The sequence below is a fragment of the Mirounga angustirostris genome, unplaced genomic scaffold (assembly GCF_029215605.1).
Source record: "Mirounga angustirostris isolate CCGP_5_RB_7025 unplaced genomic scaffold, mMirAng1.0.hap1 SCAF_11, whole genome shotgun sequence".
In the NCBI taxonomy this organism is placed as follows: Eukaryota; Metazoa; Chordata; class Mammalia; order Carnivora; family Phocidae; genus Mirounga; species Mirounga angustirostris.
The window spans coordinates 1,603,652-1,747,456 of NW_026991719.1; the positions used below are offsets into that span (position 1 = coordinate 1,603,652).

Genomic DNA, 143,805 nt, shown 5'->3' on the forward strand with positions numbered 1-143,805 from the left:
TTGGACATCTCTGCGGTTCCCTCCCACTCCCCATTCCCTCTGGGTCTTGTGCATCCTTCCCCACCGTCTCCTGCCCCATCCCTACCTCCTCCAGCAACCAGAGCAGAACTTGGGGTTTGAGCATGGATCACGAGGCCCGCATTGGCCCCCAGGCTCAGTTTTCTGATCCCAGGGGCTCAGGGGGTTGCTGGAGGATGTGCATCCCTCACAGTTTCCCCAGGGAGCTGCTAATGCTGTCTGCTCAGGGCTGACCCAGGGCTGGCGAGTGCGTGGGAGGCTCAGGGGCTGGGGAGGGGGCGATGCTTGCTTCTTGCAACCCCATCATGCACCTGGTGTTGTTTCCTGTTCTGCTGAGAGCTGTTAGAACGCCGGCAGGCATTCCAACTCCACCTTTTGGAGACGTATGGGGTTGACAGGATACAGAATGGTTGGGGAGGAGGTAGAGACCAGGGATGCACTCTGGACCCTACCATGAGCAGGACGTCCCACCCCAGCAAGGATTTGAAGCCTTTGAGAAGCAAGACCCCAGCAGGGAGCTGGCATGACCTGACTTTTGCTCCTGGTAATTCGCCCAGATGCCCATGATGTGCATGTGCATCGGAGCCAGAGGCTTGTGTTCCACTTGGAGAGAGATGTGCCTGCCCCGTGGCAGTGGGAGAGGCGGGAGGCTGCCCTCTGCACAGCTGACCAGCCACCAGACGCTCCATCGAGCATGCACACCCCCGATGGTGCCCACTGCATTTCTGTCTTCATCATTCCACACAGAGACCCCTGAGACATATGTCGAGGAAGCTGTGGGGGTGGCTGGGGAAGGGAGAACACCCCCATTTCTTCAGGGCCTGGCAGAGGGTTCTGTTTGGCTCAGCCCCAAGCTGGCCTCTGCACCCAGAAGGCTCTCTTGCTACAAGACAGAGTTTCTGAGTGAGGGGCAATGTCTGGAGACATTTTCAGTTGTTACAGCTGGATGTGGGGGTGCTCCTGGCACCTGGTGGGTGGAAACCAGGGATGCTGCTTGAGATCTCACAGTGCACAGGACGTCCCAGCTCAAAGAATGGTCCAGCCCCAGATGTCAGTCCTGCTGATGCCAAGAAACCCTGCTTTAGCACTAGAGACTCCATCCATCCATCCATCCATCCATCCATCCATCCCTTCATCCATCCTTCCTTCCATCCATCCATCCATCCATCCATCCATCATCCATCCCTTCATCATCCATCCCTTCATCCATCCATCCATCCCTTCATCCATCCATCCAACCATCCAAACAACCATCCATCCCTTCATCCATCCATCCATCCAAACATCCATCCATCCATCCATCCATCCATCCATCCATCCAAACATCCATCCATCCATCCATCCACCCACCCATCCATCCATCCATCATAACTATCTATCTATCTATCTATCTATCTATCTATCTATCTATCATCTATCATCTATCTATCTAATCTATCATCCATCCATCCATCCATCCATCACAGTAGCTAGCACCCCAGGGGTGATTCTGCCCCTCAGGGGACCATTGGCAATGTCTGGAGTTGTTTCTGGTTGTCACACTGAGGGAGGGAACAGCATGCTCCTGGCATGTGGTAGGTGGAGACCAGGGACAGTGCTCCACACCCTACAGAGTACACGGGACATCCCACCTCAGATAGTGACCTGTCCCACATGTTACTAGTGCCAGGTCGAAATCCTCTGCTGGGTAACTTCTAACCCATGGAAAGGGGACAATTTGGGAACCTCACTGCCCTATGTAGTAAAGGAGACAGGAGCTGTCTGGGACATTCGGAAATAGATCTCTGATTGTTGGAGGTCTGTCCCAGGACCCATTCCTCAGAGGAGGGCCTTTGCACACAGCACTCCACAGTTTGCTCACTTGAGGCCAGACTGAGGCCAAACAGAATGAGCTGTGGCATGGATGTGCGGGGACACTTGGCAAATATTGGAGCCAACGGCAAGACCAGCGGAGGCCAGGGAACCTCCACCTTCCCCTGGAAGCGAGGGGGTTTTGGGGGGCTGCGCAGGACTCACGTGAGACCTGCCCCTTCCCCCGCCTGTCCAGCTTCATGTGAACATTTCTCCCCTTCCAGGCTGGCGGGCTGGGGATAGGACACAGGGGTGCTGACTCCAGAGGGGGCTCTCCCCAGATATTTCTCAGATCCTGATGCTCCCACCGCTAGGTCAGAGGCTGCGGGGATGTTGAGGAACCTTCTAGAGGCTCCATAAGCCCTGCAGATACCTGCGCAGACCCCAAAAGGAGTCAAGCACATGCACACAGCCTGTGGTGGGGACAGAAAGCTCCATGCGCCTTTCCTGTTGGGACAGACCAGCGATACCTTGATGGCTCAGCAGGTGTGGATTCTGGAGACCGCTAGGGTAGAAACGGTCAGCGTGATGAGGCAGGCGGGCGCTACACCGTGGTTTCCAGAGGGTGCTTCCCAGTGCCTGCACCTGCTTGCAATTCCTTAACAGGTCTGGGCCTGTCTGTGGGGTGGAGTGTGTGGGGTGGAAAAACCCTACCAGTATTTGTCCCCCAAGGCTGATGGTTATTGATCGAGGGTGCTGTCTCTATGGACAGGTGCTTCTAGAACCCGGGGCCCTTCCCTTCTCTGTCTCCGTCCCTTCTTTTCCCAGGCCAGTGAGCCCCGGTGGCTTTGGAGCATGCCAAGCCCCCATTCCCCATGGGGTCGCGAGTGGGTGACTTGTCCCAATGGGGAACCAGATGAAATCCAGCAAAGGCCTGCTCTGGGGAAGCTGAGATGCTGGGATGATAGTAATAATAATATCAGGATAATAATTATATCGCTTGGCAATATCCGTCTGATTGTTAATGAGGTTTAGCATGGGCGATGTCCTCTTGGACCTTTTTCTCTCATTTCTGGAGGCTCAGTTGTGCCAGTTCCCAAGTGTGGGATGTGGAACCCTAGGTGGGGGTTCCCTGACACCCCGACGTCTGTGGGGGTTGGGAGGAGCAATTTTCATAATAGCACAAAGACCTTGTTCATCTTTTTAAACTACGTTGGTATGTGTATTGATGGTGTAGACATGATGTGGGGTGAACCTGTGGGGCAGGTGGCTGGGTGACCCCCTCTGGGACTCCTCTCTCCTCCTCCCCCACCCCAGGTGATTTTACAGGGCAGCAAGCCCAGCTGTTCCGTTCCTTAGCAATGGCACGTCAACTCCCCCCTGCAGATGTATGTCCCCTGGACACCTCAACTGGCAGGACGATGACAACCTGCCGGACCAAGGAGGGCCACAGACAATGAAGAGTTCCGGAAATAGTTGCCTGGTGTTTCTGATCACCGGTCCTTGTGCTCTCCTGTGGCCCCAGCCAAGAGTTTTCTCCTCCCCCAGGAGTTCCTGGCCCATCTGGCAGACGCTTCTTTCCCTCTATGAGTCTCCTTGGCTCACATGTCTCCTGTCCCAACACCAACTCCTGCCCCACATTCTTCTCATGAGCCTTCAAGCTGTGTGTCCAACATGTTTAGCTCTCCAGGGCCGCATCCCTGGGTATCCGCTGCCCCTATGCCCCCCCCCCCCTTTCTCCGTACATTCAACTGGACTCATGCAATAGCGGGAGGGTTCAAACCAGGGGCTCCTGGGTCCGCACATGAGCCACATGCCTCCCTGTCCTGCCCAGTTCTGGACGATTGACTTGAACTACTTCCTAAATTTCACTTGTGCGCACCTCCATCCATTCAAGGATGCACGCATTCACTCATCCCCTCGTTCATACATTTAATTCGTTCACTCGTGCACACATTCATTCATTCATGAATACTTGCATTCACTCATTCCCTTGTGCATACATCTGATTAACTCATGCACTCGTGCACAATTCATTCATTCATGAATACACGCATTCACTCATTCCCTTGTTCGTACATTTGATTCATTCATTCACTCCTGCGCATACTACTCATTCATGGATATGGCCCTTCACGCACTCATCCAATTACGCATACATGAACTCACTCATTCATGCCCTGAGCCCAGTCATTCACTCATTCCTAGATCCCCTCCTTCATTCACGCACGCATGCATTCAGTTATTCCTGTCCGTACTCACTCACGCCCTGGTGCGCGCATATCCTCACTCACGCCTTCGCTCGTGGGTACACTCTTGCATTCATGCGTGCCGCCCGTCACTAACATCCAAGCCCGGAGCGCGTGGACGGCACCCACCCGCTCCCTGCTTCCTGCGGGCCCGCACCGCCGCACTCCTGCATGCGCACGCGCGCCCTCACTCACGCACACACTCCCTGGTGCATCCGCCCGTGCGCGCATGGATTCAGCTGCTGAGGCGCCAAGTCTCCACTTACCTGGTGATGCTCTCCCGCGTCCATGCGTGCGCCCAAGCTCCACTCCTTCCTTCGCCCACCCCCGAATTCAGTAAGATCGCGTGTGCAGCTGTCCCGGCGGGGAGGTTTCCAAGCGTGGCCTCTCCAGGGCGGCCGGCTGGCCTTGGGCCCAGGCCGCCGGGCCACTGCAAACATTGACTCTGGAGCGGGCTGGGTGAAGGTTAAATGTCCAAACCCGAAACCACGGGCTCCCGGATTCCGCGGGGAGGGGGCCGCGGGGGGGCAGGGGCGGGGCGCGGGAGCAGAGGGCGGCCGCGGCCCCTCTGCGGCTCTCTCCCCGGGCACTGGGACGGCGGCAGGCGGCGCGCCGGCGAGGCGGGCTGGGGCCGCAGCTCCGCGGTGGGGCACCAGCGCCCGGCGGCCGAGCGGGGTGGGGCCGGGCTTCCGGCGAGCGGCCAATCGCGGGGCGCGGGCCGCGAGGCCCTCCCAGCGCGGGCGGGGCCAGAAGCCGCCCGAGCGCGCCGGAGGTGTGGGGGCGAGGGGTTGCGGGGGCTGGGGAGTGGTCTGCGGAGGGTGGCGCGGGGGCTGCCTGAGCGCCCCGAAGGTGCGGGGGGCGCCGGCTGGGCCGGAGCGCGAGGGAGGCGCGGGGCGGCGGGCGTGGGGAGGGCTGGCGCTGCGGGAGCGCGCAGGAGGTGCGGGGGCTTGGGGGCCGCTTGGGCGTGCCGGGAACCCGGGGGGCGCGGGGCTGCCAGAGAGCCGAGGGACGAGGTGTGCAGCGTGGGGCGCGCAGTGGGGTCCTCGCGAGAAAGGAGGTGACGGGGGCGCGAGCCCGGGGTGCGGCCGGGGCGTCCAGGAGCGCGGAGGAGGGGCGGGGCGCAGCCGGGCCGCAGATCACTGGGGAGCGGCCGAGGAGTCCAGGGGTCGCCGGGCGGGAGTACAGGACCCACCGGAGCCAGGAAAAAGTGCCTGGCGCGCTGGGGACGCTTCTGACACCCGGGCGGGCAAGGGCCTGAGGGTGTCCCAGAACGGGGAGTATAAGCGGGGCGCAGAGGGGTCGCAGGTGACTCCGGGGCGAGGACGGGGGGTCGAGGGGAGCCTGGCTGGAGGACAGAGGCTGCCCACGAGCGCGGAGGATGAGGTGCAGGGCATGGGAGTCGTGGGGGTGGCGTCGGTTCAGCGGGGCCCAGGTGACGCGGGGCCGGGTAGGGGGGCGCTGGGCTGGGGCTGCAGCTATTACGGGGTGTCTGGAATGCCGAGCTGTCGCCTGCAGGCCTGGAAATCTGCGAGGGTCCCCTGGAGACGAAGCCTCTGCTAGGCCCTGCTCGGGGCGGCAGAGTCCACCCACCACGCCCAAGAGAACCCAGGCGCACGTCGGCACCACGGCGCCCAAACCATGCTTGGTAAGTCCGTGACCGCTTTCGGCCCAGCCTCCCTGTTCCTTCTGGGACCTGTGAGATCGATCTGTTCTGGGGAGAACCCCCCCCCCTTTGCCGGCACAATCACCCCCAAGCCCCTGGCCTCCCCAAAGCCTCCCCAGCGTATCCCTGCGTTTGCAGAGCCTGGCGCTGCCGGGTTGCAGATGGAGATGGGGTGAGTCTCACCCGCTGGGAGGGGTCCATATATCGCCTGATCAGGGGGCCTCGAGATTCCTGAATTTCCCTTCTGTAAAAGGCAGCCCTAGGAGTTTAGATGTGCTAGTTTCTTGGGCAGTTCTCACCCACTGGTAGACAGATAGGAAGTTCGTGCCCCTAAAACTTTAGGAACACAGTGCCTTTGGAGGTTCCCAAGTTCAGACCACGGGGTGTACTCCTTTATTCCAATAAAGATTGGGGTAATCCCCCCGGCAGGGCAGTGGGCTTGGGATGGCCACATGGCTGGGGTTTAGGGCAAGACCTGGCCCGCGAGGGTCAGATTCAGTCCTGCACACCTGCCCTTCAGGGGGGTTGGGCACATCAGATGTGGCAGTTCAGAGGGCTAGAAATTAGATAATGGGACTGTGGCCTTAACGCATAAGAGAGATGCCTGTCCTGTTTTTATCATGAAGACACCCCATCTTGCACCAGACCAGACCTGATCATCCATGAGCGCATTTTTTTTTTTTAAAACAACAGGTTACTTTGTATTTGGAGGAGCAATTTGGTAAAATCACAGAGGAGCTTCCATGCTGTTTTTCTCCTGCGTGGCCTCGGAAAGGAAAATGGTTGAGGCGGGGTTTCCTGTGGTTCCCGCTGTAGGACTCTGTCTCGAGGAGAAGCAGAACGGTTTCTCTGTTCCAGGGAGCAGTGTGCAACTCTCCACAGTAAAAACCACTCTCCCCCCAAAGCCACTAGGGCCCATATAATGGCAGCATTCAATGAGCAACCTTTGGATGCATCTCCCCCATCAGCCCTGGAATGTGCTCGAAGACCCGAAGTGGGTATTTGGCATGTTTTTGGGGAACAAAAACCACCTTTGAGTAAAAGAGGAGGGGCCGAGGAGGAAGCTAGCCATGTTATTTCCGGGGGATGGGTGGTGGGCAGATAAGAAAGAAGATGGGTCCAGTGGAGGACACACAAGGAGTAGAAACGGATAAAAATGAACCTTTCTCCCAGATTCATTACAAAACTCTCAGCCACCATGTTCTTCGGGCTGAACTTGATGTTGTGAGAATATTTATTTTTTCTTAAACCCGTGGTTGGAGTACAGCCACACATGTTCTGTTTCCCCGCTCTGTGGTAATGCCTAAAGTCCCCACCCTGGCGCCATGTGGGGTGGCAACTGACTCTAAATGCAGTGTCCTTGGATGGTTGTGGACATTCCTTGATACAGCGAGACTTGGTCATTGTTAGCTTCTTAAAAGCAAGGCAGTGTGGCCTCTGAAGACCCGTTAATGAGTTTTCATCCTCGTTACCTTAAAATCCACTGGTCTGCCTTTGCACCTCTGATGGTGCTCTTCTCTGTGAGTGATCTTGCAACATGGTGCACGGGGCCCTGGTGGCCAGCCTTCAGACGTGCCCGTCTTTCTCGCAGAGCGTGAGTTTGCGTGTTGGGGTTGCTGGAGAGAGGGGGTTGCTCTCCGGGGGTGCTGTGGTGTCATCCTGTTGATAGGACCACGAATCCCTCCATCCTAAGCAAGGGCGGAGTCTACCCGCTCTCTGGACCCAGCACTATCTCCATCCATCCTGCAAATCAGGAAGCTTCTGGACAAATAGCTTGTCCTCAGTGCGTCACTTGGGGTCCCCAAAACCCTCCCAGGTAATGTGCTCCCCTCCACGGACCGTGGAGCAGCTCTGCTCCCAGGACCTCCCGGCTTCCCCCTCCCTCACCCGTGACTTGTTTCTCACGTGGAAGCAGCTGATGTGTTCAAACCAAGTAGGTCTGAAACATGAGATGGTTGGAAATCTAATTGTTCTGGTGTCTGGTTTGATAACTCTCTGGGGAAGGAGACACATATTTATCAACCATGCTGAGTCAAAACAGACCCTGGGAATTGGATAACAGTTTCCTTAGTGATCATTGAGAGGATAAAGGAGTAAGAATAATCTAGTTGGATATTTTTCACGTCTTTGTGTTAACTTCCATTTTGAAGGAATTTGATGTTCTTTTTAGGAATATCCAACCAAGCTCTGTTGCGAATTTTCTTTTTCTTTGAGGAGGATCCAATTTAAATTGTTTACATATGAAATATATAGCCAGTTACAATGATGGAAATGTAGCTTCGTAGAAAAAGATAGTTTCTCAGCCTGAAAAGGGCAGTTGCATATAAAATTAAACCTGATAGGGTCACCAGCTGATTGCTCTGCTTCTTTTCCCCAGGGTGGGTATGGCATTACCTGGTCTGCTTCCTGAGTTTAATGCCCCAATTTATTAGGGTGCTAAACAAATCCCACAGATGGGGTGCCTTAAAGAACATATATTTATTCCTCCCAGTCCTAGAGGCTGGGAGTCAGATCCAGGCGGAGCCAAGGCTGGTGCCTCCTGAGGTGTCTCTCCTTGGTGTGTAAACTCTGTGTTCTTCCTGTGTCCTCACGTGGTCATCCCTCTGTCCGTGTCTGTGTCCTCATCCCCTCTTCCTTTGAGGATCCCAGTCTTAGGGGATCAGGGCCCACCCCAATATTTTACCTGAATCCCGTCTTTCAAGACCCCATCTCCAAATATATCCGCATTCTGAGGTGCTGGGAGTGAGGACGTCCTACGAGTTTGGCCGGGGGACAGGGGGGACATATTTCAGCTCATAATACCCACTGATTAAAACGGTTACATTTATGTCCTTATAAAAATGCAGCAAAACCAGTGTATGCAGTTACCAGTTTGGGTGACTTTGCTGTTTGTATTATATTCCATCCTGTACCTTCCCTCAGGCAAATGCAGCTGCACCTTCCTCTTGTCTGGACAGCCATCCCGTCGCAGGGTGGTCTGTTCTGGACATGGGACTCTCTCATCACCCTGATGCCTTTGGAGGATCCCAGTCTTTGTGCCCATGTCTCAGACATGTCCATGGGGGGTGTCTCCTGCCCCTAAAACATCTTGTAGATATAGGTAGATAGATATACAATAGATATAATGGATAGATGGATAGAAAGATATGGATAGATGGATGGATGGATGGATACTATGGATGGATAGATAGATGATAGATATGATGGATGATAGATATGATGGATAGATATGACGGATGGATGGGTAGACGGATGGATGGATGGATAGACGTAGGGATGGATGGATAGATAGATGGATGGTTAGATAGATAGATGTAGGGATGGATGGATGGATAGATCAGATGGATGAATGGATAGATAGATAAATAGATGATAGATATGATGGATGGATAGATACATGGAAGGTTGGATAGATGGATAGAAATATATGATGGATGGATGGATGGATACTATGGATGGATGATGGATGGATAGATAGATGATAGATATGATGGATGATTGATAGGTATGATGGGTAGATATGACGGATGGATGGGTAGATAGATGGATGGATGGGTAGATGGATGGATGGATAGATCGATAATATGATGGATGGATAGACAGACACATGGAAGGATGGATAGATGGATAGAAAGATATGGATGGATGGATAGACAGACAGATACATACATACATATTTTGGGGGGCTGCAAAGTTGAGTTTCGAACTTTATTGTCTGAGTGTAACCCACAAGTCACAGTGGTGACGCCAGGAATCCGCAGACCCTTCTTAATTTGGGAAAGAGACCGCAGCAGCACGAACGTGCAGACAGGAGCCTGTTGTAACAGGCGCATTTTGGAATTTACCCCCATGGAATGTAAAAGGTCAAGGAGGCGGTCCCCCTGGGAACCAGGCCTCAGAAGCTTGCGTTCATCATGTTATATTTAGCGTGAATGCCAGTCCTTCGGGCCCTGCTTTGGGGCCGCCGGCCCGGGGAAGGGAGGACGCTCTGCTCTTTGAGAAGCGAGGTCTGTGTGTTCTTGCCCTGCGGTGCGTGCTGCGAATTTTAATTTCTGCAGACAGCACAGGAGCCTGCACAGGATTTCTTTAAACTGTTGTCTCTCTCCTGGCAACGAGCTCCTGGGGGAGCAGGAATTAAGTTGGTTGGAAGTCCCCATAAAAGCTACCAGCACTGCGAGGATGCACTTAGACTAGAAATTGCCATCGATTGGATCCCCTGTCAGCATTTCTTCCCCACCTAGTGAGACACTGTGAAACTGGGCATAGTTTTGTTTTGTTTTGTTGTTTTGTTTTGAGTTGGGCAGACATCTGCATCCTAGCTCAGATAATCGGGCAGTTGCTTACATGTTGTGATGTGTTTGATTCTCAGATTCAGGTATTTGGGGTGAGTTTTTTTAGACTCGAATGCAGAGCAAATCAAGGCATCATGTGCAGGCTCCTTATACTCTGTGTGTGTGTGTCTGCGTGTGTTTGTGTGTTTTCAAAGGAAAAGATGTAGGGGGTGCCTGGGTGGCTCAGCATGTGACTCTTGATCTCGGAGTCATGAGTTCGAGCCTCACGTTGGGCAGAGCGATTACAAAGAAAGAGAGAGAGAGAGGAAGGAAGGAAGGAGGGAAGAGGAAAGGAAGGAAAGAGGGAAGAAAGGAAGGAAAGGAAGAGGGACGGAAGGAAGGAAAGGGAAGGAAGGAAAGAAAGGGAAGGAAGGAAATACGGAAGGAAGGAAGGAAATGAAGTGTTCTTAGTGAACATTTATAAACTATGGAGCAGGTACTCGGTTCAGTTGGTGAAGCTTCAGAGAGAGGGGTGACCACCAACCCTGCCACCTTCTGAGACCCACTGGGAATGTGACTCTGGTGTCTTTGTCCACACCCGCAGTATCTGACCAGGCATTCGTGACGCTGGCCACCAACGACATCTACTGCCAGGGCGTGCTGGTTCTGGGACAGTCACTGAGGAACCAGCGTGCGACCAGGAAGCTGGTGGTGCTTATCACCCCACAGGTGTCCAGCCTGCTCAGGTAAGTCGGGAAGATGCTCCCGTGCCTGGCTGATTCCTGCGTCTCTAGGACCTGTGCCTGTGGAGGTCCCGGGAACCGTCGGTGTGTCTGGAGCTCCCGCTGACTCGGGGGGCATCTGACGGTGGTACGCTCGATTCATTATCAAAGGAAGTGAGTCTCGGTAGAGGAAGTGAGAGGTTTAAGGTTGGAGGTTGTAGCAAGTCACATGTGGTTCTGCAAAATCCTGCAATGTGCAGCATAGATTTTTACATCCTGGTACGTCCCCATCGCCTTGTAGGATGTTTCCCAGGGAAGATGAGTAGAGGTACCTCCAGGGGGCCTTGCCGTGTGCATGGCTCTTCTGTTGTGTGGTGGTGAGTGCACGTCTAGGGGCGAAGGATTGCTCTGAGTTTCTCTCAATTGCTCTGGAAAACAAAGCCTGTTCACTAGGCTTAGAGATGTAACAAGCAGGTGGGACGCGGGGGCCAGCCGAGCGTGGGATCGGTGATAGATGAGCATCAAAGAGCAGGGCCATCAGGCGGAGCAGATGCATGGCTCCTGAGAGCTGGAACGCATGGGACACCTGATGGCCACATGAATGGTGCCACGTGGCTGGCTCCACTATGAGCTTCCTACACAAGCTCACTCATGTGAATCACATGATTCCTCTTGGGTTGGGTGCTGTTGGTGCCAGGCTTGCTCCCATTTACCAAGACTCCTCGGGCAGGCGCAGCAGAGCGGGGATCTCAGCCTGCCCTACTCCGTGCTCCAGTCCACCGTCGGCTCCTCATGACGAGAGCCTGTGAGCTATCCAAAGGTCAGTGGTCAGCGAGGGTGGATTTGAGGGTCTGAGGAAGCAGAGGGGAGACCGTGGGGTAGAGGCAGTGCCAACCCAAGATGAGCAGGACTCCCTTTTGGTAGCCAGTGAGGTCACGCTCAGCAGACACAGGGTCCGTAGAGGGAAGCGTGGTAGGCAGGGACAAGGAAGTGGGGGCAGGTTGCTGCCATGATGGGTCCATGACGTGTCTCCTGGAAACAGCCGGGTGCCCATGCAGTGATCTGAATGCACGTGACTCCCAGAGTCCAGGAGCTGCGTGCTCTTGGCTTAGGATTGCCATGCCGAGCTTGAGAGGGCAGACCAAGGACGACTCCACGCTGAGATTGATAAGGATGCCTGCAGGTCCACGTGGGTGTGCTGACAAATGCAGACACCTGAGCCCCTTGGCGCCTTGGTTGTGTAGAGTGGGTTGTGCCTTCCAGCCTGAGCGTGAGGACGTTCCCGTCTGTGGACACATGTGCGGTGGTGTCCCCACCATATCACGAATGGTGCTAGTTCACTTGGGAGACCATCTGTCCCTTCTGGATGTTCCCAGGTGACTGATGTCAGCTCAGTGTAGCCGTGTGCATGGAGACTTCTCTTGAAGGCGGCTGCTGTAAGAATAGAGTTTCGTGAATTTGGGGCTTCTGGAGGCATGGTCCGGATGCCTGCAATATGGAGGAGCTCGCAGTTTACCACGGGCAAGTGCAAAGAATGGCAGAAGAGTTTTGTGGTAGACGCATGGGCATGAGGGTCTTCCAGTTTGTTCTTGGCTGTGGGCGACGTGGACAGGGCCATTGTGTTCATGTGTGGGGTGAGCCTGGAAGGGTAGTGGGAGGTTAGAGGAGGCCTTCCTGGAGGCAGGGGTTGGCAGAAGGGAGTCAGGCTCTGGGTGAGCAGCATTGGAGGACACGGGGAGGCCCAGAGTTTGCAGAAACCTGGAAAAGTGTGCATGGGCTCATCTCTGGACGCTGATGGCCACTCCAGTAACAGGTTGTCCCAGTTAGCAGAGGGCACCAGTAAAGGGGGCTGTGGGAGCTGGGGTGGCCACTGGAATTCCATCAGGCTGTAGTAGGCACAGAGACTTCATTACTTGGTGCAAGGACATGGCCCCCAGAGGGGTTTCCCACTCTGTCCTTCACTACATCATTAAAGGAGTGGTGTCAGGTTCGCTCAGCCAGCTCTTGGGGCTGAGATCTGAAAGGCCAGTTCCGATCCGGACTAGGTAGTCTGAAGGAATGAGGAGAGCCCACCCGCTCTTTGACGAAGCATCAGGTGGGAAAGCCCACTTTCTGTGTCAAGGTGAAGACACACAGAAAAATTTAAATCAGCACCAAGCCTGCAAGACATCTCCCCAAGTGAAAGTGGGGGCGTCATACTCAAGTTCAGGGGAGAGACCGTATTCGTGAAAAAAGTTAGTGCGGGGTGAATGGAAGGACTTTAGAAAAGATCCAAGGAGTGCTTTTAATAAAATTCGTGGAAGTAGAGATTTGTTGATACAAATAGAGCTGCTCAGAGGGATGGAGTTGAAAGGGGTCTGGCTGTGAGCTGAGGAAATGTTAGCAGTCAATAACAATTATGAAAAATTAAACTTTCTAGAGACCCCATTACATGCAATCCGCCCTGCAGACTGTGAGAGTCATTGTTATGGAAAATGTCAGATGCTTCCTGGTATCTGAGCATAAGTTTATAGAGTAGGAAGCTTTAAAACAGAGGTGGGATTGCTCCAAAGCTGAGAGCAGATGAAACCAGCTTGGAAACAAGGATGTATTTGAAGCAAATTTCCCAAAGAAACACCAGAAAAAGTGGGTATCACCAAACGTGGGAAAAACAAATAAAGACCCCAAACGTAGACGTCTACGTATTGATGACTTTTTAAAGTTGCAGTGATAAAGATTTCTGGATCTGTCCAAGAAGCCATCTGGCCAAGTTTATGGGTCATTGGCAACGTGGTCGGAAGGGATTCTCAAGCACGCAGGTGGTTCGGGGCTTTGCTACTAAAAAAAAAAAAAAATTGTCATCTGCTGGCTGAATGTTATATCAAAAAGCACAACTTAATGAGAAAGCTCTTTCTGGAAGGATAAGGAGGCTAGTAAAAACCTAGTATTGAGGGTAAATAACCATTGTAAATACATTTATAAAACTATGCACATTTAAAAGAGACCCATGTTATCTGATATATATTTTTAATATATTTATATATATAATTTATATTTTATATTTATATATATTTATATAAAATATTTTATATTATATATATGTATACTTATATATTATATATAATTTATATATATAATTTATAAATTTTTAATTATTTTTTTAAATTCCAGTTAGTTAACATACAGCATAATATTAGTTTCAGGTGCACAATATAGTGATTCAACACTTCCATACATCACTTGTTGCTCATCACGACAAGTGCCCCCCCCTTCATCCCCATCATCTACTTAACCCATCCCCCACTCACCTCCTCTATCTGATGTATTTATTTAATAAACGGTAGACAGAGTTATTGGATCACATGTAGAAGAAAGGAAAAGCAGAAACAATCATATGGTTTTCTAAGTATAAGAACCTTTTTATATCGTTTTCCTAGTGTTTAACTCACAAATAAGACAGACACGTGAGTAAATTGATCTACTGAATAATGCATGAGGTATCTCTTAAATGTTATGCATTATGTAAACAGTGATCTTTGTTCTCATCAGCCATGGACCAGTTAGAAAAATTGATTTTATACTCATGGTACAAGGAGGCATTTAATGTGACGCTTGGAGCAGAAATTGAATGTTATAGTCTTTGACTATAATGTAATAAAAGTAGGCATTAATAGCAAAACGAATTTAAAAACCACATTATCCTTGGACATTTTAAATTAGAAATTCCTAAACATTTCATAAGCGAACAAATCAAAGATTGAATTCTATGGTGCTTAAAAAAATATTAGCAATATGAATGCTACCTATACAAGCCAAATGGGAAAGCTGAAGTCATTCCAGAGAAAAACATTAAAATCAGTGAAGAAATAAATTATCAAGTTCAAAGAAATTTTGTATTAAAACAAACAAACAAAAAATACAGAAGGCAAACAATACAAAAATTAAAATCAGTGAAGAAATGATCCAGTTGGAAAAAAATTAAGAACAAACAAACAAAAAATACATAAGGCAAGAAGGAAGAGATCCATAAAAACTAAAAACTGGGAACAGGAAAAAAATCCTGTTGGAATCTAAAACTAATGATGTAATGTATGGTGATTAACATAACAATAAAAAAGTTTTTTAAAAATCCAGTATTGGATTATTTAAAAGTAAATTAAGATGACAGATAACAAAAGTATCCAAAATAAAAGTGAAAAAGTAGTCATTTGCATGCAATTTCAATTTTAAAAGCAAATAGGACACAGAGCACTTTGCTGGTAATATTGATGAAATACTTGGGATCCTGGTAGGGAAATTCAGATGACCCCACATTGATACTAGAAAGAGTAGAAAACACTGCTCAGTACCCCGGGGTGGAAAATAGAGAATGTTATCAAAAGCTTATCTGGTAGAAGGTTCTGAGCCCGGGTAGTTATAAAGGACGTTCTGTTATGTTGGTCACAATGAATGAATTTCCATGTGATAGGAGTGATCTCAGAGACAAGAAAAAAAAAATGAATGTCTTCATTTATTTTAAGAAACTGTCCTAATCTTGATACCCAAACTTGATTTACAGGTTTGGTTGTGTTTTACATATAGACAAAAAAAGCCACCAAATACACGACAGAGCAAGACCACACGAGGTGTATTGTAGAGACATGAATGGTACCCTAAGGACCATGGGGTACCCAGTGGTACCACATGACCTCCATGTAATTCAGCCCATCCATCTATCAGAGAAAGGCAATGATATTGTCCTTTGAATATAAAGCTAAATGTGTACCAAGATGAATTCAGGTAGATTATGAGTGTAAAGGTAAAGTTTTTAAAGCATAGAGACATCTTAGAAGTCAATAGATCAGGATGTCTCAGCCTGGGCACTGTTAACATCTGGGGCTGGATGATTCTCTGAGTTGGAGTGTCCCTGGTCTCCACCCACCATCTGCTGGTAGGATCACCACCCTCAACCCTCCCTGAAGATGGGATAAGGAAAAATGTCTTCAAACACTGACATGGATGGATGTTTCATTCATCTGAATGTGGGGAAAACCATCTTAAATGAAAGCAAAGGAGGATACCAGGACCTGTGTAGGTCAGAAATACTACGTGTAAAACTAAAAGATCAAACAAATAAACTAAGGAACACATTTACAAAATCTTTAATGGGGAGGAGGCTTGTTGTCTGTATAATATTCAAAGAAGTCTTACAACCAGACCTCACAAATGGACAGCTGAATCTCACAATAGTGGAGGGTATGAACCATTATTACATCTATGGGGGATATTTATGACCAGCTAGGTTGGCAACTGTCTTTGTAAATGTTGGTGTTTGGGGGGCAGACCTTTGTCTTTGATATCAAATGACATCATTAGACTAGAGGCAAATTGGCTATAACCCATTTTGTCAAAAGTGTTTCAACTTAATGTGTGCAGTGTATTTCCTCTTGCCAAAGATGAGCTCTTCGGCCCCCAGAGAGAAACACATTCCCCTATGTTCAGACCCCTGCTCTTCAGAGTCAGACCAGAGGCTCCAGCAGATGCAGAGCTGGGAATGCTGACCCTGAGGTAGACACATGTCCCTGTGTGTGTTGTTTGGGGCCAAGACAGGAAACATGGGGTCTTTCTTGGTTGCCTACTGGCCCATCAGTCCCCCTAGTGATTGGGGGCAGCCATATTTTTTCATAGAACTGTCCTGATAAAGCCAAAAGGACCCCACAAGAACACACGATTCTGTCCTCCATTCCTGTCTCCTCAGGGTCAGTAAGAGCTGTCAACACTGACTCTCTTCAGTCTCCTGGTCCACTCAAGATGAACTGTAAAATATTCAGAAATATCCAGGAATCCTGGGAAGGTTTGGTATTACAGAACCATGTAGCTCTTTTAGGACCCATTACATACTTTGCAGTCAATGGGAGAGCTGAGGAACAGTGCCCTATGGTCCACTGACAAACAGTGACAGGTGACCAAAAGTGACCAAGGGTGTGGGTATGAGGACCGCCACTCTGCTCTTCCAGGCTGTGTAGTCCAAGTGCAGAGTGGGCTAATCTTTCTTCAGAAAGCTTCAAACTGTAGTCTTGAAACTTCATTCCAAGTGCAGGCACTTATTTTGAGAAAACAGGCAGAGCTGAACAAAGGGATTTAAGGACATACATCACAGTCTATTTGTGGCAACATGGAGTGATATTTCTTTTGCCCTCCACCCCCCTGCTCCCGGATCTTTATACAACCCTAAGGATGCCATAAATTCCATAAATAACTGGGTTAAAAGCAAGGGAAACTTGGCGATGAGATAGTACACTCTCCGAGATGTAGGTACTTTGAATACCATTCGATGAAAAAGCACCAAAAAATGTAAGGTACAAGCCGGTACAGGATATAACAGATAGACTCTGAAAGCATCAACATCTGCCTCATACTGGAAGTTTCAAAAGGAGCAAAAGAGAGAACGGATTGTAGGAAATAACTTCTCTCCTATTTCAGCTCTGAGAATGCCCCGTTGAGTGTTGAGCAGAATGAACGAACACAAATGTCGATACCAAAGGGTGGCATCACAGAGCACCAAGAACAGAGAAAGGTACTAAAAGCATTTCAGCATCAGTCAGGTTGAGATAGCTGATGTCTCAAATTTTCTGGAGCAAAGCAATTTCATGTGTGTGTCTACAAAAGTATAGTTGACGTAGAGTATTACATTAGTTTCAAGTGTACAGCATGGGGATTTGACATTCTGTGCATTACAGAATGCTCACCACAATAAGTATGGTCACTGTAGAAAATTATGACAATATTACTGACTACATTCCCTCTACTGTACTCTTCATCTCTGTGACTTATTTACTTTATAATGGGAAGTTTGTACCTCTTAATCCCTGTCACCTGTTTCACCCCTCCCCCCACCATCCTCCCATGGTGGGGCAAAAGTAATTTTGGAATGAGATTTCTGTATTCAACCAAATCAGTGCAATTCAAAAGCAAATTAAAGATGTTCCAAATACATAAAAGCTTGAAAATTTTACCCCTTAAAGATGTTTGGGAACAAAATTACTTGAGGATATACTCAAGCAGAGTGAAATGTGAATCCAAGGAAGAAAACCTTGTAATAAAGAAGTAGCACTAAGCAAATAAATGAGTGAAACTCAAAGTTAATTGTAAATGTGTTGAGGCATAATTATGAAAATAACCTCGGATTTACACTCCACACAGAGGTGAATGAGGGGGGCAGAGGGGAGGGGCAGAAGTGAACATAGGCTGATATTCCTGTCTTGTCTGGGGTGAAGATACAGATGCTGACTGTTTTTACATTCAGTAGAAAATATAAGTTTAAATATGTGTGTCAGAAGTTGAGGGTGGTAACCATCAGAAAACTAGAAAGGATATGTGCAACTTCCCAAGCATTAATGGAAAATGCATGGAATGGAAAAAAAAATCTAATCTATGCAGTGGAAGGTGGGAAAGGATTACAAAGAAGAAGAAAGTCTGATACAGGTAATAAAAAAAAAAAAAGGAAAAAATAAAACTGTAGGACTCCACTCGACTATATCAATGATCATACTAAAGGTGAATGGGTTAAAAAACTCATTTAAAGGAGAGAGAATTTTGTCATAGGAAAATAAATGTAAAATCCAGCCATATCTTGGATGTGTACAGGAAGCACTTTCAATAGCAACACAAAATGTTGAAAATAAAGGATGCCTTTGATACATGATTTTGTTCCCATCCGGGATCCCACGTTGCATTAGAGGTCATGTCTGCCCTTATAACTTCCCATCTATGACATTTTCTCCTTCTTTTCTTATGTGTCACGATCTTGACATTTTCAGGGAGTACTGGTCATTTGTTTTATAGAATTCTTTGGGCTTGCATTTGTCCAGTATTTTCTCATTAGTAGACTGAGGTTATGTATCTCTGGCAAAAAAAAAAAGTCCTCAGGAGTGATGTACATTTTCCAGGGCACCCTATCAGGGAGTATGTGATGTTGCTGTGACCTGTTACTGGTGATATTAACCTTGATCATATGGATAAGGTATTATCTGTGGGGTTATGATTTTTGTCTTTGTAATTGATAGATATCTTGGAGGAGATACTTCCAGCCTATGGAAACATGCTATTTCTTCTCAAAACATGTACGCATTGATTTTAGCCTCCACCGGTGAACCTTGTCAGCAATAATTATTACTGTGGTGTTAGCCTAATGGTGATTTTCTATTTCCCTCGTTCCTAATGCATTTGCTCCTTCTTCCCCATTTACTTATTTATTCAATTATGATATTAGTATGGACCCATGAATATTCATTTTATATTTTAGGTTTGTTATTTGTTTTCTTGTTCAAATCCTGATGGCTCCCTGTATCCTTTTGACATGCCTCCATCATTTTTCTGGTTCTTCCTTAATTTTTTGTCATCACAAGATATTCCAGCCTCTGGTGAAGTAGAATTTAATCAAAAAGAATTTAATGGAATAGAGGAAAATTTCATTTTGATAAAAAGTAGTCTTGCAAAATTTAAGTCTTGAACTTGTATGCAATTAACAATGGAGGTTTTGAATACATAAGATAAAAACGAATAGAGATTGTAGTGGACATCTGTCAGTTTGTACCTCCTCAGCATTCATTCCCATGGCCCATGCATTTTTCAAAGAGAAGTACCTTCTTGAGGGATGACTGGAATCAGTCTACCTAAGACAATTGTGTACAGTTGTTAAGATTTTCAGGTTTGCATAAGGTTTAAGCATGGGTGGAAAGTATGCAAAGCTCCTTGGGAAAAATAAAACCTGAACATGAAGATTGCAGTGAGCTTGATGGGGTTTCGGATCCATGCTTCATGTGTGTGAGTCACAAAGGGGTGTCATCTTGAAGGGATAACATGTCCTCTGTTGAATGTTTCCTTGCTCTCCTAGTGCCTGGCATGTGTCTTTTCCAGGGTTATCCTCACGAAGGTGTTTGATGAGGTAATCGAGGTGAACCTGATCGACAGTGCAGACTACATCCACCTAGCCTTTCTGAAGAGGCCTGAGCTTGGGGTCACCCTCACCAAGCTTCACTGTTGGACCCTCACCCATTATAGCAAGTGTGTCTTCCTAGATGCAGATACTCTGGTGAGTACAGGGGGAAAATGAGCACCAGACCCTCCACTTGATAAGGAACCCCTCAGAGACAATGCCTTTCCCTTTTTAAGGAGGCTGCTAGTTCTTACAGGTGGATTCCCAGCAAATAACATGCATCTCTATCACCAGCATTGACATTCATCAAAATCAGGTATAACACAGTGCTCGCACTGCTCTAACCCTGCCCAGGACACTAAAGGACTTGAAGGCATGCCCCTTCCCTAGGAGGGCTTTATAATCACATAATTTCATCTACACAAAATAGAATAATTAGGAAAAATATTTTGCCTTGATTGCATCTTGAATTGCGTAGTTCGGACTGGACTGGTACACCTGGCTTCTTAGGCTGTGGCATCCTCCACTTGTCATTTGGGGCAGATTAAAGAGCATACACAGTCAGGCGAGTTCCATAGAAGATTTTAAGAACCTTGAGAAAATAATTTAGTTTCAGAAGTGGTGTTATGTCAATCACTTGAAATAAACTGGAGAGCAATCTTACACACTCTTCTCTTTTGGATGTAAGCCGAAAAGAAGAGTCAGTCCAAAAAATGGGGCGCCTGGGTGACTCAGTCTGTTAAGCATCTGTCTTCAGCTCAGGTCATGATCTCAGGGTCCTGGGATCGAGCCCCGCATCAGGCTCCTTGTTCAGTGGGGAGCCTGCTTCTCCCTCTCGCGCTCTTCCTGCTTGTGCTCTCGCTGGGTCAAATAAATACATAAAATCTTAAAAAAAGAAAAGAAAAGAAAAGAAAAAAATGGGCACAGGTTTCCAAACACTAGACTTTGTCTGACCTGACCATCCTCATGTTTCTGCTGCATTTGTCACCTGCATCCCGGAGGTAAGAGAAGTCTTGCTATAGGTTCTCCATGCTCTGCTTTGCCAGGTGCTATCCAATATCGATGAACTGTTTGATAGGACAGAGTTTTCTGCAGCCCCCGATCCTGGATGGCCGGACTGCTTCAACAGTGGTGTATTTGTCTTCCAACCATCGCTGGAGACCCATGGCCTCTTGCTGCAGCATGCCACCAACCACGGCAGCTTTGATGGTGAGCGATGGGAAGCTGGAAATGGGTGGAAGAGGATGGGGCTGTTTCCGGGACCATAGCCCTGCCTCATCCTCATTTCCCCACATATGTGAATGACATGAGTCAGTTAAAGATGTGGTAGAAGACTACGGCCAGACAGGGTGATAGGAATAAGTGAAGTTAGTAAGTAAACACGCAACAGAGAAAACCACTGAAGAAAATATCCTCAGTGAGTAGGAAGAATGGTTCCCCAATCCTGATCATACAAAAATGGGTAGGTAAACATTTCTCTAAAGACCAGATAATAGATTCTCTTTCAGCATCATAGGTCATAAGATCTCTGCTGCAAATATTTAACCCTGCAGGTGTAGAGTGAAAGCAGCCATTGATAAGACTTACATGAGCACGGCTGTGTTCCAATAAAACTTTATTTACAAAAATGGATGCAAGCCTCAGTTGGCCAGCCCCTGATGGAAAATAAAGGGAACAACTCAAGTAAGCAGGAGAAGCTGATGTTTCACTTGAATGGGCATCAATAGATGGGAAAAATGCTAGGATTGTTGTCATATAAAAGAAAATAGTAGACTGATGAAGAATCATCTCTGGGTAAAGACAAGGAGTTGCCCACAAAGCACTGTGGCTACTGGATAGAATTCATTATGGGAGGAGTGGAGAATTTGGGGGACAATACGAGGGTTTATTATCAATGGTTTTGGTTATGGGTGGAGAGTTTTGGAGAGAATATGCACTGTTAAAATCAATGGCATGGATGATCAGTCCTTTTTGAGACAAACGGTCATATTGTAGTGGGCAGAGAGAAGAAAGATAACGGGACCCTGCATGCAGGTGTGTATGTTAAGCCCTTCAAACACATCTTGAATTCTTCGAAGCGCTGTACCATCCGTGATTAACCTCCTTGGGTGTATGTTCACCATTTAGGGGCAGATCAAGGCTTACTGAACAGCTTCTTCAGTAGCTGGTCAACAGCAGACATCCACAAGCACTTACCGTTCATCTATAACTTGAGCAGTAACACGGCATACACCTACAGCCCTGCTTTCAAACGGTAAGTTCTCCACTTTCTAGATCCTTCTATGCCTGCTGCCTTCCAGCAGCCCTGTCTCTAGAATCTTTATCAGCTTTTGGCATTTGGGGAGGAAAAAACTAGATCATCCCTCTGTTTGCCTATTGCTTTAAATTATGGGTAGTCAAAGCAGCAAGTCTTAATGATAGTGGTTCCCAAAGGGTGGTCTAAGGAACCCCTGAGGGATTCCCCCACAGTTCTTTTGAACGTCTGCAGTCAAAACAACTTAAAAAATAATTCTTCTAAGATGTTATTTTTTCTTCTTGTTCTCTGTAAGTGTACGGGGGGGGCGGGATTTTACAGAAACTCCATGACATGATTAAACAATGCACTAAAAAAACAAAACAGTGCACTGAATGGAGACACAGATATAAGAAATCAGCTGTCTCCTCTTGAAATGGTCAAAGTCATTCTTTTGACAGTTGTATTTTGAAAATACAGTTATTTTTCATGAAAAAGTGTGGAAATGAACATCCACATCTCGTGGGTCGATTGATTTCTAATGAATTGATTAAATCCATTTTCAGATTTCTTAGTTTTGTTTTCTGTTGTGGTAAATATAGACAGATGGAATCCACATGGACGCTAAGCTCTTGGTCCTCCATGCGTTTTAAGAATGTCAAGAAGTCCTAGGACCAAAATGTTTGAGATTCGCTGCTGTGGGTGATGTTGTTATAAACAAAAGTGGAAAATTGGAGCAGAATCTAGGGAAAGGATAATTCTAGGGCACGCATTTTTAACAGGGAACATATTGCCTCTAAGGAGCAGAAGTGGGTCCTCAGGGAGTGAAAACATCCTATTCTTTTTAATGAATAAAGCAGAGATGTACATACAGAACATGGATATATGATACAAACGTAGTTTTAAAATTTCATGGGAAGATGATTATGGGGAAAAATGTTTAAAAAGGTTGAGAGGAGAAAATTCACAATCTTGTAAAGAGAAGCCAATTTTCTTGTTTTCAGCTTGCATTACCTACTATATATAAGTGATTTTTTCTTTTTTTCAGCCCCTGTTGTTTTAAGGAGATGATGTTTTGGGCTACCTACCATACCGTTCATCTTTAGAAGACTCTTGATTTATTCTTCTGTTTTTTTTTTTTTTTTTGAGATTTTATTTATTTATTTGACAGAGAGAGATACAGTGAGAGAGGGAACACAAGCAGGGGGAACAGGAGAGGGAGAAGCAGGCTTCCTGCCGAGCAGGGAGCCCGATGTGGGACTCGATCCCAGGACCCTGGGATCATGACCTGAACCGAAGGCAGACGTTTAACAACTGAGCCACCCAGGCGCCCCTATTCCTCTGGTTTGAGGGAATTTCCCACTGGGTTATGATTATGTTCCTTGGTAGATAGAAAACAAAATACTCCCAATATTGATTGTTTAAAAAAATATATCTTTAAGGAAAATAACAGCACATCCACATAGTAGGGTTGAGACAAGTGTTCACGTGCTGCTGTCTTTGACACGCCTCGTGGTTGTGGGGGAATTTCCCTGCGTGTGTGATCACTTCCAAGTGGAAAGTAGAATGCTTTGTGTTTCTTCCTCAGATTCGGTTCAAGTGTGAAGGTAGTCCACTTTTTGGGGCCCACAAAGCCATGGAACTACAAATACAACTCCCAGATGGGCTCGGTGTTGGAGGAGGGCTCCGGGTTGGCCAACCAGCACCAGACGTCCTTCCTTAACCTCTGGTGGAAAATCTACCAGCACAGCATCCTGCCTCTTTATGGAAGCTTCCGGGATGAGGAAGAACGCGCATCTCCAGGACACTCCGTAAGTGGGTGACACCCTCTGAAAGCAGGAGTTGAGGATGGGCATATTCTCTGCATGATCGAATCGATACCCAGTGTACTTCCTCAAAATGCTCCCTTCTGTTTCTATGTGTTGTATTTCATAAAGGATGCTGAAGATGCAGATACCCTGGTTTGTTTTTTTCTGGCTCAAAATCATGAATGTTTAATGAGCCAAAATGTGGCTGTGATTTAGAGGGTTGGTGCATAAGTAGATTATTTCAGTTAGCCGCCTTCATCAGGGAAAGAGCCACTCATAGCTAAGTGGCTGCAGATGATTGATTACCATGTTGTTCAAGGAGACACTTTCCAATTTACATCATCAGTTCAAGTAGCTGTTGGAGGACGTTGCTGAAGAGGATTTTTGAAACTCTTGATTGATACCAATTTGATTTTTTTTTTTTAATGTAATGGTAACCTTTCATGCTCTAAATAGTCACATTTGTGCAGCTAGTTTACTATGGATACACCGGCCGTACAAAAGACCTCTTGAAATTCGGTTCCAGGAAACTTTATTACCTGATCATTGTTTACTAGGACATGTATTAGTACCATACAGTTAATCACCAGCCATTGCATTGATGGGAAATGGAAGAGAATCCATACTTTAGTCTTGGCCACGGTTTTTGTTGGGTGGAACTAGGTGCCGCGTCTCTTTGGAAGCACTCAGTTTCTCCCATCATTTCACATGAGGGAATAGGAGTTTATCTGTGTTTGTGTTGCCACTTATTTTCTGCTGGGCAGTTTGCTAGGCATCAGGTTGTATGGGAGGGAAATTAAGATGTGGAGTCAGGCTGTTCTGGGAAATAAGGCGTTGAGAGCAATCTAGGAGATGTGTGCCATGTGGTTTTTCTCGCCAGAACGATGGCAGCTTTCTAGAGGACCACCCGTCACCTGTTTTATCAGAGCTTACCTTGTGAGTTGTCACGTTTCCATGATCCCTACGGCCCTGGAGGCTCTCTGTGTTGGCCCAGGGGTGTGGGAGTGCTTGCTTTTGTTTCCAGAGTGTCAGGCTCTGTGCACGGCCAGCTCAGAACATGGATAGGTTGTTTATAGGTTCTCGGGGCCCGGTTTCCTAAGTCTGTGTGCATTCCTTGAGCAAGCTTCTGTTTATTGAGTACAGATGATAGGGCTGGGGAGCGCTGGCCACACAAAGGACGGGATGGGTCCTGGGGTCCCCAGGGCAGCCGGAGAGTTAAAAAGATGTAAGGAGGACTTACCAAGTGCATCCATCTTTGTTCAGGCTGGCATCGGGGAGCCATATGTAAAACCAGCAGTGGGGTCCAGCCAGCCTTGGCCTGCTGACGGCCCTTCAGAGCAGACCATGGTCACAGATGACACCCCACCCTCACCCAAGGGGTGCCATTCGGAAGATGTAAGTACCCACCCTCCACACAAGTGTGCCTGGAGAATCAGAGAATCGGATGCTGGCTCCCCAAGGAGACAGAGCTGAGAGCCTGCTCCCGGGGCTCCCAGGGCTTCCAGGGAGGGAGAGGGCATGGCCCTGTCTGCAGTCTGCTCTAGCTTCGAGGAGCTCCTGTGTTCATGTAGATCATTGCACGGTGACCCGTGGGGTACATTGAATAATGCTCCCCCACCAACATGTGCACATCCTAATCCTAGGAACCTGAACATGCTACCTTATCTGGAAACAGGGTCTTAGCAGACGTGGTCATGTTGAGGACCACCAGAGAATGATTCTGGGTTTTCCAGGTGGGCCCTGTGTTGTCACAAGGGTCCTCATATGGGGGAGGCAGAAGGAGATTTGCTAATAGAACGTGATACAGAAGAAACAGAGGCCAGACAGAGGCTGGGAGATGCTAGTTGTGCTGGTGTTGAGGGAACATGGCCACAAACCAGGGCTGCAGGAGCCTCAAGAAGCGGGAAGAGGCCAGGAGATGGACTGTCTGCAGGAGCTGCCAGAAGGAACTCACCCTGCCCACACCTTGACTTCAGCCCAGTGACACCCATGTTGGACTTCTGACCTCCAGAACTGCAAGGTGGTCAGTCTACATTGTTTTAAGCCACCCAAATGGGCAACAAATATGGGCATTTGTCACGGCAGCCACAGAAAGATAATACACACCCTGAGAACAGGTGTTGGGTCTCATCCTGATATTGTGGGATCCCCAAACTTTAATGTTTGAAAGGCGTTGCTTGCATCTCCCTTGAACCCAGCTGCCAGACCACATGGTTCTACGTCTGGAGAGCTTTTGCCACACCCCTGATGCGAATATGACTTGGAGACTAATGTTGACCCATGTGCTCATTTCTGCTGAGTCTGGGTCTGCTGAATTCCTGTCCTCAGAGAAGAAAAACAGCACCGCATCTTATTTGCAGAAGGGGGAACACCAAATGAGGCCATTGTTTCTCCATCCCCTATTTCTGAGTGAATACATTGGAATAATGTCCAGTGTTTAAAGATCTCTGAATTTGAATCCTCACGTTGAAAAGCATTTTTATTACCTTCATTTCTCACTGATATTATTATGAGTTTGTAGCTGGGGATGGATCTAGGGTATGGGGTCAAGGGACATCATATTTTTCCATGTGCTTCAAACAGGTTTGGGAGAACTGTGTCTTGATTGGGAACAATCGATGTTTAAATTTTAGCAAACGTGTCTGCTGATGGCACTCTATTCTTTATTATAATATGGAACAAATTACATTGTCAAGTTGTTAATAGCCTTTGAGTTTGGATTTCACGTCAACCCAAACAGATTGAGAAGACCCTCAGCTTTGTACGGTAAAGACAGACATAGTAGAAAGGGAGCGTTTCCTGGTTTTTCATTCCTCCTGATGGTACACTGAGCCCCCGACAGTCTGGATGTGGCCCCAGGAAATGCCACATGTGAGTTCAATAAAGACGTCTGCTTGTTGCAGGAACATGAAGAATCGGTCTGTTAAGCTCTCACAGTGAGTGTACAACGCTCCCTGTTCTGTCACCAGGAGCTACGCCTGTAATGGGATCTGTAAGAAAATTCAACATTCCCACGAAGTGTTTAGCAGACACATGGATTCAATTAGGTATTGCTCAGAAAACCCGTTTTGCACCTTGAAGGTTGATTTTATCCGTCAACTTGACTGGGCTAAGGGATGCCCAGATAGCTGGTAAAACATTTGGTTCATTAATTTTGATTTCCTTGATTGCTGTGGGTTTTCTTGGTGTTTACTTCATACCTTAGTTTTGGCTTCATAATTGTCGGTGAAGCTCTGATACAGACAACAGATATCTGTCTTTGTGTCTGTGTGTTTATAAGCGGCATTTCAATCCAAGCCGGCAGAGCCAGGCCCAGGGGAGCTCTTCCTACAAAAGGGACTGGGGCTTCTGGGCAAAGCCGATGGAAAGAATCTCCATCTCAGGATGGTGTCCTGCTGAGCTGGACAGTGGCAAACAAAGGACACAAGTCCACCACCAGCAGCCCAGACATGGGGACAGCTGGCTCCATCCATGACAGAAGATAGTGGTGTCATTTGGGCAAGTTTGCTGTGGCCCCAAACCCTACCCCTTCCTTAAGGGGTAATATTGGGGAAAGGAAGATTGTGGGAAAAGATCCCAAGAGTTGGAGAAAAGTGGGTTCAGAACAAGTCCTCATACAAGAGGAGGAATGTCATTGAAAGTGGTGGAAGCCCTTCTTGTGTCCCTACGGGCATCGGGGTCTATAGAAGGGACCTGGGGCTACCATCTTGCTGCACTCAATGGAGTCTGAGCCCAAGGCCAGGGGTCGGTAGAGGGGAGATGACTCCCCAGGTAGGATGGGTGTGCCCGGCTCAGGATATTTAACTAGTCCTCACAAGTAACTGTGGAACTCCAATCTCTCGTCTTGGCGGCTCTAATGGACTGGCCCTGCTCCAGCTCACCTACACACTCCCACACCCCAGGCTTTGAAGACATCTCCAAACAGCAGGTTCCTGCAGTGAATGACCTGTGTCTGCAGGTTGCAAAGGAAGCAGCCAGAGGAAGGAATACAGAATGATCCACCTGGATATATAACTTTGATTTGTATTAAAGTGCTCAGAGGAAGAAGGGATCCTCCAGGCATGAAGAGGCAACAAGGGAAAGCATCCTTGTCTATTGAAATGTGTAATTATGACCAGAGGGGTGTCATCTCTGAGGATCCAAGGGAAAGAGTGGGGGACTCAGGCATGTGAGATCCCCCAAGCTCACTCCTGTGTGTCTTGGACACTCAGAGGAGAAGGGGCTCCGGGCAGAGTACTGTGAGCACTCCTTACGTGCATCGTATTTCCCGGGGAGGAGGACACGGATCCAGACAAGAGCTCAGGAATGCGCAGCTGTTGGAGAAAGGGCTGGAAGTGGAAAGGAAGCCACTTGGATAAGTCAATACAGACTCAACCCTAAACATCTGGGGGAGTCACGTTGGTAGCCTACAGCACATTGAACACTTTGCTGGAATAAAAAGAATATAAACAAGGAGGAGCGTTTCAGGGTGTCTGCTTCATTCTTCAGTCCCCTCTTCCCGCCCCCTCTACCCCCCGTTTCCATCCTACCACCTGCGAGTAATCGGTTGCCGAGACTGACTTTTGAAGGAATCTCGGTGGCTTGACTAATTAATGATGAGCATGTGTCTCTAAAAGCGATGAAGTCTTCATAATTTTATAAGGAAGGGATGCATCACTAAATTCTACTCCTGAAGCCAATATTACACTATATGTTAACTAACTAGAATTTAAAAACAAAAACAAAAACAAGGAAGGGATGCTTTCACAGTATCTTCGGTATCGTGCCTTATTTTGGAATTAATTATGCAGCATCATTGCCACCTACTGGCCATGTATTGAATTATTGACTCCAGGTCTTTAATTTGGGGAGCTGGAACCCAGTCTGAAAAAGAAAGAAAAGATTATTTTCATAAATTCCTATAAATGTAAAGAGCTAGGTCCTGAATTTGGGATCCTTCTTGAAGATAGCAGCCTTCGAATGATGGCAACAGTATTGACAAGGGGGTCTCAGTTTTCAAAAGGAAAGCTGACTGTCTAATTTTCTTCCCATATAAATTAGTATATTAGAGAAATATATTTGCCATTTACTGTCTTCACAGTCAGGTGTTTTGTCCTCCAGTATCGTGTTTGTCCTCCAGTCGTGGGTGGGGAAATGTAGTTAGTGAAAATATGAGGGGCGCCTGGGTGGCTCAGTTGGTTGAGCGACTGCCTTCGGCTCAGGTCATGATCCTGGAGTCCCGGGATCGAGTCCCACATCGGGCTCCCTGCTCAGCGGGGGGTCTGCTTCTCCCTCTGACCCTTCCCCTCTCATGCTCTCCGTCTCCCATTCTCTCAGATAAATAAATAAAATCTTTAAAAAAAAAAAAAAGAAAATATGAGGGATGCCCTTTAGGTTTTTGAAGTTATTGGTTGTTTTTATTGTGCTTTCTTAGAACATCTTACTTGTTTTTTCATAAAACTTTTTGTTGAGGGATAACATGCATGTAAAAAAGGGCAAACATGATAAGTATACATCTTGATGCATTTTCAGAGTGAAAAAAAAAATCCTAAATAGCCACAATCCAGATCCAGAAACTCACCCCAAATACCTCTTGCACCCTCCCAGTCACTAAGAAAGTTTATCCTGACCTTGACCTGCACCACTTCCTTGTGAATGCTTTTGAGCTCCTTATAAACGGGATCCTACAGTATCTGCTTTTGTGTCTGGTCTCTTTCACTTGACATCTTTAGGAGATCCATTTGTCTTGCTGAGTGTAGTTCATTGATTCTTGTAGGCTGCATATTATCAAATTGTAGTAAGACATAATGTATTGTTTAATTCTGGTGTTGGTGGACACACTGCTGTTTTGGGTAACACAGGTCACTCCGTTAGGAACAACCTTATACATGCATTTTGTTGCCCTCACTAAGCATTTTTGGAGATGTTATCCTTAAAGGTGGGGTCCTTAGATCAAAGAGCATGTGTGTGTACCCTTTTGCGTTAGTAGATTCTGCCAAGGATTTTGTACTACTATCAGGGTAGGGAAGTCCTGGTTGCTCCACATCTTCGGTAATCTTCCAAAATGCCAATGAGCATGTGGGACATCTCTTTGTGGTTTTACTTTGCACGTATGAGATGATACTGAGTTAACTTGAACCAATTCTTAGGTGCTTATCAAGCTTTTACTCTTTTGGAAATGCTCGTTCAGATACTTTGAACATTTTTTTCCTCTGGTGTTTCCTTTTTTTTTTTTTTTTATGTTAGAGTTTTAACAATTCAGTATATATTCCAGATGCAAGTTCTTTTTCAGTAGTACAGTATAAATACTTTCTCCTACTCTGTTCCCTTTTCAGTCCCCACATGGCATCCTTTGATGAATACAAGTTTAGCCAGGTTTTAAAATTTCCTTGATGAGGCGTATGTTTTGTTTATTCTTTAGGAAATCTGTCCCTAAACTAAGGTCATGGAGATAATCACCTTGGTTGTCTTACAGAATTTTTGTTGTTTCTATCTCTTATAGGTAAGTGTATAATCCACTTGGAATGGATGTTAGGTAATGAATGAGTTTGGGGTCAACATTCACAACTGTTAATGGGGGTCTATCATTAGCTCAGCATGGGTTATCAACAACACCTTTAATTCCCCCCTGCTTTGTCATGTTTCCTTTGCCCATATGTGGATGGATCTATTTCCAGATTCTCGATTCTTTTATTTTTCCCTCTCTTGCACCAATAATACACTGCCCTGATTACCGTGGCTTTAAAATAAGTCATGCAAGTATTTCAACTTTTTTTTCTTTCCCTGCCTCTTCTAAATTTCCTTTAAATTTCCATGTGAATATTAGGATCAGCTTTGCAGTGTCTTGGAAAACAAAACAAAACAAAATTTTCTGGAATTTCCACTGGGATTGCATTGAATCTATAGATGGGTTTTGGAAGGATTAATATCAGCAAAGTTTGAGTCTTCTGCTCGATGGACTTAGTATATTTCTACTTTTAGATCTTCTTCAATTTCTTCCAATATGTTAATTTTTTTAGTAAAGACCTTGCATGCATTTTGCTAGACTTATTCCTGGTTTTTGGTGGATTGTGAGGCTATGATAAATAGTGTCATTGTAAACACTGAGATTCTGCCTGGATTCTTTTGGTTATTCTGTACACACCATTACATCATCTGCAAGTGAAACACGGTCCAGTAATTTCTTAAAATGTCAGTCATACATCTAGCATGTGATCTAGGCTTTCCACTCCTAGGTATTTACTCAAGAGAAATGAATGCATATGTCCATATAAAAATAGCAGTTGATCTGTTTTTTTCTTTTTAAGATTTTATTTATTTGAGAGAGAGAGTGAGAGAGAGAGAGAGCACAGGCAGGGGGAGCAGCAGAGGGAGAGGGAGAAGCAGACTCCCCCCTGAGCAGGGAGCCCAAAGTGGGGCTCAAATCCCAGGACCTGGGATCATGACCTGAGCCAAAGGTAGATGCTTAACTGATTGAGTCACCCAGGAGCTCAAAACTGGACACAACTCAAGTGTCCATCAGTAGGTCAAAGTATAAACAAAGTGTGGTCCATCCATACACTGGAATACTACTCAGTAATGAAGAGGAACGAACTATCGATCCGGGCAGCAAAGTTGCAAAGGATAATTATACCGAGTCAAAGAAGCCAGACAAAAGATAAACTATACCATGTGGTTCCATTTCTGTAAACTTGTAGGAAATGTAAAATAATCCTACAGTGACAAACAGAAGATGAGAGCTTCCCTGGGGATGGAGGAGGAAGGAGGGAGAGATTGTTACGGAAACTTTGGGGGATGATATGTGTTTACTCTCTTGATTGTGTCAAAATCTGCCAGCCTGTGCAGTTTAGTCCAATTTATAGTATGGAAATTGTACTTCAGTAATGGCTGTTAACAAAGCAAGGCGTTTAATGTTACCATATATTCTTGGCACATCTTTCTATTGTTATGAAATATTTCTACTAAAGTTTATTGCCTTAAAGCTTTGTTTTGCTTAGTACTGATATGGTACATCTCGTTTGGCATTTTTCCTGTCAACCTTTCTGTGTTCTTATGTTTAAGGTGTAACTCTTTAAGATGTTCAGAATGAGGTTTTGTTTTCTTTCTATCCAAATACTTTTTGCCTTTTACCTGGGGTACTTTGTTGACATTTAATATAATTACCAGTATATTTATGTTTAAATCTGTCCGTTGGTTTGCTCTTTATTATCACCAATTTGAGAGATCTTTTTCTTTCTTTTTAATCTTTCTTTGGATTGATTAATGTATTTTTAGTTATTCCATTTCAGCCTCTTTTACATGTCAGTTTAGCATTATTTTGATTATTTTTTAAGTGGTTACCCAGAGATTCCAATTTTCATTCCTAACCTCGACATAATGTAATATATTTGGGACTTTGTCACTTCCGGGGAATAGAAGAACCCCAGAAGGCTTTCAGACTGTCCATTTCCCTCCACATTTTGTTCTATTCTTATAGAACAATATTTTAATTCTATAGCTACTTTACACAGTCCAAGTTCACTTAGCTATATATCATTTTATCTTCATTCCTTATTTCATTCTTTCTATCAGTAATCATTGTCTTCTCCCCAAAGAACTTCCTTTATTATTTATTTTCACTCAGCCTTCATGCTGAAAAATTCCCTCCGTTTGTATATCTGAAAATTCCTTTATTTAACCTTCGTTTGGGGCCATATTTTACTGGATGTAGACTTCTCACTGGCAGTTCTTTTTATAAGGGCACTTTGACCATGTTGTTTCTTAATCTTCTGACTTCCATTATTTCTCTGCAAATTCGTCTTCCAGGCTCATGTTTATGCACTTGAGGGTCATTTGTCTCTTTGCTCTGGCCGCTCTTAAGATTTCTCTCTTGGGCTTCAGTTATCTGTTTTATAATCATGGCTCTGGGTTTATTATTCTTTGTGTTCATCCTACTTGGAGTTTGTAGCTTGAGCCTGTATTCCTTCTGCCCATTCTGTCTCTCTCTGTGTCCCTCTTTCTCTCCTTCCCTCTCCCCCCTCTCCTAACTTCTTGTAATCTTAATTACATCTTCAGTACGACTTGTTACCATGTTTGCTCTATCTGTGACTCCCTTCCCTACATTTTCCTCCCATCTGTCTTTCCATGCTCTGTTCTACTGGCTTATTTTCCAGTTAACCGATCTTCTCTTTGGTTGAGTTTAATCCGTTGTTAAACCCACATCCTGAACACTTAATTTCACTTATTGTGTTCTGAACCCCAATAAACATCAAATATTTAATAGGGCAGTTTCCATACTTCATTGAAAATCTCCAACTTGTCCATTTATTTCATTTAAAGTATTTCTTACACTTGGTTATAGTCTATGTCTGATAAATCATGTGTCTGGATTTCATGTGGATCTGTTCTTGTGGTTTGATTTTGTTTTTCCTCTTGTTCTTCATTCATTTGGTCTTGTCTTGCTCTGTGCTAGTTGATTTTTGATAGCAAACATCACATTGCATATTTTCTTAGAGTTTATTTATTTATTCGGGAGAGAGAGGGAGAGAGAGAGAGCATGCACAAGCAGGGGGAGCTGCACAGGGAGAGGGAGAATCAGGCTCCCCGCTGGGCAGGGAGCCCGACCTGGGGCTCAGTCCCAGGACCCTGGGATCATGACCTGAGCTGAAGGCAGATGCTTCACCAACTGAGCCACCCAGGTGCACCTGGCAGGAAGTTTTCATAGAGGTGGTTTGCCCATGCCCTGTTGGAGGTTGAGCTGGTGTGAAATTGGGCTTCTGTGTTTGTAAGAGCTGCTCTATTTCTCGTCCTCCTTTTAGTGCGGTCCCTCATGAAAGCCTGTGGTGTTCAGAGGGTCCCTCCTCAATACCTCATCATTTGTGGGTTCCTCAGTCTCATAGCACTGCTGAACTGTCTGCTCAGATTCTTCCTACAGCCTCTTGGTTGCCTCAAGGGGGAATAAGATGCCAGATGCATTTATTATATTCCTATCACAGACGCAACCCAGCCCACCCACATGATTTCTGCAGTATGTTTGCAGGGACAACTGGGAAATGTGTCAATGTTCTTTAGCCTCTGTGGCAGACAGTGATTAGGTTAGTCTTGCAGAAGCCTTGGGGCTTGTACCAGCCCGTGGGTCCAAGCTTGCTTCCCGACCATGAATTGATTAGGCTTGCTGTATAACAAACAGCCCCAAGTAGGTAAAAATCTATGCCTGCGTCCCAGTCAGCTGCAGTGGTAAAGGCATCCTGGGCTCCATGCAGTCACCAAGGGGTCCAGGACCCTCCTGCAGTTCTGGCCCAGCTTCTTCTAGGGTGTCCCTTGTCCACTGTGGCTCCCTGAGAGAGAATTAGCCCTTCCTGCTGAAGCCAGCCATCGCACACAATGCATTATATTGTCTCCTATGCACCTGGAGTGATCTTGGCTATGGACCATCCTTGGAAGCACTGAGAAAATAGTTGCTCGAATTGCTTTCTGTAGGCGTTTGTTTTCTCATGGAACCCCAGTTGAAATAGGTTGGAAGGATCTTGTTCTTCAACTCACCTGTGAGTAAAGAGGGTGGGAAAAGTGTATCCCGCGTCAGTGGAGGTGAGTCACATTGCATCTCAGTGGTGTGGGTGAGAAGTCATCGTATGGCTCCACTTAGGTACAAGGAAGACGGGGGCATGTGAGCCCAAGACAAAGGAGCAGACGCAGGAAATGGTGAGCCTGGCACCATCTGCCCCGCACCTGTTCCTTGTCATGCTGCCTTTGTATCGTGGAGGCAAAGTAGATTGGGTGTTTTCAGATATTTGTAGGAAGGTTATCCTAATTTTCTTTTCTTTCTTTCTTTATGACAGACAATAGGGTGGCCTGAACTTGAGACATCCACTGGAGTGAGGTGTGACCCATTGTCACCACCCTCCCCCCAATGTGCAGACTCCTCAGGGACCCAGACCACCTCGGTACACCTCATTTACACTCCTTACGCACCTCTGTGTCTCCTAGTGACGTTTTCTTGGCATGTCTTTGTCCATTGAATACCAAAGAAGTGCCCCATGCTTTTCTTCATCCGGTGATCTTTCTGAATGGTTCTCCCAATCTTGAATATCTGTCGTGATTAGTCTATACAGGACTGGGGTGTCTGTTCAGATTTCTGTTGGTCATTTGGTTAGTCCATTTTCCTTTAGGAAGAATTAGAAATGACAAAGGTGTAACATCACCATGACATATAGTCTCCCTTTTAAAATAAATTTTTTGGTAGGATTTTGGACCCATGCTTAATATCAGTATTGAAGGACTATGAGTCCTACCCCTGTTTTTGCTAAATTTGCCCTCATGGATCTGGGCTTTTTTACTGTGCATGATCAGAAGATTGAGCTCAGAGTCTGCTGTGCTCATTGAGACGTGAGCTTAGTAAAATGCTTCCATGGGCATTTGGTATAAACTACAGTCAACTCTTGAGTGACACAGGGTTGAACTGCGTGGGTCCACTCATACACGGATTTTTTTCAGTAAATACAGTATGGTACTATAAATGTATTTTCACATCTTATGATTGTCTTAATCACATTTCCTTTTCTCCAGCTTACTTTATTGTAAGAATACAGGCTATAATATATAGAATGTGCTAAATATGTGTTGATCGACTTCTTATGTTATTGGTAAGGCTTTCGGTCAACAACAGGCTATTGGTAGTGAAGTTTTGGGGGAGTCAACGGTTATACTTGGATTTTTGACTGTGTGGGGGTCAGCACACCTAACCTCACAACATTATTCAAGGGTGAACTATAATTGAATCCCTGTCTGAAAAATTAGCTTTGGTACCTCCCATAAAAACTTCCAGCATCTCATCTTGTGTGAGAAATGGTGGATGTCAGGGGAGAAGGTGGGAGTGGGGAAGCCCCTCTTTCTAGTCTGCGGAAAGGGCCTTTGACACGACACGTTCCTTTGATCTTATTTTCCCCTGGCAGAGTTCTCTGTTCTTGTGGTTAAAACTGTAGTCGCCTGAAAGCATCTGCCGACTAACGATGGAATGGTTATGTTTCTAGCAGCCCACGGATAAAGGAGAAGGTGGCCCATCTGTGGAAATCTTGGAACCAAGCCAGGAGCCTCCTGTGGATGTCACCGGGGACCCCAGTCCTCAGGATGCTTTGGAGGTGGTACCCTAATTGTCTTGTCTGGCACTCCTGCTGGATGCTGTCCTCCATCACTGGGGCTGGCAGTATTCCTGCACCAACCGCTACCTCAATGTCCAGCTTGACTTTGTTGAAATAAGACTCTGCCGACCTCTCTTGGTGCTTCTGATTCGTCTTTCTCCTTTCCGGCGTTTGCCTGCGGTGCTTGGTCACTTTCTTGCCCATCCTTAATCATCACGGCCTTTCTCTCTTTAAACACTGTTCTGCAAAAGTTAATTGACCTTCAAGGGCTTTTTCTGTTCTTCTTGCTGATTGCCCAGCGAGCCATTGTCTCAAAGGAAGAGGATAAAAGCAAAAAAATCGGGGGGTGAACGTTTGGAGCCAAATGGCGCATGCAATGCTGTCCTTCCTCTTCCAGATGTCCTTGTCTTAAATTTTCTTCTTTCCACGGATATGTTGAATGAAAGCAATTGCAAAAAAAAAAAAAATTTTTTTTTTTTCTAACAGCGATTGAATGACACCTTTTGGTCTTTAAGTAATAGTTAATATGGCTCTAGAGCCGGGCATTGGGTGTCTGATGGAAGTTAGGATTGAGCACGTTTCTGTTTCGGTGGGTATTAGCAAAATGCTGTAGCCTGGGGGGCTTATGCACATAGTGCATTTATTTCCCCACTGTTCTGGGGACTGGAAGTCCAGGGTCAAGGTGAGACCCACTTCCTAGTTCATAGACCTCCATCTTCTTGTGTCCTCACACAGAGCAAGGGACGAGGGAGCTCTCTGGGGTCCCTTTTGTAAGGACACTCATCCCATTCCTGGGGGCTCCACCCTCATGACCAGACCACCTTCCAAAGGCCCCCCTCCTCATACCATCCTATTGGGGGTTAGTATGAATTTGGGGGGGACATAGATATTTAGTTTATAGCAAGATTTGCAATATGGCCTACTCTATAATACATTTTTAGTTTGCATGATGCCTTTACTAGAATGTACTGGTGGAGAAAACGTGTACGCTTTTTCTCCCTCTTACTTTGTCAATGTAGTAAATGCCAAATGCGCTATTTTGAACTTATTTCTAGAGGCTTCCATGACAGGGTTTCTTCTGAAACTGCTGGTAGCATGTGGAACGTGAGCATATTCAGCTCTGGCGGTGTGACTTTGAGGCTGAGTGATTCGGATAAATAGTGGTTGGGGGTGACATGGTATGGGGGTGCTGCTGGGCAGACCTCATTTAACAGCTCAGCCATGTGGTGTGGAGGCTCTGGGACCATTGGTGAGTTCACTACCTTCTCTGATCCATGAGGTGGAGACAGGGGTGCCCACCTGGGAAAGCAGGAGATGGGGGTGGGCATTAGACTCAGCAGTGGTTTGGAAGAATCCGTGATTGTGCCTGGCTCATAAAGATTAGCACCAGCCCTACCACCAGGGCTGCTCCCAGCGGATGGCACCGGTAACACTCCCACCTTCTAGGGTGATGCATCTGCATAGGATGCATCCTGGTGAAGGGACCTCGTGAGCACCCAGAAAACTGGCGCTCCATTACTTGTCCGCTTAACTGGGGCGTGTTGACTTTCTCCTCCTATGTAGTGTCTCCACTCCACTGTGGATGACCCTCACTATTTTGTATAATACCATGTTTCATAAAATCAAGGGAGTTTGTGGTTTTCCTAGATAGGTATCTCCTCTTGTTATCACGGAGGATGCAGTTGCCACACTGTTTTGTGTTGAGTGACAGTATACCATATGTTCTACGGGTCCTGTTAATTCCAGGAAGTTTTAGTTCCCAGACATGCACTGAGCCTGAATCCAAGGGCTCTTAGAGGAAAGAATGGCTAAGATCTAATGGAAAATAATTCTTTTTTAACTGTTGCTATTTCCTTGGCCAACAGGATGGCAATGTTTGAACATGATGTAGGGGGACAAGGGTAGAAAACAGAATGTTATCCGTACAAAGTCTTTAAAAACACTACTGTAAATAATCAGAGTAGAAAGTCCCATATGCCCAGTAGCATCGAAATTCTAATTTAACTTTCTGGCATCCAGTATCATCCCACCAACACACACAACGTCTGGGGAACACCTGAGTGTCACCCATAGCGTGTGTGTGCGTGTTATCAGCACATGCGTATTTTTAGACATCTTCTAATCCTTGGTAAGAAATTTTTAAACCCATTTGACCAAACAAAAGGTGCGTGTGTGTGTTTGCACATGTGTGTATTTATATATTGTCTCGTATTTTGGCTTTAAGAAGATAAAAACCCTGCCATTTGCAAGCAGAAAACCACTGCGGTTATTATTTAAATGGCTTTCGCAGGCTGTCCAAACTACTGTAGGCTTTATTCATACAAGGCGAATATTTTCTTGATTTCACATTGTTTGATTATATCTGGTGATACCAAACATTGAGGTTTCCGGTGGGTGGGAGCATTAAATCGGTACAGGTGTGTGTGTAAAATGGTTTAGTGGTAAAAATTAAAACACTTCTGGGGCGCCTGGGTGGCTCAGTTGGTTAAGCGACTGCGTTCGGCTCAGGTCATGATCCTGGAGTCCCTGGATCGAGTCCCTGCTCGGCGGGGAGTCTGCTTCTCCCTCTGACCCTCCTCCCCTCTCATGCTCTCTCTCTCATTCTTTCTCTCAAATAAATAAATAAAATCTTTAAAAAAAAAAAAATTAAAACACTTCTTATGAAAAAGTGAACACATGTACAATGGTATTTTATAAGATTTCACAAAACGTGGCCAGGAAAAGCATCTTCTTCTAAGAGTATCATATTACACTCAGCACATATTTCGTTCAAGAGAACTGAGATTCATTTGTAGACCCAGTCACTAAACCGATACTCAGTTACGCCAGGGATGACTCCAAAATCCATCTTCTGTCTGCTTGTCCTCCCTAGGTTGACCTGGCCATGTCTGTTTTCGAGATTTCCATCGAAGAGAAGGTCAAGGAGTCGAGTCCTGAGGAAGAAAGGAGGAAATGGGAGGAGGGACGCATCGATTACATGGGGAAGGATGCGTTCGCCCGCATCCAGGAGAAGTTGGACCGGTTTCTGCAGTAACCCCAGGGTTCGCATTGTGCTGCGTGTGGTCAGGCAATATTCTGCTGCATGGTCCCGTGAATGCGGACATCTCCAGGCCCTTCGAAGGGAACAGGTGTTCAGCTATGTGCCTCTATTTATGGCTGACCAACTTGAGTGCCTCACAAAAATAATGTAGACCATAAAAAACCCAGCTTAAAGCCCTCTACCACCCTGCCCTGCTTATCCAAGCTACCCATGCCTTCCTGGCTCCCCTGAGACGTCAGTTCTTCTCAGCAAGTGGGAGCAGGGATAAACTTCTGGTAGACCCTTGATCATGCTCTCTGGTCTTGCTCCACGGAGCTCTGGGATGCTGCCTTGGGCAGGTGCTACCATTGCTCTCCCACATAGGGTTAGATATCACTGCAGATTCTCTTCTGCCCCTAAGATAACGACACCGATATATGTATTCAGGACCTCAGGAAGCCTCGATGATGGAAAGTCCTTTCCTTAAGGACTAGGTAGACGTTCAGACGTCTTGAGGAAGACTCTCACGTAGACTTCGCGGAGCATGTCTGAGCAACACTATAGGTGTTGTTTCTCTTCTGCAAATCCTGGTGGGACCGCCAAGTGCTGTTGGCGGATGCCCCACTTGGGAAATGCTGGAGGTAATGTGGAAGGGAGATTCTAGCTGGCTTGGGAGATGGAGTGTCTTCTTGGTTGGGGAGCACCGAGGGTTTACTCCAGGTGGTTCTGATGACACCTCACTCACACTAACAGGATCTGGAGAGGCTCTTTGTGTAGAGGCAGATCTGTTTGCAGTCCATCACAATTGACTGTGCTCTGCTGGATATCACTACCTCAGTCCTAAATAACGACTCGAGTCACTGTGTTCTCCAGACCATTTCAACGCAGCTGTTTTGGGGAGAAATCTCCGTTTTATGAGACTGGATGCTTTATTCTATGAGAAATCATCTTCAGAAGTATCCTGGTTTTGTGAATTCATGCAGTTGTTGGAGCAGCTCCGACAGGGTCACTGCTTGTGGCCACCACCTAAAAATGGGCATCACCGTGCTAAAGAGAGGGAAATGTTAAAAAGTTAGGATGGTTTGTTTATCATGCACGTACTGTGGAACATCAGAGGGTTTCCTACAGACAGGTTTGGACCACGTGGTGGTGGTTGTGCTATAACTTGGTGGGTGTGTTTGGCCATGTTTTACATCATGTCAAGCAGGTGAGCCCTTGGGTAGAGGAATGTGGGGAAGTGCATGATGTTAGTTGTGGTGTGAGCTTTTTGCAAGACTTGAGTTACAGAGGGGTTGTTTCCTTTATGTCTGGGTGGCTAATGGTCTGCAGTCTTGGTTGGGCATCACACATATGAAGCTTCCAGAGCTAAGTGAAGATAGCCATATGGATATAGCCTTACAGGGGTTGAGCTGGGATGGTAATCAACCATTAGAGCAACACTATAAACTTGTTCTGGGGAAAGACCGTGGGTGCTGGGTGCCCTGGTGTTGGGTTATGAAAAACAGGAGCCTGAGTCTGACATACTTGAGAAGGAGGAGTCCAGTGATGAATACTGAGTCTGGTTCAGCTTCTGTGGGGAAGAGAACTCCTGTTTCTAGACAGTGGTTCAATGGCTTAAGGTGTCTGTTCAACACAGACTTCTGTTATGCATTCTGGTCTATATCTTCTGATTTGAATGGATGCTAATGCACTTCAATTAAAAATTTAAAACAGCAACATGGTGTCCCTTCTGGTGTGTGTTTGTGTGTGTTCTGAGCCATCAGAATAATATTTTATATGTCACAGAGGGAAGGGACGTGGGTGTCTGTAAATTTAAATCACCAACATTTTTTTCAGAATTGCTAGTAGCAATAAAATGTGTAGAACTGTTTACTTCTCACTGTGTGAAATTCCCTAAGGTCTCTCTAGGGAAGCTACCCATTTCCTAGTATTGTTTTTCAATGTCACATTCATTCATTCAGTCCATCCATCCATCCATCCATCCATCCATCCATCCATCTTCCAATCACTCACCCACCCATCCATCCATCCACCCATCCAGCAATTCATCCATCCTTCCACCCAACCACTCATCCATCCATCCATTCATCCATCTCTCAATCATCCACTTATGTCGTCATCCATCCATCCGTCCATCTATCCATCCCATGGTTATTGAGTTCTCTGTAGGGCAGGCACTGTGACATGTACTTATTCATAAATGAGTAGTCCAAAACATTCTGAGGGTTTCTAAATATCGTCTGTGTAAGAGGTATAATACGATGTTGTTACATGAATAAGGCCAGTGCAGAATCTGTGCTATGTCAGGTCAGGACTACACAACTGTTTGAGTCCCCAAGAGATGTGATTTGACCTGTACTATCATTAATATTTGGGTACATAAAAGGTAGTGTGTGTGTGTGTTTACATTTTCTTGTTCTAGAAATATTTTCCAATTATTATTTGGGAGCAGGAGGAAATGCCATGTAGGGAGAAGCTCCTATAGATATGGTGACTTTGCAGGGTGGGTGAAAGTGTGTAGATGTAGTAGTATTATCACTTGGTCGTATCTTGCTGAAACCATTGTGTGGTACCCGAATGCACCTGAGCAGCTCCCACGCTGATGGGTTTTGGTGTGGGATTGCAAACAAGTTGAAGCAGAATGGCGTTTCTTTCGGGCAACCACTCCTGAATAAGGAAATGCAGACCAGTTATCCTTGTATGTGCTTATTAGTCATTCATTTCTTCTTTAGTAAAATGACTGCACATCTTTTGCCCACTTCTTAGGTGGTTTGTCTCCTTATTGTGGAGTTGTATTCATTTGGAAATATTTTTCTCCCGGTCTGCGGCTTATCTTTTCCCTTTTTTCACACAAGCTTTGAATTTTGATAAACTCTCATTTATCGACTTTTGAAAAGCAGATCAAGCTTTGGTTGTCTTACCTTAAAAAATCTCTTCCTAACCTAAGAGGACAAAGATTTTGCCCTGAATTTCTTTCTGGATGTTTTGCAGTTCCTCTTTTTCGTTTGGGTCTCTAGTGGATTTGGCGTTCATCCTTCGGGATGTGTGAGAGGTTAAAGGTCTAAATGTGTGTTTTTGCTTGTGAACAGCCAACTGCGACAGGGAACGCCCCATTGGATGTGTAACAAGCTCATCTATGGGGCTAGCCAACGCTGACCATATTCTGCAAAATTTCCCTAGTTTGGATATTCGAGTGCACCCCCAGGCCCCTCAGAGTCTGCTCACACTCAGGCGGAGCTTGCAATAAAGGCGTGGGACAGGAGGGCAGCCAGAGACGGAACCTGGCAGGCAGCCCTGGGGGTTCAGCAGCAGTCCGTGCAAAGCTCCCCGTTTGCTCTGCCTGCAGACTGAGCACCAAGGTCTGTGGGAGGAAATTCGGTTTCAACAGAGCAGACAGTGGAGGGGAGAAGTCTGTCTTGCCTCCGGGGGACACTTAGTTAAGCCACAGCCGGTCTAACCGGTTAGGCCAGTTGCCAATGTTTCGCTGCAAGTAAAGACAAGGGGCCCTGGAGATTAAGATAAGGCTTGTTCCATCTGGTTGTAAATCAGCTCTGCTCTGCCCTGACCCGGGAGTGCGTCCTGCTTATCACCGCCCTGGGGCCCTGCGCTGCCTCCTTCCCCTGTGGATCTGCAGGCAGCCCCCAGCATCTTTCCCCACGTCCCTCCCACCCGCCTCCCTGCTGCACGTCTGATTTTCTGAGTCAGTTTTGCATTAAAATATATGTGTGTAGAGTTGGATATTGGCAGTGTTTTGCGAGCGGAAAAAAGTTTCACTTAAAAAGACTGACTCATGAGAAGCAGACAAAGTTATAAAGGATGAAAAAAAGGGGGGAAAAATTTTTTTAAAAGTCCAAAAGGAGGTTTCTTGCAGAAATTCGAGGTTTATAAGCCAGCTGGAACCTCAAAATTTGCTAAATAATTTAATTTGGCAATGAAATGATGTATCAAAGACCTCGGACAAGTCATTATAAAGGCTGTCTCACCTTTAGGCTGATGAGACTAACCCTGATTCTACCCCCTGCAGGTATGTGCCCACTTCAAAAAGTGCATTTCTTAATTCCCAGTTGTTTCTACGGTCGGAAGCAGGAGTCCGGGGTTAGGACCTCTGCAGAATCCCCTTCACAGGGGCTTACTCAGCTGGGAGGAATGCCCTTTTTCCGGCAGCCTGGAATGTCTGTGTGGTGGCTGGAGCTGCTGCAGCCATCCTGAGGCCATGAAGCAGAGGATGGTAGCATGGGGTTTCATCCCTCCAAGAGAGAACACACCCTTCCCTCTTTTATTGTTAAGACTCCACGAATTGGTGAGATCATGTGGTATTTTTGGATCTGTGTCTGGCTTACTGCACTTTGCATAATGTCCCTGAGTTCCATCCACTTTGTCACAAAGGGCAGGATCTCCTTGCTTCTCGTGGCTGAGTCGTGTTGCGTTCTGTGGATGGACCACATCGACGGGCACTTGGGTTGTTTCTAGGTCTTGGCTGCTCTGAAGAATTTTGCTATGAACATGGGGGTGCAGGTATCTTTGAGATCCTGTTTTCATTTCCTTTGGGCAAATACCCAGGAGTGCAATCAGTGGGTCATAGGATAGCTCTATTTTTAATTTTTGGGGGAAACTCCATCCCGTTTTGCAGAGTGGCTGCACCAGTTTGCATTCCCAGCAACAGTGCAAGACGGTTCCCCTTTCTCTGCATCCTCGCCAACATGTTTTGCCCCGTCTGTCTGATGACAGGCATCCTGCCAAGTGTGAGGTCATGTCTCACTGGGGACCTCGTCCTGCCCACACGCGCACAAGGGGAAGGTTCCGCAGCATGGCTGCAGCCACGGCTTCCAGATGATGTTGCTCAGGGAAAACTGCGGGGGCACAGGACTCAGGGTCTTCCTGTGCTGATCCACTGCCTCGCCCACCAGTGCTACCACCGAGTGGTACCGGGGTTCGGAGCCAGGGGACAGGGGCTCCGCCTCGGAAGGGTCCCTGGAGAGGTCGAAGAGCAGAGGAGGGCTGTGTTGGGTCACGCCGTCCCCGGAGCAGGGGCACAGGCCTCGGCCATAGCAGGCCCCCGCCCCCTTGGGGTGGAACTGTGGTGTCATGTAGTGGACCTTCCAGAGTCTTCCCCCTGAAGACAAACAGAGCGGTGAACACCTGACCTAAGTACCAGCCCTGGGGAAATCGTCAACATCCCATCCAAGTAAAAAGAGAGGAGAGAAGAAAAGCAGGTGGTTCTTGCAAAGTGTGTCTATAGGGTGTGGACCAGGCACACAGAGGCAAAGGGACTCCTCCCAAAGTGCTCAGTGAGGCTGCCTGCAGGGATGATACCCCTACAGGCCGTGCTTACTTCATTCTTACCCTTCACTCTCTTTTCTAATTGCTCCACATCCCCATACTAGCTTCATTAACAGAAGCAAATAGGACACATCAACACTGTGAAAGTTCTTGCTGTGTCCTCAGGGGGTGCATTTGCATACATGGCAGATAATAAAGCCAATCAGAGGGTGGCATGGGGTGCAGCCCGCAGCTTCCCTTCCCCTGTACATTTGCCCGGCACCAGCCACATTCCCCATGAGAGACTGAGTCTCCTCAGCTTCTCAGAAAGAGATTTGCTCTGTAATGCTGCGTTTCATGCATCATTATGGCCAGCCTATGGCACCCAGAAACGTGGTCAAAGACTAATCTACATGTTCCCGGCGTGGGTTTGCTTTTTTTTTTTTTCCCAGTGAGATGAACATTTACATTAGCAGACCGCCCTCCATACTGTGGGTGGGCCCCACCCAATCACCTGAAGGATGTAAGAGAAAGCAGACTGAAGTCCCCTAAAGAGGAAAGAATTCTGCCTGCAGAGCACAACACAGAAATTCTGCCTGAGTTTCTAGCCTTTGGACTCAAGATGTCAGCATCCATTCCTGCAGGACTGCGGGCGGGCCCTGAAGATTTCAGACGTGCCAGTCCCCACAGCCACATGAGACAATTCTTGAAAAATCTCTCGTTTCTATCCACCCAATTCATCTACATCTGTCTTTATTTTCTCTCTCTATCATCCATCTGTTATCTACCTATCTACCTCTCTGTCATCTATTTTATTATCTATTAATCTATCCTATCAATCCTCCATCCATCATCTCTCATCTATCCATCCATCCATGATCTTTCATCTGTCCACCCATCCATCCATCCAACCATCCATCGTATGTCCATCCATCCAACCATGTGTCACCCATCCATCCATCCATCCATCCATCCACTTATCCATGATCTACACATCCATCCACCTTCCATCCAACCATCCATCCATCCATGTGTCCATCCATCCATCCATCCATCCATCCGTCCATCCACTTATCCATGCATCTACCCATCCATCCACCTTCCCTCCCTCCATCCATCCATCCATCCCACACACTCTTGGTTCTGTTTCTCAGGGGGAACCCTGACTAATGCAACCCCCACCCCCCGCACCAGGAGAAGGCATGTACTCACTGTCCTGCTCATGCCAGCGTGCTGCATGCAGATACTTTCCACAGTAATGAAACAGGAACTCATGTGCAGAGTGCTCAGCAGCCCCTTGAAGCAAGGGCACCAGGCTACGGCCATCGATCACCCTGATTCAGTAAAGAGACACAAGGAGAAATCAGACCAAGGCTGCTCAGGCTGCGTTGCACCTGAAAATGAAACTCCAAGCTTGTAAGGGCCCCTGCTATGGGGCAAGAAGAGCAGAGATGAGCTGTCTCCCCAACTCTGTCCAGATTGCAAGTTGTTGAGCAAGATGCACGTCATTGTTTCTAAACACAAAGTCACTAACTTGTGGGGTCATTTTGTTATGCAGCACTCCATACGCAGTGAGCACACAGACATACACACCATCCCAGCCTTGCCAGTCATGGCCACATGACCATATTTTTAAAAAGTCCTCAATCTGAACTTAATGTACAAATGTAGTATTTTCCCTTACAGTTGTAGAACACTTTTAACTATATCCTAATTATGATGGTTCCGTTTTCTGTGTCCACTTGGCTGGGTCATGGTGCTCAGTGATTTGGTGAAACGCCACCCTGAGTGTTGCTGTGAAGGCATTTTTTTTGACACGGTTAACATCCACAATCAGTGCACTCTGAGCAAAGCAGAGCGCGCTTCACAGTGAAGGTGGGCCTCACAGAATCAGTTGACGGCAGCCAAGAGCAAAGACTGAGGTTTCCCAGAGAAGGTAGAATTCTGCCTTGAGACTGTAACAGGGAAATTCTGCCTGGGTTTGCAGCCCACTGGCCCGACATAAGGATTTCAATTTGTCCACAAATGCATGAGCATAAGATATATGTCTTATTTTATAAACACACAGACACCTGCACATATAACTATTGGTTCTGTCTCTCTTATACAGGAGTATTTATTTGTTCCCTTAAATGGAGTAAAACCAAATCATTATCAAAATATTTACTGCCTTGTTTTTATCTTGTATTCGCAAGAGTCTTTGGTCCTGTGCTAATATCGAGGTGATAAATCATTTTTAAAGCACGCTGTCAGTCATCAACATACGGGCAAGAGTGACTCTCAGGAAACCATAGGGAGATGTGTTTCAGTGGATTGACTTCTAATGCTTTCATCTCCCCGTTGTGCTGAGTTATAAAATCTTACCAAAATGGCAAAATGAGTAGATGGACCCAATGTTTTATTTAATCATGTTTAACTGAGTATGATTATTTTGCTTTAGGCTGCCCCCTACATTTGAGGATGTGAGAACTTTCTGAATGTTCTCACATCGTGGTAGGGCTTCTCCCCTACGTGTAAAATAGTAAAAGGACAGCTCTGAGGAACTGGGGAGGACGGAGATCTCATTACATGTGTACCTGTCCTGGGGCACATTGCCGCCCCCCAGCTGGACCACGGTGGGGAAAACATCCATCAGGCTGGTGGGCTCGTGGATCATTTGGCCAGCCGGCAGCACCCCAGGCCAGCGGAAGATCCCTGGGACACGGATGCCGCCTTCCCAGCCCCCCATCCCTTTGCCACCTGTAAGTAAATGCCATTAGAATTCTTCAGGAGATGGTCCCATCCACACACACCTGGGTGCACCTGTCTGTCTGTGTGTATGTACCTGGGCACCCCCACACATAATCACACACGGTGGCAGCCTGCATTTCCCAAAAACATTTGCAGCAATAATTCCAGAACCTCGTCACATCCCTATGGGCACGTGGAGTTCATATGCTCTCCTCTTGAGATTCAGCGGGTCTTTGCGACCATGGGACACATGGGGTGTGCGGTGCGTGGCTTCAGAGCTATAACCGGCACTGGGATTTCATACTGCGCATGGTTGGTGGTCCCTGTCTTCCTCTGTCCTTTTTCTTTCTGAAAGGACTAGGAATTAGATCTTGGACCCCCTTCTCCTCCTCTCCCACCTGCTCGCCATACCATACACCTGTTCCTTTACCCCTTTTCCTGGTTCTTCTTCATTTCTGGGACCCTTAGCAGTAAGTTGGGGCCCAGGTTGGCTCTTTGGGAAATGCATATAAGTATTGAGCATTAGACAACGTGCTTCCACTTCCTAAGAACTCTGGGTATGGAAATCAAAGCAATCCTATGTTACAGAAGGAGAGTTGTAAACAGGGAGGGATGTGTTCAGAATCTTGCTAAATAAATACTTCTTTGTTGCAGCTCAAAAATTATAACGGGCTTGCCTTTGTCTTGTACTGCTGCGTAACAAGTTACTGCAAATCAGCAGTCTCACTCCTGTGTATTAGGTCTCCCTTCTGTATGTTGGGAGTCAGGTGTGGCTTGGTGGGTACTCTGTTCTGGGTCCCAGTTGGAAATCAAGGGGTAGGCTGTTTGTAGAACATACCACCGGGAATGACGAGAATCTACTGTACAGCTTGGGGATGTATATGGAGGATTGGAGGAAAAAGCCACTTCCAAGTCATAGGAACATATACAGTTGACTCTCATTCCCTGGAGTGATGTTCTACAAAGTCGCCACAAACACCAGTTAGCTCATATTGAACCACGACTCTCAGGTGTAATATAGGGCTCAGTTCCAGGGAGACTCTGGTCCCCGTATTTTCATCAGCCAATCAGTATATTTCTGCGTGTTTTGGTTTAAAGACTCCTTATTGAGTAGATATTGTGATTCATTCGCATTGGACTCATGGCCAACAGCAATGGAATTCCTCTGGATGAAGCCAATCTAACACACCTATTTTCTCCATAAGGCACATTGCAAGCTTCTTGCCCTTGGAAACAGGGAACAGTCCTTCAGAAGTACGGTTGGGAGCTATTTGAAGTAGCAAAGTCACCAATAAAAAGCAAACAAAACTATAAAAACGTGGCCACTAAAGAGACCGTGAAAAGGACACATGTTTATAGTCTGAGAGATGAAATTGTAGGCACAGGGTTACGTCATCCAACCTTAGTTGAGAACACGCATGTCAGGCGACCAATATTTTTACTGCTGTTCAAATGAGTGCAAAGGCATTGCAAGTATTGATTTTTGGGGTTACAGATATATTTTAGCAAGTAAATGAATTCATAAATATGGAATCCATGAATCATGCAGAACAATTGTATCAGACTTTTAAGATGACAATATAAAGGTATCACGCCCTAAATCTTGCATGATGTTGTGGAGTACAGGGACACATATAACTAAGGTTATAGTTACTGCACTACCCTTGATTTAGGATGGCATTTATTTTAATTTTATCTTAATTTTATTTGTATATCTCACTCTTCTACTAAAATGTGAATTCTTTAAGGGAAGTGCAGGTATCTTTTTTTTTCTCTCTCTTAGCATCTGGATAGATTTTGGTGTATAGGAGCTGCTCAAGAAAATCCCCCTTTGAAAGCACAGACTCTTTTCCCCTTCTGCTTGCTCTCCAGCCTGTATCACTGGGAATCATTTGATGGGTCACATATCTGACTTTTAACCCCCAACATCCACTGGTCTCACCTCTGAATATTCCATTCCATCCCCCCAGCTGGCCACGTTCGTCCCTTGCCTCCAAATGTCCTCCGTGATCAGAGGTAAAATATGTGAATGTCATGTTTTTCAAACCATTTACGTCAACGGCTTTAAGGATTTCACCTTTAAGAGAAATAGAACAATTCAGGACAGAGCCAAAGAAACAGCATCAGCGAATTCAACCCAAATTTGCAGTCACCAAGAGACTGTCGTTATGAATGTGATGACAAAGTGTGAACCCCTATCTGATTTTCCTCATACCACAGGATTCAGAATCTTGTTTACAAAGGTATCACTAGTGATCATTAGTGCTACTAACACAGAAAACAGAATAAACACCTAAAGCCAATATGCCAGCAATGGAGTGTTCTGAATGGGCATTGTTGGCATGCATACGCGTGTCCATAATGAGTGCATGGGGGTGGGAACGTGGTGAGAAAGGGTTTGATGGGACAAGCCTGTCAAGACAGGAGGAAGCCAGAGCTGTGAGCCATCTGTGGGTGTTGGCATATGGGGGCCAAGGCTCAGGAGAGTGGAGCCATCTACAAGCCAAGCACTCGCTTTATCTACGGAGACCAAATGCACATCTAAAGCACTGAAAGTAAAGATTTTACACCACACGGGCATGTACAGCAGTGGAAATGCATGTTTTTAAAGCATGATGTAATCTACCCTCCCATTTTGGGATTGTTTGCCTCTTTACTTGGTCTACTCTAGCACTATGCTTCTCCCAGGATAAGTCCTTGGATCCTGCAAGGATTTAGATGTCTACATTCTTTTAAGAATCTATATACACTTGAAACTAAGGTAACACTATGTATCAACTATACTGCAATGTGAAAACAAACAATCTATAATCTCGCTGGATCTCTCCAGGTTTTCTCCAGGCCACAGTGATGTTGGTCTGTTGCCCTGAACGATAGTGTTCTTGCTTCACTTTCTGCAATGTCTCAAGATGGCTTTATTATTTTTTTTAAGATTTTATTTATTTATTTGAGAGAGAGAGAGCACAAAGATGGGGGAGGAGCAGAGGGAGAAGGAAAAGCAGACTCCCCACTGAGCAGGGAGCCCGATGCAGGACTCGATCCCAGGACCCTGAGATCATGACCCGAGCCCAAGGCAGATGCTTAACCGACTGAGCCACCCAGGTGCCCCTCATGATGGCTTTAAATAATACACTTTGTAGGATGATTTTGTGCAGAAGTAGGCTGAGGGATCGGAAGTGCTGAAGGAGCACATGAATGATATGGGAAATTTTCTCCCTATTCTTTGCCTTTTCTCTTATTCTTTTTTTTTTTTAAAGATTTTATTTATTTATTTGAGAGAGAGAATGAGATAGAGAGAGCACGAGAGGGGGGAGGGCCAGAGGGAGAAGCAGACTCCCCGCAGAGCAGGGAGCCCGATGCGGGACTCGATCCCGGGACTCCAGGATTATGACCTGGGCCGAAGGCAGTCGCTTAACCAACTGAGCCACCCAGGTGCCCCGCCTTTTCTCTTATTCTTTATTGCAAGTTGGTTCATAGTGAGGTGGCCCATCTGTTACCAAAGTTCAGTGGTGAGGCCAAGACTGAATGAAGCGCGGCTGTGCCTTGACTTACCTACAAGCCAATCCATCTCCTCCACGTTGTCGCCATATAAGCCGTGCTGGCTTTTCCCAAGAAACTGTTTTGTGGTTACCAGGGGAATGTGTACATGCAGCAAGGACACGAAGAGAAGGAATGGCCTGTGCTTATTTCTGAAAGAAGAAAAACATACTTCGGACACGATGACACCTGTATTTGATCCTGTTTCAACAGTATTTGATCCATTTGAGTCCTTGAAACTCATCTCCCCATCGGGGCTGGTTTAAGAAATTCCAAAGATGATAAAGAGACTCGGGTGCTATGAGAACTCACCTCCTCTTTAAAATTGGGATTACCTTTCAATATAGGAAATTGCCTCGTGTAGCATGAGACTCGTCGTTCTTTCCAAAACCATGGGCTGCTCTGTGACGTCATGGTTTCTCATCAGGATACAGTTCCAACGACGCACAAACCCAAAGCTGGCGTACCAGGAGATGAAGAAGAGGAAGACGAGGCTGGCTGCACCCAGAACTACCTTCCAGGACACAGAGATTAACCTCCAAGTCTTACCAACAGCAACAGTCAGTACCCCCAGTGCCGCCATCTGGGTGTAATGCCACAGCCGGGCTCTAGTCGTGGCGTCCAGTCCCGGGGGCATGCCTGGCTGACAGTCATCCACAAGCGTGAAAGGCATGCCATAAAAATAGTCAAATCCGTGGTTCAGTGGGTGGTGGCAGTGGTCGGTGCGGGATTCACAGTTCACACCCTGGTGCCATTTTCCTGAAAATAAGAGCAAGAAGTTAAACAAGAACACACATGGAAGGCACTCTGTCTGATACCAATCACCTTCTCAATAATTTGGATGCTCCAATGAAAATAAAGGTATGCAAACAGCAAAATCTGAAAAAAAAAAAGGAACATGATATAAATTTGAGATAGAAAGGAATAAAATGAATGTTTGATACTGGTGTATTTTTAAATGGTTACATTGCACTTTGCAGATAGTGAACAAACGTATGGAGGTCATGATCGTTATCAAGAGATTAAAGGTTTAAAGAAAAAGAAGATTAAAGGTTTAAGGTTTTCTGGACTGTTGGGAATTACAATTTGCAACCCTAGACTATTCTGCTATTAAATAACTCAGAAAACATCACTTACGATATTTCTTACTTAAAAGACAACTACTTGATAACAGGAGCTGGCTCTAGAATAATCTTATGATAGAGCAGAAGGAACTGACTCACTCTAATAACTAGTAAGCAAGAATTGCTTATAATAGATTTTTTCCAAAGGCAGTAATTTTATAATATCATTGAGATGGAACATGAGGAAGCCCATCTATCAAATTCTAGCAGGATATATAGAATTGGGTTCTCTCCAGATGCTCAGCCAGCTTAAATTTAGCTACAAGATAGAACAGAAAAGGGTCCAAGGTACTACTTGCCATAATTTCCAAGTGCAGAGGTTAAACTGGGTCCCTGCCCTGCTCTTCCCTCCCATGACTCACAAAGAGTCTTCAGAACTTGTAGGATTGGTTTTAGTTCCAAGCCCAGGGACATTCCTTCATATGCCTGCTTACATTTATGAAAGTGAAAATGCTGAGATGGGGTGAAATAGGTGGAGACGAAAAGTATACAGGACGGTCTCCATCTTGTCCACTTTCTACCATTTGGAATGTGAAGAACAGCCTTGTCTGAATATAGATGGGGTGTGTGCACGAGAAGAATAAAGATTCACAGAACGAACCGATACACAGGTCTGCAAGTCCAGTAAACACAAAATAAATCTACTCATCTAGTTTTAAACACAATTCCACCCACAGAGTAGGAGATACCTGGGTTGTTGTGGGGTCAAGGACATTGACCCAACGGTGGTGAGTTGGTAATGGAAAGTTCCAGTCAATTTGCGTGGCTAAGAAGCTTTGCTCTACTTCTTAGGATTGAAAAGAGAAATATAGGCGATAGAGCAGATGTATACAAAGTCCTTGAAAATGGGATATGCTATATTCTGAATATCTGCGTCTCCCCAAAATTCCTATGTTGAGACCTGACCCTGAGGTTGATGGTATTTGGAGGTGGGACCTTGGAGAGGAGATCAGATCCTCAGGGTGGAGCCCCTGTGAATGGGATTAGTGCCCCAGAGAGATCCTCACCCCTTCTTCTCACATGTGAGGACACAGAGAGAAGACAGTCATCTGTGAAGCAGGATGAGGGTCCTCACCAGACACGGAATCTGGATCTTGGACTGCTCAGCCTCCAGCACTGTGGGAAGTAAATCTACATAATCTCTATTTCTAAAGTAGCAGGACATTTTAAAAGGGGGTAAGGGTGATTACCCACACCTCCAGCCAATCACTGCCCTGACAAAGTGGGGGTGTCATAGTCCCTTCTGAACTCAACAGCGACTCTGAGTGTGGAAGAGCTGGTGAGGAATCGAATGGGACCCCCTGCACACAGACCTGACCCAGCCCTCCCTTGACTGAGGGGTCGGGGAAGACGCCCTCGTCATCTGGCCTCTGATTCCTCTAAGACGGATACCACTTCTAAAGCCACAGGCTGAAGCAAGGAACGAAAGTGGTCACAAGCCTGTGGTCCATGACAGGTGGGCGCCCATCTGTAAAGAAGTCACCTAGCAGGTGTCAGAGTGCCGTTCTCAGACAGGTGGTCTTACAAGGTTGGCCCTTGACTAATGATGTGTGACAATCGGCTCTCCAGAAGATTCCCATCATTCCCTAAATAGTAAGTGTGGCTCTGTGTCTAAAATGTTTGCACAATGTGGTTTTGCTGAACACCTGCTTTCCTTCTGGAGGCTGGAGTTTTGGGGGGTGCCATGCAGTGGGGTGCCTATGAGACCAGCCCCTAATACAAAGCCTGGGAATGGAAGGAAAGAGGCAAATCTCGCAAGATGTTGAATTAAAATTGCTTGTCAATGACAGAAATTCCAACAATGTGACCAATCCAAGAGAGATCAGACGGGGTCAGCACCCTATTTTGGTTCTGACACGTGATGTTTTCGCCTTGTTGGGAAACAGGTGCTTTTGATGGTTGATTCTCCATCCCCCTGAACCATTTGAGCACCTATGAGTCCGGTTGCATAACCTTGCTGCTGCAGGATTCTCGCAAATGTGGTTTCATTCGCGGGGAGTCCGCCCGATCCCCCGTTCCACTGGAGGGCACGGTACCCATCATCGGCTTCCATGCCTGTGGAGCAGAGCAGAGAGCAAGCACTCACTCTCCCTTGACTACAGCAGGGGTTCTTGCCTGGGGAGGAACTTGGCCCACACCGGGGGACTCTTCACCCTGTCTGGGGTTGGTTTGGGTTGTCACAATTGCAGGAGGGGTTCTACTGGCATCTGGCAGGGGAAACACCCTACGGTGCCCAGGATGCCCCTACCACAGAGAATCATCCAGCCCAAATGTCAGCAGTGCTAAGGTTGAGAAACCCTGCCTTGGCATGAGAGATTCTGTCTGTTTCTCTCTCTCTCTTTATCATCCATCCATCCATCCATCTGTTCATCTATCATGTATCATCTATCTACCTATCTATCTATCTATCATCTATATCTATCATCTATCATCTATCTATGTATCTATCTATATCTATCATCTATCTCTATCCATCCATCCATCTATTCATCTATCATCTATCCACCTATCTATCATCTATCAATCTATTAATCTATCATCTATCATCTATTTATCTATCTATATCTATCTATCATCTATCTCTATCCATCCATCCATCCACCCATCCACCCACCCACCCATCTATTCATCTATCATCTATCCACCTATCTATCATCTATCAATCTATCATCTATCATCTATTTATCTATCTATATCTATCTATCTATCATCTATCTCTATCCATCCATCCATCCATCCACCCATCCACCCACCCACCCATCTATTCATCTATCATCTATCCACCTATCATCTATCAATCTATTAATCTATCATCTATCAAACAATTTATTATCTATCTATCTATCTATCATCTATATCTATCATCTATCATCTATCTATGTATCTATCTATATCTACCATCTATCTCTATCCATCCATCCATCCACCCATCCACCCACCCACCCATCTATTCATCTATCATCTATCCACCTATCTATCATCTATCAATCTATTAATCTATCATCTATCAAACAATCTATTATCTATCTATCTATCTATCTATCTATCATCTATCTATCTATCTATATCTATCAATATCTTCTATCCATGATCTATCTATGGCAATGGTTCCCAACCAAAGGTAATTCTGACCCCCAAGGAACATTTGGCAATGCATGGAGACATTTTTGGTTGTCACAACTCGATGGGGAGCGTGGCTGCTACTAGCATCTTGCACATAGAGACCTGACCCCCAGCACCTCAGAATGTGACTGTGTTTGAAGATAGGGTCTTTAAAGAGGTAAAAATGAGGTCATCGGGGTGGGGTCTGACCCCATAGGACTGGGGTCCTTATAAGAAGAGGAGCTGAGGACACAGACACTCATAGAGGGACGACCATGGGAGGACAGAGGGAGGAGGCAGTCTACACACCATGGAGAGAGGCTTCAGGAGGAACCAGCCTTGCCCACGCCTGGATCTCAGACTCCCAGCCTCCAGCCCCGCCTGGATGTCAGACCCCCAGCCTCCCAGATGATCAGAAAATTAATCTCTGTTGATTAGGCTGGTCCTTCTGTGGTATTATGTACGGCAGCTCAGACAGACTAATACAACAATATTCCAGTATGTGAATGTACCAGTTTATTAACTTACTCTTCGGCTGATGAACTGTGTCCGTGTTTGCACCGTACAAACAATGCTGCTGTGAACGTTCTCATTCCATCTTTTGTAGAACGTGCATGTGTGTACATGTTGGGCACCTACTTAGGAATTGCTGGGTCACAGGGTGTGCATGCATTCAGCTTAAGCAGACTGACAAACAAATCAGGGCCCCCTCCTGCAGCCTCACAGTGCATCTCACCAACCTCTTCTTTGCCCCTCTCCGACTCTGACCCTTCTGCTTTCCCCTTAGAAGGACCTTTGTGATGACACTGGGCCACTTGCATAATCTAGGATAACATTCCCATCTGAAGATCCTTCACCTAATCCCATCTTCAAAGTCCCCCTTGCCATATAAGGAAACATTCACCCACCCTGGGAATTAGGATGTGGGATCTTCGGGGACCATTATTCAGCTCCCTACATGCTCTCTCAGAGCCTGTCTGAAATCATGACTACACATCAAGATCGACTAAAATATTTAAACAAATAAATACAATGTCAACCATAACCAGCTACCCTTGGAGAGTTCCAGACTCTGAATTCCCAATCAACCAAATCATTGCATGACTACCTAAAACACAGTATTCTTTATGTAAGTTCTAGGTGATGCCACCACAGATTATATCTGCACCATTTTCCCTGGATCTCAACCACCGCTAATAATATTAAGGACAAGTAATGAGTGGACACAGACATGCCCCTTTCTCAGTCATCCCCACAACACTGACCTGATCTGAGGGAGTGCCTCCCCGTGAGGAAGGAAGATCTGCTGGGGGTACAGAGGGGGGCGGCCGCGAGGTGCTGGGTGAGCCTCACACCTTCTTCTGCAAGCCGGTCGATATTGGGTGTCCTGTGCAAACCACACACAAACATCTCCGTCAAGATGGATGCTTACAGGGATCCCTGCACCAAAAGGCACGGCACGGAGTACATGAGTATTTCTTGAGGGTCTTACAATTAGTTGCATATGGTGTCTTGCAGAGGCAGACGGACCCACCCCCAAAACAACCAGCATGAGCACATGTACTGAGGACCACTTGCTGCAGAAGGTGCTGAGCCCTTCTCCCCGGTCCGGGACTGCGGCCCAACCCACTGCGTGCACAGCCACCATCTCAGCCCACCACATCACCCAAAGGTCTTGGTGGCCAGGAACAAGCTTCCCTTGATGCTTTTGCTGTGTGTAGTGATAAGAGTTGTGCACCATCTTGCTCTTGGTGTCTGCTTTTGTCAGCCAGGAAGTTGTGGCCAGGAAGGTGGGTCTTTCAGAGCTTGCTACTCTTTGCTCCTCTGTGAGCATGCTCTATTTCACAAACGGGAAAGCGTCTTCCCAATTGAATGGGGAAGGAGTGCCCCTTTCCTGCCTACACCACCAGGTTTCCACGTGGAAGGGTTAACTAGCAGAGAGCAAGTGGATTAAAGAGAGACAGGAAGACATGAAGACTGAAGCCACTGGCTGGAATATTTATATTGGCTGGAATAGAATCTTTGAGAGCCGATACCTAAAACTTCTTTACTGGGCAGGTGGTCCAATGGCCCCAAGGTTAAAGGGATCTTTGGAGGGGACTTGAGGCATGTGTGGAGGGCTTCTTTGCCGAGTATGAGTGTTGGTGGAGGGCGCTGAGGGAGCTGAGAGTGGTCCACAACCATCATCTACCAGGGAGAAGAGCCTCTAAGTGTCCCTGTTCTCCCAGAGCACGCAGAAGTGACCATGGCTTTGTTGAGGGTCTGGGCAGCCCCAGGCTGAGTCATAGCGCTAGTGGATGCTATTTTCTTGGACACAAGCCACTTCCAAATCCCTGTGACCCAAACTGCTTGCTAGTGGAAGGATGCCAGGTGTCCCAGAGGGTCCCTGTCCATAAGTTTTGTGGAGAGAGGATAGAAATAAGATGAATCCTGAAGGAGCTATAGGCCAACTGAAGGACTTCTAGGAGCCAGCGGGCATCCCAAAGTCCTACTGTGGGCTTTTGGGTTCAAGAACTTTCAGACGCATCAAGACCACGGCCAAGACCATTCTCCAAACGTTGGTAAATACCTTTCTTACTAACTCAGATGGTATTGCCAATTTTGAAGAACACATTTTTAGTTTTAATTTTTGCTTTTGTTTTGATCCCTCTGAGTGAACATAGTATATATTGTCTGAAAAAAAAAAAAGAAAAATTATGTGTATTCTTCAAAATCCTCGAAGCTGGTTAAGCACAGAGGTCATGGGCAGAAGGAAAGTGTTCAAAAGATGTTTGGTGTAAATGCATGGGAGGTCACTAAGTAAGTTCTGAGTTAGTGTAGTAATATAATAATATAACACCTTTGGAGATTATTAAAGTGAAAAGCTGCATTTTTGGAATCCCTGTGTTATCTTTCATCCCAACTATTTCTTAGTCATCGGAGTGATCTCCCTGTTTGCAAGGAGGCAAGCAAAGTTGGGAGATTGAGCCACTTGTCCGTCCCTGGAGCTAGGAAGTGCCAGAGGAGGGTTTAATACCTCCTTAAGTCACACCTTATCCGTGTGACTTAAAAAATCCACCGAGTGTGGCATTCTGGGGGTTGTGGCTCAAGCACCTCCATCCTCAGGCTCCCATCTTCCATTCATCATAGATTTTCCGATAGTTCACAACCACCCGTCCACTTTGTGACCACTAAAGCTTTTTTTCTGATGGCTTTGTTCGTATTTAAAGATAGAGAGTGCCCTTCTCCCTCTTGTGCGCAAACTGTTGTCTGTACTCACTCAGCTGTGGCTTCCAGGCCCCTCCTGCATGCCCAGAAACCACAGCTGAAGCTACTATTTCAGATACCCGCTCCTTCAGGCAGCTGCTGGGGCCCTGCCGTGCTTCTGTTTTTGGAGAATAGCCGTGTCAGTCAAGACTGTTCTGGCCACTTTGGTCACCTTTGACTCTTTAAAATTGCAACCAACCGAAATAGAAATGCTGTTATTAAAAATCACCCATTCTGGGGGCGCCTGGGTGGCTCAGTTGGTTAAGCAACTGCCTTCGGCTCAGGTCATGATCCTGGAGTCCCGGGATCGAGTCCCGCATCGGGCTCCCTGCTCGGCAGGGAGTCTGCTTCTCCCTCTGATCCTCCCCCTCTCATGCTCTCTGTTTCCCATTCTCTCTCTCAGATAAATAAATTAAAAATCTTAAAAAAAAAAAATCACCCATTCTGTACTCATGCTGGTTGTTTTCAATAACCCAACTGTAAAAATTTACTTTTTTTTTGACTAAACTATGAACATGAATTGCAAGGGCTTATAGGATTCTACTAATTAGGTATAATTATATTAGCTCTGACCTATTTTTCAGTTTACCAAAGTTCTATCTCTAGTTTGATATCCAATAGTCCATCTATTATTTACCAATCTATCTATCATCTATCTACCCATCCTTCCATCCATCTTTCCATCCATGCATTCATTCACTCATCTCTAGTTTGATATCCAATAGTCCATCTATTATTTACCAATCTATCTATCATCTATCTACCCATCCTTCCATCCATCTTTCCATCCATGCATTCATTCACTCATCTCTAGTTTGATATCCAATAGTCCATCTATTATTTACCAATCTATCTATCATCTATCTACCCATCCTTCCATCCATCTTTCCATCCATCCATTCATTCACTTATCTATTCACTCCTCTTTTCATGCTTCCTTCCATCCATCCATTCATCCATCCATCCATCCCTCCATCCATCTTTCTACCCTTCCTGCCTGCCTTCCTTCCTTCCATCTTTCCATCCATCCATCCATCCATCCATACATCCATTTGTCTGTCTAGCTATCTCTCTCTCTTCTTTCAAGTATTTATCTCTTACAGATGTCTTCATGATTATCTACATTGTGGAACAGAATGAAAAACAGCACAGGTTTCAACCTCAGCATCGAAATCTTCTGCAGAATCTCATCCCTCTACTTGTTAAAAGATACCTTCAAACAGGAAAAATGCTACTGATTTTAAATTCTGTGCTTCTCAATCAATTTATGTGATTTCCTTCTTTCCCTAACCAAGTTGATTGGCAAATATAATCTTAAAATATTACTCTCAAGTGCCTTTCATTTTTTATGCATTCTTTTCCTTTTAAATAACCCTCTGGCCTGTGGGATATTTTCATTTTAAAAACAGAGAGAAAGTATGATAGTGTCTGAGAATGATATAAATATGCTGAGAAACAGCCCAGTGACTCTCATGAAAGGAACGGAGGGGCAGGGCATGTATGAGATTTTCCTGAAAGAAGAGAGATCTTTTCTTCCTATTATGCTAATAAAACGAGCAGGTTTCACATGTACTTACAGACTTGTCTCCGTCATTCACACATGTCTGGTGTGGCTTTGCTGTTTGAGCATCAGGGGGTCCCTTCCATGTTTTGCATCATGGACCCAGAAGGAAACATGGAGATCATCCAATGGCCTTATATCAAGCGGGGGAACCGAGGCTGGACGTGTGACTGATGGCACAGCTATTCAGAAGCAGGGTTGGGGCCACAGAGCCAGTCCCGGGGCCCCCTCTTCTGTCCTGACTTCCTGTTCCGCTGACCCTTGGTAACTACACATTCATCACACAGCTCATGGGTTCTCAACTTCCATTTCTTACGAGGCCAGATATGAAAGACAGACCTGGTGTGGCCCACATGCGCGACCAGAGTGATTGGCAAACAAGGGTGTCTCACCTGATTTCGAACACAAGCGCCTTCCAGCGTATTTAGGCATGCACAGTGAATACCGTGGTTGCTGGAGAGAATTCTACGGGACGGCTTACCAGTGAAGCTTCACTTACTATGTGCTAAAGGAGTTGGAACAGTGTCATAGCAAATCTCCTAAGGATGAAGGGAAGGAGGCCTTACAGCATGTGCTCGAAAGCAAAGACAGCTTCTCTAAACCGGGTGGTTCTTAAACCCAAGTTAAGTCCTCTACCTGTCAGCCTTGAGAGCTTACTTGGACAGAACTGTTAAACGGGGTGTGCCGTGCTCATGTTGGGGTGGGTGGACATGCGGTGGAGACAACATTTTGAACACCAGGGAAGTGTGGTAGGTTTGTGCAGAATGCCCACATTCCTTATAGGCGGATCGCGAAGGGCATGGCCCCCACGTCGGTAAGGGGCGCCCTGCAACCCATGTGGTCTGTTGGCTCAATGTCTTCATCAATGAGTCAATGCATTAAATTAAGAGAATATCCCTGCCGGCTTTAGGATGCCCCCAAAGACCCTCCTTCCACTCGGCCTATATTTTAGTTGGAAGGCGAAACACTGGACATAAAAAAAAAAAAAATAATAATCATGGGCGCTGCCCCCCTAGTGGTGGTATTGGGCATGCACTCCCAGTTTCTTAATTTCTTAATGGCTTACATTTTCTTAACCCAAAGCGGCAGGCCGCAAACGGTCCTGAGGGGTTAGGAATTCATGATTCGAATCCCGGGGGACACGATTCAGTCCATTACAGGGAGAGATGGCTCGGAGAGGGCAAGGCGTTCTCTTGGGGTGTGAAAATATTCTAAAATGCACCGTGGTGATGGATGCACTTCTCTGAAGATACCAGAAGCCAATGAATTGTCCAGTTTCACTGGGTGAATGGCCTGTCTGGCAAGTACAACTGGGCAGGCTCAGCATGGGGAAGGAAGATCCCTGCATACACAGGGCAGAGTTCTGCTGCAGTCGGGAAGACTGCAACCAAAGGGGGTGGGCCCGGGTCTCTGTAGGCCAGTCCCAAGGCAGATTGTATGATACTGGGGTGGTGGCCTTCCTAAAAGAAAGGGAATGAGGTGCTTTGCTTCCTTTTCTCCTCCTGTTGCATAGACCACGCAAACATCATCGTCCACATGTTTGCCAGCAGGGCTGGTGTAGAAGCTTGCATACTGTGAATGTGCACTAAGCTCCCCCCATGGGTGAATAGCAGCCGCAGGGGCAGAGCTGCTACATCCTAATCCCCAGTATTTGTGAATAGGACCTGTGACTTGGAAACGGGGTCTTTACAGGTGTAATTAGTTAAGGATCTGAGATGAGCTCATCCTGGATCAGGGTGGCCCTAAATCCAATGACAGGTGTCCTTGTAAGAGACAGAAGAGACACGGACACAGAGGAGAAGCCACATGAGGACGGAGGCAGAGATGGGAGGAACACGGCCATGAGCCCAGGGATGCCTGGAGCCCCAGAAGCTGGAAGAGACAGGAAGGACCCTCCCCTGGAGCCTTGGGAGGGAGCATGGTCCTGCCCCACCTGGATCTCAGCACCCCTATCCCGCCTGGATCTCAGACTTCTGGTCTCCAGGACTGAAACAGAAGAAATTCCTGTTGTCTAAAATTACTCCATTGGAGGTCCTTTGTTCAGGCAGCCATAAGAAAGGAATACACCCACCCACCAGGGTGCCGCGTTGTTTGAACATTTCAGTTTAGGACCCCGCTTCCCGATCAAAAAATAATTTCTTGGGTGTTCAGATCTGATGCGCTAAGGAATTTCCCACCACAGGCACGTTTTAAATGCATCATTCAGCCAGATGCAGCCCCTCACACACACATACACACACACACACAGCACCAGGACCCCCAGCATCACCAGGACATTATACCTGAGCGTATCGTTCCCATAGCAACCAAGATCCCCAATGCCAAGATCGTCTGCCATTATCAGTAGAATATTGGGTTTAAAGGCATTTGCAACATTTAACTCGGAAGTCCTCGAGAGCAAACATAGAAGGAGTAGAACCGACAAAGAGTCCCTGGAGAGGCAAAAAAAAGGCCAAAATTAACGTCGACGATCTGGAATGCTCAGTCGGTATTTCAAAGCGGCTTGCTGGGAAGGCACATGCATTTGCCCTAAATTAGGATTTACCGAGGGATCCCATCCAGGTGCTGGTTCCTTTTGTTCTGACTGCTCGCACATTGACACGCGGAGCAGAAAACGGGAACGCGCGAGGGCTTTGTCCAGGTACCTCCTCCCCTCCCCTTGGTCATTAATCCTGCTACTGGTGTGGCGCGCTCCCTAAAGGGCAGGATCAGAGGGCTGAGCGCTTGCCTTCCGGGCCGCGCCTTCCTCCCTTTCCCGGCGCACAGGAGGCCAGAGCGCGCCGGTCGACCCCGGAGCGACCGCACAGGAGGGAGGCGGACCCAGAGGGCTGGAGCAGCGGGAGACATGCGTTTTAAAAGGAAGAATGTGGGATTCAAAGCACCCCAGCCACGACAGGGAGACACAACACGGGCCTGGAGCGCGCGTTGCCGGCGAGGCCGGGGCGCACCCGCGACCGCGCGGGACAAGGGATCTGGGGCGTCCCGGACACGGATCCCCGGCCCTGCCCGCCCCATAAACCGGGAGGGACGCGGGGCCTGGAGCGCCCTGATCCTTATTCCTGGCTGCTGGCTGGCAGCTCGAGCGTGCCCCGGAGTCCCCCGGCAGGGCCCCCAGTGCTGCCCGGTCCCCTGATTGCGCCCTGGTGCGCCCGCAGTCCGCAGCACGGGGACAGGGACTTGGAAGGCCCGGCGGGACAGGGCCTGGCGGAGGGTTGAGGGGGCGGCCGCATTCCGGGCGGGGAGCTGGCCTGGCGCGTCTTAGAGGGCGGTGGGGAGCAGTAGGAGGGGGCACGGCCGCGCTCCGGCGAAGGGGTCCTGGGGGACTGCGCAGGTTTTTAGGGTTGGGGCTCGAGCTGGGGGACCGGGCCGGGCAGGGGCGGGGCCGTGCAAGGAGGAAGAGGCGCGCTCTGGGAGGCGGGGATCCAGGGGCTGGGTCGGAAGTGTCTCAGAGTGGGGGAGGGTGCGGCCGTGCTGGGATGGGGTGGGGGGCCGAACGAGGCGGGGATGGGGGAAGGAAAGGAGTGGGGCGTGGGGGGGGGAACGTGTGCTAGAGAGGGGGACGCCGCCGTGCTGTTGGGGGGTACGGAATCAAGGCGGGGGCCGGGCCTGTCGTAGAGAGTGGGGTCTGTGGACACGGCCGCACTCCGGGGGTGGGTGGCTGGGAGCACGTGCTGGACCCAGGGGGCACGCCGCAGCGCTCTGAGGGGGAGAGTGTTCGGGGGGCATGCCTTGCTCGTGGGGGGTACTCGGGACGAGGGAGCGCGTCCTACGCAGTGGGGGATGGGGACCAGGCCTCTCTCTGCCGGGGCGTGGCCTCCGAGCACCAGCCCGGCGGTTCCCCTTCCGCTGGCCGCCCCCCACTTCCCTCCGTCTGGCCTCGTCTGCCCTCCCCTCCAACCAGCTCTCTGGTCCCGCGCCCCTCCGACTGCGGGACGGACGTCTAGCTGCGTTCTGGTGACTCCAAGGCGCACACACCGCGCGCGCGTCGCGGAGACCACTCTCGCGCAGTGTGCACCTCCCCAAGCCCCCATCCCCGTCCCGAGTGGGGGCCGCGTCCTCGGGCCCCGCGCACCTGACAGCTGGCGCGCTGCGTCCCCTCGGAGCCCTGGGTCCCATGGCCGCGCGCGGGCCGGGCGCGCAGGACCTTGTCCCCAGCACCAGGTGCCGGGACCCGCCCACGCAGCGGAGCCCTGCGGGCGGGAGGGCCGGGTCCCGCCCCAATCTGTTTAATCTCCTGTCGCCCCGGGCCTTCCGGGAATTGATCTTGGAAACCGGTTTTCCGAGTCCCAGTCGCCTCGGGGCGGGCACTCCCGGGAGACTGGGGTGGAGGAGAGGATGCTAAATCCCGGCTGGGCCTGCACTCGGGGAACCCCAGCAGCCCTCGGCCAGGGAGCCCCCTTTTCCAGCAAGCTCTCGAAAGGTCTGGGGATTGGCCGCGTGCAAGCAGGCTGCCTGGATGCGAATTGTTTCACTAGGGTCCAGGATGCCAGCCCCCTTCTCTATGGCCAAGGTGGGGGCAGGGGTTAAATGTGACCTAGGCTAGTTAGACCCGCACCCAGGGACTTGACATCTGGGGTCTACCTGGTGGTCATATCCACGTCCTGGAGCCCATTAGCTGCCCCGAGGTCTCTTTTTCCCTTTCCAACTCAGTTCTGCATTTTGTGGAGATAGTAATTGCGAATTAAGGTTTGCCAAAAGCTTGGGGGTTGGGGTAGGTTGCCTTAACTCTCCTGGGGGTGTTTCTTGAAAACTCATTTCTGAAGGATCTGTCTGGAGAAAAGACCTTTTTGCCTTTGAATTGGCAGAGATAGTTAGCTCACATTTCCTGAGAGGCCTCCGCAGAAGCCCAACCTGTCCACGCCTTGATCTCGGACTTCACCCGTCCAGAGCTTTGAAGGGATAAATTTACGGGGTTAAGGCTACTGCCTTGGTGGTTGTTTTGGTGGCCTCAGCAGAGTGATAGTGATGGGGCGCAGGGGTGTGTGTGTGCAGAGAGAGGGACTTGGGTGTGGGGTCTGGAATAAAATCCCCATCCTGCTGGTGTCCCATCCTGGGCATGTCCAGTGCAAAGCCAGTGACCTGGGAGCTTGGTCTTCATGCAGTGACCTCCCAATTCAGAGCGGAAGAACACTGAATACCCAGCACAGCCCCCAAATTCTGGGTTTCCCTAAATTTCTAAGGCAGCCATTCACTGAGAATAATCGCTTGAAAAGAGTTAATAAACCTACACTCTTTAAATTGGCCCCTGTCACACCTTCTCAGGGCTACTTATACTTGGTGCTCACCTGGCCTTTGTCTGCAAATCCATTTGGTACAGAAATACCTTCCACTGGGACTGTGAACTCTGGATAGGGACAGAGCAGCCTCCTCCAGGTGGGGCTGGGGTCCGGTGATGGAAATCCCCATGGCCGGAGGATCTTTACTCCTCATTTCGTTGTTGGGGGGCAGGGGGCCTGAACAACCCTTCGGTGGTTTGGTTTACTTGGGGGTGACTGCATGCCGCTGCGTCTTCCTTATACCTTTTGTGTTTTGAAGTGCAAAACTATTCCACCCACGTAAACGGACGACGACTGAACTTCACCGGGGAGTTGTATTTCGACCAGAAGTGCGGGGATCAGGGAAGGAGCTAGCTCTCCCTGGCAGTCAGTGATTCTGGGTCTCCCTCCCAATCACACCAGCAGAGGGGGAACCGGCCGCAGCAGGGCTGGAGCCAAGGTCTCCAGATGTTGCCCCACGTGTCCAGCTGCAGAGGAACCGGGCTGAGCGTCTGGCGATGCTCCTCCACGGCCCATGCGACCGTGTCCATCACCTGATAGAACAAGGGCTCCGTGTCCGGGGTGAGGGCGTGGGCTTCGGAAGGGTCTTTGGACAGGTCGAAGAGCAAAGGTGGGTTGTGATGGGCCACTTGGTCCCCGGAGCACGGGCAGACCCCTCTCCCGTAGCAGGCGCCGGCTCCCTCTGGGTGGAACACTGGGGTCGTGTAGTGGACTTTCCATAGTCTTCCTCCTGAGGGAAGGACAAGAATCTCAGAAGGTTGACGTGGAGAAATAGAATGCATTGCTGGAGAGAAGCCCAGATGAATGGATGAACAGATGTGGTCCACCCACACCATGGGATGAGATTCAGCCATAAAAATAAATAAAGCTCTGAGACCTGTGGATAAACCTCAAAAACAGGATGCTCAGTGAGAGAAGCCAGACACACAAGGCCACAGAGTGCGGGATCCCATTTGTATGAGACGTGCACAACAGGGAAATCCATAGACCCAGAAAGGAGAAGAGTGGATGCCAGAGGCTGGGGAGGAGAATGGGGGGTGAGTGCTAATGAGGACAGGGTCTCTTTGGGGGAAGGGAATGTCCTGGTACTAGATACAGGTGATGTTTGCACAACATGGTGAATATGCCAAATGCCCCAAAGTTGTACATTTTAAACGAGTGAATTTTACAGTGTGTGAATGTTAGGGACTGAAATCGTGTCCGTCCGAAATGCATATATTGCATCCCTGACCCCCAACAGAATGGAATTGGGAGGTGGAGGCTTTGGAGATTAACAGGTCACAAGGACAGAGCCCTCAAAAATGGGATGAGTGTCGTTACGAGAGTCAGAACAGAGCTTGCTTCCCTTGTGTGTCTCCACCACGTGAGGACACAGCAAGGAGGTGGTAGTCTACCGCCCAGCAGAAGCCCATCTAAGGGTGTCCAACCCCCAGAACTGGGAGAAGTAAGTTTGTTGTCTGTAAGCCACCAGTCCCTGGCGGTCTGCTAAGACTGAATTCCGGCTCGGTACAACTGTTTGCAAAGGAGGGAATTCCTCAGGTCTTAGGTAGTTCCAGGCAGGATGCTCAGAGCCTTAAAATGGCAACAGCGTTCTCCTGAAGCTTGCTCCAAGGCTCCTGGCAGCTAGCTAGGAAGGCAGCCACAGGAAAACATCGGTAGGCAAAGGAAGGGAGGGAAGGAGGAAGGAAGGAAGGAAAGGGGAAGGGCGGAGCAAGTCATAGCAAACCACCTCCAGCCTCTGGGAGGGCACCAGACCGAGCTCTGCCTCAGGAAGGGACTTTGAAAGAATGGAAGGAGGGGCCATGGAGGTCCCTGCACCAGCCTCCTGCCCAGAGTTGGGTTGTGCTAGCCGCACAGCCTAGCCTCCCTGGCTTCCTGCTGCTTCAGGAGGGAGGCCTCCGTGCCCATCCTTTGTATCCGCCACAGGGCAGTGAGTCTGGGGAAGTCATGTGTGTAACTGGAGGGTAGAGAGCAGGATTCTGGTGGGCCTGCCTCCTCCAGGAGCAGCTCCAGGGGCAGAAAGACCAGGAAGCAGGGACAGATATGGGTCAGGATCAGGGCTGCTCCTGGGATCTAAGAAGGAGGCCAGGAAGCACAGCCCTGTGCACCTAGCAAGTGTGTGCAAAGGAGGGCATGCCTCCCTCTTTCCTACCCCCTGCCTGAGTCCTGCTCCCTGGGCTTGGCACCACTGTGCTTTGGTATTTACAGACGTGTACCCTGTGATTAAAATCTCTGGCTTCTGTCTGCCTCTGAGCACTTATGGTGACCTAGCAGCTCCCAGCTTGCTCACCTGTGACCTGGGGATAGCCATCCTCATCTGCCATTGTTTCCAGGGTGAAATGGAATACTATCCATCTCATGCTCATTAAAGGTCACTCATTGCTATCATAATTCAGCAAATGTGTTGAGCACAAAGAGAAGACAGACAAAATCTTAGTGAGGGGAAACAGGCCCAACTGTGGTAAACACACAGAAATAAGAAAACTGCAGTGTGGAAGACGATGGTGAAGGTGTGAGTGTGTGGGGGCCATGGGTGCACCATGGGGGAATTGTTTGGGTCAAGAAAGCCTTGCTGAGAAGGTAATATTGCCTTTGAATATCAGGAATGAGCCAGTCACATGGAGATCCTGTCCCCCTGTGAGTGTTCTCAAAGATTTGGGGGGGCTAGCTCATAGGACAAGGAGGAATTTGGAGGAATTTGTTCCAATGTGTGTGCTGCGGGTGGTCTTGGGATGGCTTTCAGAAGGGAGCTAAGTGGATTATGCATGTAGGATAAACAGTGGATCTGTGAAGGCCAGTTAAGGTGCCACTGAAGAGGCTTGGATAATGGGAATACACTCCCCATCTACTCCCCTTGAAAAAATACAGAAGTATTCACCCAATGACTGAGAGATGAGGGGTCAGTAATGGGGTAGCCACAATGTACAAGAACAGATTTGAACACTGGACCCAGTTATTTGTGCTGCCAGGCATGCATGGATGTAGACTGAGATATACAATGGAATGACAGTTTTTAGAAAACCCCCCAAAAGGGAAGGAAATGTGTAATACATAATTTAAACAAATGAAAGGTAACAATAAAAGCCTTACCAGATTACAATAATATTGAAAAGAATGGATGTAAAGGGAGGGACATTCAAAGAAAAAAAAGTCTATGGTAGCTTCCTCAAATAAGGGAGATCCCAAGAGGTATTTCTTCACTCTTGATTCAGAGGGCCAAAGACTTCTAGAGAATAGGAATGGAAAGATGAGTTAAATCACAAGGAGAATACAGCCCTTCCCAAACACTGGAGGAAAAAAGAATCACAAAACCTATGCAATCACAAAGTCACAAATCTAATCAATCTGTAAGGCAAATCCAAAAGACAGGAGAAAATATCAGGAAACGACAGAGTAATAGGGAGATGGAAATGACGAAAAGCCACTCAAATAGGTGAAAACTCTGTTATCAGAAGATAAAGGTAGCAGCAGAAATCAATTATGTATAAAATTTAAAAATAACAGTTCTTAAGTAAATGCAAGAACTGAATTTTTAAAAGAAAAATAATCCCTGAAAACAGAAAACCTCTGGGAATGACAGTTAGGTGAAGATGGACAATAGATTCATATAAACATGGAGGCAATTAAAATACAATGAAATTACTTGGGACAGAAACAATATGCTTGATGAAAGGAATACTTTTTAAATAAGAAGAATAAGTGGAGGGACATAACATGTTTCAGTTGGGAAAATCTGATACTGTAAAGATAACCAATCTTTTTCCTGAGTTAATTTACACATGGGATGCAAAGCCAATTCAGATTCCCATGGGATTAAAAAAAATCTTGCAAATGATTTTACAGTTCCTTTAAAAGGCCAGTTGGGCCAAAATAACCCAGGAAATTTTGAAATGCAAAAATTATTCAGTATGGGCTTTGCTGCTTAGGTCACAAAGTTATGATTATTACAAGGATGAAATCATGTCATCGAGTGAAGGTGGTTGAGACAGGTGGAAACCAATGTAGATTAAGAGCACAGGCTTCAAAGGTGAGAGGCAGACTGGAACACTTGTGTGCAGGAAAGCCATATGAAAATCCCCTAAGCAATGGTTATGTGGTGATAAGGTGATTGACGGCTTGCATCAGGAACGATGTTGCTGAAGTCAGGGGAAGGTACTGCTAAGAAAGAGAGAAAAGAGCTAGTGTGAAGAAGAGCCATCAGAGCAGAAGCCAAGATGTGACTCAGTCACCCAGAGTACTCACCGTCCCGTTGGAGCCAGCGGACTGCGTGCAGGAAATTCTCACAGTAATGCAGCAGGAACTCGTGGTCAGAGTGCTGTGCTGTCCCCAGCAGCAAGGGCAGCAGGTCCCGGCCATCAATCACCCTGCAGACAGGAGCACAGGGACTCAGGGATGCTGCAAGTGTGCATGGAAGGCATGCTCGAGCCTTAGCAATTAGGGAAGCATTGGAACAGCCACCTCCATTATTCATCTACAAACACCACCTTTGGCTAAAAGATCACCAAGGATCCAGCATGCTCGGCTTAAGTTATTACCTGCCCAACCTTATTAGGAATGCAAGAATAAGCTGAAGATTCACTGAAATGCCTTTTTGGTTTTATACTGTATTGGACTCTAAGCCATTATAGTATATGGTGTATTCTTCATCAACACTGGGTACCATTTCCTTGTCTGCAGAGTGCCTTGCCTCCACACCCCTCCTCCATCCCTGCCTGCCTTGTCTTCCTCCCCCTTCCCTTCCTTGTCTTCTTCAGTTTCCAAGATCCAGCTCCATTTCCATTCAGGATGGAGGTTTCTTGGGATTCCATTTCCATTTTCTCCGCCCTTCTTAGGAGAAAGCCTAAATCCACCACTTGTAATTTGAGGGGATGGCCCTGAGCATTTTATGTCCCAGGGACGTGGTCAGTTTTCAGGATCTTGGGTGTCAAATGTAAATCATCAGTACTGAGGATAGATTTTTACAAATGCCATGAACTTAGAAAAGCCATAAAAAAGGGATCTTTCTTCCTAATTTGACTAATGTTCTTCATCGAGGTAGAGAATTCAGAACCCCTGTAGATTTTAATTAGAGTTACCAGTTACCACGAAAAATGAAATAAAAGAATCTATTTATCTATCTATCTACAACATATATGTGTGTGTGTGTGTGTGTGTATATATATATATGTACACTTCCAAAAACATATATTCATATACACATAGACACATGTATATGTTTATGTGTCTGTGTGTGTGTGTGTGTATATATATATATATCCAATGCTATATGGTTATATTTATTTACCTTCTAGTGCAACAACACATTTGCAATATACATGTCAGACAAATTTTTATTTTCAAAGCAAAAGATATGTTATACATTAATTTAAAAATTAGCACCCACTTAGAAAAATAATCAACCAGAGATATGATATTCAGTGCAAGAAAAAACAGGAGAATATTAAGGTATGAAATATTCAACCTCTCTAAGGATAAAACAGTGAAAATTATAATATACACATATATGTATATTTGTATAGACACGTATGAGTAATTTATATATATATATATTACATGTACAGAATTTATATTTATTTTAGTTCTGTTATGTTTTAAAATAGACATCTCACATATGGCTAGTAGTGATTCCTAAGGAACAATTTGACAAAATATATCAAGAGATTTACCTATAAACAGTCATACTCTTTGACTCAGGAATTCACCCTCTAAGGGATTCTTACTAAGGAGGTAATTATGACAGGCAATAACATGACAAGAAGGTATTTTTTTTTAAGGCAAGGCTAATGTCCACATATAAGGGGATGGTTGAAAGAAAATAACATAAAGGCATTAAATTTTTTTGTCTATGCACAAAAATTTCTAAATATATATTTGCATAAATATATATAAAACATGGAAAATATATCTAAATGATATATCTAAATCTACATATCTAGACCGATCTAGATAGATCTAGATCTAGATCTAGATAGATGATATATATCATACAATATGTAACTTATGAGAATCCCACATTTATTATTATATGATTGCATAATCATTATGATTACATATTGTATACATAATTTATTATCAGATTCTGAAATAATTTTATTTTCTATTTCCCCCCAAAATTTCTATAATTTTTTAGACAGAGGAAATTGGAATCTATGCAAAATCTCTACCACACTACATGAAAAGGAATTTCCTGTGGTAAATTGTTAGATTTTTTCAATGACCACCATAAAAAAATGGCTCCACTTAAGAATCAGGAGAAGGAAAATGGACATTCTATGCATAAAATGAAGCAGACAGCTGAGCCCGGTAGCTAATAGCAAGGAGCCTAGAGTGTTTTCCCAGAGACTAATCTCATGGATGTGTTACACAATTCAAAAGTGACAATGACATTTCACATATATGCTTGTCTCTATGAAAAATTGAGTTGCTTGGGTTTCCTTGGGCTGTTCTGTACCTGTCCTGGGGCACCTCACCGCCCCCCAGCTGGACCACGGTGGGGAAAACATCCATCAGGCTGGTGGGCTCGTGGATCACTCGGCCGGCTGGCAGCACCCCAGGCCACCGGAAGATCCCTGGGACGCGGATCCCACCTTCCCAGCCCCCCATCCCTTTGCCACCTGTGTGTAAACATGAACAGAAAAGAATGTGATTGTGCCATGTTTTTTTTGGCAGCATGTTTTATAATCTTTGGGGTACACCCAATAATGATGTGTCTGTAGTTGATAGAATTCCAGTTTGAATATGATGCGGCCACCACTCTCCTTGGATGCATTGCCTAATTCCTGAGTCCATCCCACTTGATGAGTGGATAATCAAAATGTGGTTCATCCATACAATGGAAGATTATTCAGTCATGAAAAGGAATGAAGCACTAACACTTGGCACAATGTGGATGAACCTGGGAAACATCATGTGAATGCAAGCCAGTGGCCTAGGACCACATATTGCATGATTCCATTTACATGAAATGGTTACAATAGGGAAATATACAGAGATTGAAATAAGTCAGTGGTTGCCAGGGGCTGGGCACAGGGGGAACCAGGGAATGATTGCAAATGGGTACGAATTTCTTTTTGTGGAGATGACCGTGCTCTGCAGTTTAGTGGTGATGATGATTGCACAATTCTGTGAATATACCAAAAACCACTGCATTGTGCTAAGAAAAAAAAATCAAGTAGGAACATGACAAATTATAAAAAGCAGTAGTCCCTGGTGACTCTTGAGGTGGATGGACCCATTCCATGGGAAGGGTTGGGAACTAGAGGGTGGGATAAAGACCATACACAAGAATCTGGTCATCTCTCTACCTTTGTAGATTCCATTCCAGCCGCCATACTGGTTGTTTCTGAGTTGAGCCTCTAAAGATCCCCCATGATCCGATGTAAAATAAACAAGGGTGCTGTTAGTCAAACCTTCCATATCCAAAGTAGCAAGGATCTGCCCTGCAAAGAATACATGTATTTGAGCTGGTCAAAATGGAAAATTATCTTGAACCAAAGTATTCAGTGTATGCTTCAACGTTTTGGACCTCTCCATGAGAATGAGCCTTTAGTGTTAACATATAATGGTAGTAACTAGCAGTAAAATCATGCTATCCTGAGTATCACTGACCCAAGATTCATATATGCCCTATTCTGTTTCCAAAAGTTTCAGGCAAGCTACAGGGTATAGACTACATAGGACAAAACAGCAAAAACTTAAAAAGGAGGCAAAAGAAGATTATAGAGTCAACCATACTTCAATTAAACAAAGGGAAAGAGGGGAAAAAAAGGAAAGAGATAAACAGGGTCTAGGAAAGAGGCTGACAATGGCATTGGCCATGTATGTCCATTGATGAAGAATAGTTTACACTGTGGCTCTAAGTTTCTTATAGTTACATGAAAGGGAAATCTTATGGTTGATGCAATTCACCATGTCTATGAGATTTTTTTTTTAATTGGATGGCAAGAATCATATTATTTTATTTCTAACAGTAGACAAAACTTTCAATCTACTTTTTCATGAGGACCCGGTGTTGTGAAAGCTGACTATGGTCTCAAATAGATCCTGTTATTGGATAGCTTTTACTTCTACCTTATCTGTGTCCTTATATTTAAACAGTAGGTCCTTTGGGTTGGGTCTTGTTTTTTCTACGGTCTGATGACCCTGCATTTTCATTGGTTTGATTGAGCACAATTAAGACAATTGTCCATTTGCTTAGCTTAAAATTAACCAAGTCACTATTTTTTCTTTCTTTGTTCCATCCATTGTTCAGCCATTTGTTTGTCTTAGTTGCTTTGTTTTGGCCACAGATTTAAAATTTGTGGTTCTATGAAATCCCCTTCCTTTAATTAATAGATATTATTTTTTTTTAGAACAGCTTTAGGTTTTATAGATAAGCTGAGTCATAGTGACATCAAAGAGCCAATACTAATAAACTATTATTAACTAGAGTCCGTAGTTTCTATGGTGGTTCACTCTTACTGTTGTACATTCTAAGGGTTTTGATTAAATGCATAATGCCATGTACCCAGTATTATAGTATGAGACAAAATGGTTTCTCTCTCCTAAATATCCCCTGTCCCACACCTACCTACACCAGGACAATGATTTTCATTAAAAAAGTTATCATACCATGGCTTGATTGAGTTTGAAACTGGAACACAGAGGCACTGAAGCCATAGAGAAGATTCTTGAACTATGTCTTAAGAGCTCCTTATCTTGATGGACTTAGGGGGTTCTTAACTCTGTACTGTAGAATTTCAGACTTTATCATTCCATATGTATTTGATTACATATATCTGCACATGTATTCATTTAAAAGATTTTCCCTCAAATTGTGGCATGGTGAATTCTGTTTTAAACACTCAAGATTTGACATCACATAAAATAGCCTGTATTTTCCAGTGATTCTTAATCTTTTCCACACAAGGACCATAATGGCAATGATGAGTGAGTTTCTCCTGAAGTCCCACTGGGGACATGATGTGACATCTATCTTTGCTTACATGTCTCCCAACCTCCAACGTTTTCCCCAACAATTCACTCAAATGATGCATTTTCCTCCAAGGTGATGTTTTCAATGGATTTTTAAAAGTATGTTTTCTCCCCAAATCTCTGATTCCCATTATCCTGAAGGCCCCAGCCCTCTCTGTCCACCACCATGTCAACCCAAGGGCACCCAAGTCCTTGCTTGAGACTCAGGGGAGAGGCTGTGTCCATATCCATGTACCCACTGAAAAAAATGTGCACTCTGTGTCATACCACTCATCATTCCAAACCCAGGAGATGCACGAGGAGAACAGAGCAAGACAATCCCACCCATGGGGATTTTAATCTATGTTCTTCCAGGGAAAAATAAAAAAAATCAACCCACCCAAGACAGTGTGATAAGCAGAAAGAAAGCAAACACAGTGAGGAAAAGGCTATGCTTGCTTACACCCTTCACATTCAATGAGATCACATTACTCACACTGCCTCTTCCAGCTTCAGGCTGGATTAATCTCATCTCATTCTGTATGTCCTTTCCTCCTGCTGTTTTGGAAGGGGCACCAGTCCTGTTTTCACCGGGAAAAGGCACTTACCCAGCATCCAGTCCATCTCTTCCGTGTTATCCCCATACAGCCCATGCATGCTCTTCCCGTGGAATGTCTCTGTCGTGATCAGAGGGGTGTGCACGTGTAGAAAGGAGACAAAGAGGAGGAAAGGTCTGTGCTTGTTCCTGAAATAACAGTGACTGGAGTTATTTCTACGTAAAGTGCAGGCTGAGGTCCTAGAGATGCAAAATATGGATCTAGACTGTCATGTCCTTAAACAAGTGTATCTGTTACTCTTTAATGTGATGACTAACTTTCTAAAGTCTGTTGAAAAATTCGCACTGATGTTATACATATTTTTCCTGAATTTTATCAATTTATAACTCTACATACTTCTGGCAAGTGAAGGTAAGACAGAACACCAGGCAACTCTCTGATCTGACATTTATTTCAATTACTTCAGGATATGTTCCCACCTTGAACCTTAGCATACAGAATAAAGTGATACTGCATATTTGGTTTTCTTTTTAATCGCCTTCAAGCAACAAAGTTTAGGATATGACATGGTTATTTTAAAACACACTTTAAAAATGACATTAGGTTATTAATTTCAATTTGAGTGTTCCCCCATCTAGGAGATGCCTCATCTGTCCCTCTCTCCATCTGATCTCTATGGCCCACTCTGTTCTTAAAGAACTGAAACAAAAGCGAACATCTTAGACTTACTTAGGACACATCAGGTCACCCGCTGTAATTTGCAAGGTACGGTTAACCGCCCCTTGAATAACACAGGTTTGAACTGTGCAGATCCACTTATATGTGCATTTTTAAAAAATATAAATACAGTACAGTACTATAAATCCTTATGATTTCTTTAATAATGTTTTCTTTTCTCTAGCTCACTTTGTAGTAAGAACTCAGCATGTAACATACAAACTATGTGTTGATCGACTGCTTATGCTATCAGTAAGATTTCCAGTCAACAATAAGCTATTAACAGTTAAGTTTCGGGGGAGTCAAAGTTATATGTGATTTTCAGCAGCACATAGTTTCAGCGTCCCCCCCAAGGGTCAACTGTAATTATCAGCATCATTTCTGACCCATGTTAGACAATTCCATGAAAAGAATGTTCTGAAACATGATCACAACCTTATCACCACCAGGTGAATTGGGGTTCAATGGTGTCTCATACTTTACTGGAACACACTTGGGGAGCATGGAACTGCCCCTGTGTGGTGTAGCTTTTCATCATGCCCCTCTTGGCTCTGACATACTAAGTGCCTTTGTTATTCAAATTTACATTCAGCATAAAGTTAGCAACAGGACAACTTAGTTCTGAGGATAGAGCTTTAAAAATATTTATAATTTATTATAAATCTTCAAGGGATTCAGTTTGTTTTATTAGTTAAATATGGCCCGTGGTGATGAGTGGGTACTTACCTAATGGGGATTGCTCCAAGTAGGAGGGGACAGCAGCAAATTTCAACTGCCTTGTCATCTGTTTCAATGGGCACAATCAGGTTGGGTTCAACTGAACATCATCTCTGACACACTTTACCAAAAATATCTTTCTGGCCCAGGGTGATTTCACCATTCATATCTCCATTACAGAAAGAAAGTGGAAAGACTTTTTGAAATGCATTTTCATCAGGGACCAGAGCACTAGGATGAAGCTAACCCCTTCGGTGCTCACCTTTGGACAAAGGACGAGGCCTCTTTGAGAATAAGAGACGTCGTCCTTTGAAAGTGCATGGGCTGCTCAGTGATGGTGTGGTTTCTCATCAGAAAGCAGTCTGCGTGAACAATCAAGACCCCCATGAAATAGGAGGTCATGAAGAGCAAGATGGCTGCAATGGTCGACCAGATGACCGGAGTCCAGGAGCCCGATGTCAGGTGGGTGAGTTTCCCAGTGGTGAGTGTGAGGGCAGTGAAGGCCATGATTTGGAAGCAGACATTCAGTTTGTGCTCCATGCCTGCACGCTTCTCTGACAGTTCCCAGTGGATGCAATCTCCCATCATGGAAAAGGGCATTCCATAGAAATGGTCGAATCCGTGGTTGAGCGGGTGGTGGCAATGATCGTTGGAAGATTCACAGTTGAGACCCAGATGCCATTTTCCTGAAAGGGAAAAAGGATGCCCATGTGACAACTAGCTGATCATTGATTAGTAGGTATTGCGTGCTTGCCACATTCCAGGTGCTGTGCTGCACGCAGGAATAGGGTAGGGATGTAAGTAGTGTTCACTGCTATTTCAACCACAACCTGGCTTCATTGAGACAGACGAATGAAGACCCTGTGTGGCAGCATTACGTGGTATATTGCTTCCTGTGCTGCTGAAACAAATTACCATAAACATGGTTGCTTAAAACAATAGGAATTTATGCTCCCATAGTTCTGAGGCCAGAAGTCCAGAATCAAGGTGTTATAGGGTCATGCTCCCTTTGTAGGCTCCTGGGGAGGATCCTTCCTGCCTGTTCTAGCTTCTGGGGGCTCTAAGCATTCCTTGACTTGTGGTCATATCCCTCCCACCTCTGCCTCTGTGGGCACACTGCCTTCTCCCCTTCTGTGTCATATATTCCTCTGTGTCTCTCTTAAAAGGACTTTTGCCCTTGCCTATAAGGACCACCTGGGTAATCCTGGATAATCTCCTCATCTCAAGATCCTTAATTTAATCACATCGGCAAAGACCCTTTTTCCATATAAGGTAATATTTTTTTAGCTTCCAGCGTGTAGGACATGACATCTTTGATGACTGTTATTCAGTCTACTGTACCTGAATTTTCAAAGGTCTGTGGCAGAGCAATAAGGAAGGCACAGAGTGCTCACCTTGTTCTAGAAAACAATCTGCTGTACTCAGCATGGGTAAAGGGTTTCCTGACTTTGGAATTGTCCTTCTCTTTGTTAAACCACTGTAATGGTGATCAGGGTCATGGTAGGAGATATGTTCTACAGAGCACACCTTTCAATTCAATCAATGGCAGATGCTTAGCTTCTCTACTGTCACTACTAGAGCGTTGATAGAGACCTGTGTGTCTTCCCACCACCCCAAATGACCGTCTCTCATCCAGAAAACCTCACGAGATTTTCCAAGGAATGTTCCATGAGAATAGACTTCTGTCTCAAAAAAAAATGATAATGAGCCTATTGGATTTGATATTTGGTGTATCAGCTAGTCTTGGTCTTTATGATCAATAAATGGCCCTGTTAATAAAAATTGTCACTATAACATGATAATGACAGTGACAGGTTGGTCCCCTGTCAAGAAACTACTATCCTTTTTTTTTTTAAGACTTTATTTATTTATTTGACAGAGAGATAGAGAGAGAGCACAAGTAGGGGAAGCTGCAGACAGAGGGAGAGGGAGAAGCAGACTCCCTGCTGGGCAGGGAGCCCGACGTGGGACTCGATCCCAGGAGCCTGGGATCACGACCTGAACTGAAGGCAGTGGCTTAACCGACTGAGCCACCCAGGCGCCCCAAGAAACTACTACCCTTAACTGTACTTCATTCTATACATGACATGGTTATTGACATCCAGAAAAATAAGCATGCTATTTATGGAAACAGAGAGGGAAGAATTATGCCCTGCAGTCACATTTCTGTGCAGAATTTAGGGAAAACAACATTATGGAAATTGTTGGTAACTTGTTGACATTAGAAAAAATTTTTCCTTTTTTTTTTTTTATCATGTGTATCAGCAAATACTATGAAATGCCAGGTGTTTCATTAAGCTGATATATCTTGAGCATCTACTTCGCACTAGGCAGTCTGGGTACTGAGGTCATTCCTGCATTCATGGAGCTTTCTGTCTGATGGACAATCCCACTGCATTAAAACCATTTCATTTCCAAGCTTTTTGGTTGAATACACTCTCCATATAAAGGAAATGTGCTTAATACTTAAAAAAATGTACATACCTATTAGCCCAGTGGCATATCCTTTGTCTTTTAATATTTTTGCAAAAGTTGTCTCATTGGTTGGGAGCCCTCCAGATACTCCGGTCCACTGAAGAACACGATAACCATTGCTGGAAACCATACCTTTGGGGAAGCATTTTCAAAGAAATGTTACTATCACACAGTGACATTTATCATTATTATTAATTTTCATTTAAAATATGCAGTGAAACATTAATTGAAAACTTAGTGAGAAGACTTATTGTCCTGTTATGTGAAGGTTATAAACACAAAGAGAATTAAGTGAAAAAGGAAAGAGAATTAAAAATAGTTTTATAATTTTACCAACTCTTTATATAATCCAGAGATTCTCAAACTCATCTGTACTTTGGAATCATTAGAGAAGCTCCAAAATATTCTGAAACCTGGTTGTCAATCCAGAGGTGGTGATTTTATTTTATTTTAAGATTTTATTTATTTATTTATTTATTTATTTATTTATTTATTTATTTATTTAAGGGAGAGAGAAAGAGAGAGTGTGTGAGCAGGGGGAAAGGTGCGGGGGGGAGGGAGAGGGAGAGAATCTCAAGCCGACTCCAGGCTGAATGTGGAGCCCCCGCGAGGCTCAATCTCACAACGGTGAGATCATGACCTGAGCTGAAATCAAGAGTCGGATGTTTAGCCAACTGAGCCAATCAGGTGCCCCCCAGAGATTGTGATTTTACTTGGTTGGGGTGGAATTTGGAATTTGGAATGGTTGCAAGATGCCCCAGAAGATTCATGTGTGGTAATAAAGTAGGGAGCGATGGATATAGTTCATACTGACCCAACATACCCAAGGCATCTACTCAAGTGTTTAAAAATGTAGGTTAAATATTTTTCTAAAGCTCTGCAGTATACGGTGGAGAAACACTGACTTGGAAGATGCTCTGTGCCTCCTAGACCATTTTGATGAATATAGTTCAGTCTTACTAGAGAAGATCTACTTGGCTCCAAGACTGAACATATCTCATCGATCATCATTTGGGAACTAGGAGAATTCTTTCTGAGATTTTCTAAAACTTTGACCATGCATCTGGTTCAGTGGAAGACCAGTGGAACATAAATTTACATTAGCCAGGATTCCTTCTTCCCTGGGGGCATGAGAAAATACCAGGGACCCATACATATGAGGGTCTGTGAGAGTCAGTTTAGTGTGTCACATGGCCAGGCCAGTCCCCAGTTATTCAAACACTAGTCCACTAGTTTAGGTTTTTCTATGAAGGTCTTTCAAGATATGGTTAACATCTACAATCAGTTGGCTTCAACTAAAGGAGATAACTCTTGATATGGAGGTTCCTTATCTTTAGGGCCAAAGGGCAGAAGGATGCCAAAGACATCACACAGACTTTTGAACTTTTGGTCTACTCTCTACTCAATCCCCCTGCCTGCGTCACCTCATTACCTGTGGGGTTCTATAGCTCTTACTGACTCTAATCTGATGGTAGAAATATGGAGGGAGTAGATTATTCTCTCCCCACTACAGCAGTGGACGCACGCTTTAATACCTCTAATATAGGGAGTGTGTTTTTCTCCAGAGCCATGGTTAGACATGAGAGAGGACAAACCTGATCGGAGAGGGTATCTGCCTGTTAGGAAAGCAGCCCTGCTTGGGGTGCACACTGATGCAGCTGCCACATGCTGTGTGAGCATCACACCATCCTCTGCAAGGCGGTCAATATTTGGAGTCCTACAGAGGGAAACATGAACAGTGTTATTCCTTAACAGACAAGCACATAGGTTTTTCTACAAGCATATATACATATTTAATAGAAATTTGGCCCATCAATGTCCACATAGCCAAGCTATGGAAAAAGCCCTTATGTCCACCAACAGATGAATGGATAAAGAAGATGTGGTCTATATATAGACAATGGAATATTACTCAGCCATCACAAAGAATGAAATTTTGCCATTTGCAATGACGTGGATGGAACTAGAGGGTGTTCTGGTAAGCAAAATAAATCAGTCAGAGAAAGACAATTACCATATGATCTCATTCATATGTGGAATTTAAGAAATAAAACAGAGGATCATAGGGGAAGGGAAGGAAAAAATAAAACAAGATGAAATCAGAGAGGGAGACAAGCCATAAGAGATTCTTAACTATAGGAAACAAAGGGTTGCTGGAGGGGAGGTGGGTGGGGGATGGGGTAACTGGGTGATGGACATTAAGGGGGGCACATGATGTGATGAACACTGGGTACTATATAAGACTGATGAGTCACTGAGCTCTACCTCTGAAACCAATAATACATTATACGTTAATTAATTGAATTTGAATTTTAAGAAAAGAAAGGAAATCAGCGCATCATCATTTAACACATCAAGGTATTCTTAGGAATGACCAAAAGTCAGTGGCAAGAACTTCAAATATCATCCGAACCATCGAAGAAACATAAACTCAATTCGATATTGTTTACTAAGTTTCTGCAACATGCTGGGGTACGGAGATGGGCATCATGAGTAATCCAGAATTGAGAGTCTGGAGTGCCTTCTCTCATGGGACTCACAGTTTTGATCAGAAAATTGGACCTCTTGGCACCAACATATTGTAGTCGGTACATGAGGGTGGGATTCAGATGCATGTTGGTGGTGTTGCCTGAGCTGGGTCCCCAAGGGCAATTAGAATGTGATCAAGGTGATGGGGTGAGCTCATTCTAAGACAGATGTGCCAGCAATAACAGTGAGCCTGTCATATCTGGTGGTGACGGGGACAGGGATTTGTCTGTCGGAGGCAGAGCTTTTCAGCAGGGAGCCCTGAAGTCATGCTTGAGTGGGTGGACTTGGGCTGATGGGTGGAACTGGAGTGTGAGTAAGCTTGGGTTTTTGACTCTGATGCAACACCAACGATTGTTTGAACATTGTCCATCATGGACCATGCTGATGGAAACCACGTCTAAAAGTGAAGTGATGAGTCACAGGTAGGATGAATCTGAGCTGGGGTTAGTGCTGGGGTAGGAAGAAGGAAGGGTTAGGGGGCGTGAAAGGAAGTGTGTGCAGAATCCTGTGGAAGTTTGGATGGCGCAGATGAAGAGTTGGATCCATTGTCAGTGGTGTCTTCCTCAGGGTGTCAGACGAGCGACTCTCGGACCCTTGCCTGATGCTGTTGTTGCCATAGCAGCCAATGTCGCCAATGCCAAAATCGTCCGCCATCAGAAGAAGGATGTTTGGACGTGCACCAGATAAATCCCCACAAGCTGATGGCCTCACACCCAGAAGCACGCCGACTGTCACAGTCAGCCAGCTCCTGAAAGACAAGGTGCCGACGAACGCTTAATTAACACTGCTATTCCATGTCATGTATGTGACTTCTGTAAGTGGGACTTTTGTAGGTGTGTCACCATTTTAGGGGACTTTGATATTAGCATCCCATTGCCAAAGAGTGTGAATACATTCTTAGGCATTTGATTTTTTTTTTCTTCGTTGAAAACAATTCATGCTCTTGATGGTTTTATTTCAACTGTAAACTTTTTTTTTTTTTTAAGCCGTAGGGTCTGTTGTTAGGTGATCATACCCATGATTAAGAAAAAGCCTTATTTGGTTTTCTTTTTATGCATGGATTAGGTCTCCAGAAAAGTTATAGCTCCTTCCCCTTTGCCCTTTCTTGATTTTTCCTTAAATAAGGAAACTGTGTTGAACTTGGGTATCTGTGGCACTTTGTAGGCAGTTGGGCCACTGAGCAGAGCAAGACAGAGATGAAAAGTCAGGGCAAGGGCTCACCAATGCCAACTGGTGATTCTGAGTCTATTAAAAGTCTCCATATATTCCAGCGTGAATGTGACTGACTTTTTTCACTCACGGATACCTGATGGGAAGTGGGTCTTTTGAAGTGATGGAGGTTCCAGCCCAGAGCAGAGACACCTGATATGGTGGTGGCATATCAGGAGAAAGAATTGCCATGGAGCTTGGTGGCTATCCCACTATCTTTACTACCATAACCGTGGCATCCGTGGAGTCCCTCCTATATATATATATATATGGAAGCCAACTTGGGCACGTGCATACACAGCAGGACAAGACTGCAATCCCCAGTGCCATGGAATAAAGATGAGATCGGAGTCTCCGAAGAAGATTTGCAATATGGGCTCCCTGGAAAACCAGACAACCGGGTTTGGGAAAAGTGAAATAGAATTCCTTCAGAGGCTCCCGGGTGGGGAAGTGTGGATCACTGATAGGAATCCTGAGTTCCATGATCACTCCCCCAGATGTACCATCAGTGACTAAGTGAGCAAGACCACTCTGTCAATGTGTCCTCACAAAGGGACAAAAAGAAACATAGAAGCAGCAGATTAAGGATCGCATGTAATGCTGTCTTACCAAGAGTGCTCCCGAGGTAACATGTTCTCTCCTGCCTTTTATTTCCTGGAAGAAATAAAGAGGTCTATCAGAACAAAGGCAGTAGATGTGCACTAATTCCATGTATAAAATACTAAGTACCTGAGGAAAGGGAGACTTTGACTCTCTGATGCTATCAATGAAACCTTAAAACAACAACTGAAAACTCATAAAAAGAATGGTCTTCCCCATTGAAAAGGCCCTTAAAATGCTGAACACTGTCTTAAGAAAGTAGAACCTGTGTCTACTGAGGGCCAGATGATACACATTTGGGGCTTTTCTACCCAGATGATCCTTGTTGCTACTACTCTGCTCTGCGACTATAACATGGCAGCCTCCATGGGCGATAGACACATGACCGGATGTTGTTGTCTTCCACTGAAAACCTTATTTACAGATCAGGTGAGTTTTGCCCCCATGAACCATAGATTCCTGATCTTTGATATAGAAGGTAGAAAGGAAAGAAAACGCAAAATTAAGTGTTAAGATTATTGACTTGAAATGATCTCCAATACAAGTATTTTTCAAAAAATTTTTACTTGCCATAAATACAGATAACAAAATTCACCATCATGACCATTTTTAAGTGCAAAGCTCAGTGGCATTGAACAGATTCACACCATTGTGCAACCATCCACCTCTGGGAATTTCTCATCTGTTTGAACCGAAACTCTGTCCTGATTAAATACAAACTCGCCATCCCACCCCCCAGCCCCTGGCTCAGACATTAAGGCAAAGCCAACTTTGGATTTTTGTGGGTCAATGACCTTGACCTGGCTTGGCCCTTGCAGTGACCTTGAAGCTCTACTCATCAGTTGTTTGAAGAGATGTTGGCTTCCATGGTGTGGGGGTAGGGTGCTCCTGAGTCTGGGGAGCATCCAGCCCTCCTATGAGCGCCACCCTGTGCCATGTGAGCAGCTCCCTGGGAGAGGCCAATGGGCTCTGTGTCCTTCCAATGCAGACTGACCTTTCTGTGTCCTTCATGTTCTGTGGATGTCAGTCCTTGCTCACAGGTGATAAGGGGTTCTTTGCAAGCTCCCTGGCCATCTCAGGTGATTTCTCACACCTTCGCACACGGCATTCATCTCAGTGGAAGGACAGGGCAATGAACCTGTGGTCAACCAGATGGCCATTATATGCTGCTGGAACAGGGCAAAGCTTGTGCAGAAAAAGACCCCACGGGATAGGTTCCTTTGCGGGCCGTATGTAGATACCGGAGACTGCATCCATCGTAGGGAAGTTTTCAGATTCGATAAAGGCTGGTGGGTTCCACCACTGGGCAAGGTCTAGCATCAGGCCATCGCTGTTTATTCACTTCACTTATTTCCAGGAAGGATTTTCGTGAGGCGTGAGCCACCCAGCTCCGTGCACGTTTTTATTTTGCTTCTGGAGGGTGCGTGATGTTACGCCTCGTGATAGTAGCTATGTGTTTTCTCTACCATCCAAAGTGTTTGGTTTACATCGAGGCTCACTCTTCGTGGTGCTCATTCTATGGGTTTGGACAAATGTATAACGACATGGATCCACCGTTATAGTATCCTACAGACTGGTTTCATAGCCCTAAAAATCCCCACTCTACCTTTATGTCATATTTGTTTGCTTGTTTGTTTTCTATTCACTAGGGAGCATGTTCCTTCCTCGGGGGCCAGGATGCAGATTTCAGGCAGCATGAACAGGCTGCACCTGTTCATCCCTCCCCGCCCCCAACCCCAGCAACCACTGACCTTTTATTGTCTCCATAAGTTTGCCCTTTCCAGAATGTCCTAGAGTCGGAAGCGCGCAGGGTGTGCGTTGTTCATGAAGCCACTCCACTCCTCTGACGGACAGCTAAGGTGTCGGGGATTCTGTGTGCCTGATTTGCTTTTACAGGTAGAGGGTTTCGAACAGCGTGTCTCAGAATGAGCAGAGGAGGGAAGCTGGAAATGCTTTCTTTTCATACTATCCACGTGCAACCTACCTTTAGTTTGGTCCAGTGCACGACTTTGGGCTACACATCTTAAATCATGACCTCTTAGGGGGTCTGTATAAATATTTTTATTCATGTATATTTATAAATTACATACTATATTATTTATACATTATATGGTAATATATATACACATACTATACATTATTATATGGTAATGTATAATATGTATGTACTACATAAAAATATAAAATATATGCTATAGGATAAAGTAGACATGGCCATTATGTGCCGCTGAGACAGGAATTTTATCTAGTTATACCTAAAATTTTGGTTTTTTGCCAGAAAAAAACCTATTAGGGGATGCTTCTGACTTTTCTGGGGAAGGTGGCTGGTTATATCTGTCATATCTGGTTACGGTTGAGACTCTTTATCTGACAATCGTAATTGAAAACTCATATGAGGTTTCCTTACACCAAATCTTTGGCCTATCTTCTAAAGGATATGCTCTAGATATTTAGCTACGTAAAGGGAGTGACCTCTATGTAATGCAATGAGCTTCAATGACCTCAGCAGTTTATAGAATGCTGCATACTTTCCTTCAGATTGGCTTCCTGTTAGCAGAGAAAACTTTAAGAAAATACAAGCGGGGAGAAAAGCAGAGAGCAGCATGGTGGTTCCTAGGGGCTGGGGTTGGGAGGGCGCTGGAGAGGTGAGGTTTAAGGGACAAACTTACAACGAGAAGAGGATTAAGTTCCGGCGACCGACTGCACAACAGAGCGCTCATCCTCAACAGTGCTCAAAGTGGCTAACAGAGCAGATCTTAATCTTTTTCAAAGCGAAAAAAGGAATGGTAACTCTGTGACGTCCGGAAGGTGTTAGCTAGGGCCCGTGTCGTAATCACAGAGCAATTGGCCCATATACCAAAGGCACACGTGTGTCCGTCAAACTTAGACAATGTTATCGGTCAACTGGACCTCAGCTTTTAGAAAAAAGATAGGGAAGGGGCGCCTGGGTGGCTCAGTTGGTCAAGCGACTGCCTTCGGCTCAGGTCATGATCCTGGAGTCCCGGGATCGAGTCCCGCATCGGGCTCCCTGCTCAGTGGGGAGTCTGCTTCTCCCTCTGACCCTCCTCCCTCTCATGCTCTCTGTCTCTCATTCTCTGTCTCTCAAATAAATAAATAAAATCTTAAAAAAAAAAAAAGAAAAGAAAAAAGATAGGGAAAATGGGTGCGACGCATAATGTAGGCTTTGACTCTCTTCCAGACCGGGATGAGATTGCAACCCTGCTTCCTGGCTGTCCTCCAGCCCCAGGGCAGCAAGCCTGCCTTTGCCACTCCGTCTGAGCCCTGTTCCCAAATTTAGCTGAGTTTCCAATCTCCAGGACCCCTTCCACATCCAGTCCACATGCTTTGAGACCTGTAGGAATCTAGGATCCTTCCCTTTCCCCCACCTCTGGATTATGTTTCTAGTTCATTCCAGTCTGCATTGCTTTTGGAAATCACCCCGGGGAAGGGGAGGGGGTAGAAATGTGTCACTGATGTTTTCGCTTTTCATTTTCTCCCCCCTTCTTTACAAAACTGCTTCTAAAAGATTTCTACAGACCGCCTCCGAGGACGTGGCGTGCTCTCCGTGGCGGGGTGCTGTTCGGGATAGCTGCCCAGCATCCCTGGACGTGCTGGGACCACCCTGCCAGGAGCCCCAGGAGAGCCGCTTACCTGAATGGCTGGAGGTTGGAGGTTGGAGGCGAGGGGCTGCTCGTGCAAGGCAGGGAATGGCCTCTCCTCGCCGGGGGCCGGAGGCACTCCCCCGCTGCAAGTCCCCAAGCCTGCTCAGGGTGCTACACGCATGTGCACAGCTGATTCGCTCTCCAGACCCACAGCAAGGAGGTGGCAGAAACCAAGTTCGGTTGTCCAGAGAGAACGGACAAGGCAGTCGCCGGCGACCTGGTGCTGTGGCAATGTGAGTTTTCTACAGAGCACCTTCTGTTCTTCATTATAAAACGGAACCCTCCCAGAAGGAGCCCGGAGGACTCGTGCTGAGAGCAGTGACTCATTCATTCCCGACCTTTGTTCAACTCTGAGTGATATTTGCTGGCTGTGTCCCAAAATGGGAAAGTCGTCGCCTTGAAAAGTGCCTCTTAAACGGTCCTTAAATTTTGTAGCTTGTTTTCCCCCCTAACTCTGGCATCTGCCTCAGAAATTAAAAAAAAAAAAAAAAAAGGGAACAGAACACAGCTCTGCTTACATCAGCAAGCACCATCCTATGCAAATACCTTCGCACCTCCCTAACCCTATGACCGTATTTGTGATCTCCTTCTGGGTTTTGTGTCATATTTGTTTGTTTGTTTGTTTTCTATTCACTAGGGAGCACGTTCCTTCCTCGGGGGCCAGGATGCAGATTTCAGGCAGCATTAGATGCAAATGTGATCCTTTCCCAAACTTTCCTGAGTAAGAGCTTTCTGCACACTGCTGGGGGTGGAATCCTATCAAAGGATGCATCCTCGAAGCCCCTCGTGTATTTTCTTCTTTCTTTTTTTTTTTTTTTTGCTCTCAGCGGTCCGAGCATGGCCGAGTTGTGATTTGAGGCTCATGCTGGGCAGATAACTGTCTTTAACTCCACAGCTTCAAAAATTCTTTGCAAATTTCATAAAGCAAAGGAAGAAGGGTAGGCGCCCTTTCCGTGGGGATACCTGGCGCTCCATGGCAGGTCTGCTGAATGGTGCTGGTGTTTAAGGAAGACAGCCAGACTCCTTCTGTTGTTGTTTTACCTGACGTCAACTAAGAGAACACAGGTCTCTGAGATCTAAATCACAATTCCCAGGTGACCTGAGGTTCAGCGCACCTTGCTCTCCCTTCGGTGAGGAGACCGCATTCTTGGCTGGGGACCTTTTGACATTTAGGGACCAGGAAATTCTCTTCTGTAGGGGCGGTCCTGTGCATTGCGGGGTGTTACATGGCATCTCTGGTCTGCACCCCCCAGATGCCACTACCACCCATCCCACCCCGGGGTCGTGACAACCCACAATGCCTGCCGACACTGCTGCATTGAGGACCCCCAGTGACAATGCGTTTCACCAATGGCTGACACACACATGATCATCAAGTTCTGCTGGCTGTCACGGTCCTGCAGGGCAGGGGGCACAAGGAGGCTCTGAACCCAGACTTACAGCTTCTTGCTGCTTCTCCTGGAAGCTAGGGGTTCTTCCTCGTAGCTGAGAAATCACAGGAACAAAGCCCTCGGCTACTTTGTACACACCCTGGATTTAGCGCCTCCCAGAAACCTATTTTTCTGCTGCCCTGAAACCAGGTCATTGTGTGCTTGGGTTTTGAGTCATTTGGGGGCTCTCAGATGACATGTAACTGTGCATCTACATAGCGTTCATGAATTCCTGCCAGGTATGTTCTAATTCGGACTGTACTCCCCCCCACCCCACCCCACCGCTACCCACCTGGACCTTGGGCTTCCACTGTTGTTTGCTTTTATGCCTCACGACTGTGGGGTCATATTTTATAGTATTCAGCAGCGGCCCAGACATCACACGGAGACTGCGGGATTGCCTTAAAGGCGAAACATGATCCCCAGGGAGAAAGGTCTGTTTGCAGAGATTGCACTGCAGGGTGAGGGCTTGGAGGATCCCAGGATTAGAATGTCTTTGAAGTATGGCCTCCTTGCAAGCTTGGCTCCTCGCTTGTAGCTCCAGAAATTATGGAGCCCTGGGTGAAACTGTGTTGCTGGGGTGATGACATGGCTGTGTTTTTCACGGTAATTCTCATGTGAACGTCTCTCCTTGTCCTTGTGCACCTATCCCCATTTTCAGGCTATAAGAAAGGGTAGACTGTAAGAAAGGGTACAATTAAATGAGAAAAAGTCCTATGATAGAAGCAATTCTTATATCCCAACCATCTATCTGTCATCTATCCATCCATCTATCATCTATCTACCCTTCTATCCATCATCTATCTATCCATCCATCCATCCATCTGTCCACCCATCCAGCTATCATCTATCCATCCATCCATCTGTCATCTATCCATCCATCTATCATCTATCTACCCATCCATCCATCATCTATCCATCCATCCATCCATCTATCCATCATCTATCTATCCATCCATCCATCTGTCCACCCATCTATCATCTATCTGTCTACCTATCTATCTTCTAAGCATGTCTTCTATCATCTACTCTTCCAGGAGTGTGTAACTGAATTTTGCATACAGCGTGTCTTCTGTGCCATGATATCTCCACCTATAAATGCAGCTAGCGATGCTCACCCTCCTCAGAAGTGTGTGTTGAGGCTTAAAGATGCAATGTTTATAAGACACATTTAGACCAGAAGACAGAAGCTACTCTTGAAAGTTTGCAATAGAATTTAAGATGCTGAAAAGCACCTTGTTGTACCCCTACTCTCTGCTGTTTCGAAAACCTAACTGGAGTCGTTGGTGGAGATTTTTTTTTAACCTTCTAAAAAAATTTAAATAAAAAAAAATTATCCTGGCAGAAAACGTATTTGAGTTAATTAAGTCCCCTTAATTATATATGTATGTTTGATGGCAGTTGAAAGCTGAGATGAAAGATCCCTTTGCTAAATAACTATGTACCAGCTGCCATGGTGGGTTATGCTTACATATAAAGATAATTGACAGACTTGAGTAGTACCCAACCGTGGTACTTAATAAATGTTTAATTATAATAGTGAGTGCAGTCACTTGGAACTGTGGCAGGAGCCTGGACACACAGGACCAGTGTCCACCAATGCAGGAGCTGGAGAAACAACTTGTTTCCAGTAAGTAAAATTTGTTAAGTTCATGTAATTCAATAGAAAATATGTGAAGTTAACGTAGTTCCAGTTTGGCATGCTTAAATTTTTAATGGTCAACAAGGCGGAGAGTGAAGGGCTGAGGATTCGTTGTATCAAATCATCTCTCTCTCTCTTTTGCGTTTTCTAGGATTTTATATAAATGGGATCAGGAGGTATTATATACTGTTTTGTGTAGCTTCTTTCACTCAGCATACTCAATTTGGAGATCCCTCAAGGTTGTTGACTAGATTATCAAGAGAGTACTCCTTGTCGTTGCTGAATGGTATTCCACTGGATTTGGGATGTCCCAGACTTGATTAATCCATTCACCTGTGAGTGGACACTTGTAGAATATGGATTTTATGTGTTTAAGGGTATTTATGCTATTCCGAGGGGGACAAGTAAGTGGGCTAATCAAAGGTCATGGAGGTGGGGGACTTTTGCTCAGTAGTAAAATGATAAAGTCTGTACAAGTAAGTTTACAAACTTTAAAATTTGTTCTTCCTTCCTTCCTTCCTTCCTTCCTTCCTTCCTTCCTTCCTTCCTTCCTTCCTTCCTTCCTTTCCTCCCTTCCTCCTTTCTTTCTTTCTCTCTCTCTCTCTTTCTTTCTTTCTTTCTTTCTCTCTCTCTCTCTCTCTCTTCTTTCTTTCTTTCTTTCTTTCTTTCTTTCTTTCTTTCTTTCTTTCTTTCTTTCTTTCTTTCATTCTTTCTTTCTCTTTCATTCCTTCTTTCTTTCTTTAAACTATCTGGTATAATCCCTGAATGGGATAATGCAGCTCGTACCATTACAGTGACTCAATGAATACCAAAATATTGAAAATCATAAGTTGACACATAACATAACAGTTTTGCTGGTTTAGAAACCAGGCTTCTGGTCTCTGAATTTACTTCATAATTGTTGTCATTTAATGTTTTACTAGTGGACTTTTTCTTAGTGGAAAGCAAATAATGGAGAGATGGGTTTATCTCATCCAGCAGAAAATGTGGGTGTATATGAATTGCTGGCGGGGGAAGAGTATGTTTTTGATAACAGATGTATTTAAATTTTTTCATGCCATTGAGTATTCTCCTTTATATTTTATAATAATGATGTTGCAAGAGTCATTGAATAGGGGCACCTGGATGGCTCAGACTGTTAAGCATCTGCCTTCAACTCAGGTCATGATCCCAGGGTCCTGAAATCGAGCCCCATGTCCAACTTCCTGCTCAGTGGGGAATCTGCTTCTCCCTCTGCCTTTGCCCCTCCTCCCTATTCATGCTCTCTCTCTCGCTCTCTCAAATAAATTAATTAATTAATTAAAAAAATAAAGTCATTGAATATCAGTCAGTTTGGAGGAAGTTTGGGGATTTATGTGAATCTTTTTAGAAATCTCTTCAGTGAGGAACCACAAGATACCACAGTCAACATATTAAATTCTTTCCAGCAGGAATTAGTAAAATAAAGCAATGAGAAAATTTCTATGTTCAATTTTTATTCATATATTTAAATTAGGAGAGAAAAATAATAAAATCACAGAGATTCTATTCTAAATCAACAACCCTGGATGAGAAAATCAGAATCTTGCTTGATGAATAAACAGCATTTGAAATCATCCAAGAATGATTTCCTATCAGTCTGGTTCAGTGGAGCTCACCACGGAGACAGGATGATTTCATGCTGTTTGGCGATGTGTGGGAATAATTGGGATTGTCATATCTGGGGAGGGGGTGCTCCTGGCATGTGGTGGGCGGAGACCAGAGATGCTGCTCATCACCCTACAGGGTTGAGGATGCCCCACCCCAGAGAGCTATCCAGCCCCAGATGCCCACAGTGCTGAGATTGAGAGACCGCGTCCTGGTGCATTTGACCAGTTTCTCAATTGTGCCTTTCATGCTCTTGTTAGGGACACATAGTGGGAATTTATGTCTTTAAGCATCTCCTCTGCTTTAGTTGCATTGACTGGCCCAGCTGCAGGTGTTGGTTCTCAGCACATAACAAAGAAAGGAAGGAGATGTTCAATTGAAAATTATGATCCATTGTTTGCTCCATTTCAAGTATGATCTGCTGAATTTTGCCCAGTTCCGCCTGGGTTGCAATTATGTCTTTGACTCGCTCACCTACACACGGACAACTACCATGAAGATAGTGGTGGTCCTCCACTGGGCATCAAGCCACCACCATGGGTCTGCTCTACAAGACAACTGCGGCTTTGGTTATATATAATGCATGATTTTCCAGGTGTGTAGGGGAAAGGAGGAGGTTCTGGTTTTTTTGGAAGAACATACAGGCACTTTTAAGACTGGTGTCAGTGGCGAGAAGATTTTTGTTAGTGAACATTAACAGGGAGAATGTTTTAATTAATGGGGAGGTTGCATTTGGCTTTATTAGTTTGCCCTAAGCTATACCCTAACTCCTGGAACCTCCTGTATCCACAGAAGAGTGGGAGTAATCATAGTATTACTGTCCTTCCTCAAAGCTTAAGGAGATAACATCCAGTGTCCTTGGATGAAAGGTCCCACAAAAGTAATTACTGTTTTGATTTCAGCTGTGGTTGAGGAATGCCTCACAGAATTATATAGCTTTACCATCAAAGAATCCCAAAAGATCAATGAGTGCATCTTCCTTATTTTAAAGGAGATAACATAGATTTCTGCATGATGAATATACTCCCATTTATTTAGCCGTTCCTCTTCAGCATGCTTTCAGTTGGCTTCAGCCTGACTCCATGTAAAAGCAATGTTGCAATGAACCCCCTTACTCCTGACTTTTGCCTGCTGGCTGAGCGTTTCTCCAGGGTGAGAAGCCACAAATACTGTGTCTTAGTTTATGATTTCTTAAAAATTTAATATTTGGTGGAAAACGTACCCTCAGAAAAGCTTTCCCTGGCAATTCCAGGTAACTTTCTTGGAATCTTTCTTAAAACTGCAAGCTATCAAACTTGAAGAAATTACTGGGGTTTTGATAGATATGTGACCTGATGATCCTTAAAATTTACTTTTTCTGGTTACTGATGAGACTAAGCATATAGTTATGAGTTTGTTGATCCTGTGTGTCTTCTGTGAATGGCCTGTGGACACCTTATGTCTAGTCTTTCTATTATATCTTTATCCCTTTTCTAATCTATTTATAGAAAATATTCTAGATATTTTCTCCTTCTTTGAACATGCCATTTTTGCTTGGTTGATGGAGTCTCCTGATGTAGAGAAGTTGTTTTTTTCCCTCTCAATTGCTTATATTTGTTTCCTGGGGCTGCTGTAACAAATGACCACAAACTGAGAGCTTACAGCAACAGAGGTGTATCCTCCCCCATTTCTGGAGAACTGAGTCTGAGATCCAGGCGGGGCAGGTCTGCTGAGATCCAGGCGGGGCAGGGCTGTGTTCCCTCTGGAGGCTCCAGGGGAGGGTCCTTCCTGCCTCCTCCAGCTTCTGGGGCTCCAGGCCTCCCTGGGTTTTTGGCCGCATACCTCCCATCTCTGGCTTTGTCCTCAAGTGGCTTCTCCTCTGTGTCTGTGTCTCCTCTTCTGTCCCTTATAAGGACAACTGTCTTTGGATTTAGGGCCACCCTCATCTACAAAGGTGTCATCTCCAGATCTTCACTTCATCACATCTGGAAAGACCCCATTTCCATCTAAGCCACCATCCTCAGGTTCTTCCATATAACTACCTGATAACCTTTCTCTTACTAAGGTGTCCATGACTGATATATTTTGCTATTTCTGGGTCATTAGGAGTTAACCTCTGAAGGCAAAACCATGAAAATCTGGAATTTTAAAGACTTTTTTCCAGCTTTATTGAGATGGAATTGACACAGAACCCTATGTAAGTTTAACATGTACAATGTGGCGATTTGCTATCAGTATGTTCTGCAAAGTGATTACCAAAAATAGGTTAGCTAACACATCAATCACCTCACATAGCTGTATTTTTTTCCCCATCATTTTGGAAGGTCCACACCACCATCCAGGGGCACTGGTTTGGGGGTTTTATTTTGGTTTGGTTTGGTTTTTGAGTCTCACTCTCTCTCTGAAGGAATATAGTCCACATACATCAGCACGTGCATTTTCGTCCATTTGGGGATGCAATTCTTTTGTTGGCTAATGTGTTTCCCGCTTTTTCTATTAATAACATGACCTTATAGAATAGCTTTTTGAGCAGTGCTTCTTGATTAGGTTCATAACTTTGGGCATCTCTTCAAAGACAGCTAGAAAATAAAACCAATTTGGAAGACCACATAGATATATGACACCAGCCTCATGCATTTGTACATTCCCAGAAGCCCAGTTATGCATCACCAGTTTGCCCACCTTTAATAAACTCCTATGTTAAAATTTGAGAGTGGGGAGAGGAAGTGGAGAAAGGGGTTGTGCAGAATGGGGTAGAGGTAGAGGAGCTTCCTGGGTAGACACGGTCTTCTTGATATCTTTTAAAATCTGGATTTGATATGTATAATTCTTTGAGACAGTAGAAGTTCTGTTATATCATGAAGCTAACTTTTATTTCCATCTATTTTGTAAATACCTTTTATTTCTTGCCAGTTAGGAAGAACTTTGCACATGTGACTAGGACCATCCATTGTGACTTTACCAATCTTGGGTTGGAGAGATACGTTCTTATGAAATGAGGTGGACATGGTTACAACTGGTAAATAAATAAAAAAAAGCACCGTTCTTGCATCTCTCACCCAACCCTTGGGAAATGCTCAATGTCTTCAGTGAGGATGTACTGGAAATGCATTCTGAAAATTACTGGAAATTTATAGGAATGCCATATAATGTGTGAGGCAGTGGGGCTGAGGAGAGGAAACATTAGAGTATGGCTTTTCAGGAGGTCACCATGGAACCAAGCTGAATGCACAAGTATTGATTGGGGGTCTGTGGAGCAGAGACAATGGGAGTGTAGGCTTCACCAAATGTGCCAGGGGAGTCGGCCTCTAGAAACGTCCCGCCTGAGAGCCTTCCTGGAAGTCTAAGATGACAAGGGAGCCCTGGGAATTGGACACACACACACAAGATATTAAGGCAGAGACCTCCTGGATGCCACATCTCCAATTTACCAGCCTCTGTGAAAGTGTTCTAAACTCTATGACTCCAGCTCCCTCTCCCATAAAACAAAAGAAGTGTCATTAAGCTTTCGAGGCAAAGCAGGGTGAGATATTTTGAGGATCCAGTGGGAACACTGGAGATGCCTTGGGAATGAAAAAGCCCTATAAACTCTGGGGTGGTGTCATTAATTGTTATTATATAGCATTTGTCTTGTGGGGTGACTCCTTAGCCTACGAAGCATCACCAACTTGGAGCCATTTCAGGGTCTTCTGTGGGGAGAACACAGGACTCTACCACCCTTTGGACTCTTATAAAAGGATCATAATTATAGCTGCTGAACATGCCTTCTTGCCCTCAATGAGTTTGGCCAACATCGCCATAGGTCCACAGTGTTCATCACTGTGCTTTTTTAAGGTAGACATTGCTTATCCACCTTGGGCAGAGAAATGTTCTTTGCAGGAGAGTACCATACATACCGTATGGGTGTTAGAAATAGTTACGGATTGCATGCCCATTCGTGGGTGACTCATTTATTTCAGTGACTCTGCCATGAAGGGTTTTTGTTGCCAGATCCACATCATGTGTTGGAAATCTGCCATGACATTTACTCAGAAATGAGTGGGTCGTGCATGTTCTTTGTCACATTCTCTCTGCACCAACATGACTGGTTTGCGATCAACAGGTTCTTTAGTACTTTGGATTGACTGCCTGTCTATGAGAGAAATGTTGGTTCTGTACCTCTTCTGTTTTTTCTTTTTCTTCCCTAGGGGAGCAGAATACGCAGTCATGAAGCTGACAATCTGTAACTGGTAAGTAGGTGACTTCGCAAACCTTCCTTTTTCTCTGTACCCCAGACAGAAGGGTCCCAGGGTTCCTCACCTCGGCTGGTGTTTGGTCTACTTCATCTGCCTGACACCCGCTAAGGATAATGGGGGGTGTGCTAGGGGCTGTGGGTTGCTGGAGTCCCACAGGAGGGCTTTTCTGCGGAAGCAATGCTTACCTTAGGAATGACAGCATGTGTGCGAATTCATAGGGCGAACAGCAGGATGTTGCAGAGACACAGGGGTTGTACAAGGTCCAAACTCACGGATCCTTGTAGGGATTTCAAGGACGCCCATGGATAAGCCAAGGCTGGGGGGTGGGTAGTGAGAAGAAAGCATGATGGAGCAGCAAAGAGCGCCACTTGGTGAGGCTTGCCAATCATGACACAATGGGCAGTCACTGGACTTGGCGAGGGAGCATTGCAAGCAGATTTGTACGTTGATAGCGTTGCTCAGCTTGGCTGCATTTTGGAGGGGCCCAAGTGGCAAAAATGGGACAGCCCAGGCCATTTGGGAGAGTTTGGAGATGTCCAAGTGAGACACGCTGTTGAGTTCCTTGGCCTGCCCTCATGGGCCTGTAGCTGGATGCATGCAAGTAGATTTAAGATGCATTTTTTGAGGGAGCGCGAACAGGGCTTGCAATGGATCGGATGGAATTTGGGGATGAAGAACCAGTTTCCTGCAGGAGACAGTGGTCCTCAACTTGGAGCGATTTCGATCAAAGGCTGTTGTGTTCTTCGGAGCATACGATAGCCTTTAGCAGTTACGAAGGCATGAGCCTACAGCCTAATAGTAACATATACACGTATGTTAATTTTCCTTTCTCAGATATTGAAAGAATTCCCAATGTTATTTTAAATATATATTTTAATGTATTAAAAAGTACAACTAAACATTAAAAAAAAAAAAAAAAGCCAGACTAGCTGGTGATTTGCGTCCGATTTTCTATTTTGTTTACATTTTAATCCCAATAAATCAAATTATTAGGCCTTCCATTCAAGTTTAAACACTATTAGGGCTTCATTAAGGGTCTCCTATCATGAAACAGTTTGGGAAGTTATAAGAATTTAAATATTACAAGGCATAGAAAATTAATGTGTATGTTGTAGTATGTTAACATAGAATAAGACTTAAAAAAAAAACATTCTGGGGGCACCTGGGTGGCTCCGTTGGTTAAGCATGTGCCTTTGGTTCAGGTCATGATCTTGGGGTCCTGGGATTGAGCTCCTACATTGGGATCCTTGCTCTGTGGGGCCTCTGCTTCTCCCTCTCCCTCTGCCCGTCCGCCTCGCTTGTGTTCTCTCTCTGTCTGTCTCAAATAAATAAATACAATCTTTAAAAATAAATACAAAATTTGCTGGCATAGAGTTGCTCATAATATGTTCTTATAATTGTTTGTATTTCTTTGGTGTTGGTTGTGATCTCTCCTCTTTCATTCATGATTTTGTTGATTTGGGTCATTTCTCTTTTCTTTTTGATAAGTCTGGCCAGGGGTTTATCAATCTTGTTAATTCTTTCAAAGAACCAGCTCCTAGTTTCGTTGATCTGTTCTACTGTTCTTTTAGTTTCTATTTCATTGATTTCTGCTCTGATCTTTATTATTTCTCTTCTCCTGCTGGGTTTAGGCTTTATTTGCTGTTCTTTCTCCAGCTCTTTTAGGTGGAGGGTTAGGTTGTGTACTTGAGACCTTTCTTGTTTCTTGAGAAAGACTCTGAGAAACAAACTGAGGTTCTAGAGGGGAGGGGGGTGGGAGGATGGGTTAGCCTGGTGGTGGGTATTGAGGAGGGCACATTCTGCATGGAGCACTGGGTGTTGTGCACAAACAATGAATCATGGAACACTGCATCAAAAACTAATGATGTAATGTATGGTGATTAACATAAGAATAAAAAAATAAATACAAAGTAAAAAATAAAATAAAAGTAATTCTGGTTTCCAAGTCAGGCAGGCCAAGGTGCACCATGCAGCGGGAACTGGTGAGAAATAGCACAACACGGTCTTTTCAGTTGTCCACGGGGCAAACGTGGATTGACAGTGTGAGTTGCTGTGTTTGTCACGTCCCCAAATGCTTCCAGGACCTGCCGTCTGTCCGTGGGCCTGTGCTGCTGGTTTGGGGGCCTGAGCGCGGCCTTCGCCACGGGGAACTCCAGGCCCAACATTGTGCTGCTGATGGCGGACGACCTTGGGGTGGGGGACTTGTGCTGCTACAGTAACAACACAGTGAGGTAAGGAAGCCGCCCCTGCCCCGCTGCGGAGGGGGGGTGCCTCGGGCCCGCGGGAGCAGCTGGGCCCTGGCTGGTAGTCTAAGATGCAGGCAGGGCTGAGGCCGGGAGTCTGAGATGCAGGCAGGGCTGGAGGCTGGGAGTCTGAGATCCAGGAGGGGCCGAGGCTGGGAGTGTGAGATCCAGGCGGGGCTGAGACCGAGAGTCTGAGATCCAGGTGGGCTGGAGTCTGGGAGTCTGAGATCCAAGTGGGGCTGGAGGCTGGGAGTCTGAGATCCAGGAGGGGCCGAGGCTGGGAGTGTGAGATCCAGGCGGGGCTGAGACCGAGAGTCTGAGATCCAGGTGGGCTGGAGTCTGGGAGTCTGAGATCCAAGTGGGGCTGGAGGCTGGGAGTCTGAGATCCCGGTGGGGCCGAGGCTGAGAGTCTGAGATCCAGGAGGGGCTGGAGGCTGGGAGTCTGAGATCCAGGGGGTGCTGAGGCTGGGAGTTTGAGATCCAGGCGGGGCTGAGGCTGGGAGTCTGAGATCCAAGTGGGGCTGGAGGCTGGGAGTCTGAGATGCAGGCGGGGCTGAGGCCGGGAGTCTGAGATCCAGGTGGGGCCGAGGTTGGGAGTGTGAGATTCAGGCGGGGCTGAGGCTGGGTCCTCATGAAGCCCCTCTCCCTAGTGTGTAGACCCCGTGTTCTCCCTGTGTCCTCATGTGGTCCTCCTTCTGTGGGTGTCCTCATCTCCTCTTCTTACAAGACGCTCCTCCTCTTGCATTAGGACCCACCCCTGACTTCGTTTTAACTCAGTTTCCTCTTTAGCGACCCCAACTCCAGAAACAGTCCCATTCCGAGGTCTTCAGGGTTAGGACTCCTACTTATGAATTTTGGGGGACCACCGTTCAGCCCACAACACACATTATGTGCCCTTTTGAGTCTGGCTTCTTTCACGGAGCATCATGTTCTCAGCGATGTGGCAGTAACTATCCCTCCTTCCTTTCTGTCTGTAGTTGAATAATATTGCACGGCAGAGACGAATGCCGTTAGAGTGTTTCAGGGTCTTCCCTGAATTATGTCCGAAGCCTTTGGTGACCACGATCCTTCTGTATGTCCTTACTCCCCAGCACCAGACAAACCTTATTCCTGTGCAAATACACAGTGCCTCTTAGTGTGAACTTAAATACCATCGTTTCTCCTTGGAATGTGGCTCATGGAACAGTCCTATATTTAAGCATATTTTCGGACTTTGAAAGGAGATGATGTTCTTTAAGGCATTTAAGGTCTACATGAGCACATTTGTCTGCTATTTAATTCCCACAAGGAAGTAACGGGTAAGGCAGGAGACATTGCTTGAGAATCTGGTACTGTCCGTCTTGTCCAGTTGCTGACTCTCCCCCACACAGATACTGAGAGTGTTTGCGGGTACAGGACTCTCTCCCCCATCACACTGCTGCAGGGTTGTGAGGCTAGTATGTCATTCACGTGTTATTAAGATTGGGGATACCTTAGCTTATGGGATTTGCTAAAAGCACCTGTGTGAGCCTATATTCTATAGATACTCCAAGAAATTTTTCGAGACCTTAAAATATCAGATGAGCAACGTGGGAGGTAATTTAAACTCCAAAATGTCACCATTTAGTTATTTAAAAAAAAAAGATACATGTTACTACAAGAAATACAGTAAAGTTTTATGTAATCCAAGTCACCCGTTCCTTTCAGGAGTATAATATGAGCAAACGGACTAACGTTTGCCTTGAAATGCCTATGAGCTCAGACTAGTTATAGTTTAATTATACCGCGGACCTATATTAGTCTGCAATTGTTTGGCCTGAAGATATACTGTTTTAAAGTCTGCTTTCCATTTCCTTGTGACCATCGAGGAGGCCTCTAAACAGGTAGATGGATTGAAGCTTAAAAGGCACGTATTTTAGGTTTACTGGAAACAGAGTCAGCTGGACTCAGAACAGAATGGCTTTGAATCTTCTTTGTTTCGTTGAGAATTAGAAACCCGCGTGATGAATCCTCCTTCTGTCCTCAGCACACCGAATATCGACCGCCTGGCAAACGAGGGCGTGAGGCTCACCCAGCACTTGTCAGCTGCTTCCGTATGCACCCCGAGTCGGGCTGCCTTCCTGACGGGCCGGTACCCCATCCGATCAGGTGCGACAGGGCAATGCAAGGACAATGTTGTCTTTATGTCATGCTTTCTTCTTCTTTATTTTTTGCTACTCTTCGTAAGGATTCTCAAAAGGTCACTTCTGGTATTAAGAATCTACTTGCAAATGGGGGTCGTGTTGTTTACCTTCATGCTATACAGCATAAACAGGTGGGTCTCTTGCCAGGGGCCACCAAGCCTGCTCGCCTGTGTGCATACAACGAAGGGTTTGGGCTTCTGGAGAGCAATATCCCAGCTGCTTGTAGGATCTGCAAGTACTTGTGGTCAGAGCCTTCAAGATGTTCCTTTTGTCTTCAAGCTAGCAGAAAGCATATCATAGTTCCAAGAAAAGTGGGTCTGCCCAGTGTCAGGGCATGCGATTGGAACCAGAAGAAGCTCTTGAGAAGAACATGAAAAAGAAGGAGACTCATACATTTTCTCTCTCTCTCTCACACACACAAGATGATGTTGTAGAATCAACATTATGGATATCAACTTTTATACTCAGCTACAACATATTGAACCTTTTATGATGTAGAAGTTACCGATATTCCCAATCCCTAAGTTTCTATCTATCTAAGTTTCTACCCAAGTATAGAGACGTCTACATAGGACCTCAACTTCAGAGGAGGGTCTGGAGGAGACATGGGTTTCTCACCATGTAGCAAGATGGGATCAAAGTTCTGCTCCATCAAATTTTTATACACACACTAACATCTATACATATATTTATAATTAATTAAAAGACGTAACCACTTTTCTTGAAAATGATAGGTAGGCTTTTGTCTTTTAGGATTTGGCAAAAGGCATCCTTTTTAATGTACCTGTTTCTGTTGAGAATGGAAAAACAAGAAGCAGATTGGATCACAATGCTATTTTAACATATTTTGTTTTTTTTTATTGGTTGTGCATGTTTGTGTGATGCCTTTCACTTATAGGTTTATTCTTGGTAGTTGTAACATAAGTAGGACATATGCACCTCAAGGCGCCAAGAGTTCCAGTGGTCGAGATGCAAAGAATAGTTCAGTGAGCGCTGGAAGCCCATAGGGACCTCTACAGCATCCGAGGAAAGTCCTCCTGGATGAAGTTCCTTGAAATGTGAGCAGTCAGGAGGGAGGGTGTGCTCAGCAGAGGAAGTGGCCCACATAGACAATGCAGTCAGGCATGAGTGCGCTAGGCAAATGAGGTAGCCACAGCAATAATCAGTTGTCTCAGATTACCAAACACTGTGTAAACTCCACCCCAGATTTAGATTTCAACAGAGGGTGATGGACGGACAGGAATGAGGTTTGACCAGGGGAGGGACATGGGCTGGAAGGGTTCTTCAGAAGATGCCTGGGAGGGTGGACAGAGATTGGCTTGTGGACATCAAAGCACAGCCCAGCTGAATCTCTGCTCGAAAGCTATGGCGTTGGAGATAAATATCCAAACCGTTTACCCAGTTAGAGTTATCAGGACTTGACATGGGATTGGACAGAAGAGGTGACTCTGAGTGAGAGGGAGGATCCCAAAGGAATTCATGGATTGGGTGGCTGGGGGGGATTATGGTGTCCTTGGTTGAGGCAGGTTTGAAGTATGATGACCATGGACTCTGTGTTGGTCATGTTGAGATTTGGGCTCCTAAGTATAGAGATGTCTAGGACCTCAACTTCAGAGGAGGATCTGGAGGAGACCTGGGTTTCTCACCATGTAGAAAGATGACATCAAAGTTCAGAACCGAGGTCCAAGGATATCATCCCCAGAGTCACATGCACGGTTATATTTGAATTTTGAATCATCAGTGCCTAGATTTTAAGGACAAGTATGCCCCGTGCAACATGGGGGGCAGGCCTGTATTAAGAAATCATTCATTGTTCATATGAAATTCCAGTGTGACCGGGCGTGTCGTGTATTGAGCTCATGATCCCGATCCCCACAGAACATCTGCATCTGGCAAATGTGAGGACAAGCTAAGTAGAGGCAAAAAGGCAAGGGAACGTTCGGGAAAGAACAGCACGGTGGGGGCTCAGTAGGAGACACTTCAAGGAGAGGAGGATGAATCCTGGGGTTTGTCATGACTGTCAAGAAAGAGGGACTGTGGAACTCATGGGGTGCTTCCTCCTGTGACTTCAGGAATGGCATCTCGCTTCAACCTGAACCGCGAGCTCACCTGGCTCGGAGGCTCGGGTGGTCTGCCCGCCAATGAAACGACTTTTGCCACACTGCTGCAGCATCGCGGCTACCGCACGGGGCTCATAGGTATGGCACGCAGGACTCTGAACTCGGAAGCATGCTTGTGCACGTCCCCTTTCACTGGGACCGAGCTTCCCCGGGACGTCAGCTGGACCCACTCCAGTGACCTCTTGTTGTGAGGACACGCGTGGGGTATGGATTTAATGCACGATTACCCAGGACCTTTAGTATCTCGAGCAGGGTATTGGAAGAATCACGGGAACCAAAAGCAAATGGGCTCATCCATTGCTATCACCAAAATGGAATATTCTGTAGGGGGCGAGGTGGGGGGTATGCTACTTTTATGACATCATTACTAGCAGAGAAGTGAGTGCGTTTTTATTTATTTTTATTATTTTTTTATTTTTTTAAAGATTTATTTATTTTGGAGAGAGAGAGCAGCAAGCAAAGGGGTTTCTACTGCCCTGTTTTAGTCTGAAAGATGCAGGGTGTAGGGAAAGCAGTGTTGGTGACAAATATGGGAACCTTCTTAGCATCCTCAGGGAGGTGACTGGGGTACCAAGAAGATATCCCCATGGCAAGGGAGTGCAAGTCGTATTTAACTTTTGCTAAGTGAAGCCCACGTTCTAGAAACAGGTAGATGTATCTGCCGCCATTTTGTTTCTCCTGCAGGCAAGTGGCACCAGGGTTTGAGCTGTGCCTCTCGGGATGATCACTGTTACCACCCCCTCAACCATGGGTTTGACTACTTCTACGGGCTGCCCTTTGGCCTGATAAGCGATTGTCAGACGTCCAAGACTCCAGAGCTGCACCGCTGGCTCAGGATCAAACTCTGGATCTCCACGGTGGTGCTCAGCCTCGTCCCCCTCCTGCTCCTCATCCCCAAGTTCGCCTGCTGGTTCGCCGTTCCGTGGAAGGTCATCCTCACCTTCGCTCTTCTTGCCTTCCTGTTTTTCATTTCCTGGTACTCCAGTTACGGGTTTACTCGGCGTTGGAACTGTATTCTTATGAGAAACGATGATATCATCCAGCAGCCGATGCGGGAGGAAAGAGTGGCTTCCCTATTGCTGAAGGAGGCACTTGCCTTTATCGACAGGTATGGAGTCATTTCCGGCCCGATTCCATGCATGGGAATTTTGTCTGTGTTTCGGAGAAGTCGGGTTCATCTTGGGGATATGGGCCTTCTTGTGTGTGTGTGTGTGTGTGCGCACGCTCACGCGCGGTATTTGCCATATAGTAGAATCTCTACTTAGAATAAAATTGAATGTTAAATTTCCTGCAAATTGTAAACTCTGAAATGGTAAAGAAATATATTGTGCTCACTCTTTTTTATAAAAACGAATCCTTATGCTTTGATCCGTATCACTTCAATATGGATTGGGATCTAAATGGATTCAGTCTTTGGGATTGATGTTGATTTTGGTTTGCCTTAGAAGCAGCCCGAAAATCCTTCTGTGTCCATGAATAATGAGGGAGTGATTCTATGTATAGATACCTAACTTGAGGTTTTATGTGTTCAATACAAGCCACGTGGGCATGAAGGTAATGGTCTCCCGTCTTTGCATACCAGCTCCCTTCTAGGTTACCAACTAGAAGCAGATTGAGTTGTGGGTGTGGATGCTCATTGACCTGGTGTGTATGGGGTACAGGGGAGTGGATGGAAGAGGAAAAGGTGTAACTCTGTGGGGATGATGCGTCCGACAATGGGATCTCATCCATTCATATGCTTTGATCCTTTGCTCTAACACAGTGGTCGGAATGCAGTCACTCAACTCTGCTTGTCACTCCCATGGGCTGTCTTTGATAGAACACACCCAATCTCTATGCCCTTCCCCCTTTATAATGCCCGGTTGTAAAAGCATGTGAAGGAGGAATCTTAAATGGCTCCATGGGACATTAAAATGCAGAACACAGCAAACAAGATGTATTAGCATCTTAGCTCCTTCTATCTTGCTACCTGTGATTCTGTGCAAGCAGCCTCCTGGCCCAAAGTTAATGCCAAAGCTCCAGCCATCACATTTACATTCCAGACAGCATTGAGGAGGAGGAGGAGGAGGAAGGAATGAAGAAGTCTTTCTTCAGGAGACAGACTGCAATTGCTATTTTGCTGCTAATGCAAATGCCCCGCTATTCTTTCTTCCTACTCACGGCCTTTCCGCTGATGTCCTGCTGTGCTAGTTGTTAATCTCCTGAGTGATATTGGTCATGTGAGGACCTAGACAACCTCTGTCAACTGTTGCGAGATCTTTCAGCTGATGAGGAATCCTATCCCAGGGGAGAAAACGCCTTTGTTTGTGATGATAACTCAGTTCACGTTTCACCCCTTAGGTATAAACGCAGCCCCTTCCTCCTCTTTGTGTCCTTCCTGCATGTCCACACTCCACTGATCACCAAAGAGAAGTTTGTGGGGCACAGTAAATACGGACTCTATGGGGATAATGTCGAAGAAATGGATTGGATGGTGGGTAAGTGTCGAGAAAAACAATCTAAAGTATCTGATGCATGGGCTAGAGAAAGTGAACGCATCCTGATTGCTTCAAACAACGGACAGCCCCTGGTGGATCTTGGGCAGTCGGCAAATATTGGTTCCAGGGAACTAATTCAAGATCTGGCTGTAGGTGCAGCAAAATCACTGACTATTCCCCCCCAAGAAAACAGTCGCAATTATAAATATGGGGTTTTCCCGTCTTTAAAATTAAGACTCATTGTTCAAAATGCATGAAGTTGCATTGTAAAGGATACTGCCCTTCCCCATCATTCTGAGGGATATAAAAGGAAATGTGTTTTTCCCATTAGCTCATTTTTTTACGAGAAATGCTTAGAAACGCGGGACGGAATTTACCTAAACTGAAGCCATTTGTTTCAAATTCATAAGGGTTCAATGTGGAAACGAACACAAAAGGTCACGAATGCGGGCGGGGACTGCTGCAGAGACAGGTTGGGTCGGGGAGAAGCACCGCGTGCATATCCATAAAACAACTGAGCGTGCTTTCCAAATTGCCTTTTCCTTCAATTGGACATGATGGAGTATTTTTTCATCTCAAAAATTGTGAAGCACAGGATGATTTTTTTTTTCTTCTACTAGTAGAAGCTTCTGAAAAGTGTTCTGTGCAGAACCACCTAAACTAATATTCACAGAATTTTAAATTTTTTAAGTTTCTTTTTTTTTTTTTTAAAGATTTTATTTATTTATTTGAGACAGAGAGAATGAGAGAGACAGAGAGCACATGAGAGGGGGGAGGGTCAGAGGGAGAAGCAGGCTCCCCGCCGAGCAGGGAGCCCGATGCGGGACTCGATCCCGGGACTCCGGGATCATGACCCGAGCCGAAGGCAGTCGCTTAACCAACTGAGCCACCCAGGCGCCCCAAATTTTTTAAGTTTCTTAAATATAAAAAGGTTACTTTTACATATATTAGGTATATATAAACATGCATTTAATATCTATTGATATTAAATCAACTAAGAATATAATTTAAATTAACATTTAAAATCTATCCATGCAAGTTAAATATTAATGTTCATATATGTATACATTTACATATACTGTTTATATGTCTATATATGCATGTTACTATATATATATAGTAATTCCCTGGCAAATACACACAAACATTGATACCTGCTACAGTAAAAACAACTCTAACATTGTAACTTTACTGTAGTTGTAAGATTATGATTTCTTTCCTTGATGTTTATTATCGTCCAGGATCATCTGCTTTGGAAACAAGGCATTTGTATCTCGAGTCAGAGAGCAGTTTTATGCAAAAAAGACTTTCTGTCCATGTTTATATGCAGAGTTTGCCACAAACAGCTAATTAGGTTTATTTTGTAGTCTGTGCAAATACACGATGCAGACGCGCTGTAAATACTATTAACTGCGTTTAGTAATATTTTTAATTGCATTCCCAAGCTAATACCGTTTACATGGGAGAAATGAAAAGTAGGTATTTCTCTGCATGACATCTTCCCAATATGCTGTGTTTTTTTCCCCTTCATGGCTTATGAAAATCATATCAAAACCAGAGGCAGATCAAAAATCAGAGAAGTGTCTTTTGTGTGTGGGTTTGTTTCTACTTTGCAATATGATGATAAAACTTAAGATCATTTCCCAAGTTAACAACCTTCTCAGGAAGAAGCCATAACAGTGGTGTCCTTGGAACGGCATGCAAAGCGAATGTCCTGAAGGCTCCAAGTGTTCAGCGATATTTTAAATTCTCTATTCGAGGGAACTTGTACTTTAAAAACATATTTTAGCGGCTTTTCATTCTTGCCTTCTTTCCTTGTATTTTTGTCTTGTAAGAGATTTTATGACTATTCTGTTGCCATATGCACATACGTCTACACACACGCTTTTACGTGTTTTATACATTGCATACACAGAAGCTTACATATATGCATTTCCAAAAAACAAAAGGATTGGCACGTGTTTTATTTACTTGGTATAAGTTACAAATAACCTTTATGCTAAATGCAATAGCCAGCTCTAATGAGAGCTCATAATTTACATGTAATTATTCTCTTACCAAGAAGCCATTATAATCTTTATCTTCTGTAATCTGGGCTTTAAAATATATTAATTTCTAGCTGCAACATTTCTAAAAAATGGCCCATGTGGCTTCTAAAACAAATCCGTTTTAAACAAGGAAACAGAAAGGTTAATGAGTTTATGCTTAAATCAGTTAAATCAGCATAGATTGGGATGTGGCTAGATCAGCTTTCTACTTGGTTTTTTTTTTTTTCAAAAACCCTTTGTCCCCAGGATGCCAGAGTGTCTCAGTAGGTTAAGTTTCTGTTTTCGGCTCGGGTCATGATCCCAGGGTCCTGGGATCGGGCCCCAAGTCACGCTCCTTCCTCAGCAGGGAGCCTGCTTCTCCCTCTGCCTCTGCCGCTCCCCTTGCTTGTGCTCTCTCCCTCTCTGACAAATAAATAAAATATTAAAAAAAAAAAAAGTCCTTTGTCCCCTTAAGAGATTGTCCACACATCAGCACGATGCTTGCCGAGTCTAGTGAAGTATTAATTATGGTCGCGTGCTTAACTACAAGAATAACCTGCAGGTCAGATGCAACCTTTAGAAGGGCGTGGGGATAGTGCATCCTTTAGGGGTGGGGCTCATGCTCTCTAGAGCAAGGGTATGACTCTGCGAATTTATTCCTGGACATGTCAGTTTTTGAACTGTCTTCTCTGTTTTATTAGTGTCTGTAAGTTTCTTTTAACTGACAGGCCTAATATTTAATGGTTATTTGAATTTTGAGTGATGATGATGTGTTCTACATACTAGTTCATACTTTCTAATATATTGTATGTGTCTATGCAGTGTGTGTATATAATGTGTGTATATATTATTATGTAACTTGTAAAATAAATACATATTCTTATATATTGTATAATATATATTTCTTACAGGTAGTATATGTCATATTTTATATATATTATATATTATATTTCTTAAATATTAGATAAGAAAATCATTCATTACAAACTAAAATGATATATTAAATGTTATATAATAAAATTACATATTATACGATAAAATATTATCTATTAGTATTATATAATAAGTAACCATTATATAACACTATTATATAGTATATAATCATCAAACATTATACAATATTTTAGTAGATTTTTTGTATTCTATAATAGATTATATTATATATTTAATATGATCTTTCAAGATATTATTAATTATAACTTTTATAGTTATAAATATTTCATTATACTTACATATCATATATTACATATTTGTATATCATATATCATATATTACCATATCATATATTACATATTACTATATAATATAATAATATATAATATTCATATATAATATTCATAATATAATATTCATATAATGTAATGATCATAATATTCATTATATATATACTATAGGAAGTATATAGGATTATAATACAAATTATATTTTATATATTTACATACAAATAATATATTTATCATCTATTATAGTATATATTATGTATTACAGTTTATTATGATTTAAAATATATTATAGAAACATCTTTTATATTTTAAATAGAATTCTATTCATTATTATATTATTAGATATAAATAATTTATATTATATATTCTTATTATTTTATTATGCATTTATATTGAATACATGCTTTTATATACATATATAAAATATTATATAGTGTAAAATATAAAAAATAATTATAAATATATAAAGCTCAATTTTATATTCTACACTGTCTAGTATATGTATTCTATGGCATATAGGATTTATTTATGTCTCTGCTGTATAGAATACTTACATATACTACACATGTATTAGAGTATAGGATCATGATTTATTATATATTATGATAGCCTATACAATAAAATAACCCTTAATTATATTGTTATGCTAACAAATGCCTAATAATAGTCACGTCATAGACTGACAGTGGTCCATGGTGAAAGGTGAGTTTTTTGTTTCCCCCCACACCAGGTAAGATCCTGGAGACCCTGGACCAGGAGCACCTGGCCAACCACACGCTGGTGTACTTTACCTCAGACAACGGGGGTCGCCTGGAGGTGCAGGAAGGCGAGGTCAAGCTGGGTGGTTTCAATGGGATCTACAAAGGTGATGTGCAGAGTCCATGTGTTTCAGTTTAATCCCTCAGTGGGGTCTACTTCGTTTTGCCTGCACGTGCATTCATTTGCAAACTTGGTTTGGAGATTTTTGTGGGAGTTATACTCTGTTATGAAACTGGATGGAAAAAGGTGCAAGTCTGGGGCAATGTCTGAGAATTTAAGACAACAATGCCTGAAGTAATGAGAGCTTCTTGAGTGTAAATACAGAGGTTCTCAATGACCATCTAAAGCGGGTCTCTCAGGCTTGGCACTCTGAGCATTTGGGGCTGGATGACTCTTTGATGTGGGACGTTCTAGGCACTGTAGGGTGTTGAGCAGTATCCCTGATCTTCACCCTACAGTTGCCAGGAGCACCTACCACTCCCCTCCCTATCAAAATAGTGACAACCTAAACTGTCTCCAGACATTGCCCAGTGTCCCGTGGGGCCAAAGTCCTCTCCAGTTGAGAACCACTTGCTCTAGTATAATACTAACCTGAGTACCCAAATCCAGGTTTTTAATGGAATGAAATCAATTATGTCATCACTATGCTTCAAACACTGTGAAATGATCAGGAAATGAGGTGTTCATTTGGAGTGGGTGCCTTCCTCCTCATTGCGAGTGGATTCTTCTGACATCTTTGATGTACTCCCTGCTGGATTATTCAATAGCTCCCCTGAGCCTGCCCTTATGGATCAGCAAAGCGGATCAAAAAGAGTTTAAAAATGAATTTGGTGTTTGATACTCCCCTCCTACCTCCCCCAACCCAATCAAAAAAAAAATGTAAAAGGGTGTCAAAGTTGTCATCATTACAAAAATCAGAACTTTAGGAGTTCCTTGTACTTTATGAAACAATTTAGGATAGATAGGTAGATGATGGATGGATGGATGGGTGGATGGATGGATTGATGGGTGGATGGATTGATGGATGGAAGGAATAGATAGATGATAGATAGATGGATAGATAGATGGTTGGATGGATGGATGGATGGCTACAAAGACGTGATAGGTATATGGATAGGTATATAGATGATAGATATATTGGTTGATCCATAGATAGATAGATAGATAGATGATTGATAGATGGATAGATAGATTATAGATAGATATAATAGAAATGTTATATATTGTGATTGACAACAAGTGAGCTCCTAAATATATTCACCTTTTCTGGTGGGTCATGTCAGCTTGCCGTAGACATACTGCTAATTAGCATAGACTAAATTGGTCACAAGCCTAGTAGCAAAGGTGTTTAATAAAATTAATATATACGGTTATATATGCCACCAAATGAGATGTGATGATTTTAACAGTGACATTGCTTGTGTGTGTGCATGTGGTGGGGGGTTGTGTGTGCATAAAACCATCACTCTAAAAAGTGCTTTCACATAGCTCTCAAAGAGGTACAGGAAAATTGTTGTGAGCAGATTTTACCTTTGGAACTGGCCTCCAGATCACCAGGAGGAGCTGAGTCCATTTGAGAGACAAATTTGGGTGGTTGGGTAGAAGGTTAGATTTTTTGTAGGTACCTAACACAGTCACTGGCTATTAAATAGGACCATGAAAATGCCAAGGTGGGTTTACGTTTGGTTTTTTGTTTGTTGCTTATTGGTATACAAACATAAATTCAGTGCGGGGAGCTTGTTAAGTTTTCCAGAAAGAACGGTGCTGATGAACTGGGACAGCTTTGGACCCTGGCTAGACCGGAGTCTTTGTCCCGAAATGTTTTCCCATTTAATGTCTCCCCACTTCCACATGGAGATACCCCATCTTGTCTTTTCTTTGTAATTCATACTGCCAGAGTGACCAGCACGTAAAAGGTGTTCCATGAACATTTCATGTTTGTTCTACTTTGGAAGAGTTTCCTCCCACCCCACCCAGAGAATCTCATTGTTTTCCCTTAAAAAAGTCTGTATGATCTTGACTATGTCATTTGGCTTAGGATTGTATCTCTATTCTGCAATGAACATCTTGACCGTAGGATAGGTCCTAAAGCACACGGGCTCATCTATTTTGTGCTCAGAAACACCCGAAATGTCCTTTGTCCGAGATGGGATCCTCAATGCTTTATCCACCTCTGCACCATTCACGAGCCTATGACCTCTCCATCTTCGTCCATATGGGGAATCACTGAATAAAGTTCAAATTCCTTATTTTCTCTCAAGGATCAGCATGGCCCAGGTAGAACCCATTTCTCTGGTCTTGCTTGGAGCCTCATTTACTTATCCATCCTTTAGAGCCCAGTGTGATTCCAATAAAGACTGAAGATTTGCCAGATTACAGAATGTTCTCTTTTCTCATAATAGTGAAACTCCGTGGCACTCATTGGTACAAAATAACACACCGTATTAGGACATCACTTGTTTTTATTTGTTATAGATGGGTTTGTCGCTTGATGGCCAGATGTTCACAAGTCGAGTTTCAACTTCTGCAAAGCAAGAAATATATCTCAGGTTGTCTGTATCTCTCTGTGTGTGTGAATATAGAACACTGGGATGAATTTGACAAGTGACAGAAAACGTTCCATCTAGATGTAATTTCCAACTGAGTGGAGAAATATGGTTGACTTGACTTCATCTTTGACTTTGATTTTTGATTTTAGGTGGCAAGGGGATGGGCGGATGGGAAGGGGGCATTCGTGTCCCAGGAATATTCCGGTGGCCGACAGTCCTGGAGGCTGGGAAAGTGATTGACGAACCAACGAGCCTAATGGACATTTACCCGACACTGTCTTATATAGGTGGAGGGATATTGCCCCAGGACAGGTATATGGAAACAGTGCTTGTTCTTAACCTGTCCGATACATCTGACATGCGCTTGGATATATCAGCAAATGTTCTGTGTGTATGTGTGGTATATTACTTAATTTTCAGTAATCTGCTAAGATGGCCAGACAACAGGCCATCTGCCCTTAACAGATGGTGGGATAGCTTGTCTGTTTCCCTATTAGAATATGTTCTACTTTGTCTCTCATACTTACACAGACATAGGCTCTGTTGTCCTCATGGTTGGGATCGACTCTCATTCAGTTGTATATCCCCCACAGCACCTAGACCATTAAGCAAATATTTATTAGGTGAATTACTGAATAAATGTAAGTATGTGTAAATGTATGTGTGATGAATTATGCCTTCTTTCTCTATGGGCTTTGAGATGCATAAATGCATTTCATGCTCTAATAATTAAATTCCATGTGTGAGGACTAGTATCTATTCATCTGCGGCACAGTTTTATTTGAATCAAATGAGTGTCAAGAGCTCAGTTTTCTAATCCATGACACTCACTCATAGTGTCTTACAAGGTATCAGAATAATACCTCCAGCCGCTCACCTCTCCCACTGTCTTAGAAATTGTGTGAGGTTTGCCTCTTTCTCAGTTTTTTTTATTTTTTTGTTTTTGTTGTTCTTTTTGTTATAAAATGAGTGAAGATGTGTAGTAAGCTTATTTTTAAAGTCCTTTCCTCTTCTCCCCTTCCTTCCTCCTCCTCCTACTCTTCCTCTTCTTCTTCTCCTCCTTCTCATCCTCCTCCTTCTTCTTCTTTTACTTCTTTTTCTTCTTCTTCTTCTCCTCCTCCTCCTCCTCTTCTTCTTCCTCTTCTTCTTCTTCTTCTTCTTCTTCTTCTGCTTCTTCTTCTTCTTCTTCTTCCTTCTTCTCCCCCTCCTCCTTCTCCTCCTCCTCTTCTTCTTCTCCCCCCTTCCTTCTTCTTCTTCCTCCCTCCCACCCCCCCCCACCTACTCCTCCTACTCTGCCTCTTCTCCTTCTCCTTCCCCTTCCCCTCCTCTTCCTTCTTCTTCTACTTCCTCCCCCCTCCGCTCCCCCCTCCTCCTCCTGTCATAATATGTGTGACCAACCCAAGCCTCTCTCACCACTTTCTTCATCTCTCCCTCTCTCCTAAGAGTCATCGATGGTCGGAACCTAATGCCCCTGCTGGAAGGCAGGGTGTCCCACTCGGAGCATGAGTTCCTCTTCCATTACTGTGGGGTCTACCTGCACACAGCCAGGTGGCATCAGAAGGACTGTGAGTATGAAGATGGCTGACATGTGGGAATACGGTAAAGGCACAACCCTGTTTCCTTTTCGTCTTGGCAGAAGTTGGGCCATATACAAACAGCACCCAGCCATGATGGTTCTTTTCCCTTAGGGAAGTTAGTTAAGCAGTCATTGCTCTGTGGTAGATTTTAGAGGTGTGTGCAAGCTTGCATGCATGAATACGTCAGAGAGAGAAAGAGACAGAGAGAGAGAATATGAATATCCACAACTAAGGACACGGAAATAATTGGCAACAAGGAGTAAAGTCTGCAGTGTAACCCACACAGCAGTTACTGTCCCCTTCCAGTTAATCATCTCTGCCTTACCTTCATGCTATAGGAGTCATGGAAACAAATATAAATTAACAAGAGATATTCAGGGGCGCCTGGGTGGCTCAGTCGTTAAGCGTCTGCCTTCGGCTCAGGTCATGGTCCCGGGGTCCTGGGATCGAGCCCTGCCATTGGGCTCCCTACTCGGCAGGAAGCCTGCTTCTCCCTCTCCCACTCCCCCTGCTTGTGTTCCCTCTCTCGTTGTGTCTCTCTCTGTCAAATAAATAAATAAAATCTTGGGCGCCTGGGTGGCTCAGTTGGTTGAGCGACTGCCTTCGGCTCAGGTCATGATCCTGGGGTCCCAGGATCGAGTCCCACATCGGGCTCCCTGCTCAGCAGGGAATCTGCTTCTCCCTCTGACCCTCCCCCCTCTCATGTGCTCTCTCTCTCTCTCTCTCTCATTCTCTCTCTCAAATAAATAAATAAAATCTTTAAAAAAAATAAAATAAAATCTTTAAAAAAAAAAAAAAGAGAGATATTCATTTCCTTACATCTGTAGACACCAGAATTCTTACTTGATGGGAGTTAACTTAATTTTCAGAAAAGATAGGATTTATCTCCCATGTGACCCATCACTTGTGGTGTGATCCATTCTTCAGGTCAGTGTGGATGAATCTCCCCCATAAAACTAGAACAAACCAACAAAAATCTCTTCCTTCTAGATTCTATATCAGTTAGGGGCATGGTCAATGGCAAGTAACAAAACAGCTCCCCTCAACAACAGAAGCTTCCCAAATTTAACTACAGAGGGTTAAACAAATAGAATTTTACTTATATTATCATAATGAGGATTTCAGAAGTTGGAAGCACAGAGCTGTTACCGTGCTCAATGCCATGACCAGGATCTGGGTTCTTTCTCTATTTCCACTCTGCCCTCTCTGGCATGCCGGTTTTCATTCTCATGCTCCTTCTAATGCTCTGGTTGCAAAGTGGCTATTGTTTCTCCAGCCATCACTTCCGCACTCCATGCAGGAAGGAGAGAGAAGAGCAAAGGGGTAAAGGGCTGAGTCAGGTGATTTAGCCTAATTTTATTAGAAAAACACAGCCTTTCTACAAAACCCCACCCACAGACTTCTGTGCAAGCCTCATTGATCAGAGGCTTGGAAACACGATGTTTTCCATCTAAAACTGATCTCCGGAAATAGAACTACTAACCATTTATGCAGGAAGAAAGGAAACAAGGAAGGAAAAAAGAAAGAGGGACAGAGGGAGGAAGAAAAGAACAAGGAATGATGGATCCTGCCAAATCACCTTTGTCAATATCAGACCTGAAAGTGGTAATTAGCCTTAGAAAATTTTCTACTTTGCCTATATCCCGTCAGAGCAAAGTAGTGATTGGAGTTAGAATTTCCAGGATCAGGGGCTTCTGGGTGGCTCACTTGGTTAAGCATCTGACTTTGGCTCAGGTCATGATCTCAGGGTCCTGGGATCAAGCCCTGCATCGGGCTCCCTGCTTGGCCGGGAGGCTGCTTCTCCCTCTGCCCCTCTCCCGGGGGCTCATGCTCATGCACACACACTCTCTCTCAAACGAATAACTTAAATCTTAAAAAAATAAACTAAAACAAAGATTATCAATTGTTGGCAAAAGTGTTTGAGAAATATATTTTCAAGGGAAAGAGTCCTAAAATGAGAAGAAATATGGCATTCCAATGGAGCCTGTTTTCCAGGTGCAACAGTGTGGAAGGTCCATTACGTGACCCCCAAGTTCTCCCCAGATGGAGCTGATGCCTGCTATGGGAGTGGAATCTGTTCGTGTTCTGGAGATGTCACCTACCACGATCCTCCCCTGCTCTTCGACATCTCCAGAGACCCTTCTGAGGCCCGACCTCTTAACCCTGACAATGAAGCATTGTTTGACTCTGTGGTCAAGAAAATCGAGGCGGCCATCAAAGAGCATCGCAGGACACTCACACCTGTCCCACAGCAGTTCTCGGTGTTCAACACCCTCTGGAAACCATGGCTACAGCCCTGCTGTGGGACTTTCCCCTTTTGTGGGTGTGACAAAGAAGATGACGTCCTTTCCACTGCTCGGTGAGTGGAAAGGGGACACTTGTTACCCACCACCAACACACTGTTACAGAGGTCATGGGAAGAACTCTCAGCTGACTCATTCATTCCATGTGGGACAAATAATTATGCCCTCCACCATTTTTTTTTAAGCCCTCAGATTTCAGTTCTTTCTTCAAGTCATGGTCCAGGAGCTCAGTGAATTGAAAGTGGACCTGGACACCAGTGCACCTAGAGTAGAGCATTTGTGGTGTCATGTCTTTATATACCGTGTCATTGTTCAAGCAAAAAGATAGACCAAGGTGACCTTCTGCAGATTCTTATGGATCTGTGGTTCTTAGAAGGTGATTAGAAGTGGTAGGTCTGATGGCATTGTTTTTATGCGGTTATGGTAGAAACTTCTACTTGCGGATCCTCAACCCAGACATCTTATTTTTGTCATCAGTGATGATAAGTATTTTGTTTCAGCCTGAAGCAGACAGTGTACGTAACACTGGAAGTGATGTCATACTCATTTCCACTCCTTGATTTCCTGTCTTTTCATTTTTCCTTCTCTTCCTGTCTTACAAAATGCCTCTCTACAGGTCTTGGGTCTTCTTCCTGTTAACCTTTGATTGGGGAGGACTTGTTGCGTCTTGGTGTTTTTATGTGCAAAATGGGGGAAAACCAGTGTTTATTGCATGTAGTAGCTGTGAGCGTTACATGCATCAATTCACCTGAAATCACCGTATGTACAGTAAACACTCAATCAACGTTATTGTAATGAATGTTGTAATTGTTGTCAATTGTAATTCATCATATTTCGTGAAGTACAGAGTAGGAAGCATGTAGAAGAGGCAATATTTAAAATAGAGAAAGATGGATGAAAAAGGTTTTTAATTGATGAAAGGCATTCAGGAAGCATATTTAGAAAACAATTCTAAGCAGCATAAACAATAAATCCATACCTTGAACGATCATGGGAAAACTGCAGACTACAAAAGACCAAGAAAAGATCTTTAAATCAATCAAAGGAAAACATCAGATTTCCTACGAAATAAAAAGTATTAAAACAAAAGTAGATTTGCTAATGGCCCCAAGGGAAGCCACAAGGCAACAGAATAATCTCAAACTGTTGAGAGAAAACTGTCAACCCAGAGTTACCTACTTATTTGATAATGATGGTAAAAATTTTAAAAACATATACAGCTATTATTTTGGAGTTTTATCCTTTTAACTGTGCTTTTGTGTATTTTGAAGCTCTCTGGTATTAGAAGTTTTTTGAACAATTGTTTTCCTGGTGAATCTAACCTTTGATCATTATGTAATTTATCTCTTTATATCTGATAGTGTTCTTTATCTTCAAGTGCAGTTAAGCTGAAATGAACATAGCTTTAGTGTTAAAAATTAATTAAATTAAAATTTGCTTTAAAAAATTAAAATTTACTTAGTATTTAAATGGTGTATGTTTTCTCATCACTTTAACCAAGGTGTGGCCTTATATTTAAACAGCTTCTCATTGTCTGTCAACTATTCTTAAATAAAAAAATAGACTGATTAAAAAAAATAGAGTGCTCCTTTTGTAGACATCATATAATTGAGTCTTGCTTTTTTATCCATTCTGATAATCTCTGGTATTAATTGGAATATTCTGTCCATTAACATTTAGTACAATTATTGATATGATTGGATTTGGGTCTTCCAATTCTGTTTGTCCAGCTGTTGCTACATTTCTGACTTTTTTGTGTTACCTGATTTTTTTTTCTTTTAGAATATTCTTTTTATTTTTTGTCTTTTTGCTATTCCTCTGCACTTTTTAGTGCTGGATCTAGAAATTTAATATATATGTTTAGCTTATTGTGGTCTAATTAGAGTTAATATCCTATCACTTCCCATAAAATGGAAAACTTTGCTACTCTATATATTTATTTGTCAGCACTCCATCAACCTTTATGCTCTAGGTGTTATATGTATTACAACTACATGTGTTATGTATCCCCCAGATAGTGTGATTATTTTGCTTTAAACCAGGCATATATATATATTTTTTTGTTGTTTTTAATTTTATTATATTATATTAGTCACCATACAATACATCATTAGTTTTTGATGTAGTGATCCACGATCCATTGTTTTCGTATAACACCCAGTGCTCCATGCAGTACATGCCCTCCTTAATACCCGTCACCGGGCTAACCAATCCCCCCTCCCCCCTCCCCTCTAAAACCCTGTTTGTTTCTCAGGTCCATAGTCTCTCATGGTTCATCTCTCCCTCCAATTCCCCCCCCCCACCACCATTTTTCCCTTCCTTCTCCTAATGTCCTCCATGCTATTCCTTATGTTCCACAAATAAGTGAAACCATATGATAATTGACTTTCTCTGCTTGACTTATTTCACTTAGCATAATCTCCTCCAGTCCCATCCATGTGGATGTAAAAGTTGGGTATTCACCCTTTCTGATGGCTAAGTAATATTCCATTGTATATATGGACCACATCTTCTTTATCCATTCATCTGTCGAAGGGCATCTCGGCTCTTTCCACAGTTTGGCTATTGCGGACATTGCTGCTATGAACATTGGGGTGCATATGGCCCTTCTTTTCACTACATCTGTGTCTTTGGGGTAAATACCCAGTAGTGCAATTGCTGGGTCATAGGGTAGCTCTATTTTTAAATTTTTGAGGAACCTCCACACTGTTTTCCAAAGTGGCTGTACCAACTTGCATTCCCACCAACAATGTAAGAGGGTTCCCCTTTCTGCACAACCTCTCCAACATTTGTTGTTTCTTTCCCTGTCCATTTTTGCCATTCTAACTGGTGTAAGGTGGTATCTCAGTGTGGTTTTGATTTGGATTTCCCTGATGGCTAATGATGATGAACATTTTTTCATGTGTCTGTTAGCCATTTGTATGTCTTCTTCAGAGAAGTGTCTGTTCCTCTCTTCTGCCCACTTTTTGACTTGATTATTTGTTTTTTGGGTGTTGAGTTTGAGAAGTTCTTTATAGATTTTGGATACCAGCCCTTTATCTGTAGTGTCATTTGCAAATATCGTTTCCCATTCTGTGGGTTGCCTCTTTGTTTTGTTGACTGTTTCCTTTGCTGTGCAGAAGCTTTTTATCTTGATGAAGTACCAAAAGTTCATTTTTGCTTTTGTTTCACTAGCTTTTGGAGATGTATCTTGAAAGAAGTTGCTGTGGCCGATGTCAAAGAGGTTACTGCCTATGTTCTCCTCTAGGATTTTGATGGATTCCTGTCTCACACTGAGGTCTTTCATCCACTTTGAGTTTATCTTTGTGAGTGGTGTTAGAGAATGGTCGAGTTTCATTCTTCTGCATGTGGCTGTCCAATTTTCCCAGCACCATTTATTGAAGAGACTGTCTTTTTTCCATTGCATGTTTTTTCCTGCTTTGTCAAAGATTATTTGACCATAGAGTTGAGGGTCCATATCTGGGTTCTCTATTCTGTTCCATTGGTCTGTATGTCTGTTTCTGTGCCAGTACCATGCTGTCTTGGTGATCACTGATTTGTAATATAGCTTGAAATCGGGCAAGGTGATGCCCCCAGCTTTGTTTTTCTTTTTCAACATCTCCTTGGCGATTCGGGGTCTTTTCTGATTCCATACAAATTTTAGGATTGTTTGTTCCAGCACTTTGAAAAATGTCATTGGAATTTTGATCGGGATGGCATTGAAGGTATAGATTGCTCTGGGTAGCATAGACATTTTAACAATGTTTATTCTTCTGATCCATGAGCATGGAATATTTTTCCATCCTTTTGCGTCTTCTTCAATTTCTTTCATGAGTGTTTTGTAATTCCTCGAGTATAGATCCTTTACCTCTTTGGTTAGGTTTATTCTGAGGTATCTTATGGTTTTTGGTTCTATTGTAAATGGAATCGTTTCTTTAATTTCTCTTTCTACAGTTGCGTTGTTAGTGTATAAGAAAGCAACTGATTTCTGTGCATTGATTTTGTATCCTGCCACATTACTGAATTGCTGGATGAGTTCTAGTAATTTGGGGGTGGAGCCTTTTGGGTTTTCCACATAAAGTATCATGTCGTCTGCGAAAAGAGAGAGTTTGACTTCTTCTTTGCCAATTTGAATACCTTTTATTTCTTTTTGTTGTCTGATTGCTGTTGCTAGGACTTCTGGTACTATGTTGAACAACAGTGGTGAGAGTGGGCACCCTTGACGTGTTCCTGATCTTAAGGGAAAGGCTCTCAGCTTTTCCCCATTGAGGATGATATTCACTGTGGGTTTTTCATAGATGGATTTTATGAGCTTGAGGAATGTTCCCTCTATCCCTATACTCTGGAGAGTTTTAATCAGGAAAGGATGTTGTATTTTGTCAAATGCTTTTTCTGCATCAATTGAGAGGACCATATGGTTCTTCTCCCTCCTCTTATTAATGTGTTCTATCACATTGATTGATTTGCGAATGTTGAACCACCCTTGCATCCCGGGGATAAATCCCACTTGGTCATGGTGGATGATCCTTTTAATGTATTGTTGGATCCTATTAGCTAGGATTTTGTTGAGGATTTTGGAATCCATATTCATCAGGGATATCGGTCTGAAATTCTCCTTTTTGATGGGGTCTTTGCCTGGTTTGGGGATTAAGGTAATGCTGGCCTCATAGAATGAGTTTGGAAGTTTTCCTTCTGTTTCTATTTTTTGAAACAGCTTCAGTAGAATAGGTATTATTTCTTCTTTGAATGTTTGGTAGAATTCCCCAGGGAATCCATCAGGCCCTGGACTCTTGGGAGGTTTTTGATCACTGCTTCAATCTCGTTACTGGTTATTGGCCTATTCAGGTTGTCAGTTTCTTCCTGTTTCAGTCTTGGCAGCTTACAGGTTTCCAGGAAGGCCTCCATTTCATCCAGATTGCTCAGTTTATTGGCATATAGTTGTTGATAATAATTTCTAATAATTGTTTCTATTTCCTTGGTGTTAGTCGTGATCTCTCCCCTTTCATTCATAATTTTATTAATTTGGGTCCTTTCTCTCTTCTTTTGGATAAGTCTGGCCAGTGGTTTATCAATCTTATTAATTCTTTCAAAGAACCAACTTCTAGTTTTGTTGATCTGATCTACTGTGTTTCTGGTTTCTAATTCACTGATTTCTGCTCTAATTTTAATTATTTCTCTTCTAATGCGTGGCTTAGGCGTCGTTTGTTGCTTTTTCTCTAGTTCTTCAAGGTGTAGAGTTAGTTGGTGAATTCGGGATTTTTCTATTTTTTTGAGTGAGGCTTGGATGGCTATGTATTTCCCCCTTAGGACCGCCTTTGCAGTATCCCATAGGTTTTGGACCGATGTGTTTTCGTTCTCATTGATTTCCATGAATTGTTTAAGTTCTTCTTTGATTTCTTGGTTGACCCAAACATTCTTGAGCAGAGTGGTCTTTAGCTTCCAAGTGTTTGAATTTCTGCCAAATTTTTTCTTTTGATTGAGTTCCAGTTTTAGAGCGTTGTGGTCTGAGAATATGCAGGGAATAATCTCAATCTTTTGGTATCGGTTGAGACCTGATTTGTGACCCAGTATATGGTCTATTCTGGAAAAAGTTCCATGTGCGCTCGAGAAGAATGAGTATTCTGTTGTTTTAGGGTGGAATGTTCTGTATTTATATCTATGAGGTCCATCTGGTCCAATGTATCATTCAAAGCTCTTGTTTCCTTGTTGATTTTCTGCTTAGAAGATCTGTCCATTGCTGAGAGTGGAGTATTGAGGTCTCCTACAATTAACGTATTGTTATCAATATGACTCTTTATTTTGGTTAACAGTTGGCTTATGTATATGGCTGCTCCCATGTTGGGGGCATAGATATTTACAATTGTTAGATCTTCTTGTTGGATAGACCCTTTAAGAATGATATAGTGTCCTTCTGTGTCTCTTATTACAGACTTTACTTTAAAATCTAATTTGTCTGATGTAAGAATTGCTACCCCAGCTTTCTTTTGAGGTCCACTGGCATGGAAGATAGATCTCCATCCCTTCACTTTCAGTCTGGATGTATCTTTAGGTTCAAAATGAGTGTCTTGTAGACAGCATATGGATGGGTCCTGTCTTTTTATCCAGTCTGCAACCCTGTGCCACTTTATGGGAGCATTTAGGCCATTCACGTTGAAAGTGATTATTGAAAGATATGACTTAATTGTCATCATGTTGTAAACCAGGCATATATTTTAAAGACATCAAGAGAAAAAGTCATCTCTTATGTTTAGCTCACTATTGACTTTTGTCACATTCTTTGTATCTGGGGACTTGTGTTTTCATCAGTCGTCATTACCTTTCAGACTAAAGCTATTACCTTAGCATTTTTTTAGCAGGTCTTTAGATGATGACTTCTCTTACCTTTAACGTTTTCCTTAACATCAATCTAAAAATGTTATTCCATCTACATTCCTGACAGGTACTTTCACAGGTTACAGATTTAAATGTTGGTTTTTCTTTGATTTTAGCACTTTAAATATGTTGATCCCTCAGTCTCCCTATTTTTTCCAGACTGCCAAGTATTTGGCAGTCATTTGAACTGATGTTCCCTTGGATCTCACGTATTATTTTTCTTGGCTACTTTCAAGATTTTCCTTCTGTATTTGGTTTTTAACATTTTGTTTACAATGTGCCTAGACATGTTTTTCCTCCCATTTATTCTACTTGAGTTTTGCTGAGCTTCCTAAGTCTGTAAATTTATGGATTTCAGAAAATTTTGGAAATGTTCTATTTATTCAAATAATGTTTCTATCGTATTCTCTCTCCCTTCTCCTCTGTGACTCTAATTTAGACTTTTGGATATTGTTTTATAAGACTTCCTTTAAATTTTTTTCTCCCTGATCTGAAAATTGGATAATTTCTGCTGATCTGTTTTCAAATTATTGACTCTCTCCCCTTTGTGCTCTATTTAGTTCTTAGGCATTTACAGGGAATTTTTATTTAAGTTCTACATTTTAATTCTAGAATTTACATTTAGTTCATATTTGATCATTACTATGCTTTTGCTGAGATTTACTATTTTGTTTTTGTCATGAACATATTTTTCTCTATCTCACTGAGCGTAAAGATAACAGTTGCTTTAAAGTCCTTGTCTAGGTCATCCTGGGGTTGGTTTCTGTTGATATTTTTATTTGTTTGTTTTATTCTTGAGGGTGGGTCACATTCTCCTGACTCTACGTACACGGAGTAATTTTGGACTCTGTCTTGGACATTTTGAAAGTGATGCATGGGGATTCTGGTTTCTTTTACAGTCATCAAAAGAGTGTTGATGTTTTTTGTTTTATCAGGGAGTTAACTTGGTTGGACTCAAATCGAAAGCTCTGCCTACTAGGTAGCAACTCAGATTTCCCTTCCAATCTTTTATCTTTAACTGGTTGTTTTGTGTTTGCCCTGCATGTGTGTGGTTCTGGCACCAAACACAGATCTGGGCCGAGCTTATATGCAGTGTTTACAACAATCTCACTCAGGCTCTTTCTTTTCTTTCTGTGACACTCACCTTCTTTTATATCCGTTTTGGATGTTTTGGGCACTATCCTTGAATCCTATCTGAGCTTTAGCTGCCCCATGTGCTATCACCCATAGGCCACTCATGGATTCAGAGCCTTAAAAACCAGAAAAAGTCACCTCTGGACAGCCCCTTCTTCCAAATGTTGACTCTTCTCCAGAATCTGTCTTTCTTCATCCACTCTCCAGAGCTTTCACTACTTCATTTTTGTATTTTGTGTAAAGATCATAGCTGTGATCTCTGGGAAGATGGGTCTGTCAGGACCTTGCGCATCCATTCTTGAGGTAGAAATCAGAGCAATCATTTTGAGCCAATGGCTTTGGGGATCAGACATTGCAATAATTCACTTCAAACATCCTCAATTCCACTATTCCATTTTTGTGACTCAGTTTCATAGGTGAATCATGGAAATTGTTAAGTGTCCATGAAGCGATTAAGAGTATGTTTGTTCTTACTCCTAAGGATCTTTGTACGAGTGGGACAACAGGCTTATTTCTCACTTTAGAGAGATAAGTCAGCCAACCTTACTAATAAAACTAATCCCTAGAGCCAAACTCATTCTATCTCTGAGGAGAATCACCTCTTTGTAACCTTATAATATCTCACCTGGAAAATGTAGTCATCCAGCCCTCCTCATCAAAGGTTAACAATAGGCATCATGAATTTATTTACGATGTAAATCCACCCAACTCTTATGGCTATTAGAGTGACCACAAGAATTTCACATTCATTAAGCATGGAAATTTACTCACTGGTCTCACAGGATTACTTTTAATCATTACCGTGTTTTAAGAAAAATACATAGCTGTTTCCTCATCACAGATTTATCTCAATGTCCTCAGCAATTATAATGATATCTTTTTCTTCCGTAACCCTCATGGTGATTTTGTGGGGCTGGGCACACATTAAGTACGTAAATACACAGTAGATTCATATCTTGCATGGTTCCACTTCCATGAGGTGTCTAAAATAGTCAGACTTGTAGAAACATGCAGTAGAATGGTGGCTGCCAGAGGCTGGAGGAGCGGGGGCATGGGGAGTTGTTCAACGGGTCTAAAAATTCAGTTATGCGAGATGAGTAAGTTCTAAAACATTGTGTCTACAGTTAACAATATTATATTGTGCACTTAAAAGTTTAAGAGGGTAGGGGCGCCTGGGTGGCTCAGTTGGTTAAGCGACTGCCTTCGGCTCAGGTCATGATCCTGGGGTCCCAGGATCGAGTCCCACATCGGGCTCCCTGCTCGGCAGGGAGTCTGCTTCTCCCTCTGACCCTCCTCCCTCTCATGCTCTCTGTCTCTCATTCTCTCTCTCGCAAATAAATAAAATCTTAAAAAAAAAACTTGAAAAAAAGTTTAAGAGGGTAGATCTATGTGAAGTATTCTTAACAGTAGAAAAAAAATAAAGGAACTTTCAAGACTAAAAATAAAGATGAATAAATGACTAGTTGTCTGAACTTTCTTATAAATACAACCACACATGTATAAAATGTATGTAATGCATTCGTGTCACGGTCACATCAGTGATGGTAAGACCTGTCTGAAATCTAAAGAGTAGCATAGTTTTGTGTTTATTGTAAACCATACGTCCCAAAGTTTTGAAGTTGCTGGATTCCTCACTGCTTTTGTTTGTTATAGTCAAGAGCAGTAGACATGTTTGCGCCGTGGGCTGGCAACATTTTCAGCCAGCCAGATGGGAACAAATCACGGTGCAGGATAGGAGCAAAACTACACACACACTGACCTGTGCTTCATTGGATGCTGTGTTCTCAAGCCGTTGGGAATTAGACCATGTTCTTCATGAACAAGTTAACATTTTCTCCAATGATTTGTTGTCTCCAACCAACTTATAATAACTTCAATGAAAATAACCTTGCATGCTTCAAGGCAGAAAGCTAAGTCAAAGAGTTGTATGCACATCCTATGATGACCATCATCACTGGATTGTATGACTCAATCATAGGTATGGCCTCAAGTAAACCAAGTCAAAGTTTGCAAGCCATTGCTACTCTTGGTATCCCAGGAGGGCTCCTGGGAAGGAATCCCCACATTTGCATCCCTCTTAAAGAAAGTAGGATATAGGACTGGAAAGATCAGTAAGAGGGGGCAAGTAGAAACTATTCATGGTCACAGGGCTTTAAAAAATGTAAAGAGAAAGAAAGAAACTTTTGACTGAATGAGTGATTTGACAGAACAAAACTATATCACCTCATCAAAGAATTTCAAAGTAACGCCCTATTATTATGTCCTATAAAACATGCAATTTGCAAGTCATGGCCCTACTCATATGACACATCTGAGTGTGTTTATAGTTTCTTCATTTAGATATGAAAAAGCTTGTGTCCAGATATCACATATTATTTTGGCTGGGGGGGATGGATTTTTTTTTTTTTTGGATGAGAGGGTGTTTGATTGGAAGATTCACTTGTATAAAACAGATACTAAATTTATGCTCGTGAACTTGCTTCTAGTAGAAAAGAAGACTTTTTCTCCTGTGGGAAGCCTGTCCAGTGTTTGTGAGACTCATTCATAGGGTTCACACTACCTGAAGACCGTCATGTCTTGCGTTACTTTCTGCTCCTCTGAGGCTAATATTAGTTGTCTTCTGGCTTCTAGCTCCTTGTCTCTTCAGTTTAATGCTTTCCTAAAAGATCAGGAATATCGGGATGGAATAAAAAGTGTCAGAGTCCAGTGAATCACTGTGTAAAGGAATTAATCCATTATGACTTCCCTGTGTGAATGTACCAAGTAGGTGACATGACGTAAAGACACTACTGAAAACAGGGGCCCCTGGGTGGCTCAGCCATTGGGCATCTGCCTTCAGCTCAGGTCATGATCCCAGGGTCCTGGGATCAAGCCCCACATCGGGCTCCCTGCTCCGCGGGAAGCCTGCTTCTCCCTGTCCCACTCCCCCTGCTTGTGTTCCCTCTCTTGCTGTGTCTCTGTCAAATAAATAAAATCTTTAAAAAAAAAAAAAGACACTACTGAAAACGTACTTTTGAAGTCATGTATTCCAAAGGTATTTACCCAAGAGGAATGAGACATATGGTTATGAAAAGCCCTGTACAAGGATGTTTATACGACACAGTGGTTTCCAAACAAACTAGTCAAACACTGGTTTGTCTTATAATGGAACTGAGTCTTTGCCATATTTTTATCAGATTTTTTTCTTTCTCTTAAACTTTGGTTGTTCGGCTTTCCTATAAGCATTGTATTCATAATAGCCATTAATTACTTCCAGTCCATTGATAGAATAACTGAAATTCTGTCTTTCATTGATAGAATAACAGGTAAACAAACTGCATAGGATGGAGTACTACTCAACAGTGAACAAGAAGAGGCCACGGATGTACATAACACCCAGAGGGGAATTTCAAACCCACAATCCTGAAATTAAGAAAAAAGGCACCAAAAGAGTACATACAGCATTATAGTATTATTCTATTTATATGAAACTCTAGAAAAGGACAATAGAATCTAGAGTAAGAGAAAGCAAATCTATGGTTGCCCAGGGCTTGGATTCCAGGTAGGCAGATAGATTTTCATGGTGATTACATCAATATAACGTTAAAAAAAATTTTTTCTTTGTCAAATGTCATTGGTCTCAACACTTAACACACATCTATTTTGTTGTAAGTTATTAGCTGATAAAGTTGACAGTTTAAAAAATGTACCTTCTAAAATACTTATGCATTGACCTATAAATGTTTTATTGTGAGCTCACATGGTGGTGGACATTGCTTTTGTACACATTGCTATCTAGAAATAAAACTGATGTATCTTGAAAATGCATTTAATTCAGTCTAAATAACTTAGGTTTTGACACTCATCCTTAATGATGTAAAAAATACCTTCATAAGCTCCTTTTTAAGACACTGAAATGTACATGGTTCTTTGTTTCTCTCCAGATCTATTTCTGTCCTTAATTTTTAACACAGAATTTTGTCCTGTTGAGAAATGCATTTCATCTTCAAAATCTTATGCAGATTGCCCATGGAGGGTAGGGGGGAAGAAAGCATGCAAAATGAGGATTACAGAAGAAACAAAACTCGAAACCCTACAAATACTAAAAGAAAAAGGGAAAAATCAATATAGTGCACTTGGCAAATTAGATGCTCTGGAGGCTGGTGACACTTCTGTTCCCTTGGTGGAAATGTATCAAGCCACACACTTGCAATTTGTACTGCTTCTTCTGTGTATATGTCAATAACAAACTTACATAAAAACAACCTTTGACATGTGGTTCTTATATGCTCATATATGCATTTTCCATTAAAAAAAAACTTGCAAACCACGTTGACATCACAATAATCCTCAAGGACTAAAAAGAAATTTAGGGCTGTAAAGGAGAGCTGTGAGGGTTTCGGCTAGTTTTCTGGTTGTTTGGTTGCTTGGAACAAAGGGGAAGAGGAGAGAGGTCACCCACCATGAGGGCTCAGCTCCTGCAGCACAATTAAATGGTATTTTTTTTAACACGCCATGCAACTCCTATGAGGCAAGTATTATGACCTCATGGGGAAAATGAATTTTAAAGTGTTTAAGTAGTTACCCAAGCTGACACAGATGTGCCAAAGCACACTTCTACCTGGAAGGGGGGGTCAGGTGGCAAGGCGGTGTGTGTGTTTTCCTGATCTTTTCTTGGCTTTGTCCCTGTTCCTGTGGGAGAGTTGGTGGCCTTCCTAGCTCTTTGTAAGTACTGGTGTTTAAAGATAACACTGTTACACTTGTGTTTTAAATGCTTTCAAGTGCAACTGATCACTGGCCTTTGAAGATCTAATCTTGCAGGTATTTAAAAAAAAAATACAAATGTGAAAATGCTTCTCTTTACCAGTCAGAAAGCTTAAATAGCTTCTTCTCTGTGAAATTTTGTTCCCTTTACCAGTTTAGCGCCTCTGCCGCATGGCTTTCCATATGGTTTTTAGCTTGAAGTTCTTTTGATGGTTACTTTATCATACTCCTCTATGGTACAAAATAGTTACAAATGACGTCTACTTTTAGTTTCCATTTATTTTAAATTATCTCATTTTTAAACATTTAAAAAATATTATTAGTTTTTGTTTGTTTTCTTCATATGATTATGGATGTTAAAAACCCTTTCTGCCTAACTGGGTTATCAATACAATTGTTAATGGTCTAGAATGCAGAGGAGGTCCCAAGCGAGGAGCCAGAGTGAGGAGGTCCCATGGAGGATGAGATGCTTCCAGATGACACCTTTGCAAACCAGGAACTATCATCTATGGCCGGAGTACAAAGTGACCCAGAAAGATAGGCACTGAGCTGTCACCAAATATGTTTTTCATTCAAATCACATGGGAGTCACTGATTGCCTGCTTCTGTTTCAGTGAAATCGAACAATCCCAAACTCACCTCAGTTGTAATAGGGTATGTGACACGATCTCAGAGCTGATTGTTTTTTAGGACATTTTCTGAAGTATTATCAGGACGCCTTATTGAGAATTGTGGAATAATTATGGTTTGGAGGAGAAGGACAACCTAAAGCAAGGTGCCAGTTCAGTGTCTTTACTTATCCGGCACTTGTGACATTCTTCAAAATACTTTGAGCATCAGAGAAATGGGCACACTAGACAGTCTGGGTATCAGACTACTAGATGAAATAAATGGAGTCCTCTCCTTAAAACCACACCATGGTTTTTTAATTACGAAGCACACAAGCACCACATCCTAGACATACTGGAGCTCTGCATCTCGTTTTTGCACCTACAGAGGCTCTTAACGTTTGTGAGAGGAACGCGTGTCTTTGCCAAGCAAAATGGAAAGGGAGAGGAGTAGCTTCATATATTCCGTATACCCTGAACTCTCACAGTGGATAAGGATCAGCAGGGTTTTTGTTTGGTTGGTTTTTATGTTTATAGAGGAGGGTCTTATGAATCATGACTTTCACCATCTGTAGTTAGTTAGGAAAGAGGACTCTGCCAAAAATCCAGAGACAAGTTGGGCGGCTGACATGGGAGCTGTCAGCTATCAGATCCAGCCTCCTGAGTGACCCTTTGTTCTGGCTCCAGGAAGATAAAGGAGACTGGAAAACCAAGTGAAGTTCTGCATAATTAGGTCAGAAGGACTAAGACATGCCAAGTCTTGCGCATATGTGATAGGCAAAAACAGTGACAGCACCTAGGAATCCAAAGACAAGGTGTGGCAATAATATTTAAAAGAATTTCTGGGTACACCTGGGTCCTGGGATCAAGCCCCACGTTGGGGTTCCCTCTCTTTCTGCTGTGCCCCCTCATTGTGCTCTTTCTCTCTGTCTCAAATAAATTTTTTTTAAAGATTTTATTCATTTATTTGAGAGAGAGAATGAGATAGAGAAAGCATGAGAGGGGGAGGGTCAGAGGGAGAAGCAGGCTCCCCGCCGAGCAGGGAGCCCGATGCGGGACTCGATCCCGGGACTCCAGGATCACGACCTGAGCCGAAGGCAGTCGCTCAACCAACTGAGCCACCCAGGCGCCCTCAAATAAATTTTAAAAACCTTAAAAAAAAAAAAGGATTTCTGGGCAGAGTTTGTTTGTCCTGTGTCTTAAAATTAAATTTGTAACACTGAAAAGTAAAAAACACTAAAAAGAATATAACAAGAATCTATATTCCCACCACCCAGACATAGCACTATTTAATCCTTTAAAAGGATGAAATCTATTAAAATAGATGAAATCCAGTTAAAACTATTAAATCTTTACACATTGCTGCCTATCAGAGAGTTTGTAGATGTATTGTTTCGTTATGTATCCTTGGAAATGATAATAATTTGCAAAGCTGTGCCAGTTTCTGGAACAGGGCATGTGAAGTACACATTATATCCATATTATTACATAGTTATGATTACTATATAGTACATTTTATTACACCAGCAACACAAATGTTGCTGCTAACAAGAAATTAGTTCAACTACTCTGTGGACAATACTGATTTCATCTCTCAGTACGAGACTTGTCTAGAACCCATTTGAGCCAGCTGCTAATGGGGGGTCCTGCCCTGAGCTCAGTATGGGCAGAGAGTACCGATCCTCTTTGTGCACGGGGACATTTGGATTAATCCACTTGTTGGTCTCAGGGCGCATGGATGGCCATTCCTCTATGACTTTAGTCACCCGGTCCAAGTAATTGAGGGAGGGGATGGCTTTTCTCCAGGCCCTGTGTATAGAACTCTCGGGTTTCCACCTCCTGGCATTCACCCCAAGTTATAGATCCTGGGTGTGTTTCTTTCTTTTTTTTTTTTTTTTTAAGATTTTATTTATTTATTTGAGAGAGAGAGTGAGAGAGAGAAAGAGCACAAGAGGGGAGAGCGGGAGAGGGAGAAGCAGACTCCCTGCTGAGCAGGGAGCCCGATGCGGGACTCGATCCCGGGACTCGATCCCGGGACTCCAGGATCATGACCTGAGCCGAAGGCACTCGCTTAACCAACTGAGCCACCCAGGCGCCCGGAAGGGATTCCTTTTAAAACATGGATTCGTTTGGGAGAAGTCATACCTTTAAGGTACTCAATTTTCCCATTCAGGAAAAGGTTTGTATTGTTCTTTATGCAAAACTTAAAAAAAAAAAAAAAAAAACCCTTTGTGGAATTATTGGTGTTTGTTTCTTGGTTTAATATAGATTTTATCACTCCTATGTATTTTTCGTTTGCTGCCATCTGGCAGCTATTTTATCATTCTATTGTCTATGTTTTATTTGGTTATGTAAAAGATGCTAATATTGGCTTTAATACTCTTACTCCCTAATGACTGAGCCCCTGTGTCTTGTTTTGTGCCTTTCAGGGGACACGTGTAGAGTCCAGCTGTAAGCAGGAGTTCGCTTCCACATACACTGTCGGCTTGTGTGTCCGTGTGTGTGTGTGTGTGTGTGTGTCTATCTGTGTAACCCCTGGCTACTACACCAAGGGATTAATACAGCATTTTTATTTCACTAAGAGCATTTAAAAATATGGATGGATAAGACATTTTCAAGATGTCTTTAGACTGTCTATGGAAGTGATCACCTTCTGTTTAATATTCTTTTATACAAGTAGATTTTCAAGATGGAATGACCCTTGTATTTATCTGGGGTCTCAGAATTGCAATACTGGGGGGCACCTGGGTGGCTCATCCGGTTAAGCATCTGCCTCTGGCTCAGGTCATGATCCTGGGGTCTTGGATGGAGCCCCACGTCTGCTTCCTGCTCAGTGGAGAGTCTGCTTCTCCCTCTCCTTCTGCCTGCCACTCCCTCTGCTTATGCTCTCTCTCTCTGCCGAATAAATAAATAAAATCTTTAAAAAAACCTGCAATATTGGGATAGAGATATTGGCAGCAAAGAGTGCCCTCCTCCTCACCCCCAAGAACAAAAGTCAGGGGCTTTTATAGACAAAAGGGAGTGCCTGTGTATGCAGTTTCATAAAGCATTTTGATGGCTCTTGGTGGCAGAACACGCATCTTGGCTGAACCTGACCGCTTACTCAAGTTTTCACTAAGCCGAGTGTCCTAGTGCCATAGTTTGCAGGGGTGTGGGCTCAATTCTGGGAGGATTTGTGGTTTGACTCAGTTCTCAAGTTCATGGTTTTGCCAGCAGGGACATGCAGAAGGTCCATCTCCTGAATGGCCCCCTGGGTCCACCCCACCTTCCACGGAAGTGACCCAGGTCACCTGCTGGTTCCAGTAGAAGTTGGTTTGTTACGAGTGAGTTGGACAGTGAAGTAGTCAGAGCCAGGGTCCCCAACAAGGGAATATGGAATCAGGACAGCTAAGATCAAACAGCACCGACTTCCTATTTTGCAGCTTAGACAGGACCACACTGACATTCTGCTTTGCTGCCTTTGCAGAAATGACTTCTGCAAAATGTCCTAAAATAAGACAATGAACCATAAAAGCTTTTGTCAATATCACGGGCAAGGGACAGTTAAGACCTAAGCCCCTAGATGTCAGACCATCAGCATGTGGACATGAACCTAGTAGGTAGACAGATCCGTGACCAAAGCCCTGATTGGCACGACTCAGAACACCCTGATTGCTTAAGAAAGTTCTGCAAAAGAGCTCATAAAACCCCCTAAACTTAGAAATTCCAGGGGCAATCCACTGGGGTTCCCCTCCCTCTCTGGGGACTTTGTACTCTCGCTCGATAAACGTTGCTTTCTTGCCCACCACTCTCCATCTGGTCTACCTCTTCATTCGTAGAAGTGGCAGGAGCAAGAACTGTGGGCACTAAGGGGACACAAATCCTATAACAGGTTGTCCCACGACAAGCCTTCTGACTAAGGCTGCTGCCACCTCACTCGCTTGCAGCTGGATACAAAAAACAAAGGCTCATCTGGGTTTTATGTCCTTGGCTCTTGCCATCTGAAACAAAGTTCCTTGAAAAGACAGATAGGTGTCTGAAATCACACAGTCGGGATAGCTTGCATTTAATTCTCAGAATGAAAAAAAAATGAAAGGATTATAAGCCTCAATACATGTTGACATGACTTTTTTTTTTTACTAACAGTAAAATAAATAATAGCAGAGGTCAGTCCATCCTTGTTTACAATTAAGGAATGATTTAAATGACGTGTTTTTGAAATGAAAATACATTTTGCCCCCAAAGACAAGGATTAATGTTTCTGACATTTAATTCATGGAAAAATAAAAATGTGAACCCAATTCTTAGGCTCCTCAAAGTCCATGTGTTTTGAGGTCCAGTTGTGAGATCCAGTTTTAAATATGTATAGAATAAGTAAACATATATAAAATGTATATAAATATATAAAAAATATAAATATACATATGGGGCGCCTGGGTGGCTCAGTCGTTAAGCATCTGCCTTTGACTCAGGTCATGATCCCAGGGTCCTGGGATCGAGCCCCGCATCGGGCTCCCTGCTCCACAGGAAGACTGCTTCTCCCTCTCCAGCTGTGTCTCTCTCTGTCAAATAAATAAATAAAATCTTTTAAAAAATTATAAATATAAATATATAAAATATATAAATATATGAATAATAGAATAAATAATAAATGCATATAAAATAATACAATATATTATATATTTTGTATATTCTCTATATGAATATGTGTTCATTTATATATAAAACATAAACATTAATTTCGTATATTTTTATACAAATATATGTAAATTTATATATAAAATGGAAACACTTATTTTATTTATGTATTTATTTATTTTATGAAACACTTATTTTATATATAAATATATATGTGTATATTATATATGTAAATTGTAGCATCCCCTAGGTTTGCATTTCACCCTTTTTCTGCTTTAAAGCTACATTTTGGGGGCTCCTGGGTGATCAGTCTATTGAGTGTCCTACTCTTGCTTTAGGCTCACGTCATGATCTCAGGGTCGTGAGATCGAGCCCTGCATCAGGCTCTGGGGTGGGCATGGAGTCTGCTTGAGATTCTCTCTCTCCCTCTCCCTCTCTCCCTACCCCCAACTGTGGCTTGTGTTCAAGTGCTCTTGCTTTCTCTCAAAAAAAAAAAAAGAAGGTACATTTTGGCAGTGTGATTTTCAAAACACATTTTTTATTTTAATTTTAAAAATTGTTTGATATTTTAAACACATAGAAGTTAAACTTAATTGTAAAAAATGATCATATTTCCCATTTAAAAATTGCAGCAGCTGAAAGGACGTAAGGTGACAATTAAACGTCTGTCTCCACCTCCCCAACCTCAGCCCTGAATAAGCTCTTACAAAAGCGAGCATTGATGGTGTAGGTTTTATTTTTATGGTGTTCGGCACCCAGTGGGAAATGAACTGGCTGTCAAGCCTGGGACAAGGTGAGACCTGCTGAGGGGCCAGCGTGAAAGCTGCCGTCCAATGGCACGACGTATGTAAGCACATACATTGAATGCACATATGTGCAATGCATGTGTCTAATAAAACATGGAGCTCATATCACCAGCAGGGTGTTGATAGGCATTTAGGTTCTTTCGACTTCTATGCTATGAATAACAATGATTCAGTCAGTAAATGCAGACAGGCACCTGGGAAGGGGTTCCTAGCTCACCTCCTTGCAGGGGAGGAGATGCTGGGTCAGAAACGAAGAGTTTGTCACTTGGATGACCTACAGCCCAATGGCCTCTCAGTCAAAGAGAACAAGAAAGTACCAATTTGCACAGCCCCCTTCTCCCGAATGAGATTTTCCTCACCCCCGGCCTATGGGAGTGTCCTCGGGTTTCTCTTATTGATGCTTTGTCGCTACTGTTTTTAGGAATGAGCTCTGAGTGCGGTGGGGGTGCCCCGTGTGGGGACTGGGGAAGATGGTATCCATCAGGCTCTGGAAGACGCTCTCTCTGGCTCCACGCCCGGTCGTCTGGGAGTTGGGTTGTCAGGAGGAGAACATGGAAGCTGTGCCCATGGCAGGCACCCCATGGGCACGTTTGGGCTTCCAAGCTCGCTCCTGTGTTTTCTGCATGAGGATCATCCTGCTATGTCCAGTCCCACTGAAACCCATCCAACCAGCTGAGGACAGGCTTTCTTTCCCCGTTGCATTGCAAAGACAGTTGGGAAAGCGTTGCTTTCAATGTGACCTGATCTCTCAAGTGAAGACAAGTGAGCAGATGAGCTGGATTTGCCTCTTTTGAAGCAGAAGTCATTGTCTGGGAGGAAGACCTAATGTATGATTTCAGTTTGGGTTTTGACTTGGAGTCAGTTAGGTAGATTTATTTTATTTTATTATTCTATTCTATTCTATTCTATTCTATTCTATTCTTTCTATTGTTTCTATTCTATTCTATTCTGTTCTATTCTATTCTATTCTACTCTACTCTTCTATTTTACTCTGTTCTATTCTACTCTATTGTGTTCTGTTCTAGTCTATTCTATTCTGCTATTCTATTCTATTCTACTCTATTCTATTCTATTCTACTCTGTTCTATTCTACTCTATTCTGTTCTGTTCTATTCTACTCTGCTCTGTTCTCTTCATTTTACTATTCTATTCTATTCTATTCTATTCTACCCTATTCTATTCTACTCTACTCTATTCTACTCTATTCTATTCTATTCTATTATTTTACTCTATTCTATTTTACTCTACTCTATTGTATTCTACTCTACTCTGATCTATTCTACTCCATTCTGTTCTGTTCTATTCTACTCTGCTCCATTCTATTCTATTCTATTCTATTCTATTCTATTCTATTCTATTATTCTATTATTCTATTCTATTCTATTCTATTCTATTCTATTCTATTCTATTCTATTCTATTCTATTCTATTCTATTATTATTACTTTAATTCTCAAAGGCAGGAGCTTCTCCAAGAGCAGCTGGAGGGAGCGCAGCCCCTACAACTTGGTTTTGGCCAAATGATAGCCAGTGGAGAATTTCAGCCTCTAGAAATAGGAGAGAATGAATCTGTGGTCTTTAGTATCAGTGGCAAGCTAATAAACCAGCTGGGACCCCAGGCTACATGGCTTTTTCCATAACCAGTGAATACCCTTGCATAATATGTTAATTTGGACATCTCATTTACAAATTAAGAAGTTACGGCCAATAGTCTTTTTAGGGAATGCATGAATATTTCCTTGATAATTCTGTCTGCTGGCTGCTATCTGATTCCCTGTTTTAGGCTGCGATACTTCTCATGGAGGGGCCGTTGAAAGTGTAGAGACGAATGTCTGCCTATTTCTTCCTGTCCTTTCTTGCTAAGGGGCACATGCACTAACCTCATTGATCCGGAATTGCACTAATCTCACCGATCCGGAATTGAAGGACCGTTGATCAGTACTCAGAGATTTTAAGGGAAGCTCTCTGAAGCTGATTTATCCTACCCCAGAAGAGAGCTACTTCCTACACACAGAATCGAAAGCAGACATGTTCTTAGCAATAGATAAATCAGAATGTCTGGAAGATGTGCTTTAAAATAGGGCATCTGGCTAACAATCAGAGATTTCTGCAGGAATAACAGTGCAAGACCTAAAATGAGATTCATGGATTTATAATATGTATTATGTATGCACATATATGTAATATATAATTATGTATTTATGATATGAATTTATAGATTCTATACATACAGCAGAATATGTGTATGGTATTTATATATGGTGAGTATATACACACACCATATATATGTATATGTATATGTACATACACCATATGAATATACTCACCATATATAAATGCCATACACATATACTCTTTCTCTGTATATGGTGTGTGTTTATATATATGCTGTATATATATATGTACATATACAGAGAGGAAATATATATGGTACATATAGGTGGTGTGTGTGTACATATGTATGGAGTATATATATTGTATTTATATGTGGAGTGTATATATATACAGTTTATATACTGTGTATCTATATGTACATGGAGTGTATATATTGTATCTATATGTGGTATATTATATAGAGAGAGTACATATATGCACTGTGTGTATATAATATATATGGTATGTACATATGTACGGGGTATATGTGTGGAGTATATATCTGGTATATAAATGTTATATATGTATATGGTATATATATATGTATAGATACGTATATTATATAATGTTTTATATGTATATAGTATATATATGTATAGATATGTATATTATATATTATATATATTATGTATTATATATATTATAGAGATATATATCATATATAGAGATGAGGCACTTGTCCTGAGGGCTTTATAAGCATAATTGCCTTTATTCTTTTTTTTTTTTAAAGATTTTATTTATTTATTTGACAGAGAAAGACACAGCGAGAGAGGGAACACAAGCAGGGGGAGTGGGAGAGGGAGAAGCAGGCTTCCCGCCGAGCAGGGAGCCCGATGCGGGACTCGATCCCGGGACTCCAGGATCATGACCTGAGCCGAAGGCAGTCGCTTAACCAACTGAGCCACCCAGGCGCCCCAATTGCCTTTATTCTTTACAGGAACCCTGTGAGGTAGGAATGGTTATTATCCTCATGTTATATTTAGCTAAATTTCCCCAATCACCCAGGTGTAAGTGGTGAAACTAAGAAAGAGCCCAGCCCCCAGGGTCTCCACACACCATGCTTGTAAACTCTATGAACACCAAGAAAAAGATGTAGCAATCAAGGGGTTTTTCTGCAAGGAAGATGGAATTTTTTGAGGAGATACATAGAGATATTTAAAATATAATGCCGTGTGTTAATTATCCTTCAATAAAATTAAGTTAAATTAAATAAAGATTTTTTTAAAGATTTTATTTATTTATTTATTTGAGAGTGAGAGAGATAGGATGAGTGGGGAAAGGGGTAGAGGGAGAAGGAGATTCTCCTCTGAGAAGGGAGCCCTATGTGGGGCTCCATCCCAGGACCCCAGGATCACGACCTGAGCTGAAGTCAGACACTTAACTGACTGAGCCAACCAGGTGTCCCAAGTAAAGAAACAAAATAAAACATATAAATAAAATAACATAAAGTGAATAAATAAAATAAATAAAAAGTAAAATGAAATAAATCAAATAAATTAAATGTAAAAATAGGTAACATAAATTTAATAAAATAAATTAATAAAATAAAATGAATTGAATAAATAGAAAAAAGTAAATGACAAAATAAATAAAATTAACAAAAAATAAAATTAAATTAAATAAATAACAGATAAATAAAATAAGATAAAGTAAAATTAATTCAGTAAATAAAATAAATTAAACAAAAGAAGTAACGTATATGAAATAAATTAATAAAATTAATAAAATAAAATGAATAAAATAAATAACAAAATAAATAAAATACATTAATTAAATAAAATTTATTTAATAAAAATTCAGTAAATAAAATAAATTAATTAAACAAAAGAAGTAACATATGGGGCGCCTGGGTGGCTCAGTCGTTAAGCGTCTGCCTTCGGCTCAGGTCATGATCCCAGGGTCCTGGGATCGAGCCCCACATCGGGCTCCCTGCTCAGCTGGGAGTCTGCTTCTCCCTCTTCCACTCCCCCTGCTTGTGTTCCCTCTTTCGCTGTGTCTCTCTCTGTCAAATAAATAAATAAAAATTAAAAAAAAGAAGAAGTAACATATATAAAATAAATTAATAAAATTAATTAATAAAATAAAATGAATAAAATAAATAAATAAAATACATTAAATAAAATTACATAACATAAAATAAATAAAATAAGGTCAATAAAATAAATGAATAAGTTAAATAAAATAAACACAACTGAGCCTCTGTTGTAGTCCATCTCTCATGCACAAACCAGGGACATGGCTACAAGGCTGGTCGGGTTTTGAGACTATGGACACAGATGTTGGTAGACAGGGAGGAGCCTGTCTAGGGACGGAGAGTTATTTCCTAGTGGAGAGAGAGTGGATGGCCTGCCTTCAAGGTCAAGTGCACAGGCCTTCAAGGGCACAGATGTGGCCTCCTGCAGCCGTCCCCAAAACTGTCACCTGTTCCCTGGGGCTCTTCCTAGGCAGGATGCAGGGACTGCCCACCTCATGGATCTCAGCTTCCCAGAGCCTGTGGGGCCATCATTTCTATTTCAGCTAGCTAGGAAAGGCTGGCCTGCTTACCTGTCCCTTTCTTTCTCCACTCAAGAGTCCCAAACGCCCGGTGATATGTCATCGCCCATAACATTCTGTGTGGACTCATTAGGTCATAACCAGTTACTGCTCTACCTGAGAGTCCCCTGTAAGATTTCTCAGTCCCTATCTCGTGGGAGAGCTAAGCCTTCCTGACCACCGAGCTTGCTGACTCACACCAAGCTTCCCCTGATGGAAGATGAAAGCTCACCTTTCAAAATTACCCACATTCTCTGGCAGACTCTATGTCGACATGCATGTAGGCGTTCACTCTACTCTTCAGTAAGTTAATGGCTTCACGGACGTTTAATCTGTTAGGACTTCCTTTTGATCACTTCCTTCATGTTGCTGCTTTGGTAGCTGACTTTGCCTACTGATCATTAAAAAAATATATTTTAATATATATTTATTGTATATTGCTACAATATATATTTATTGTATATTACTATAATATATACTTGTTACATATTACTATAATATATATTATTACTAAATATGTATATATATGTTGTAGATATATAATACATTGTATTATTGTTACTATTACTAAAATATATATTACTATATATTTATTTATCATATATTTATATATTTTACATAATAAATATAATATATATATTCTCTAAATATAGCCCTAAATGTCCCACTTAAGACTCCAGTACAATTGCCTTCAATTGCTGACCCAGGTTTACAGAGCTTTACAATTCAGCCATTCAAACAAAACAGCTCGAAATTACACTCTCGTGTAAAAATACCTTCTAAGAAGTAACAGCAAAACAGTTCATTGCTAGAAAAGTGCAAAGTGAGGGAACGTAGCTCCCGAATGACTGAATGACCATTGCCTTTGTTTTCCGTAAACCTGCTTTTCTTTCTCACCCTCACCTCAAAGTAAAAATAATTTAGAATGGTCACATTTTTGTTGTAAGCCTAAGAGCAACTCCCAGAATATTTTCAGGAGTTCCCATTGATAAGATAAAATTGATCGTGTGTTAAAAACAAAAAACAAAAAAAAAAAAAACAAAAAACCAGGAGAATGGTCCATGAGCAAGGCTGGCCGCCGGGCTGCCCCCGTGAATTAGCGCTCACCTGAAGCTTTGGCAATGCTTGCCCAGCGATGAGGCCACTGGAGGAAGTCACTTTTCCAGAAATGACATCCAGCCGCACGAGGCATCATGAGGATGTTCCTGACACTCATAACGAGTAGCTCAGTTTTTGAGTTCAACGCCAGGTGGGTGGTGCATTTTGCAGGGACGTCTCATTTAAGGAGAACTTCTGACCTGTCGGCTGATGAGCATGGAGATGCATTTCGTTGTCAGCTGCACAAGGGAATGACTGTCCGGCACTGTTGAGTTAATACTTCATAATACTAGCACTTAATTATGGATTTGGGTGTGTGCAATTAGGTGCAAAGACAGCACACCTGTGTTAGATGATGATCCCACCCCGTCTTAAACCTTAGGCGTGTTGGTGTTCACGCCCTGGCTGTAGGAATTCCGACCTTTCCTGCTGCAGATGCAAGAAAGACATCTTCCGGCTACTTGACGGGGTGCCTGCCCGCCTTTCCCATTCTGGAACCCACAGGTGCTCTGTTTATATCACTTTTCCAACCTATTCCATTTTATTCCTTCAAAACACTTTTTATCTTCTCTATTGTTCAGTATTTCTCGATGAGAATAGGTCCAAATCTGATGAAAGACTTGAACAAGGCTGTAATGGGTGCTATGCTTCCGTTATCATTCTTGTGCATCAGTATGCACAATGTGCACATCAGTGGGCATACACTTAATTTATTAAGTGTACGCAATTTACTCACCTTTATATAATTGCAAGAAGGCATATGCCGCTGCTCAAGGGTGTGCTTCACGGTTTCAGGCCATGTTTAGAAAACGAGTAGATATTCGTTGTATTTGAATAGTCTGCCAATAAGGGGCATGACGGGGCACTTGATGTTGGTCATCTTAAAATAAATAAGACGCAAGATGGAGAAAAGACTGGGGAATGGGTAAAACCCAGCGCTCGCCAGGGGCTGAGACACCTATGCTATGCTTGCTCCTCATGACAACTCTGAGTGGTAGATACGTGTCCGCCTGCATTTCAGAGTTGTGGGATCTCTGAGCTGAGGGAAACAATGTGTTTGTGATTAACCCATCACATGCCCTATATGGTCAGTGTCTTTTAATATCCTTGTGCATCGACAGGGAATGAGCTCCCACCATAGTTGCACCTGGCGATCAATACCATGTCTATGCAGCATTGAGCACGTCATAATTTCACGTCTGCACCTACCTGTACAGATATGGCTAGCTCAGCATCGACATCAGCCTTCTGAGATCTCACAGTGACTGTCCTTCTCCAAATCTGAGACTTGCGTTGGTGTCCGCAGGGACAGGAGCTGAGTCTGCTGTTGACTTGAACCCCATGACATTGTCACGATGTGGCTGGTATGACCTACACACACATGGTGGTTTTGTAGGATTCAACCCACGATTTATTCAGGGCTCAAGAAACATCCTCGGAGGAAAAAGGTTGAGATCAGCCCTCATGTGCGTTACTATGATATCTAACTAATTGGGATGGACAAGATAGACACCTGTTGTAAGAAAAGGCCCTGCATCTGTTGACTTGAACCCCATGACATTGTCATGATGTGGCTGAGTATGGGGGTTTCATAGGATTCAACCCAGGATTTATTCAGGGCTCAAGAAACACCCTCGGAAGAAAAAGGTTGAGATCAACCCCAATGTGTGTTATTAGGATATCTAACCAATTGGGATGGACAAGATAGACACCTATTGTAAGAAAAGGCAGTAAAGAGTAATCCCTTGCATTCCCAAAAGGGCAATTGCACATGTAAGCTCACCACACAGTCCACGGTTTGCATGGAGAGGCTTCCTCCAGAAAATTCTGGAAACCCCTCTGAACTCAGCGCCTCTGACCCCAGTGCCTTGGATCCATAGCTTTGAGCTAAGGGAAGGGGTATCGGCATTGGTTGCATAGGAATCTGGACACGCCTGAATGTCTCCAGGGCCCCGGACAAGTCCCCAGGTCAGGCTCTGAAGGAGTAGTGATGTGTTGCAGGGCCAAATGGGGCTTCTGTGGTCCTGGTCTGAGTTGGCTGCACAGCTGGGCTGAGTGGGCAGGCAGCTGGTCTGAAGCAAAAGAGACAAACAAACAAAAAGAATCACCCAAAAATATGAACATGTTTCAAGAGAAAAGAGGCTCGTGAATATATGCTCCTTCACGCCTAACGATGTGTGGGTTAAAATGCTGGGCATATTCATCCCCAAAGGAGATGGTATTGGATACCTGGTGTTGTATCCTGCCTTGTTCAGGGAGGGATTTATCAGCCAATGATGCATGAAAGTCATGGGGTCTCCCGTGCGTGATTGTGGCCTTGAACCATCCGTACCTTTCAGAGAACATACACTGCATATTTCAGGTCGTGTTCCGCCTGGGGGACACAGGTCTGGGAAGTGATGTAGCTGCTTGGCACCCAGCGAGACATGGATGGAGGTCTTCACTGTGACGTCAAAAGTGGCCATGGAGGAGATGTCAAGACACCACAAGGTACTATTAATCTTCTAATTAATTAAACAAGAAGTGTGCTGGAATGAGGTGGCCCTGATACCATGATAGCGAAGAGAGCAAACCAAAACCAGCAAACGCACTTGTACCCGAGGAAATGGAATTTGGAGAGGAACCAGCCACAAACAGCGGTCCAGCTAGGCTTTCCCAAAAGCCGTAGAGCCGATCTGATAACCGCCTCTCTGCATCTGTCCTATAAAAGGCTTTCCCGAGCTCCCATCTCTACAGAGCTCATGACCACATTAGGTTTGGTGGTGCCCGCTGCAGACAGACCCTTGTTTGCCCAAATGAACTGCAACCTTTTAATGGGTCTTTGTTGGTCTTCTTTTAAGTCCAAAAGGGGACTTGGCGGGAGTCATGGCGAGATGTCATAGAATAGGACCAGGCTTCATGGTTCCATCTTGAAGTTATAAGCTGGGAATCTGGGTTTGTATATGGAGGGTCTCACAGGTGCTGGGAATGCAGCTGGGGGAGAGGCAAAGCCTGTCCTTACCCTCATGCACCTGACATTCAAATGGGGCACAATGGTCATCAAAAGAGGCTCCCAGGCATTGGGTTTGCCAGGCAGGTATCCACATAATGAGCCAATGAAGGAGGGGTGGTCAGGAAGGGATCTTCTGGTAGTGACATAATGGTGGAGCAGAGCCTGGGGATGGAGAGGAGGGATGGCCCCTGGATAAGCGTCAGAGAGGAGCTAGGTGAATGGTCTCTGTCTGTGTTCAGGGAGGAGGTAACAGGCCAGGGTTGAAGCACATTGTGGGTTGAATGGGGTCCCCCACCCTTAAACCACATGCTGAAGCCTTAATTCCCCAGTACCTCGGATAAGAATGTGACCTTATTTGAACATAGGGTTGCTGCAGGTTGAATCAGCTATATTAAGGTGAGGACATCCTAGAGTAACGTGGGACATGACCTGGTGTCCCTATAAAAAGGGGTTGGAATTTGGACATAGACACATGTGGAGAAGGTCATGTGGACATGAAGGCAGAGGTAGGACCAGCCAAGGGATGCCCAGGACCGCCGGCAGGCCCCAGAAGCTGGGACACAGACATGGAGCAGCCTGTCCCCTGAAGTCTCCAAGAGGAACCAACCCTGCCCCGCCTGGATCTCAGCAGCCCTGCCCCACCTGGATCTCAGCAGCCCTGCCCTGCCTGGATCTCAGACTTCTGGTCTCCAGATCTGGGACAGAATGAATCCCTGTTGTTTTAAGCCACCAAGTTTGTGGGTATTTGTAGCAGGAGCTCCAAGAAACTTGTGCACCATCCATCCCTACATCTGTAAGCTTCCAAAATTCTGTGTTCAGTTCTCCCAAATAGAGACAGACTGTATTTTATTTTCGTAGACAAACTGTAGTTTAATTAAATGTACACTTAATTTGTTTTTCTTTCCCGATCTCTATAACCCTGGGTTTATTCTTTACACTTGAAGCTGAAAACAAGCAAACCAACAAATTACCAGGATGCGTCCACTCTTACCATTTTGTTGGATTCTTATGCAATCATTTGGATTCATGAAGAGAGTCTTCCGGGTTTTTATGGATTGTCTTGTGTGTGTGTTCCTTCTTGTCTTTCTGGAGTTGCTTTCATCATAGAGCTTGTGCGTCTTTAAACGTTTTATCCACCATACCCTTTGCTCTTTCTCCCTGGCTTGTCATAAATTTCCATCCCACGTCCTGTGGGTTTTCACTGTGGTATTACAACCACTGGTGGTTTTAATTCAGCAATGATTTCTCACTATGAAGTATCATTCCTGCTTCTTCATGGTGCCTCCCTTTGCCAGTGACAAAGTTCTGCTGATGACATACATTAGTAGTCTTAGCACGGCTTCTCTGTTTTATGGAGAAATTCCATCTCCTCGCATATTCTGAATTTTTAGAAGGACGTCTGTGGTCTGTGCATTGGATTATAGAGTCTTTCCCAGCATCAAGTTGTTTTCCTTGTATCTGAACTTGGGGCATTTCTTTTTCTGTGCGATTATGTGGCACAAGGCATGGGGGAAGGTTTACTTGTCTTTGGGGGTGTGGTGGAGTGGATCGGGTCTGTCTTGAAGGAGGTGCTGACAGGGGTTGAGTTCTTGGAAAGCAGGGACCCTGGGCTGTTCCCTGGAGCGGCTCGGATGCTGCCTGAGCATGTGGCCCCTCTCCCTGCCCCGCCTCGCATCCTCATCCCTGCAGACGTAGACTTGTCCCGTGGGTGAGTGGCGTGCCAGCTAAGGGGAACTCGCCATCCCAGCCCATAACCATGGCATCCATGTTTTATGGCACCAGTGATGCTTTTTGTTTCCTTTTTGCCATGATGATCCAGCATCCCAGGTGGCTCTGCACCCCCACCTTGTCCGTCCCTCGGCACTGGGGACCGTCACTAACTCTGCTTCACGCCATGTAGTTGGCTATGACACCATGACCCATCACTTTGGTGTAGATTCCTAAGGCTTTTGTTTAATTAGTTTCATCAGACTTTCCATTGACTGTTGGTTTTCCGAGCTGAACATTTCTTTTATAATTAATAGCAAGACCCTCTCCTTTCCTTCTTGTGGTTATTATGTGGTTCACTGGGCAGAGCGTCCAAAACTGAAGTTCAATATTAGTGGAGAGTACGTCAATGCCACACCCCTGCCTGGGTTTTAATGCAGTTGCCTCTGTTGTTGTGCTCATGAGCTGGCCCATGCTGCCATGCACAGGAGTGCACACACACACATGTGTATACGCAGAGACACAACGTGCATGTGAACACACAGAGAGATAAACACACACATACACAGATGCCCAACACACACACACCAATACACACACATATAAAGACATGCACAGAAGCATACACAGAGATGTACCATGCATGTGCACACAGAGAGACACGGGGGCACACAAAAACACACATCCATGCACAC

The 143,805-nt window shown here is 44.3% G+C and overlaps 4 protein-coding genes across 21 annotated transcripts; 2 read left to right on the plus strand and 2 right to left on the minus strand.

Moving 5' to 3' along the window:
* The first annotated feature begins 4,693 nt into the window (after positions 1-4,693).
* On the plus strand, positions 4,694-40,481 carry GYG2 (glycogenin 2). Of its 9 annotated transcripts, none has more exons than XM_045874064.3 (11): positions 4,694-4,830; positions 5,574-5,703; positions 10,597-10,738; positions 19,592-19,766; positions 20,657-20,819; positions 21,738-21,864; positions 23,432-23,654; positions 24,915-25,046; positions 34,448-34,552; positions 35,639-35,746; positions 38,619-40,481. In XM_045874064.3, the coding sequence occupies exons 2-11, from the start codon at positions 5,697-5,699 to the stop codon at positions 38,778-38,780; spliced, it is 1,344 nt and encodes a 447-aa protein (XP_045730020.1). In that variant the 5' UTR covers positions 4,694-4,830; positions 5,574-5,696; the 3' UTR covers positions 38,781-40,481. The 9 variants fall into 9 exon arrangements, with proteins under 9 accessions (XP_045730020.1, XP_045730029.1, XP_045730048.1 ...); XM_045874073.3 differs by having other exon boundaries at positions 35,642-35,746; XM_045874055.3 differs by lacking the exon at positions 4,694-4,830 and adding an exon at positions 4,851-4,907.
* Positions 40,482-42,458: 1,977 nt separating this feature from the next.
* ARSD (arylsulfatase D) lies at positions 42,459-63,534 on the minus strand. Of its 5 annotated transcripts, XM_064573682.1 has the most exons (11): positions 63,397-63,507; positions 61,870-62,019; positions 61,607-61,756; positions 55,783-55,904; positions 53,348-53,470; positions 50,627-51,050; positions 50,307-50,443; positions 48,697-48,831; positions 46,601-46,763; positions 45,237-45,358; positions 42,461-43,878 (listed from the first exon to the last, which is right to left on the minus strand). In XM_064573682.1, exons 1-11 carry the CDS (start codon positions 63,438-63,440, stop codon positions 43,514-43,516), a joined length of 1,935 nt encoding a protein of 644 aa, XP_064429752.1. In that variant the 5' UTR covers positions 63,441-63,507; the 3' UTR covers positions 42,461-43,513. The 5 variants fall into 5 exon arrangements, with proteins under 5 accessions (XP_045730076.1, XP_064429752.1, XP_045730068.1 ...); XM_045874112.3 differs by lacking the exon at positions 63,397-63,507 and having other exon boundaries at positions 42,462-43,878; positions 61,870-62,693; XM_045874127.3 differs by lacking the exon at positions 61,870-62,019 and having other exon boundaries at positions 42,463-43,878; positions 63,397-63,534.
* A 1,366-nt stretch (positions 63,535-64,900) lies between these two features.
* On the minus strand, positions 64,901-86,340 carry ARSL (arylsulfatase L). 6 transcript variants are annotated; one of them, XM_064573685.1, is made up of 12 exons: positions 86,008-86,340; positions 83,351-83,872; positions 82,366-82,410; positions 81,146-81,295; positions 79,614-79,735; positions 78,028-78,150; positions 75,806-76,229; positions 74,161-74,297; positions 71,905-72,039; positions 71,052-71,214; positions 68,843-68,964; positions 64,901-65,330 (listed from the first exon to the last, which is right to left on the minus strand). In XM_064573685.1, the coding sequence occupies exons 3-12, from the start codon at positions 82,386-82,388 to the stop codon at positions 64,951-64,953; spliced, it is 1,779 nt and encodes a 592-aa protein (XP_064429755.1). In that variant the 5' UTR covers positions 82,389-82,410; positions 83,351-83,872; positions 86,008-86,340; the 3' UTR covers positions 64,901-64,950. The 6 variants fall into 6 exon arrangements, with proteins under 6 accessions (XP_064429755.1, XP_054363029.1, XP_045730124.1 ...); XM_054507054.2 differs by having other exon boundaries at positions 83,351-84,243; XM_045874168.3 differs by having other exon boundaries at positions 84,108-86,340.
* Positions 86,341-97,084: 10,744 nt separating this feature from the next.
* On the plus strand, positions 97,085-115,056 carry ARSH (arylsulfatase family member H). Its single transcript, XM_064574814.1, has 9 exons — positions 97,085-97,161; positions 99,179-99,300; positions 101,408-101,533; positions 102,140-102,563; positions 103,796-103,932; positions 107,913-108,047; positions 110,640-110,802; positions 111,934-112,055; positions 114,063-115,056. Exons 1-9 carry the CDS (start codon positions 97,106-97,108, stop codon positions 114,428-114,430), a joined length of 1,653 nt encoding a protein of 550 aa, XP_064430884.1. The 5' UTR covers positions 97,085-97,105; the 3' UTR covers positions 114,431-115,056.
* The last annotated feature ends 28,749 nt before the right edge of the window (positions 115,057-143,805 follow it).

Bases quoted from the DNA above. Each gene is read 5' to 3' on its own strand.
- ARSL (XM_045874174.2), bottom strand. From the start codon at position 82,388: ATGTTACCTCGGGAGCACTCTTG. The intron at 79,736-81,145 runs GCAAGGGTCCGA...TTCCCTCTGTAG, and splicing joins TATGGCAACAACAGCATCAG to GACTCCAAATATTGACCGCC. The intron at 78,151-79,613 runs GTTTGTCCTCTC...GCTTCCCCAAAG, and splicing joins CAGATACCCTCTCCGATCAG to GTATGGTTTCCAGCAATGGT.
- ARSD (XM_045874112.3), bottom strand. From the start codon at position 62,339: ATGGGGCGGGCAGGGCCGGGGATCCGTGTCCGGGACGCCCCAGATCCC. The intron at 53,471-55,782 runs GTCAGTGTTGTG...TCTGCTCCACAG, and splicing joins GAGGCACTCCCTCAGATCAG to GCATGGAAGCCGATGATGGG. The intron at 43,879-45,236 runs GTGAGTACATGC...GTTTGTCTTCAG, and splicing joins ACGCTGGCATGAGCAGGACA to GGGGAAGACTCTGGAAGGTC.
- GYG2 (XM_045874064.3), top strand. The intron at 20,820-21,737 runs GTGAGCGATGGG...TTCACCATTTAG, and splicing joins CAACCACGGCAGCTTTGATG to GGGCAGATCAAGGCTTACTG. The intron at 21,865-23,431 runs GTAAGTTCTCCA...TTTCTTCCTCAG, and splicing joins TACAGCCCTGCTTTCAAACG to ATTCGGTTCAAGTGTGAAGG.
- ARSH (XM_064574814.1), top strand. From the start codon at position 97,106: ATGGCGGACGACCTTGGGGTGGGGGACTTGTGCTGCTACAGTAACAAC. The intron at 103,933-107,912 runs GTAAGTGTCGAG...CCCCCACACCAG, and splicing joins AGAAATGGATTGGATGGTGG to GTAAGATCCTGGAGACCCTG. The intron at 112,056-114,062 runs GTGAGTATGAAG...CCTGTTTTCCAG, and splicing joins CAGGTGGCATCAGAAGGACT to GTGCAACAGTGTGGAAGGTC.